The following is a 138572-nucleotide window of genomic DNA, read 5'->3' as shown; positions in this document are numbered from 1 at the left end:
GCCCTGCCTCCCCCCTCCGTACCCCCCATCCTCTGCCTTGTGCGTCGGGTCCCTTTGAATACAGATAACGGCAACAGACAGCATCCATATATGTGGGCTATAAGAGACAATGTTTGCAATTTGATCGCACTTGGGCAGACACATGCGCGAACACACATATACGTGCATATTTGCTTTCCAGCGTAGGCTCACACACACACACACACACACACACACACACACACACACACACACACACACACACACACACACACACACACACACACACACACACACACACACAAACATGACTTGTCACTATGGATTTGTATGCAATATGCAGCACAGTGTAATAGTCATTGTAGAAGTATCTCAGAGTGCATGTCTCCTGCCTCAGTGCTGCATTAATAATGCATAAAATTCTTAATTTAATGCTACATACTGTAAAAGGAAAAGTATATCACCAGCCTGCTGCAACTTCCTTGAAAGGTTTGATGGCTTTAAGGAGAGTAAAGATATAAAAATAAAACAGGACACCCAGTTGGTATATAAGAAGTGGTCGTGATCTGTGGAGTGCGTTGCACTATAGTATATGCCGAACGCGGTTGGAAGGCTGCAATCCTGAACTTATTTTTTTATGAATAAATTTGTACTTAATTAATCTGCATAGCAGAGCATGGTAATACAATATAACTCGTATATCTGCAGTGGTCGGAGGTGGACTCCCTACTCTTCCATTGAACTATAAACCATGGTGTTGGGAAGGACACTTAGGACAGCACAGTGTTTCCCCTGGCCAAGCAGAGATTCAGCTTCTTCTTCCTTCCTTTCTTTTCTTCTTTTTGTGGCTTTTCTGCCTTTATCTATATAGCAGGTGTCTTCAACGTTTTCAGGCCAAGGACCCCTTAGTTGAGAGAGAGATGAAGCAGGGACCACCACAACCTTTTCATACATTCCATATAGTTTAATCGTTTGACAGCACAATCATCAGTGTCTTTTGGATTCATATATATTTGTGTTTTCAGATATTTAACCACTTGAACCGTCAATACTTAATAAACTTGAGCTTTCACTCTGTACTTGTCTGCTCTTTTCCCCCTCTACACAAACCTCTTTGCCTAAAATAGCCGATCTACAAGCTCACAACGCCTCACAGTGCGAGGCGTTGTGAGCTCTGCTATATGGTATAGTGGACTTGGACAGGAAACAGGGAGAGAGAGAGATGGGGGGAGATATGCAGTGATGATCGCCAGGAACTGGACTCAAACTGGCGGTTCACTGTCAGGCTACATTAGAGCCTAAGTGCTCGGACTGCTTGGCCAGCGGTCCAGGCCAGGGATTCAGTCCTAGCAGCATGGTAATCTCCAACATCTAAGATCAGATTTTAAATGAAACTTACTGATTGCAGCTTTAACTTTTGTTTGGTGGATTGCACACATGCAGGTACGGTGCGCTGAATGCTCTTTATTTAATTAACTCAAAGTCAGCGTTCAGGCTGAACAAAAGGAGAACCACATGTTTGGGTTTTGGCCTTCTTCAAGGGTATAGCAGGTTGGAGTGTATTTCAATTCATTAATATACTTCCATTATCCTAATGGAGTACAGGTGTCTGTAAAAGTAGGGCCGCACCCCATCTGTCTGTCAATTACTGCTGCATGAATCTGTCATATTACGCACAAGGTCATGCATAGGCATAGTATAGGAATACGCAGGTATGTGACATCATTACATTCAGAAAGAATGCATCATACAGAAATGGCTAATGATGTTATCTTGAAAACTAAAGATGTCAAATCTCTCCATTTAAACCAATAGCAAAAGCTGACTTTTCTGCATAGGTTCTAACAAAATGTAACCAAATTAACCATTCTGCTTCTTGGTCAATTTAGTGGTTATAAATCATTAGTTATTATTATGAGTGCATGTACATGTAGAGTCAAATTAACATGGAGGATCTTATTGTGTAGGGATGCAGTCATAGTGCAACAGTAGCGCGGTTGGTTTTGAAGCTATATTGGGATAATGCACAGTTCTGATATGGTGAAGCCAATGGGTAGCAGTGCAAATAAAAGGGGGCCTCAAATACGCTCAAAGTTAATCTATCTGTCGGTTCTTTCTAACACCTGCTTAATCCACAGAATCACACCTTGATATGACCCACTAATCCCATACCTGGCCCCCTGAACCACATCTGTCTCGCTTTACTTTCATCCAGCCTTTCAGACGACTGACCCAGATACCCCCATGTCTGACAGACTCATTGCATGAGCCCCCTGATCCCAGTGCTCCGTCATACTTAAATCCTCTCTGCATTGCACACATTAATTCTTACATATATTCATGCAAAATTAGGTAGAATAAGGTAACATTTATAAGGTGAAACAACTTGTTAACACACTCATTTAAACTATATATATATATATATATATATATATATATATATATATATATATATATACCGGTGTATATATATATATATATATATATATATATATATATATATATATATATATATATATATATATATATATATATATATATATATGTGTGTGTGTGTGTTTTGGGTGAAAATATATTCCTAAAGCACATCTGAATTACAAATGATTACAAGGTTTTTGTCTGGTTTCCTTAAAAAAAAAGTAAAAATGTTAGCCTTTAAAGTTGTGTCGAAGATCTTTGTCAACTCAAACTTTGTATTCAAGAATAAAACAGGCTTAGCTCTATCCTAAGGTCCCCTGTCTCACTTCCTGCTTTTAGAAAACGCAGGAAAGAGAACCACTGACATAGTAGTCAAGAACAGACTATAAGCTTTGTATTTTTTGATAAATGCATAAAATAATATTGCTATTGCTAGCATCTGATAAGAGAACTCTGTTGGAAAAATAAATTGTCTACTCTATGACTGCACTGTTGAATGAATTATATAACATTTTGTCAGCTCCGTCAGATATGCCATCTTATTATTTATTTTTTAAGGTACAAATGGTTTTGCTAGGTTTCTAGGCTTTAATAATGCAGTGCAACAATGCATCATGAGCTTGTAGATATGCTATGAAAAGGTGAAATTTGCCCCAAATAGGGATGACAGGGGTAATGAGGTTAAATTGATGTATTTGCTTCAATTGGATCGCAGGGGTCGTAGAATATAAAGGACCCTTTATGAACGAGGCCCCCATGCTGACTCCAGCAGCGTGAAACGGTCGTGGACACACATCTGTAATAGACAAGCGGAGGTTAAAGACGAGGCAAATGAGTTGAGTCTGCGAAACAATAATGCGTGACAAGTTGATTAATGGCGATAATAAGAGTGACATTCACATTATCTCCACCAGCACGCTGAAAGGTTAAATTAATCCTGGGGTTATATTAAGATATAAAGAGGCTGAGGTTGCTGGGGAGTCTGATGAAGAGATAATGTATTTTTTTAATGCAAGATCCTGGAAGAGGGAGGTTGTTAACCCAGACAAGATTTCTGTAACAACCCGCTCTTTACCGGATATTCTGTCCGTGTGTGTGTGTGTGTGTGTGTGTGTGTGTGTGTGTGTGTGTGTGTGTGTGTGTGTGTGTGTGTGTGTGTGTGTGTGTGTGTGTGTGTGTGTGTGTGTGTGTGTGTGTACACAGTATGTATCTATACACACATACTGTATGTCAATGTTCAAGCGTAAACGTAAAGGTGGTCACGGCTTACCATGAATTACGTGCTTGTTTGCTTACGTTTTAGTGGCTGTGCAAAGAGATAACACCTACAAATGATTGATGATTAAAAAGCAAAGGTGAAACATTTATGAATTTGTAACCGCGAGATAACAAAGTGGCTTTTAAAATAACCTGAGCCTCTGTACTGGTAGATAAGGTTGATTTGCATCATGTTTTATTCAGCTGAGACATTGAAACCTTGCTGCCATTTTTCAAAAACGTAATACATAAAACATTTGATACTGGTTTTAAAAAAAAGTGAGCTAACAATAAATAGCATGAGAAGCTTTTTAACTTTGATTACTAGTCTGCAGAGGTTGTAACGAGGATGAAAGAAGTATTAATGCAAAATTAAAAAAAGACATCACAGCACACACGGCTCTTGTCCCTGTAGTCCCTCTACTTTAAAGTGGGGTGTGAAAGTTCAGGGTTGTCAGCTTTTTCGAAACATCTAATCTCCAAGTCCCAAAATAACAAATTACCTCCTCCCTCTGGAAAATGCTAAAGTTAAATTGAGAAACTGCACTCCAGCAAAACCTTATTTTAAGATGGAATAATGACCTGATCTATTTTGACTGTGCACTTGTGCTGAAAATCTAACTTTTACAAACACCTCTTTCTTTTCTTTTCTTGTCTTTACAGGGTGGAGGTGCCAGGATTCCGGCTCCTCATTCTGATTTAAAGGTTTGAAGGGGACCCGTAAAAGAAGGAACAGTAGTTATTCTTCATCGTCACCATGGCACCTGTGGTTGTGGTTGAACGGTGGTCTTGGCTCTGCCTGTTTTCCTTTCGACTGACACTGTGGGCCCACATGCTGCTGTTCGCCACAGCCACACTACAAGGATACATCGGGGATGTCGTCTGTCCCTCGGTGTGCAGGTGTGACGAGGACTTCATCTACTGCAACGACCGTGGCCTGAGCTCCATCCCACCCCTTCCATCCTCCGCCTCGGTCCTCTACCTGCAGAATAACCACATCAACAACCCAGGCCTGCCCACCTCCCTGGAGCACCACCTCGCTGTCCATGTGGTCTACCTCTATGACAACGAGCTGGACGAGTTCCCCAGACACCTTCCGCCCTCACTCAGAGAACTGCATTTGCAGGACAACAACATCCGCACCATTCCCCGCACCGCCCTGGCCAGAATGCCGCTGCTGGAGAAGCTCCACTTGGACGACAACTCTATTTCCACCGTCAGCATCGAGGACCATGCGTTTGTGGACAACCCACGCCTCCGCCTGCTCTTCCTCTCGCGCAACCACCTGTCCAGCATCCCCTCGGGACTCCCTGCTTCGCTGGAGGAGCTCCGCCTCGACGACAATCGCATCTCCACCATCCCTACCCATGCCTTCCGCGGCCTCTCCTCACTCCGAAGTCTCGTCCTGGATGGGAACCTCCTGGCCAACCAGCGCATCGCCGACGACACGTTCTCCCGCCTCTCCAACCTGACCGAGCTGTCCCTTGTGCGAAATTCGCTGCAGACCCCACCCATAAACCTCCCCACTGCCCACCTGCAGCGTCTGTCCTTGCAGGACAACGACCTCACCCACATGCCCCGCGGGTCGCTGGACGGCATGCGCAGGCTGCAGCGGCTGGACCTGTCGGGCAACAACCTTACGACCCTGCCCCGCGGGCTGTTCCGAGACCTGGACAGCCTCGGGCAGCTGCTGGTGCGAGGCAACCCCTGGCACTGTGGCTGCAACCTGCGCTGGCTCTACGACTGGCTGCACGCTCGAGGCAATGCCATCACCGTTCGGGGGCTCACCTGCCACGGGCCCGAGAAGGTACGAGACATGGCTTTGAAAGACTTGGCGAGCCAGATGGAGGAGTGTGAGGTGGTACGGACAGCGGGGAACAGAGACCGAGTGGGCGGAGGCGCCGGGGCAGCGGACGGCTCAACCACCCTCTCCCCTCCGCAAGGCTCGCTCTTCACCCTGCGCTCCAAGAGGCCTGGTCTCGGGATCCCTGACTCCGGCCTGGACTACACCTTGGGGAGCAGTGGTGTGGGGAAGAACATGGCGATCAACGTGAAGCCGCTCTCTCACGACAGCATTCGGATTACCTGGAGTGTCGCACAACCCACCTCCTCTTTCAGGCTCAGTTGGCTCCGGCTGGGCACCAGCAACGCCATGGGCTCCATCACAGAAACGCTGGTAAGAGGCGACCGCCGAGAGTACCTGCTCACCTCCCTGCACCCTCACTCCAGCTACATCATCTGCATGGTGCCCCTACCTGCCAGCTCTGGGAACAAAGGCAGGACCATGTCTGGAGACCCTGACTCCGACGAGGCTCTGGTGTGTGCTAAAGCTGAGACATCAGAGCTCGGTTCCACGGACGGAAGCCAGGCGGAGGACCAAAACTCACAGCAGATGTCGACGTTGCCCCTCGCGGGGATTATCGGTGGGGCCACGGCCATTGTCTCCTTGGCTTTTATAGTTGCCATCTTGTGCTGGTATGGCCATAGGACGGGACACTTGTCCTCCCGCGACCAATACAAGCGCAGCAGCGCCCGGAAAAGCAAGTCCTATGATGACTACATTGAATCGGGAACCAAGAAGGACACCACAATCCTGGAGATCCGAGGGCCTGGGCTCCAGATGACACCTATGGCTGCGTGCCCGCCACTGCAGCCCAAACCTCTACGTGAAGATTACATCATTCAAACTATTTTCCCCTCCAACGGCACTGGCCTGTACAAAGGGGGCAGTCAAGTCTCTAATACAGGTTATGGCACTAACCGAGGCTATAGAGAAGGAGGAATCCCAGATATAGATTATTGTTACACATGAGATACCCGATCCTAGGTTCATAGGTTCATAGGTTCAGTATTTGTAGTGCGCCCCTCATCCAGTTATTACACTGGCCCGGGGCGCAGTCCGGAGAAAGAGTACTTGTTCATACTGTCATTGATAAACTGTTTTAGATGCACAATTTTTCCTTGGCATGGGCTCTTCTGAAGCACCCCTTTGTGCCTTCTTCTACTTCTGGTCTCCCATTCCAAATAACCTGCTGTTCACTGCACTCGAATCTATTTTGATTAATTGCCAGAACACAGTTTGCTGTACACAGGCAGCAGGAGCCGATGGCCCAGGTGATTTTTTTTCACCTCCTTAGTAATGATCTGTGTACCTTTTTTTTCTTGTCCTTTCCCTGTGACATACTGTAAAGGCAAAGAATGTATACATACATGGAGTTAAACAAAGAAGAAACTGCTGAATAATGACAGCTTACGTGACAGCTCTTCTTTCACACACAGGACAGACTAATACATTATTAAGTTTAAAATGGACGGAGAAGCAGTTCCTGCTCACTGGCCATGATAAATGTAGTCCTATCAACTCCCCCCTCTAAATGCCTCAACCAACGTTGACATGCCCTACCAGCTAGCCAAGGAAAGGGCTTTTGTAAAGCTGTGAATTGCTCTGTTTCAAAAGGCCCAATTAACCACTTGTCTTAATGTAGACTTGATATTATATTATATAGTTGTTCACACAAGGGGGAAGGACTTGTCAAGGATGGCCAGCCTTGACGGTTTCTCCAATGGTGAGTCACGTAAGTTCAATGTTGTCGCCATTGAATGAAATGCTGCACAGGCCTGTAGATAATCCATTGGACTGTGCTTGAAAGACTCTTTGCTATTTTTTATCCAGGGTTTGTTTTGTTAATCCAGTCCTGCACTTCTATTATTTATTGTTTCACTTTTGCTTACTTGATAACGTTTTTTTTATTTCTCTTCTAGATTCACCCTTTTTCCCTTGTTAACCCGCTTCTATTGGCATTGTGAATACCCATGTTTGATGAAATAATGGATTTTCTTCCACATAAAGATGGGAAGGAGAGATAATCTCCCAATGGTCAGTTCTAAGTGCATCATCTCTCGATTGCACCAGACAGAGTGAATTCTCATGTACTCGATATAAAAACGGGATGCCATCAATTCACAATGTTACAGTATATATTAATATTTGATTATTACCCCACGCCCAAAGACATTCCCATTCAGATGTTAGAAGCAAAAACTCCCATCCGTTTAGTTTGTCTGTTTCAGTTAAAGATGCCATTTATGAGCTGGCAGGATCCTCGCCCGGACATAAAGACCCCCACAGAGTCTACCACGGGAAGGCGTCCTTTACAAAACGAGGCTCGGAAAATAAAGGGAATGAACTGTGAGAGGGACTTTGAGGAGACTGTCAGAACCGCAACACTGTTGACCAGCACTGTGTGTACATAGTGGGCGAGAGGTGTAGGCATTTGTGTGGCAATGGTGCCCATAACGATTCTCTCTCATTTGGAGGAGCACTTTGCCTGTTTGTTTGAGCTTTGGTTAAAACCACTTAAACCCTCCTTTCTTCTTTGTACGTCAAATAGGGCAAATAGCCGATCCACAAGCACACGAGCACACAACGCAGCACGTTGTGCGCTTGTAGATCAGCCTTTGTCGAATAGGCTATTCGCCTATTTTGGGCAAATGTTCACCCGTTTCTGCTGAATGTTCGCCTTAATGGCAGGATAGGGACACAAGGGTTCATGTGGTTACAAACCAAACTCTACTCACTCGTCACTGCTATTAATGTAAATGTATTAGCACTTGCTCGGGTATAGGGATAAATGCAATGACGGAGAGAGGCAGGCATGCCAGGCCAAGAGACGTCTCCAGAGACGCACCAAGAGAGATTACTCAGATATGATGAGTGAGTTTACCCATGCATAAAACCATTTATCATAACCGGTTTCTCTGTGCTGTTTTAATACCCTCCCATCACTGCATTCTTCGTGGGGGAAACCTGCCGTGCTTCCTTGAGTGTGGTTCCTCATAGGATTTCACAGTGCTTTCAAGCAACGTGTCCCAGGGGTGTATATTTTTTATTTTGCATCCAAAAACTGTCTAAAACAAATCAAATTTCATTCATCTGGAATGTTGGTATAATAGATATTTTATAGTCGCTCTATTCAAAACAATTACCTCTTCGTTGTTTGTAGAAAGAACATTGTGGCTCCAGCCCGTGCACCATTTTCTGTTACTGTTATGATTATTATTATTTTAATTTATTTCATTTTATCTTTTTTATATATATTTTTTTCCTGGTGAAGTTAGAGGAAATGATGGTGCCGTTACTTTGCTTAAAAGCTGACATTCATTTGTGATATGTGTGTAATTTGCTTTATAAACTCATCTTCCGAGGGGTTCAATAAAGATTTTATAACCTTTTTTTATCACCACAACACATTATTTTAACTTTCCAGTTTCAACACGCTTTTCCTAAAAACGGCACTCAAAAACAACTTGCACATTCCCCCTAGGGGCACAGGTGCAAGTTCATAACGACATTATGCACTGCAATCACAAACTCCCCTATACTGGTTTTAGGCTGCTTGTATAATAATTGGGAAGCATAATTTGTGCAAATTATTCTCTTGTGAGATGATGACAGGGCTGATAGGTGAGTATAGGGCTCGGGTTGGTCAGAGAGACAAGGTCCCAAGCAGTAGTGGACAAAGTACTCAACCCCCCTTGTATAGTATCAGATATTCCTGGTTAAGTACTACTCAGCTACTAAGCTGGATTTCCACTGCAGCTTTAAAGATAGTGTAATTGATTTTATTTGGTTAACATGAGTGTTAAATAGCTCTATATTCTGAGATTTCTGACAGTACCCATTGCTAGAGTGTCTGTTCTGAGTCCCCATGTTTCTTTATGGACAGGAGTCCCCATGTCTCTCCAGCTTTTTATGAAACAGAAAATGCATTTTCGGGATAGAGAAGTCAGTACACAGATACAGATTAAACAAGTGACATTGAAAGTGATGACACACAAGAAATGAGCAGACAAAATTGGAACTATAAAAATGAAGCTGATGAATGGATTTCCAGATTGGTTGAAACACTCTATAGAAATGATTACTCACAGAATATAGAGCTTTAACCTTTTAACAAAGAATCGTTTTGTTTTAACCAAAGAATATCTCTTACCCCACTTTTAATAAGTGAAAGTTGCTCTGTCAAATTTGTACTTTTGAGTGAGTTAAAGTACTGGAGTGTTAATAAGTATGTGCTTTAAAAATACTTAAGTACAAATGACAAAGTATTATGTCTGATATCAATTCATTGCTGTATTGAAAAAATAGTTTCCAGACATTTTCAGAATAAATATCAATAACAGTGAAAATAACAAATCTACAAGCTAGCTCCCAACATGTCGCATTGCGACGCGTTGTGGTTTTTGAAATAGGAAGTGGTTAAATTCCCTTCTGAGAAATGTAGTGGCATCAAAAGTACAACATTTGTCTTTGAAATATAGTGGAGCGAAAGTCATTAGGTTATCCACAAATACTAATTCTCAAGTAGAGTGCAGATACTCAGTACTCAAGTAAATGTACTACTCGTTACCGCCCACCACTGGTCGCAGGCTGGGTCTGTGCAGTGGCCATGCAGTGATTGTCCACCAACAGCCCATGTGTCCTTGAGCAAGGCAAAAGCACCCCTGCTTAATCACTTGTCACAAAACGTCAACTGAATCCCTTGAAGGTAAGAGTAATGTTAACGGCTATTCAAGTTTAAATTGAAAGTGCACTTCAATGTCGAGACCATTTACCTGCGTTTCAATGGATAATCCCTCAGGGATGCATGGTGCCATACTGTCTGCCACTCTGTTTGTGTGCGTGTGTGTGCAGGGGCGTCACAAGGGGGGGGGAAGTGGGACTGAGTTACTAGGGCCCAAGATGAAGGGGCCCCAGTAACTTTAGCTGTTGAAAAATAGCAGATATACAAGCTCACAGCGTGGCACCGAGTGCCGCGCTGCAAGCTCGTAGATCTGCTATTTTTGAAAAGTCGTGAAAATGTGAATATCTTTGAATATATGTATTTTTAAGCGAACATTTGTAACTCAAATTTTGCTTCTGGGAGGTCCCTGGAACTAAATATTTTGAGATGGAGGTCGTGGTTAAATACATATCATTTTGGGGGTCCTTCACATGAGTTTAAGCATCACTGACATGGAAACATGGTGCACAACTTGCACACATTTTCACAATTTTTCAAAAATAGCAGATCTACAAGCTCGCAGCGCGGCACTCGGTGCCGCGCTGTGAGCTTGTATATCTGCTATTTTTCAATAGTTAACATTCATGGGGGGCCCGCAGTGAATCCTTGTACCCAGGGCCCAGAATTTGGTGTGACGCCCCTGTGTGTGCGTGTGTGTGTGTGTGTGTGTGTGTGTGTGTGTGTGTGTGTGTGCGTGCGTGTGTGTGTGCGTGTGTGTGTGTGTGGGTGTGCGCGCGCGCCAGTGGAGACACCTCATGGATCACGGACAGTGGAATTACTGGCTGTGGGACCGGACTGATTGAGAAGAGATGGCTGCAGCTTTGTTGGAGGCCCCCCGCAGGGTGGGTTTAGCAGATAATCCATACAAGTATGAGCTCAGACTGCAGGAATAACTGAGTAGCACCATCAGTACAGGTGAGAAAAGACATATCCACAGGAGGAGAGACGTCATAATAGAACATTTCATCAATTAAAACAAGGTGCAGTGTGCATCACATACAAAGGCTGAATAAAGCAGAGCAGAGTAGGTCTTTACAAATACGAAGAGCCAGTAGTGAAAACGTTAAAAAGAATCCAAAATAGAACATGTAAACTACAATAGGCTGATTGATTAAGTAAGTCAAAAGGAGATTACTGTATGTAGAACTACAGTAGGCATCAATAAATATTGAGTGATATTAACCACTTGTCTTGTCCTGTAACCAAGGCCCAGGTACACTATGTAAGCTAAAAATGCATTAGCTGCAAGTTGGTCCTTAATTACAATGATGCGTGGCTGGGTTGGTTATCATTTCCCTTTGCCCTGGTTCCTTCTGGTTCTTGTCAGATAGTTCATACCTGATTGCAACAAAGGACATACTGCAGGGGTCAGCAACCTTTTTGAAATCCCACGTTTTTATAATCTAGAGTGTCAGTGTGCCATGTCAACATACATTTTAATGACAAATATTTTGTCATATTTTGATTTAGCAGGAAATTGTTATAAGGATCATTAGACCCAGAGCAATAATCCACCTATCTCCCCGACTCCCTCCCCAGTCAGAGTTCAGAGTTTTAATGAATGTAGAATTTTGTGCAAGATGTTATTTGCTATACATTAGCTAACTTCATTTAATTGACCACGTTTAAAAAAAAAGATTTGTTTTTAAAATAAAAATCCTCTCTCACATTTCTGCCAGTGTGCTGGTGATCACCCGTCCCTGTGCCAATGTTGGCACCCGTGTCTAAGGTTGCCTACCCCTGACATACTGTAACAAAGGACATCGTCTCTCAATGGACATCTCGTTGGGAATAACCTCTACTGTATCTATCCTTACTCTAACCTTAACCACAACAAACCAATGTCTGACTGACTTAACCATAAAAACTGTGTCTACATTTAACCCAAGTGAATCAATTAAATAGCACCAATCCTACAGTATATGCCTAAACTTAACATCATCAATGTCCATTCTACGGTTTACAACACTTGCTAATGAATTCTGTCTTACCATTTGAATTCTTCCCATTCAAGTCAATGGGGAAAAACTAATTCACTAACTCTATGTCAGTCCTGACTCTCTGTCCCTTTTATGTCCATATATGGAGATCCCTGATGTCATCAATATTAAGCCCATAATTATCTTGGAATGGCCATATATGGACATACTGTGTCAGTCTCACATGGTCTATGACGTCAGACATCTATGATGACAGTCATCTCCATATTTGGGAAGTTTCATTTTTACATTTTTCCTTTCAAGTCAATGTAGAAAATTAATTCACTATTAAATTAATATATAAATTAAACTATATAACGTCTTAGTGAAATGCACCCAGACGTGTCCTGATGAAGCCGGTCGATTTGACATATGGCTCAAGTGCCACCAAAACTGTGGGAGGAGTAGCACGACAAAATAAAGTTTATCTGGAGAGATGGATTGAAGGATTAAAGTCGGACAAGTACTATAGTTAACCTGTGAGGGCACTACAAAAGAAATCTGCCATTTGTTGTAAATGGCTGACAGGATGTTTACAAGGGTTTCTTTCAGACGTCTTGTGGCAACAATAGAATGATGAAACTGTGTATAGACGGTTTGATCAGCATGATGAGACTCACTCTGAATGAAAAACAATCCTCAAACAAAGCCTCAGTGAATCATGCTGTTTATCTGTGTATCTACTATCTACCGTTTGAGAGCAGTTAAGCAACTTGGTTTATTCTTTCGAGAATTTGTACTATTATTATTTCGATGCTCCTGTTTATTGGAGAAGAAACATCCCGCACACATACGTACAATGCTGGGAAAGCCAGATATAGATGTAATATGGAACAGCTATTTTTCTTTGCATGTTCAATGTTTGAGGGGCCTCAAGGTATAATACTGTATAGTGCAGCAGAAGTTAAGCTTAGTGAGTTAGCGAGCTTTGTGATTTACCCCCTGGGTGGCTACATATGCATAGTGGTAATCATACCAGAAAGAATATATCTCTGTATAGGCCAAATTTGATGAAAATTATCTGGCTGTGGCATTACCACTTAAAAGGAATGTCTAAGTTTAATCAGTTTTGACAAAGTGCATCACACAAAACTGGCTTCTCAAGAAGTAATTTCTTATATCAGTATGTCATTACACACTGACATCTACACCACAACAGTAGCAATGTCTCTGACGTTACAATATTAATCTTGTCAAAACTTGGTTCATCAGGAACACATATTACTCCACTAGGCTCCTCTGCCTTCGTATTTTACAATCATTGCAGAGAGACAAAGTGAACACACTGCTGAATACTGATGGTTTGGAGATGGTTCAACCAGCTTGAATATAGCTCCTGTTTGCAGCAGGAGGACTGGGACTTTTCATTTGCCCATCATCTTCCTCGTCTGTTTTTCCAACCATCGTTTGATTGCATTCACGTTCAGAGTTTGGAATGCATTCTAAACCAATCATTATGTTCTTTATCCAAAATATTGGATTGGGTCAAATTACATTTAGGAATGAACACTTGAAAATGAGCACATACCGGTAATATGTGCTATTATAAAGCAATACTAATGTACGCAGTGTGTGCGTGCGTGTGTGTGTGTGTGTGTGTGTGTGTGTGTGTGTGTGTGTGTGTGTGTGTGTGTGTGTACACATTACATGTGTACATTGCTTTTGTGTGTGTTGGCCCACCTACATGTGTACATTGCTTTTGTGTGTGTTGGCCCACCTACTAGTGTTCCATCACTAGTTCCATCACGGTACAGTTGCAGTACTACAATGTGCCATGTATGACAGTGTTCCGTGCTGAAAATTGCAGATCTACAAGATCACTAGATTGCCTATTTTCATCATGGGACAGGGAATATTAATCACATCTTGATGTCTTCATGCTTGATGCCCACTGGCGTGGCCCCTTAAACGAACAACTTGAAAAAAAATTGAGGAAAAGGCTTCCATATAATATTGTGGACACTCTGTAAGTTTGAGATAAAATATCTAGAATGTGTTTCCATCCAGGTCCATAAAGAAATCCGTTATAGGAGCACAACACCGGAGAGCACAAATGGACTGACGCCGCTTTGTCTTCCACCTCTTTGAAATGGTTTCTAAAGGAAATGGTGCTCAACATTAGGACCACTACATCATCATTAACATCACACGCACCACACATGCGGGGCTCATAGATGTGACAGATTGGGATGCTTGCTGGGCCGCTTCAGCTTTCAGCCGACACACTTTTCAAACGGGCCTTTTGTTTTTAAAAACATCAGAACAAGGTATTTGACTGTTAGCAGCTAGGACGGCATTATCTGTTCTCTTTTGTATTCTACTCCATATTCTCCATCTGCCTTTTTTTGTAGATTACTGCTGTCAAATCACTGCTATCTTCAATGAGCTCTATGTTGTATTGAAAAAAAGACATCTTTGTAAAAAGGACAAACAAAAAGAAAGAATGTTCCTTCTTATAGTTGAGTGGAATATTAGAGATGTGTAAAACATCCTAATAGCATAGCTTGTGCGAGCATGTGTGTGTGTGTGTGTGTGTTTGAGAAATTACTGTATTAACTCAAATTGATCTGTCATCATAGAGCAGGGGTCTTCAACGTTTTCAGGCCAAGGACCCCTTAGTTGAGAGAGAGATAAGGCAGGCCAGGGACCCTCAACCTGTTCATAGATATAGTTTCATTGTTTGACAGCACAGCATCAGTGTATTTTGGATTCATGTTAATGTGTGTTTGCAGATATTTAACCACTTGAACCATCAATCCTTTCACTGTACTTAGTCTTCTCTTTTCCCCCTCCAAAGCTCTTTGCCGAAAATAGCCGATCTACAAGCTCATAACGCCTCGCAGCGCAAGGCGCTGAACACGTTCTATCACACAAAGATTTGGAAGACCCCTTGAGTCACTCTGAGGACCCCCTAGGGGTCCCGGACTCCCTGTTGAAGACCCATGTCATAGAGGGATATACTGTTGTAGTAGTAGAGTAATATGTTTCAAATGTAGGATAGCATAATAATAATAATGTTGGAATATGTTTTTTTGTATATTTTGAAACATACACAATTTGAACAATGTTTTTGCTGTATGTTTTCTTGTGTCCCTTACTCCCTTCACAGATATACCCTGTAAAGGAGAGTGCAGCACCCTGGTTTCTTGTAGAAGTATTGATTTCCGGTGGCCTCATGGGCAAATACTGAGTCATTTCCAAACACTGATAGATGCATTCACAAACCTGGTTTACAGAGCTGGCAGAATCGCAATGACATGAATAAACTTACTAGCCTCTACCTCGATACATTTTAATGTAGGCTATTGCCATGGAAAAAAATGCAGCCATACAAAATCGATACCCAATCATTACCACCTGGTTAAAAATGCATGCTACAGCCTTGCAAGATGTAAGGCATGGCAATCAGTCCACGCGGTACCCGTGAGCCCTGCATGTGCGATACAGAGCTGTCGAGCAATGAGGGCAGCACAAAAGAGTTCCAAAGCAGTTCTCGCAATTGCCCTGACTTGGAGCTATGGGCAGAGCAAGAGAAGCAGCTTTTGGGGAAGGGGGGCCACACACATGAGGCACAACCTATTAATGCGCCGCCACTGACCACGTGATTGTGACTTCCTGGAATTGAGGCCAACTCAAAAATTGTGTCAAATACTGTACTGTACAACATAACATATCACCCCCATTTTCACCACAGCCATCTTCCTGTCTTTCTCCACCGTGTAATCTAAAAAACACATCGGAAATTAATCTTACAAAAAAAGGGAAGAAGCTGGTGGATGTGTTGTATCCCCCTAATGAAGCTTGACCAAAGCACACAGGGTCGGCCGTGAGTTCACGCTGGATAGATATTTGCCACGCTTGCTTCCCCGAATAAAGCAGCTGATTTCACATAATGCATTGCTGTGATGCTGGGTGCATGACAGGGATTTGAACCCAGGTAAGTTTGAGATTATGGCCTCTTGGAGCCAAAAAGGACAGGCTCAGTTCGGATAGGGGCCAAACCACAGATGGCCCACCTCAGATGCTGGACACATCGAGGCAGGGGGTGCACCGGTCAGTAAAGCACCTAGTCTGTCTGTCAGCCATGACTGAAGAAAACCTGCATGGGAGCAGAACACATTTAGAACTAGAACCATACAACCTTTAACGAGAAGTCTAACTGGACTGAGCAGCAGAACCACTGCCAAGAATTAAAGAACCAGCACAAAACACTGGCCCTGGAACAGGACTGTAACAATATTTGATTATTTCACCATCGACATGTGTTTGATTCTAAAGACAATTATTTAAGCAGTAATCCATGTGATATATTGTTATTCTATCGTGGCTATGGCTGTTGTTGGCACAATACCAAGTGGAGTGCTAAATCCCCAAAGCCATGGTATTATGAGATGAAGAATTATCTATTCTATTCCCTACCTATCCAACTTGCACTCGCGTGTGTGTGTGTGTGTGTGTGTGTGTGTGTGTGTGTGTGTGTGTGTGTGTGTGTGTGTGTGTACGTGCAAGAACGGGTGTGTGAGACATCTAATAGCAAGCTGAAGTTATTTGATCTGAAATACTGAACACGTCACATGCATTTCTAACAACTGACCTTTGTCTTGGTTATTTTATTATTTACGTAAAAGGAAAGCATATAGGAAAGCAATTTGAACAAATAAGCTTATGCAAGCCTTCAGGGAAGCACACAGTCATTTGTGGAAGGAGTGACGCTTTATTTCCCCATTTCCTCTGCTCCTAACAGTGGAGAGGACAGTCTTGACTGCTCCAGGCTACTGGCTCTTTCACAGGAATATGGAGTGCCTTATTAAATTGAAGCATAGGGAAAAGGCTGGAGGAGTCAAGAGGAGTCAGGCGGGGGGTGAAAGATTGTCACCGTGCTTCCGATCTATGTTGGGGGGCAGCACACACTCACACGTGCATGTGCGTGCGCGCACACACACACACACACACACACACACACACACACACACACACACACGCACACACACAGTACAGACTCACACAGAACCATGTGGGCAAACGGACACACACACACAGACCTCTATAAACGCACGCCCATGCATTTCCCCGTATTGATTAGTAGAGAAAAGGGGTGAGGTCAGCAGGCATATGTCTGAATTTTCTTTCTCTCCGTCTCTTACACTCCATTTGTCTCTGTCTGATCCAATACTCTGCATCCACCATCAAGCGCCATGCCTCATCCATGTATCTGTGACACCCCCATCAGCCCACACACACACACACACACACACACACACACACACACACACACACACACACACACACACACACACACACAGAGTACGTATGCTCCCTAGCTGTGGTTTCTTTTTTCGTCCATCTATTTGCCCTTCATTTGACATACATAAATCAATCAGCCAATCCAATTTCATTCTGAGTTAAGCCCAACAGATTTGCCTCTGAGCCTCTGTCTTAGAAAAGCAACAGAATCCACGTTGTAATTACATTCCCAATCATATGATGTGATTATGATCGTCAATTGAATTTTGGTTGAGTTTCAGATCAATTAAAAACATGGATGTGGACGAGGGGCAGCTAAATGCTGGCAGAATAGTGATTTATGTCAAATTTAAGAATTTATTGGGCTCCTATGTAAAGCCGGGCGGACGGCCCCTCCTTATCATATTTCCACTCCTGAAATCTGATTGGTCATTCCACGTGCCAGACAGTTATGGTGAGCTGATAAATGTATTGTACTTTCACATTGCAAAAGGTTAATATGAGTTTCAATTGTTGGTGAGCATGCATGAAGTGAAATGTCAATGGTTATAATTAAATTGTAAAGTAAACTGTCATTACACACACAGTCGACTCAAATGTATTTACCATGCATATTCAACAAAGTCGTTTTCACCATAAAATGTGCTAGAATACATAGAGGACACATAGGCCTACAGTATGTAATAAGGGATAACCAATAAAAGAAAGAAAAAAAAACCTCCACTGTAACCATCAGGCTTCATGTGATTTTAATGACCTCCACAAGCTATGCTGCAAGCATTTGTATGTTTGTGAGCACCAGTGTAGCAGCATACTCTGAACAGAATACCCATTGTACACTCTCAGAGTTAAATGAACACACGATTTTCTTTGTATGAACACACACGCAGGTAGGGATGGGACGAATGCGATATTATCGTGATAAAAAACACCCACGACAATCGTATCGTGGAGATTTAAATTATCGTGATATCGTCCTCTGTCATGCACTGGGATCAATTCACCTTTTATTTGCTGAGCTGCATATTAGTTAAACCCTCTATAATTGGTGACGCGTTGTGAGCTTGTAGATCTGCTATATTTTGGCAAATGTTCCGCCCCAGGATAATGGATTTTTGATTATCGCGATAATATCGTAAATCGCGATTTCTTTTGTCTCAATAATCGTGATATGACATTTTCATATCGTCCCATCCCTATACACACAGTACACACACACACACACACACACACACACACGCACACACACACACACACACACACACACACACACACACACACACACACACCCCACACACACACACAGGGCCATCATGCATGCAGACAAACATGCGACTTGTCCGCGGTGTCCTGGGTTCCTTCTTGATTTCCGGCACACCTAGCTCTGATTTAGCACCGGCCCTCTTTAACTTCACAAACACATTCATTAGACAAGCCAGTACCTAAATCTCAACACTTTCTCTCACAGACAGGAGCTGTTGGCTGCTCAATACTGCCAGAATCAATCAATCAATGTCCCCTCTTCCCGACTCCCATCAGCCCACTACCTAACAACCATTCTGCTTTCTGCTTCAGTTACACTGTCCTCGGCTCAAGGACTGATCTCCCCCAGCTCCTGTACGATTTGTCTTCAGGTTTACCTTATGGCTGACAGCCAGCTGCCAAGGATGTAGCTATCGTTGAATACCTGCTACTGCACACCAACCAAGCTTCTTTTATTGTTTTTTTTATTATTTATTATTTTATTTACAAAGGTTACAACGAATGGTTTCCTGGTTAGTTGGTTGAGAGTCATTTTGTTTCAAAATACACACACATAGACGGAAGAGTAGCCTATATACAATGTTTGTGCAATACTACAGTGGATACTTTCCACATTACCCACTCCATTTTTATTTATGTCTCCTTTGTCATTGGTGAACACTGCATAATAAAAAATGGCATCATTTGATTCAATGCTTCAGACCTTGTTAATGTTACACCACAATTTACCTCCCCCCCCACTTCTCCGGGCATTGCTATTCCTTCTCTCGCTTTGCTTTTCTCATTTGTCTCTCATTGCGCCTTTCTACAGGCAATTCAGCTGTGCACTGAGACGTGAAGGAAGAATACACTCTTCTCTCACTCCCTCACAAACACATCATGCATGCACACACACATCCGCAGATATGCATGTCATGAATAGACGGCCATTATTATGCATGCACAATCACACACGTGCACACACACAACACAAAATGTTTGTCAGTGCCTAAAAGGCTACCCAAATGGGGCAAATGCCTTGTAATGGAGCAGCCGTTGCTGTGGAGCTCTGTTATGTTGGCCATTTGTGCGGCCTACAGGTTTCACAGACACCACTGATAGGAATTGGCCCAGGTTGTGTTGTGGATGCAATGATGCAAAATGATGTTACATTGTCCTCTGTGTAATACCAATGAGAGGAAAAGGACTTTCAACATTCTAGATTTGGGGGTCAGTGGCGTATGAAAAAGCCATTCTGTTCTGGATTGTCTCAGTGTGTCTGTTCTGTTAATACAGCATTTTAGGTACGTCACACTGTTAGCTGATCATTTATGTAAATTAGTAGGTCTATATGCAGCCAAGGGCTAATGAGAACTAAATACTCACACCGCTGATTCCTACATGCACACCCCATGTATTTTTATCATAATATTTTATCATAATATAGTACGTCTTTAATACAACTGAGTAATTACATTTCCACCATCTGTTGACAATAGCGTTACTGTAATTTCACACAAGGATGGTTTGCATAGTACAAACAGTCACATTTGATAAAACTTGATGGAGCTTCCTGTTGTCTTCACCATGCTACCGGCAAGGCCAACATCCATGTTAGTTATGAAATGAGAATGGAAATGGACAATACTCAGGACACGCTGGACTGACTACAAATCATCAGAGTTAATTTAAACTCTGAGAGTTAAATTAACACTCAGGATATATCTCCCAGCTGGCCTGGAAGTGCCTGCCACTGCGGTCCTGTACCTGAGCCAGCAGCAAGACATAACTGGCTGGCTGGCTGGCTGGCTGGCTGGATGGGTGGATGGATGGATGGATGGATGGATGGATGGAAGGCTGGCTGGCTGGCTGGCTGGCTGGCTGGCTGGCTGGCTGGCTGGCTGGCTGGGTGGATGGATGGATGGAAGGCTGGCTGGCTGGCTGGCTGGATGGATGGATGGATGGTTGGATGGATGGATAGAACAATGTCAAGGTTGAGAATGAAAAATGTGTTTCTCTAGGAACAGAGAATATTCCTTATGAATGGGGGAAAGAGTCCTGAGAGCCTCCCACAGAGACAATACATCTTTCTACGTCAAATGGTGGCAAAAATAAAATAAAATAAATACAAATAAACACCATCATATGCTAAAGACAGTACTGTACATGAACTGTACTTGAATTTAACTGAACATTTGAACCTAATAAACTGATAGACACGTGACGTGACACGTATAGGCCTATAATATAACAATTCGAATGAAAAGGATTTTAAAACCATCTCTAAAACATTGGTTATCAAAGTGGGGTCCGGGGACCCCCAGGGATCCTTGAGGGAGTTTCAGGGGGTCTCCAGCTAAATGATTGTTATATGAACCAAGTGGGCCCCTCTGCAGTGTCATGAAACTGTACCTTTTCCTATATGCAAACTTCTTATAAAGTCTTCAATCAATCAGTCAATCTGGGGCTGTAACTCACCTTAACGGGTCCATTTGGTTCCATTTGTACACTAGTCTCAGAGTTGAATTTACAATATAGGCCTACTGTAGATTGGGGTCCCAGAGATAGAAATGCCATTAAATGGGGGTCCGTAGCCTAATGCATGTCAAACTGTAGCTCTGGTCCTAACCTCGCCTCACCAGGCTTTCCCCTCAGAGAAAGCCTGGTCTTCGTTTACTAAACGGGCCGTTTGATCCGGTCGGGAGCGGAAGAGCTCCTACGTTTTTCTGTAGTCCAAAACGGACTACACTTTGGCCGGAAACAACGACCGGAAACAGTTTCAACCCAGTTTAGCGCATGCGCAAGTAGTTAGCGCATGCGCAAGTACGGGTTAAAACTGTTTCCGGTCGTTGTTTCCGGCCAAAGTGTAGTCCGTTTTGGACTACAGAAAAACGTAGGAGCTCTTCCGCTCCCGACCGGATCAAAAGCCCGAAATTGGAAGCCAGCCCAGGCTACTCTGGTCCATAGTGTTAACTATGGAAGAGAAGAGCTACGTAGCCTACTGTATAGTCAAACTATGGGGCTCCCTGAAATGGAAATGGTTTAAAATCACTGCTAGCTAGAGCTGTACAAATCTTCTCTTATATGAGGGTCCCTGGCATATCTTTTCAAACGGGGGTCCCCGGGCTATAAGTGTCAATTTTGGGGGTCCTCGACATCAAAAGGTTTGAGAACCACTGCTCTAAAATGCAAACATGTTGCATTCCGGTACATTAGATGGCGGTATGGACCTTTATGATCAAAACGAAGAAACGGCGAAGAAGGCGCATAGCGGAAGAGACGTGGCATATAAACATACAGTGAAGTTTACTGTGTAACATCCATCTCGTTGGTAGTTTCTAAAGACACGTTTCATAAAGAACTGACAGCGAACCATAAATGCCACTTCGTCAAGCCACCTGAAACGGAGGACAGTTGTATAAAATTGGCGTGACAGGTAACGTTATTATAATTATATAACTCAATAAGTTGTCTCGGAATAGCTAGCTACCTGGCTTTAGTTGCTAAGCTAACGTTAGCTCAGGCAGATGTCAACCTTGTCAAGATATGTCATGTCCATAACATTAATGGCAGCAATATATTATATTGATGCAGTTAATGCCATCATAGACATGATCGTCTATGAATTAAAAGCTGATGCTATCGACATAAGTATTCATCCATTCTGATGACATTAACCACTTTAAACTTGTCTTTTCTCTTGTGTGCCTGTCATTCTTGGCAAAACATATCCTAAATAGCAGATCTAAAAGCTCCACGACACATTGTGAGCTTGTAGATGGGCTATTTCCTCTATTCTGTATAGGGCTAATATATTCATTCTGTCCAACAGGATGTGATGAGAGGAGAAACAGTAATACTAATTCATATGTATCAAACAATGCATATATATTGTGTATATTGCAAGTATATCGAAGTCACACCCACAGGCGTGTGACAGTGAGTTCTATGTTGGCAAGCAGAATAAAACATCACCATCCACACAACACACAAGTAATATCACATCTATTACACATGACACACCACTACCCACACCCCTATATATTACCTCTATGAAGCAGACTGACAGCTCATTTTCTTATTATGCACATATTGTTGATTAATTTACTAAATTAATACAAATATTCTTATTATGATACATGAACATACATGAACATTGTTTTATGATTTGAATACCAGTAGTGTGGGAATCAGTATTTCCTTGATGTCACTGCACTACTATTATGTGGTGGTGACATACACAGAAAATACTATGCACAATAGCCACTTTCTGAACCCTGTATACCTTTTTTTGTATTTGGAATGAACGTCCCAAATACAAAAAAGCTATACAGGGTTCCGAAAGGGGCTTTATGCGTATCCAAATCTGCTATTTGATTGGATAATACGAATGGATGTATGATGATGACGTTAAAAACAAAAAACAATACTTTTATCATAAAACAATATGTGTGTGTACTGTGTATCATACTAAGAAGAATATGTGTATGGATTTTATGTCTGGAGTTCCATAGTCTGAAACTAGCTGCAAATTGCAACACTAGACTTTTTTTAATCAGATGAATCTAGGGTTGCAATACCTCCCATAGGCAGCCAATGCATCAAAACAGTTTTTTTGCTATCTGATTGTATTAAACGACGTCAAACTCACCAATATTGGAGCTGTATGGAAAGCTTGGAGTATCCTCTTTCTATCTGCAAAGTGTTTGTTTCATAAAAACCCAGCGTAGACACAAGTTATTATCAATAAATTATCTGTCAATAAATCCGAGAAGACATGTTTTTTTTCCTAAGTGTTGAACTTCGGAAGCGCTCGTCTTATATAACTCCATGTCCCGCTGCATCCTGTATTAGGCTATGTGACATTTAGAACCAGTTGGTACACAGGACTGCTGAGTGACTTCCCACGAGCGCTTCCAAACTCCAGCACTTAGAAAAAATAATCACCTGAACTGAATTTCTTGAAGAAATTAGCTCATAACATGAATACGCTGGGTTTTTATGAAACAAACACTTTGAAGATAGAAAGAGGATACTCCAAGCTTTCCATAGAGCCCCAATATTGGTGAATTTGATGTCGTTTAATACAATCAGATAGATGTTTTGATGCATTGGCTGCCAATGGGAGGTATTGCAACCCTAGATTCATCCGATTAAAACAAATCTAGTGTTGCAATTTGCGGCAAATCTGAAACACTGACAGTCATTGTCACAAGACAAGTCATACAGTATGGCCACACAGAAACCCTGATGACGCTGCCGACTATTTTTCCTCAACCCACAGTTCACCTGTAGAACATCTATGTTGATTTTGTTGTTCTTTTGTACTGCACTTAACTACTTAAAGGTGAATACCACTCATTTTCAACATTGAACTATATCATTAATATACCTTATAGAGTTGTGTGGAAATAAGAAAAAAGTCCCCCTTCTGTGTTGCCTAGAACTGGAGGATTGATTGTGGGGTCATGTGATCAGTGACATCATGAAGATGTAATCTTTGGCTTGCAGAGTACATCTTCATGATGTCATTGATCATCACATGACCCCACAATCAATCCTCCAGTTCTAGGCAACACAGAAGGGGGACCTTTTTCTTATTTCCACACAACAAGGTACTGTATTTTATTGACATAGTTCAAAGTTGAAAATGAGTGGTATTCCCCTTTTTAACACATCAAATAGCGATTGCAGATTGTTCGCACATTGTTTGCTGAATGTTCACCAAATGTTTACCTATTGTTTATGATGCTAGGGTTCAGGTGATTATGTTGCATGAATGCATATCTTTATGTACAGCTGTTGCATACATCTGAATCATTCACAATTATTGACTTTTTAAGCCACTGTATTTCTTGAGGCAGCAGCATATCTGTAGAAACTAAAGGATATGACGACTAAAAAAAGAAATGAGTTGACAGAAAATGTGCCTTTTTATTTTAGTTATGTTTGTTACCCAGAAGTGTACAAGAGTGTATATGCATATTAATCATGCTTTTATGAGTTAATCCCAGCAGCCGCTTGATGCATGTTTATTATCATGGTTACTGCAGCATCCAATTTGTCAGATGAGCTGCTGAGCTTAGCAAACCACATCACGTAAGGTCACCCCAGTCATGAATTATATGAGAAAATCTTGATGCTAAATTGGATCACACACACAGTTCCTGGGGAAATATGCCAGACAAAAACTGAAATGATGATGCAATCATCTGATCTCTGTGGCTCTGTTGAGCCTAGAAAGACTGACATGATCAAAGGTTATCATGTATTGTATTTGTAGTTGATCAATGGGATTTGCCAACAACAGAGATGTCATTCAATACTTTGGCTTTGTGGAATGACAACAATTCAGAGTCAGACAAAGCCTGATAAGATGTCTCTAATCGTCCAACAACTCAAAGCACTTCATAATGTATGACACACACACACACACACACACACACACACACACACACACACACGCGCACACACACCATTCACACTTGACTTCGTTAGTTTTCAAGGCCAAGAATGTGTATGTGTTGCATAAGTACTGAAACATTTAATTATTGCTTAATCTTGTACAAATTAGCTTGGTCAAAAATAATTGTTACTCTAGAAGTTTTAAGAAGAAATAGCTTTACACTAGTGATATTTTCATTATCATGGTCAACAACGTAACGGTCACAATACTATCTCCAAAGAGCTTGATGTTCCTGTGACCACTGTTGCCAATATTATTAAGTACTAAGGTGCATGGGACTTCATAAATTGGCCAAAGATTGCACAGAAAGATTGTTCGAATGGTGGAGAAAGAAACAGGGAAACTTCAAAACAAATTCAAGTTGATCGTCTAGCTCAAGGTAAAGCTTAAGTTTGCTGTCTGAATGAAAATGGGCTTCTTAGAAGACCCAGGAAGATTGGTTGGTTCTTCTAAAAGGGAGGCACAAAAAAGCCAGACAGATTTTGGTAGTTCATTGAAGTCTAAATGAAACTTTCAAAGAAACGAAGTACGAATACAGGCTTACAGTGAGACAAGTCTGTGATGTTTTGGTGTTGCTTTGATGCCTTAGGCCTTGGTGCCATGAATATGAGTAAAACTTACAGCCAAGTGTTTGAAAGTATTACTTTGTCTGCTTTCCAGTACAATGGAACGGATGAAAATACATATTGGACTGTTCTGAAGTGGTCTGTTTGATTCCTAATATGAATCCCATTGAACTTCTTTGGAAAGAGCTATAACATGCAGTTGGGAGACAGAACTCATCAAACCTGAAGTGTTGCACTAACAACCAGTGGACAATTTGAGAAATCATATTCTTCATAGTAACAAAGAGAGAGTCTGGTTTGCAGTTATTGCTTCAAATGTCTGTGCTACAAAATATTACATTTTAGTCAATGCCATTTATTTTCAATGTTGGGTTGTAAAAGTAGTGAAATAATGATACCATAAAAGTTGGTCAGTTAAAACTTGAGGACATGTTAGGTGGATGGGTAGAGAAATACTTTCAGCCACGTATCTAAAAAGAAGATTGTGGTTTTTGAATTGAATGGTACTTTGCTGAACCTGCAAGGTGCTGAAAAACCACTGACCAAGCACACTGACATTGTTTGAAATGTCCTTGAATTCTGCTTTTGTAAACCTGTAAATAGATCTGTGTGTTTGTTTTCCGATACAGTACACCTGGCTATGGGTCTCTGTAAGTGCCCCAAGAGGAAGGTCACCAATTTGTTCTGTTTTGAACATCGTGTGAACGTGTGTGAGCACTGTCTCGTCTCAAACCATAACAAGGTTAGTGTATCTACCAAATATAGTACTCCCTGTCCCTATCCTCCTTTTCATTTTCTCTTCTTGAAAACGACAAAAACAAACTTCTTATACCCACTTCTTTACACCTGTAAATCTGTGACAAAGTTGATTCTGAATGATTCTAATAATATAACATATTATTTTATACCACCCTTTTCATCCTTATAGTGTATTGTGCAGTCATATTTGCAATGGCTTCAGGACAGTGATTACAACCCCAACTGCACTCTGTGTAATAATCTACTCTCCGCCGACGAAACGGTCAGATTGGTCTGCTATGGTAAGTTTGCCAACATTCTGGTGTGAAATTATTGTGAATCCATGATAACGCCTGTTATACAAATCCTCAAACACTACCCATGCATTGTTATTTTGACATAACTCACCCCTGAGGCTTTATCAATTCTTTCAATTTATTTTCAATTTTCCGTTGCTACAATAAGTAAAGTGCAACTATAGAAAAACCTTCAAACCATCATCAATAATGCAGGCGTCGGAGTCATAGTGTACCAGAACTGGATTTATTCTACATTTACACGCTCAGAGCTCTTTACTCTATTTTGGTTTACAGATGTGCTCAGTATACAGTACAGTACACACTGTGCACCAGTGCCACTGCACCCTTTATACAGTACTTACAAATAAAACATGGCATGGACAAACCTTTACAATTATGTACAGTATGTGATACAACATAGAAGTTAAGTATTGGCCCGGACCGCTGGCCTAGCGGTCCAGGCACCTTGGCTCCATTGGATCATGACAGTGCATTGCGGGTTCGAGTCCCGTTCCTGACTATCTTCACTGTATGTCTCTCCCCATCTCTCTCCCCGTTTCCTGTACATCTTCACTATAATCTATAAAGGCAGAAAAATACCAAAAACAAAACTTGGGTATTGACAATCAAACCCAAGTGTGTATTCACACGAAAGACCTGCCCAGATAATGTTGCATTTACTATGGATGGATACTAATATATCATCATTAGTATAGCACGTCTTTCCCCTTCCACTTTGTTTATTTTGTATCTCTCCCCCAGATGTATTTCACTGGTCCTGTCTTAATGACCTGGCGGCCCATTTGCCACTGCACACTGCTCCAGCGGGATATCAGTGTCCCAGTTGCCAGGGCCCGGTGTTCCCTCCCTCCAACCTGGCGAGCCCAGTGGCTGACATGCTGAAGGAACAGCTGTCCTCAGTCAACTGGGCCAGAGCAGGCTTGGGACTGCCTCTGGTAAGCAAGGGCTTCTATATTGAATTAAACTTTTATTGTCGGCTCAACTCAGCGTTAGTGTGTGTACAGTAAATCACAAGCTACCAACCCCCCCACCCCCCCACCCCCTCTTCTCTAATCAATTCAACTTTTTTGTCAATTCCCTTCCCGTACGTAAGTGCACTAAAGTGCACAGCACTTTTAGCTACATTAATTGTACCGTATGAAAGGCGTCTTGCATTTTCTTATTGTAGCGGTATGACTTTGAATGGCACCTGGAGAGGCATTCCTTCAAGGTATATTTATGTGTATATACCCTGATATATGTGTAAATGCTTCTTGATATGACTGGTGACAGATTGAAGAGCCAATGGAGGTTCTTGAAGAGAGCACGCCGAGTGACACAGCTGACTTTTCGGATTGGTCCACATTCGACGGTGAGTATCGCGGTATGTACAACCCAAAGAGAGTTGTTGTACAGTATATCAAATAGTTGTTGTATATCAAATAGTGTTGTGATCTACAAGCGCTCACATGTCATGAATATGCATTGTGTACTTGTACAGTATACTGTATATCTGCTGAGCGTTCGCCTATTTTTGCTGAATGTTTTTGCCATTATATACCAAGAATAGCGAGGCTAGGGTTCATGTAATGAATCATGCATACTTAATATAGTCATACTTAATACATTCTGTGTTCATTCTTATCACACCTACTCTCGTACTACTTTGATTCCAATGCAGCACCAAGAGAAAACTCCTACTATGATTCCAACACGGCACCAAGAGAAAACGCCTACTACGATTCCAGTGCAGCAGCGCGAGAAAACGCCTACTTTGATTCCAACGCTGCAGCACGAGAAACAAGCGAGGTCTACACCATGGACTCGTACAACTCCAATGCCATGGCAGCCCCGGCGTCCATTCCACCCCCAGCACAGGAGGATCATGGAAGTCTCCATCTCAATGTTGAGGCTCCCGTTATGCAGGAACACTCTGTGATAAACTTCAATCCTGCCCCGCCTCCCTGTGACACAATCACGCTGCATGCAGGTACAGGACTGGACATTTATTCTCTGTACATACATTGTTTACTTAAAGTGCTGCTGACACGCCCCGCTACGGGGAGCGGCGTGGAGAGACAAGGTTTCATTGTCTTTCCCTTGTCTCTCCCTCTCTCCTCTCTCTTTCCCATGGCTCTTTAGCCTTTGTAAAGTGTCTTGAGATAACTTGTTATGATTTGACACTTTAATAAAATTGAATTGAATTGAATTGAATTGAATTGAAGTCTCTCGCTTTTAGAGCTCCGCTGCCCGGCGAGAGACAACATCACCTCTCGGTGAATTTTCGCGAATCCGCCATTTCAACAAATAAACATAAACAAACATATTCTCATGAACACTATGGAAATGTAACAACCAGATTTGTGTGAAAATATAATTTTTATATTCACAGATTTATATACATTTTCGTGTCTTTAGCTTTAGCTTTAGTGCTAGCCCTGTAGCCCTGTGCAAGCAAAGGAAGTTGCTTCCTGTGGGCTGCCAGTGCGTCCCTGCGGGCGATGGCAAGAGAATGTACATTGTAGGCACAGTACATTATAACTCTGTGGTACAGTACGGGCGCGCCGTGACGTCAATTTAGCCAGAAATTGCCAAAGATTTTCCTTGTTTTTTCGTGACACGCCACTTTAACCCATGAAGACCTGAGGCCGATTCTACAAATGCCTTCTCTAAATCAGTAGAAGACAAAGATTTGGGTTCGCTTGACAGCGCGTCACATGTTGCCGCACTGCAAGCTTGTACATCTGCTATTTCTGAATAGCCATCTCAAAAATCTAAAATTACAGATGCTTTCCCGGTTTTAATGGGTTAATTGCTTTTAAACTCTAGTTTTACTTAAGATTATCCGACTTCTGTTTTTGAGCGGTGCTAGCTGCTCCAATACGTGACTTTGTGTGTATGTCCATGTGGGGAAAATAAGTATTTAATACACTGCAGATTTAGAACGTTTTCGCACTTAAAAAGAATGGAATGGTCAGCAATTTTCCCTTTTCTAATTGGACAATATAATGATGCGCACATATATTTATTTATTTATAATTCCAACCCCCTGTGACATCATGTGGGTCTATACATTATCATCATACTGTACTTGAACCCACATTGTTTCTTGAGGAACAGTATTTTCAAGTGAGCAACTGTAAAGACCCAATGAAGATATTTTTTCCTATTTTATTTTAGTATCATCAAACAACGGCAAAATGTGATCAAATAAGATGCCGCATTGATAATGATAATTTATCTTATCAATGGGCTATTGATAAAATATGTTATTGGTTCATTTAATAATTATAATAATGTTTTCCCAGCATCGTCTCCAAGAAAGGTGTATGACACTCGGGACGTCGGTCACAGCTCTGTCACACAGGTCGACTTTGATGATGACAAGTACCGACGAAGGCCTACTCTGAGCTGGTTTGCTCAAATCCTGAAGTAAGTGACTATCTTTTATCATATTAACTTACCACTCTAGTACCTTGTAACAAAATGATGATTACAATAAGAGTTACATTCATTTACAAAACAAATAGAAGTATAAATATATTATATTACAGTAATGCAGTCTTAACACTTGGGGAGCCAAACGCGTTCAGGGACGAGTTATGGCCACTAGATGTCACCCTGCCACAGGAAGTTATATCGTCGAGGGACGAGTCAACAAATAGTTAACTTTTCGAGACCGCAGCTTCCCTTTGCATGCCCTGAATCCATTACGTCACCCAGCCAGGGCAGGAAGCCCCCTGTCTCTCCCCACACGGAAGGATTTTACATGGCTTTAGATTCTACTTTGAAACATAAGAACGGCTTTATCTGAGAATGAGGTAAAAACAGCCCCATGGAGGCAGAGAGCTGATTGTTTTCACGGCGACACTTTACCGCGAATTTACCGCGATTTTTTTACCGCGAGTTTCGCGAGCGTTTGTAAACAAATGGAGTACCTCCTCAATCTTCTCTGGACACGCACGTGCACACGCACGAAGCTTGCGGGGCTCATCAAAACATAACGTAAGTCAATGGTGGCACCAGCAACAGCTATAAATGTTATAAACCTTGGCCGCCCATGTGTTAAGGCTGTAGCATACTCTCCACTAGCGGAATATTGTAATTTTTATAAAGCACCTTTCAAAACAAAGTTACAACATGCTTCACAGAGAATCAAAACATCACAAAAAAAAATAAAACATGGCGCAGCAATTCGTCACTGTCTCCAGAAACCTTGCATCCAAGTTTCAAATTTGTGTTTTTTTATTTTTTTTTACTTCATCATACAAAAGTGTCGCACAAAAGTAGTGAAAATGGCACACAACTTGCTTGTAGATCGACTATTTTCACTATTTTGAATTGTTTTTAAAAATATAACAAAAGGAATGTTTATGACATACAAGGTTTCCACCGACAACTATGAAATTCAGTAGGACACAATAGGTTAAAAGTAAACATTTGGGGAATAAAGGTAGCTTTTCAGGAGTTTTCAGGAGGGATTCGAACCGGGGCACAGACTCTGTGCGCCTGATCTCCACTTTCAGTCGGGAATTTGGGATGACTAGAAGAGCTTTGTCCGAGGACCTCAAACTGCGTTTCTGTTGGTACATATGTCTCGAGTAGGTCTGAGATATAAAGTAGGACGGGTCCAGACCAGAGATGGCCTTAAATGTAATTAATAAAGTGTGATTTATATTGTTTCATTTCTGCATTATGGACCGTTGTGAAGAAAGGTTGGCTGAGGATAGTCCCTCTCTCAGTGGCCATAAACACAACCAGATGGTGATTAATTAACTCATTGATTGCCAATCCCGAATATACTCGGGATATATTAGCGCATCCCATAGTGCCAATCCCGAGAATATTCGGGATAAAAAAAATAAAAATAAAAATAAAATTAAATTTTTGAAAAAAAAAATTTAGATTTTTTTTTTTGGACCCCATCAAATCTAGTGAACATGATTTCAATCGCGATTTTGCATGTTCCACCCCCATACAACCCCATCTAACATACAGGGCAGCCATGTTTGTTTACATAACATGTAAAACATAATGGCTATTATCTCAAGAATGCCTGAACGGATTTCCAATCGGATTTCTTTGTTTGAAAGCTGTGAACAAACTGCACAAATCCACTCCAATGCAATCCAGGATTGCATTGGATTTTTTAGAGCTCATTCTTCTCTGTTTTTTTCCCATGCATGAGGTGTGCAAGGTTTAATCATGGCTAAGTTGACGAAAATAAGGCTTTTAAAATGCTTGGTAGCCAATAGCTAACTTCAAGCTAACTTCATCCTCTTCCTGTACATGCACAAAGGAAAGTGTTCAGGCAAGTCATGGCTGCAGGGCTTCTGCATATACCAGCATATCTCTATGGGATTTTCTATGGCACACTGGGCACCCTCTAGTGGTGAAAGGGTGGCATTAAATGAGTTAATGGAGAGAGATCATTTTTTACACTGTGTCTGTCGCCAGAAATGGTGAATTCTCTGAACAAATTATGTCAAATCGTGCTGTTGCTTGGCAGAGTACTGAGGGCAAAGTCTAGCTTTCAGAACTCAGACCTGAGTAGAGTATATTGTCAGGGACCCACAGGCCCAAAAGCTCAAGGAACAGGGTTGAACCTAGTTTGACCCCTCACATGCTACTTAAAGCAGATTTCTTTCTTTTTAAAAAATAATATATATTTGTCTTTTGACCTGAATGACCAAACTAATAGATAAAACAGAAATAAAAAGTACGGCATGACATCACATGTCATCTCACATTTTGGATGACTTTTGTCCTCTAATGCCTCGTGCACACTACAGATATATAGTTGAACGTTTTGCTTGGTAATTCAATGTAATCTCAATGGAAACCAGCTTTAAAGATGCAGGAGATGCTCAGAACAAAGCTTTGAAAGCTTTAAAGCTGGTTTCCATTGAGATTACATTGAATTACCAAGCTAAACGTTCAACTATATATCTGTAGTGTGAATGAGGCATTAGAACTTTGTTTCGAAAAGGTTCAACATCATTTGGAGCAGCCTTTATCTTCTTTTATTTATTTATATTTTGCCTCCCTTTTTTAGTTTTGACCTTTGTACTTCACTTCACTACATACTGTAATTACTTCTTGTATCAACTTATTGGCTACTCGTGCTCAAGCTTTATCTCATCATGTCTCATCTTGATTTTCCAGAAACCGAACAGGAAAGAGGTCCTCTCTGACACTGAAACAACGGATCTTCATGCTCCTTCTGGTCGGAGTTATTGGATTCTTTACACTCATCATCATCATGGCTAAACTGGGACGTGCCTCGTCTGACTCGGACCCCAATTTAGATCCTCTCCTTAACCCCAATATCCGGGTGGGGGATCACTGAATAACTGAATAACCGTTTTGTTGCTTTTTCACGTGTGTGTGTGTGTGTGTGTGTGTGTGTGTGTGTGTGTGTGTGTGTGTGTGTGTGTGTGTGTGTGTGTGTGTGTGTGTGTGTGTGTGTGTGTGTGTGTGTGTGTGTGTGTGTGTGTGTGTGTGTGTGTGTGTGTGTGTGTGTGTGTGTTACACAGCATGGGCCTGTGTAGAATCAGCTGAACTGGGACTTTTTCTATTACATGATGGGACCAGCAGAGGGTGCCATCACCCCAACTTGAATAAAGCAGAGAACACAATGCACCTTAGAATGGACAGACCCTGGGGCCATTCATTCCAATCTGGCAATAGGTGGTTGCATTGGACCCTTGTGCACAGCAGGCAGAAGGAAATCTCGCAGCAGATTGGCAGTTAGGATCCTAGCCGTGCTGCCTGCAAGTTGGACAATGCATTTTGTGTCTGAGACTAGATAACTTCACAGAAAGCAATAGTTGTTCTGAATTGCTGTCGATAACACTCAAGTGTTCATTTTCGCAAAGGCTGACTAACTGTCGTTGGATTGAAAATGTTGGTGATGTTTGGTGCATTTTCTGACTGTCAAATAATTATCTTTCTAAGTAACAAAAAGTATATTTATCTGAGATCTATGGTAACAAAAAACAAAACTGCTGATTCACTGAAAAATGAAACGTATTTTTTTCTGCAGAACTGTCAGTTGTGTATCTATCAATTTTTTGGCAGGATTTTTGTAGCGATTATCAACTATTATGCATCTACTGCACATTGTTATTACACTTTTACACTCCTAATGGGTGTTTGCATTACTTCTGAAATTCTAACTTCTATACAGTACATTGCTTACGGTTGCCATACATACTGTATGTAAACTGTCCTCATTTCCCCCCCCAAACTGTCAATTAAATACAGAATCTACACATTTAAATGTTTTCACTGTTATTAGTGATGCTGGAAAAGAGAAAAGGATTTATCCATCCACCTGCTGGAGAAAAAAAAACCTTAATAGCACTTGGGATTAATTTGAAAACGGCTTTACAAACCAGGTGAGTGCATGCTGATGAATGTAATAAAACCAAACCAAATGTAATTATGCTAGTTAGAATCAGTTCTAATTGTTATAATGACTGATTTTGTGATGTCCTGCAAGGTTAGTAGGCTAGCATACACAAGCAGTAAGACTAACGGGCAGAAACAAAACTGTAGCAGCAACAGAGCTAATATTTGGATGGGATAACATTAGTAGCCAGCAACAGACAGAGCTAGGGAGGAATTACTACAGCTGCAGGTATCATCAATAAGTCCTTGCAAACTGACTCAAGGATAAAATTGTCAAATTGTGGTGTACGTTTTTTCTTTTTTTTTTTCCTTTCTTTTTTTTGGCAGATGGATCCAGTCTTTGGCTGCAGAAATCCAGAAGGACAACAGACCTAATGTGGTATTTGTTTTGGAATCCTTTAACAGAATATGGTGAGCAGAACGGGTGACCTTTAGCAATGCTTTGCATCACAAACAATCATTGTTGCCTTCATGCCTGGCAGCTCTCCAATATAATCACAGTCTGTCTACGAGCTGCTCCAGACCAGTGAAGTAACTCATAGTTAATTAAATTGCTCAAGAGCACATCAGTGGTTGCTTCCTGTGGGGAAAGTCCAAATATTCCCCACTGGTATGGAAAATTGAACCAGCAACCTTGCTGTCAAACCGTGCCGGTTTATTTTATGAATGCACTATTCGGTGTCTCGCTTCAGTGGACTGTCGATGATCTTTCCTCCTGGGCAGTCATGTCATTGCACAGTTGAAATTGATTATGAATTGGCCTGAGCTGTGGCCTATCGCATTGATCCAGGGAAAGCTGCCGTGGGCAACGACGATAGGTGATAACAACATTAATGAGAGACCGATGTCTTTTGTCACACATCTGTAACATCTTATTTGTATAATCTCAGAGTTGATTAATTGCACTCTAAAGCATGCTTCTTCATGGGTGTAATTGTCTTTGTCACTCTACTGAAATGCGGCGCAGTTGAAATGTTATCTTCACTTTTGTGGGTTATTGGATTGATCACAGCACTGACATAATAGGGACAGCCATGTCAATAACGGAAAAGCATGTTTTGTGGTGGTGGTGTGTGTGTGTGTGGGGGGGGGGGGGGGGGGTCTTTTACAGTTTCACCCAGCAGATGGCTACTCAGATGAGTGCACGGAGGTGTTAGGACTTAAAGGTCAACTCCTCACTAAATAACAGGCTAATTTTCCTACATTATATTGATCCTAAATGACTGTCCATGGAGTCTATTAGGCAGAAATGCCCCTGTCGTCCGGTAGCATAGAGTGGAGCCCATAAGCCTATTGTTACTTACTGCAATTTGTTGTGGTCAATAAGCTTATGGGCTCCACTCTATGCTAAGGGCTGATGAGGAAACTGGACGACAGGGGGATTTCTGCCTAATAGATCCAATGGACAGTCATTTGGGATCAATATAAGTAGGAAAATTAGCCTAGATGTTATTTAATGCAGAGTTGTCCTTTAAGTGTCTTACTGAGGTACTCTTCCACACGTACTGTAGACTGGGCGAGCTGAAGGTCGAACCTGTGACCTTCCAATCCCCAGACAGCCCCTCTACTACCCACTCATCCACTTCCAACCCCAAACCATCTGCATTCTGCATCTGGTGTGTAATATTTAGATTTAAACTGTCAGCTGTTTCAGCTAACCGTTTCATGGCTCTATTCACACTGGGATATAACCAAGTTTTAACTGAACAGATATTGGTTGAGTTGAATAATTGATGAAGAAAATTGCTAAATAGGAAATACCAGCTGGTATTGGAGAAATACGAAATGATGTGCAGTATAGTTGGTAATAATGACTGACAGGGCGTGCTTTTGAATCAAAGTAGAAGTTGATATCCTGACGCAGTCAATAAACACAATGTCAATCTAGGTGACTTTTCTTTCTTAAGACAGTAAAAGTAACAATACTACACAATATACCAATTTAAAATTGGGCTTAATTGGTTTATGTCTGTTTTGTTAAGTAATTACAGTGGTAACTGAAGCCGTCAAATATCTGTAGTGGAGTACAATGTACAATATTTTCCTCTGAGATGATGTGGAGTAGAAGAAACAAATAATTATATATATATATTCTTTTCTTTTTTTTTTTTTTTTACTGTAGGAGGTACAGTACTTGAGTAAATGTACTTTACCTTGCACCACAACATTTACATAACATCTCTGTGGCCATGTGCAGAATACTTATAGTTATTGATGATGTTGTGTGTGTGTGCACGTGTCATTGATCTCCTCCTGGTACAAAACATCATCGAGCACCATGCGTGAGTTATTTCTGTGCCTTCTGTGACAGAGTTCAGCACTGGAGTTGGCATTACGGTCATTTTGTTAGCAGAAATATATATGGGCTAATTCCTGAAGTCTGTGTGCACAGCTACGCCTCAACTGCTGGTATGTATATTATGCTTTTGACAAACAACAGTTAATAGTTAGACGCTGTTAGAAACAGATGTCGGCTTGTAATTAAACATTTCATCACATTGTTGCTGACTTGACTGTGTTTTGACAGACGGGGACTGTAATTAGCATTTGCCATAGATCAACAGGGGGTCCGGGACCCCTAGGGGGTCCTCCAAATCTTTGTGTGATAGAATCCTTTTTTTTCCTATATTAACCACTTGAACCCCAGCGTCCATATTCGTCAAACTTTAACCAAAAATAGCATACTTGTAGATTGGCTTGTAGATCGGCTATTTTTGGCAAAGAGCTTTGGTGTAGAGGGGAAAAAGAGCAGACTAAGTACAGAGTGAACGGTCTAGTATATTAAGTATTAACGGTTCAAGAATCCAAAATACACTGATGATGGTGCTGTGATTGTGGTGTCAAAAGATGAAACTATATGGATTCTATGAACAGGTTGTGGGGGTCCCTGCTTCATCTCTCTCTCTCAACTAAGGGGTCCTTGGACTGAAAACGTTGAAGACCCCTGCCATAGATAATTAACTGGCCCCTAATGGGGTAGCAGTCTGTTACAAATACTATCTTTATCCTGCTACTGATGGGAAGAGACACATTTTCCCTCGGGGATCAATACAGTTGTAGATTTCTTGCATTTTCTGTACTGCAATTTAGGAGTCAACTAATCTCATGTCAAACAAATTAATCTATTTTAGAAGTAGTAGTATCATAGCAAACACATTTGAATGAATTGTGTTATGACAAAATTAGATTCTGCTCTGTACTACTTAATTACAACATTAATATGAAATTAAAACCTGTGTCAAAAGACAAGACTGATAGAGGCACACCAGAACCAGAAGCAATTTAATTCTGCAAAAACAAAATCACTGAAGAGAATATCGTTGCTGTCGGGGCAAAAACCTTGTCTATCTGGATTTCATCTTTTTATGTTTTTTTTCGTAAATTATGTCCTACTTCGTCAAGAATATACAAGAAGGTAGGGAAAAGCTTGCAGATCTGCTATTTTGGTAAACAAGGTTTCCACCTGACAGCGATGATATTATCGGATCTCCAAGTTTCAAATTATTATTATTATTATTATTATTGTAAAGTAAAGCCCTGCTTCATCACACAAGACTGTCACACAAAACCTAGTGAAAATAGCTCATCTATAAGCACACAACGCCTTGCGATGTGTGCTTGTAGATCGTCTATTTTCACTAGGTTTCCACCTGACACCAACGATATTATGTTTGTTTAGGCTCCCGTGTTGCCCTGGTACCTGGGACCCACAGTCAGAGACGTCTAACACCAGGGTTATGGAGAAGCATTTTACACCTGTACAGCCTCACAAGGACAACAGAGGCCACCCGTCCAGCAAGCCTAATCAGGATGACTTTCACGAGGTGGACCATGGACGTGGGAGGATGATTAGCCCCAAACCTCAGGATGACAATCACCTCTCCCACCAACAGAACCGAGGTCATTATCACCACCATCCTCATTACCACCATCATTCAGAACATAACGAAGGTCACGGGTAAGCATGAACATGATTAATACATTTCTCATTAATACATCCAACCTTTGCTTAATTGTGATAACAGGCTCATTCAATTATTTAATATTCTTCTTGATTATTAAAATAGCAGGCAGCCACGTTATGGGAGTTTGTCAAGTCATTTTAATTAATAGAGGTTTTCATTACCCTTTAAGATAACACTCTCACCCTGATTTCTTGCAATAGCACCCATTCAACAGCAGAGGATTGCACTTTCCAGCACCAGCATGACCTCCACCATCACCGTGAGAAGACCGAGAATTGTCATCACCACAACAAACACATTGTTGATGCGATCCCCCACACTCCCGTTACAGCCACCTCCTCAAGCTCCTCAAATGGCTCCTCCTCTTCTTCATCTTCATCCTGCAGTTCATCCTCTTCCTCTTCCCGTTCATTACATTACGACATTGAGTATTTTCGCAAACATCCACAGAGAGAAAAGCCCCAGCATTCACAGTCATGCATAGACATCTTTGACGAAGCAGATGACACCATGCCCTTGGTAGACGACGATGGTCATTTGAAGATCCCTGCCAGGGCGACAGGCGAGCGAGGGTCAGCGTCTCACCTCGGCACCGCCAGGAGCCATGGCAAGAACAAGCAGGGGATTTCAAGAGGTTCAGGAAAAGATGGAAGTGTCCGCAAAGCTAAGTCAATGGAGGCCCTGATCAGCCATGAAGAAGAGGAACCTAACAATGAAGATGAAATTCTGAGAAGAAAAGAAGAAGCCAGGAAGGACTTGGTGAGGGAGAAACTCAAGTTCTCTAACTTTCTGAACGAGATTACTCGGCAGGTTCTCAGCCCACAGAGGCTCGCCACCCTTGGTGTTACAGACGCTCATAGACCAAGCAGTTCAGGCCAGGCCTCACCTAAGATGGACAGAAGAGTGGAGAGTCCCAGACCACAGATGAGCCGGCCTGCCAGTACCGACTCCATTGACTCCAGCAGTTGCACTCATCCCAGCATAAATTCCCATTCTAGTCAGCACACTCATTATAAAGATGACAAACTCAATCACCGCCATCATAGGCACCATCACTCTAGGAGAGACTCGCACCATCACGTTCATAGCGAACATCATCACCATCACCAAAGACACCACCTCAATACTCATTGTCATCGGGGAGATCATGGAGAGCATTGTAGCCCATCTCATGGCTCATCTCACCTTGGAGATACCTCTATTCACAATTCACATCACCATCACACTGGAGACCAATGGCAACATCATCACCATGGTGACGGTAAAACTCATCACAATACAGACCACCTCTTTCAAACTGATCATCACCACCACAGAGATCACAGCCCCACCCACCATCACCATGGAGACCACCACCATGGAGACCACCATGACCATCGAGACCACCACAGCCCAACACATCACCTTGGAGACCATCACCATGACCATGGAAACCATCCCCATAACCATGGAGACCACCACCATGGAGATCACAGCCCCACCTACCACCATGACCATGGAGACCATCACCATGGAGATCACAGCCCCACCTACCACCATGACCATGGAGACCATCACCATGGAGACCATCACAGCCCAACACATCACCATGGAGACCACCACAGCCCAACACATCACCATGGAGACCACCATCATGATGGAGACCATCACCACCACCATGGAGATCACAGCCCCACCCACCACCATCACCATGGAGACCACCACAGCCCAACACATCACCATGGAGACCATCACCATGGAGACCACCACCATGGAGACCATCACCATGGAGACCATCACCATGGAGACCACCATCACCATGGAGACCACCACCATGGAGACCATCACCATGGAGACCATCACCATGGAGATCACCACCATGGAGACCATCACAGCCCAACACATCACCATGGAGACCATCACCATGGAGACCATCACCATGGAGACCACCATCACCATGGAGACCACCACCATGGAGACCATCACCATGGAGACCATCACCATGGAGATCACCACCATGGAGACCATCACAGCCCAACACATCACCATGGAGACCATCACCATGGAGACCACCATCATGGAGACCATCACCATGGAGACCACCACAGCCCAACACATCACCATGGAGACCACCACAGCCCAACACATCACCATGGAGACCACCACATCCCAGCTCATCATCAAGGTCAAGGTATTGAATCACATCCCAGTCCTTCACATTCCCAGAACAGTCACTGTGAGTCTCATGAGTCTGCTGTGTCAGATGTCCATCACCACTCTGCTCATTCAGAGTCCCAGCGGCAACTCCATCATGGTGAGCCTCGTCATCAGCAGCACATCTCTCAGCCAGACGTCCACCCCTCAACTCTCTCAGATTCTGATCACGGCCACCAGTCCTCTCCCCAAGGATCAGACGCCCACTATCACCCCAGTCACACAGAGCCCCGTCACCATCCCCTGCATGCACAGACGGGTCCTTCTCCAGCTTTTGATGGGAAGCTTGAGTGTCATTCCTGCAAGACAGATTCCTCAAGAGGTACTTCCAGTCCCTGCAGTCAGGATGAGGTACAGTACTGATATTATAAGTACGATTTACCATATTCACTCTTGGAGTTTTTCAATCACTTGAAAATAGCACACCAAATACAGAGGTATCTTGTATCAGACCAAAGATTCATGAAAAGACAAAACCCTTTAAAGCCTGAGTTATACTGTTGTATGATGGTATTGTGTGAAAAGAGCTGATCTACAAGCTCACAACGTGTCACAGTTAAGATGCGTTCTGAGCTTGTACTGTACATCTGCTGTTCTAGGCATGCAAAACCGTCATATTACGGAACATACCGTAAATAAGCATTAGATTGTTATGGAGAAAAATATAATATATATTTTTTGACATAAAGTTTGGTATACAATTGACAAAGCGTTACCAATAATTAAAATAATATTATACACAGCCCAGACCTTTATAATTGCGATTATCTCATTATTACGATCAGGCGATTATGTAATAAATTGGCCTAACGATGTCCACTTGTCCAATGTCACAGTACATCCACTGTCAAATTACTACCACTGTCATTTGCAATGTTTTTGATTGAGTTGTTATGTAAGATTGTTCCACTCATTTGCTTTCCTATTGATTTTGTAATCAAGCATGCTCTTCATTGTGTAAGAACAATAGATCACACACACACTCACATTTCTCCATTGGTTTCCACTGTCGATTATGTTGGAGCTTTAAAAATCAATTGCCATTCTCAGTTGATAGTCTAAAATAAATAAGTATTTGTGCATTTTCAATACAGGATACGGCACAGGATCTCTGCAAAATAATGTAAGTTTCATTCATTTATCCTTCTTTCTGATGGATAAAAATGAATTTCTTAAGTATATGAGACATGACATACTATATTCATGGATATTTCTCACATTACTTAGGGTGTGATTTAGCATAAATTTTAAAATGCAGATTTTCAGTTTTATTGCTTTCATAAAGATGAATTTATTGAAACGTAAACGCCACCATGTCTCAAAGTGAGACACTTTTGAGAAAACATAAAAAGTGTGTACTGTACAGCAGTGGTTTTCAAAGTGGGGTCCAGGCGCCTTCAGCGTTCCTTACAGGTCTGTAACTCTGAGAATTAAATTCTTGAAATAATTCTTGAAATGAATAGGTTTGCGAACCACTGCTGTATAGTATGTGTCACTAAAACATAACCTATTGTCGTTGTCGGGTGAAAACCTTGTATGTCCAAAACCGTTCGTTTTGCATTTATCATTTTAGAAAACTAGTAAAAACAGCCGATCTACAAGCACACAACGCCTCGCGGTGCGAGGCGTTGTGTGCTTGTAGATCAGCTGTTTTCACTACTTTTGTGCGACGGCCTTGTATGAAGCAGGTCTTTACTTTGCGAAAGAACATATACATTTGAAACTTGGAGATACGAGGTTTCCACCTGACAACGACGCTATAATAGTTCATCTTACATTCTCCCTCATTGCAGTTAGCTAATATGTATGTTTGTTTACTGGTCCTCAAAGGACGCTGCAGGAGCAGAATGAAGTTCTGCACCACAGCTTGCTCCAGACGGCAGAGAGAATGGAATGTTTGGGTGAAGAGTTTCTGAGCAGCCACCTGCTCTTGGAGTTGGAACTTCAGAGGACACGAAAGGAGCTTGGCAGCCTCACAGAAAAGTTTAAAAGGTTAAATTAAAGCTTTTTTTTCTCCTCAAAACTCTCAGCTTATTTGTTGAGCTTAATTAAATGCTGATAAACAGCTACATAGCCATAATTATTATATGTGAATAATTAAGTCTGTTTAATAGCAGACGTAATAATTAAGCAGGATGTCAGATATATTTACTTTTAAACTTCATTTAACTACATTTTGACTGAACATTTGAATTTGCGGTGTGCGTTTGTGTGTGTTTGCGTTGTATGTTGTCCATTTTCAAATTGTCATTGAGATTAAAGGTCATGTTGCTTTCTCTCTCTCGCCAGATTTCATGGCACACCACACACCAATAATCTCCCAGAGCAGAAACGTAATTCCGTGGTGAGATCCGCACACTATACAGTTTATTTCATGTGTTGCATGCGAAACTAAAAAGGACATAACCCATAACATGCCATGACCATCACTGGAAGCATAGCTACAGTCTATACCAGGAGTGTCATTTACTGCAACAAAGGTTAAATGGTTGTTGTTTTTTCTCCAGAATATGGAAGGAGGTGCGTTGAATCAAAGTATTTCAGTGCCAACGGAACAGCTTGGCAATGCAATGGAGACACTTAAAGTAAGAGCCTTACCAATACAGAAGTGTACGTGTGTGTGTGTGTGTGTGTGTGTGTGTGTGTGTGTGTGTGTGTGTGTGTGTGTGTGTGTGTGTGTGTGTGTGTGTGTGTGTGTGTGTGTGTGTGTGTGTGTGTGTGTGTGTGTGTGTGTGTGTGTGTGTGTGTGTGTGTGTGTGTGTGTGTGTGTGTGCACGTGCGCGCGTATAATTTGTATTATTTAACCACATTAATTTTTATTGTTGATTCTGATTAACTCTGGCATTCCTAATTTGGGCTTGTTATTATAGGTGAAAACCTTCCTTTTCTTTTTTTATAAAAAGAAATAGAAACAAATGGCTGATGTAGCTAGTACATAGTTTTGCTGTTTATAATACAGTGAAGTATATAGGGACTTAAGTGGTTAAGGCCAATCAATTTTATAAATCATTTGTTTTCTCCACAATGGCCTCTTGCTTAGGTAACATCGATGCTACACGGAGGCTCTGACAAGTCCCATATTTCCACCAGTCGATTTGTTGTGCCGGATGCTCTGCCTCCAGGGCAGGACAGTGATAATCTTGGAAAGGCCATAAGTGAGCAGCCGGACCAATCACTGGGGAGGGTCCCAGAGGATGAGGAGTCTGATTGGTCAGAGATAAGTGAGGAAATTCCAATATTTGTATTGGCGGGGTCAGACAGAGGTCCCCGTGAACAGACTGCTAAACACTGTGGGCTCGGGGTGAGGCAGGGAGAGAGGGATGAAGACACCGAGTCAGGTGAAGAGGAGATGATCGGGCGACGCGGTCAACCTGCACTGCAGGTGCCTCGCATCCAGCTCAGCGTGTACCCCGAGAACGTTCCGGGGGCTCTCGCCGAAGCGGCTGTGACGGGCGACGGCGGCTGCAGTGTCCGGTATAGGAGCCGCGAGGACCTCCACCACGCAGGAAACGAAGCTGCTGAAGACTCAGACAATGAGATCGTTCACCGCTTTAGAATGACGGACGGCTGTCAGTCAGAACCAGGGAGAAGCCTGGCCGGCCTGCAGTCTGCCCAGAAGATGCTGAATGACTTCATCTGTGACATGCTGCCCAGTGAGGGGGACCGGCAGGACAAGGTGGTGGAGATACGTCTAGAAGGAGGGCGAACAAAGCTATGACCGTAAAACAACTGTGCATGATATACAGTTACTGAAATCACCAAAGTTGAATTCCAGTGGTGAAATATATTTTTATTGGACCCACAATTCCAAATGCCTCCCCTGCTTCAGGCTCTTTTCTCTCTGCATGCCTGAATTTCACCTGTTCTGCCTCCTATAAAGTACAATCTAGATGCATTAAGTAAAATACAATGTTGACAACCATAATGATAAGGCATTTGCTTAAGACGTGGATTAAAGGCAGAACCAATAGATAGTAAAGATAGATCATAGCACCCTACGTCTGTGGTCAACACCAACTAACGTACTTAGCTTGGGGACCCAATCACTTGCTATTGGGTACCATTCCATCCACATGCAGAATTATTCTGCATTCTGCATCATAAAGGCCCTTGGATTGATTACTTACAATTTACAATTTATGCATTTGGCAGACGCTCTGTACCAGAGTGGCTTACAATAAGCAAGGTAATAAATACATCAATACATCAACATACTTCCTCTTCTGTGTTTGACACAGAATCACACGATTGTTATGAAGGAAAATCGCTGTCTGAGAAACATTTCAGACTCACGGCGTCGGTAATTCAATTCTTGGTTGTGGTAGATTCAAAGACAATCACTGTGGACAGTATGAGGACTCTTTCAGGCTGTTGTATATACTCTAAAGGAAGAAGCATGCAAATGTTCATTTGAACTCCCTAATATATTTATACAGCAATGCAAATTGTATATTGCGTGTGTGTGTGTGTGTGTGTGTGTGTGTGTGTGTGTGTGTGTGTGTGTGTGTGTGTGTGTGTGTGTGTGTGTGTGTGTGTGTGTGTGTGTGTGTGTGTGTGTGTGTGTGTGTGTGTGTGTGTGTGTGTGTGTGCGCGCGCGAGAGTGTGCGTTTGTGTGTGTAAATGCACCGTGTGTGCATGTGTGTATGTGTGGTGTTTGAAGTATCCACTAGAGACCTTACACGTAGCCGTTAAGTGATAAACTATCTGTCTACTTCACTCTTTTAGATGCAGGCAGTTCTTCCTTAAAAGCAATGTACTAAATATGATTAATTTAAGTAGAAAACATATAAAGTATATATATCTTCTCTGTATTTGCTCACCTTCTTGCATATATACGTATATTTGTGTTGTGTAGTGTTAAATATTTTATGCACAACTGCTGTGCATTGTAAAAAAGAAAAATCGTATTCAAAAAAATCGATTCAAAATCGTAGCTTGGTGTGAAATGCATAATGTTATACGAATTCATAGTAACCTGACTTTCGCCAGATAGTTGCAGCAGTGCGTAACGCTCTGCCTTACATCTGGGCTCTCTCGGGCACACTCGATGTAAGGGGCGGGCCATTTTTTTAATTTCTGTAGCTGGTGATTGGATGTGGCCGTTTCTATCACAGTCTGGGAGTGCCAACTCCAACCACTCATATTGGCCTGTCTGCATGACGTTGCACCCAGAATCCGCCTCCTGGGTTTCCACGTGGTCTGCAATCAGACTCTATTGGCTCAGAGCCGCTCAGAGCCCGCCCATAGCTGCCGCTGATTGGTCCGGCCCGGGACTTTACGAGTGTTATCAACGCTGGCCGAGCAAGCCCAGATGGTAAAGCAGAGCGTTATATACGCAATGCTGCCACCATCTGGCGAAAGTCAGGTTAAATTCATAGCATACAGTAGATGTGAATGTGTACATGACTTCAAATAATTATTTTCCTTTTGCAGAGTTGTATTTATCTTCATTCCTCCCATATACTGTATGCGACCAATTAAAATAAAACTACCTTCTATTTAGCTGACGTGAATATCCTGCAAGTTCCTAACTTCCTAGCATAACATGATACATGTGTAACATATGGATTCGAATCATGCATGGAAAACCAGACATCTAGTATCTCTGCTAAATTCACCCCTCTTTGACCTCCACCCCACTGGGAGAACCTTGGATGAACCTCCATGTGTAACCACATGCTGTAGTTCTGAACCCGGGCTTCCTGCAGGGTAATTGAAGCATCTACCGTTCATCCAGAGGGGAATCCTTCCCAGCCAAGGCATACTGTACGTTGGGCTTCTGGGTTTCAAGCATATTGGCAACTCTGCGGCTCAAGTGTGTATGTGCATGAATAAACCTGATACAGTACCTATTCCAAGTGTTTGACTTGTGTCACATCACAAACATAATTTCCTTCTTTATATATCATATAATTCCATATAATATTAAATAAAACAATACAACATTGTCATCAATGTATTGACAAATGAAACCCTGTATGCCCCTGTCCGTCCTTCCGTCTGTCTGTCTGTCCGTCCGTCCGTCCGTCCGTCCGTGTGGGTGTGTTCGTCTGTTACCAGCTACCGTTGGCCCGGTCGCTGCCAAACTTTACACACTCCCTGGATGACAATTCAGAACCTCTGCCCCACATTTCTCACATGGGCCTGTTTAAGTGCCACCATGAGTCTGATTTTTGTAAAACAATTTTTTTGACCTTACTCAAGGCTTCCAACGTTTGAAGGATTGCTCTGTTTTGAACAACATGGGTCAAATCATGAATGCAGTGTGCGATTTTGGTGAAATTGTGCACACACATTCGTGACATTCCCACTGGGTCGAGGAACAAATGACCACCCTTTTCACATTGGACTGCTGGTGCCACCACCAGCAGTCAACTTTTGCAAAACACATTTCTGGAGCAAAATGCAGTGAAAGGCCAAAGAAGACATGGCACCCTTTTCACATTGGCCTAATATAGCGCCACCTTGGCTGAAACTGGTCCTGCGCAATGGAAACAAAACCAGAACCAGAAAAATAGGTTCAAGTTTTGGTTCCGCCTCGTAGTGGAAAAGGGGCTTTATAGAGTAGGTATTAGAAAGGATTAACACTTTCTCTCTTTACGAATCTACCTTCCCTTCTGCATTAGCCAATGAGGACTACTACTGTGGATCCACAATAATTTGTTTAATAGATCACTTCAGGGCCGCCCCGAAAGTTAGTCATACACTTTGCTCACAAAGATAATATCCACAAATAAACACACTTCTTACTTATTGTTGAACCACACGTGTAGGCCATTGAAGTAAACAAAAATCATAAGCTCCAGCTCTTTAGTAAACAGAACATAAATTAGGGAGAACTCCCAAATGTATCCTGTGTGAGAGAACTCAGAATACAGTATAAACAAGTGAAATTGCAAGTGATAAAAAAACAAAACATGTTGACAAAATTGGAAGTGTGGAACACTATACAATTATAATCTGTGAGGGAAACAACTGCAAACTTACTTCCGGGTTGTGAGACTACAAACGGCAGCAGCACTCTAATGAGCACAGAAATGTTTTCTTACTTGCACTTGCATCACTTGCACAGATGGATGTCGGTGCAGATGGATGCATGTGCATGTCAGTACAGTGGAAGTTGTAATATTACAATCGGCGGGTGCCAAATAGGGATGAAAGCCTATCCACTTTAAACCTATTTTTGGGGCTTAATCATGTGAAAGTCTTCCAAACTTTTGGGGGAAAATATCTCACAATGTGGTGCATCGATCTCGACACATCATGATCTTGTAGATTGGCTATTTTTGTGACGTGACACTGACTAAAGATAAATTAATAAGTGCCTAATGGGGGTCATGGGGGCACAAATACAATGGGGGCCCTCCATTGTATTTGTGTTGTCATGGGGGCACAAATGCAAGCAGCTCCAGTATGCTCCTCATATCAGACTGCCTAATAATATCTCCCTATCATCTACCTGCCTGTCACGGAGTATTTGTTTTGTCATAGGTTTGCTGAGCAGACAATGGCCTGGATTCGCAGGCCAGTTTAATAGGATAATTAGGGATTAGTGTTAAATCGCTCCAGCCATCCAGTTTTGCCAAATCCAGTGTGCCAACACCGGATAGTGAACAGTGGTCTAAGGCGACATCTGGACTTTTTTCAACACTTTTTTGGGGCCACCAAGCAGGTGAACTTCAACACTATCACCTAATGTATCCAAGATCCAAGATGTTCTGGTTCATAGACTTATCTGAGGATTAATATCTATTCCTTTTGGGATTATGGCTACTTGTTTCTCGTGTGGATATTCTCAATTTCTTCTTGATTTTTTGTATTGTATTATTTCTATTTAAAGCACTTGCACACCCAAGACTAGCAGTTAATTCTTCTCCTTATTCAAATTCTGCTTGTGGATCTTAATTATGAATGAATTCTCCCATAGTATTTTTTATTAGTGCCGTCTGTAGAACATGTAGAACAAAGTGTCACAGCGCCTTCATCCTTTGTTGTTGCTCACGTTCACCCTTTTTCCTTCTGGTTCAGGGGAACCCCTTGCTGCAACCATGCCGCCGGTACAAAGGTACATGCCGATGAAGTTCCCCTTTGCGAAGAGGGTGAAGCTGGCCCAGGGACTGTGGATGCTGTCGTGGGTGGCCACAGCGGCCGGGGCTTTCACCTTTACCCTGGGCTGCATCCTCAAGACGGAGCTCCGCAAGAGACAGGAGGTAGGCCTGCAGTACCTGTAGTGTTACGTACACCGATTCTACGAATGCCTTCTAAATCAGTAGTTCTCACCTTTTCAAGATTCTTCGAAAAATGATCAAAAATATCAGTGTACATCTGCTATCTTTCTATTGCCAACAATAAAATCTAAAACGACACAGATGCTTCCCCGGTTTTAATGGGCTAACATTGCTGTTATGGTATGGTTGAATTGTAGATTCAAGGTACTACAAATGATACTATGTAACAAATATAATTTGTTGTATTTTCTTTTAACATAATTGTAGTCATGAAGGTTATAACGCTATAAACTATATTCAATGTCTTGCAATATACAGTATGTGTGTATGTGTTATTCAACTTAAATTATAAGACTTTTTTAATAGTTTACAGGCACTTTGCCAAACAAATAAAATAAACATAATTAAATTAAAACAATGCATTACATGATAAATAAATAATAACAATAATCTTTGTACTTTGTAAATGTCTTTAAACTATGTAGATAGTTATAGCTATCAATCATGCTTGATGGGAACTTAAATTAAATGTTAAATGCATAAACTGTTCCACAAATAAAGTCAAAACAAATTGCAAACAGATATGTGGACAATACAATAGCATTTTAAAATATCTATTGAAGATAAAATCATACTGATCATACTGATTTACATGCTTGTAAATCAGTTATTGTCTGCTAGCGACATCGTTGCGCGACAGAAAATAAATTAGGCTTAAGCTTCTCAGGCAGATTGTTCCAAATCCTTGGAGTCCTAATAGCAATACCCTGGTGTCCTTCACCATTAAGACTTTGAACTGGCCAGCAAGGCCCTTTCCAAGCATATGACACTATGCAGGTGCTAAGTCTTCAAAATAAACTAGACATAGTGATGTGATAATAAAAAAAAATAGTTGCAAACACCACTAAATGGTATAATAAAATACCAGACCAGCTCATTGAGAGTTGTAAGACAATACAACATGATGTACTTTGCATTAAGCCTAATAGCTACACTATACTTGGAATATAAAAAGAAAGCTCAACTGTGTTTGTTTGGTATTCAGCTTCTGTTGTTACAGTCTTTGTGGGCAATCTGCCTACAGACATCTGTCTGTGTTTGAGACACAAGGTCATGGCAAATTTAAAGTCATCACACCTATTCTTCACAACCATGGTCCACATTATTTTTCCATTGATCCCAAATGAAAATCTAAGTTGCCCTGGAAACCAGGCTCCAGGCCCTGTTTCTATTTCATCACAGAGCCAAGATATCATGTGTTCTCTTCAGCCAGCTGCTCCTCTGCTCTGAAATGTGTCTTCACTAGTGCTGCAACCAGCCATTATTTTCATAGTGATAATTCCATAGATTAAGTGTGGTTGCAATGACGCGAGTCACGAGGAATCCGTTGGGAAATGAATTCCGTCTTACCATTTATATTAGATATTGTGATGTCAAGTGAAGCATGACCAATCCTGTCTGTTTGGACATGATATATTGTCCAATCAGAAAAGGGACTGTCCAAAATGGACTTTTGGTGTTACAGAAAAGGATACAGAAAACATGTCCACTGAACTCAGTGGACTTTTGGGCTTACAGAAAAAGTTACAAAGAACGTCTGTTGAACTCAATGGACTTTTGGGCTTACAGAAAAGTTGAATTAAAACAGGTTTTAGGTGACATAAAAGTTCTCCGACCTAGAACAATAGTCTGATTACAGCAACCACACTAATAAGACATCAGACCAATCCCTCACCCCACCTTTTTCATTGCGTTCCGTTTTCATTGTTCTGTTTTGTAAGTTCCGACCAATGTAAGGCCACTAACATGGCCTTACATTGCAAGAAAATAAACAGTTTGAAGGCTCCTCAATAAACATTGAAGATGAATCAAATCTGCAAATATCTGACTATTAATGGAAACATCTAACAACGATCTAATTAATTGTGTAATAATATATTTATCAGTTTCACCACCACCAGACAGTAACTGTTTTTACTTGACAGAATGGATACACATTACTTCTTCACAAATGCCTACTTCCAATATAAAAAAAGGAAAAAAAGCATGTTTTTAATTAAACTATTCCTTCTTTTCCTTGTTTTCGTATTATTTAGCCTATTGATACAGTTATTATAATACCATTTGTAAGAATTCCAGGTTACATAGAATTACATAGATTTGGATGGAGAATAAAAAACAAATGTGAAAAGATGAATGAATAAGTTGCCTTTGCCTTCTGTCTGACTTACAGGTGATGGCCAACTCTGACATTCATATTGTGCCCAACACCCTCATGATTGTCGGCTTGGCATCACTGGGCATCAACTACTTTGCCGGACGGATCAGTCAGGATGCCCTGGATGCTGGGCGATTCCCTAGTTGGAAGAAATTCCTGAAGCCCTACTTTAGCATCTCTTGCTTCTTCACCGTCCTCATGTTGCTGTCTGTGATCCTGAGCTTTGTCATGAAGTTCAGCCTGGAGAGTTCCCTGAAGATTGGTCTGAAGAACGGCATCCGCTTCTACAAGGATACGGACACCCCTGGCCGCTGCTACCAGAAACAGAACATAGATCGACTGCAGATGGATTTCCAATGCTGTGGAAACACGAACCACAAGGACTGGTTCGAAGTCCAGTGGATCAGTAACCGTTTTCTTGACTACAACTCCAAGGAAGTGAAAGAGTGAGTAACTCACTCCATTAAGTTGTCCCTAACTAAGCATCTAGGTTAAACATTTCTGAAAGCTATATGTGCAGAACATAATTTGAGGTTGCATCAGAGCTGTTATCTGGTCTCAATGTAATAGGCCAAGTAGTTTGGTCTGTAAATGTAACTGTCTAATTATAAATGAGCTTAAAAGCTTTGATAAAAAGGCAAGTTGTTATCTCACTAGGTGCGTTTCTGGTTTAGTCCATTTCCAAAGTGATAAAACATAAAAAGATTAATGAAAATAACAAAAAATGGTGCAGATGAAAAACAAACCTCAGTGCAAATAAAGGACATGGGTAAAATATACAGTAAAGAAAACAACTACAGCATTAAGAAAAGGAGACTATGAGCCATATTTCCACCTTATATATTGCCTTACACTTTTAAAAAGTTAAATAGTCGTTCTACAAGCTCACATGTCGATGTAGTTCAGCAAGTTGAACAATTTTTAATGTTTTTCAAAATAGTAAAAAAAGGCAAAGAAGTTTAGGGATAAGGGGTAAGGCACGGGCGACAATAGGGCCATGACTTTGATTAGTCTGATCTCAAAACGAACAAAACATGAAAATTCACTTTTGACGTTTCCCTTCCAGTCGCGTTAAGAGCAACGTGGAAGGCCGCTACTTGATGGACGCAGTCCCCTTCAGCTGCTGTAGCCCCGGCTCCCCACGGCCGTGCATCCAGTACCACCTCACCAACAACTCTGCTCACTACAACTATGAGTACGAGACCGAGGAGCTCAACATCCATCTCCGAGGCTGCAGAGAAGCCCTGGTCAGCTACTACATGGGCCTGATGAACGCCATCGCCGCTGGAGTGATTTCTGCCTTCCTGATTCAGGTACTGCACTACATCAGTGCTTCTCAACCCATGGGCTGGAATCCCCAGGGGGGTGGTCCCCTCACATGATTTTGGGGGTCCCCATCCCAGATGACAGTGAAGCGTCCTTTTTAATACCTAAAACATAGAGAGAGAAAAAAGAAAGAAAAGAAAAAGAGCTGCTATTAACTGGGGAACCTTGCCATACTATTGTAATGCCTCAACTCAAGTGCTTATCAGGTTGTTCAAATATGATTATTTTGGCAGGTCATGACCTGAACTGCACTGCACTACACGAATGATTCATGTCAATGCGCACAATTGTGTCTCTGAGCTCCTTGTGCGTGGGAAACACTAGATATTAGATTATATTTTATTAACAACGTTTTGACAGTTCCTTCCTTTCTTTGCCTCTCCAATCTGACTTGGAGATAATGGACACCCACTGTCCTATAAAACGGTCCCAGATGATTCTAGGCAATTAATATACAGTAGTTCTAAAGGCTGGACATAATTTAGTGGGACATTAGAATGTTGGTAAGTGTTAACTCATACAGTGCCAAACGACTTTTAGATCAACTTTCTCACTATGGACTTCCCTGCCAGACGACTTAAATCGACTTTTACTTAGAATTTTTTTTTTTTTTTTTTTTTTTTTTTTGGACCCCATTAAATCTAGTAAACATGATTTCAATCGCGATTTTGCATGTTCCACCCCCCATACAACCCCATATTTCATACAGGGCAGCCATCTTTGCTTACATAATGTAAAACATAATGGCTATTATCTCAAGAATGCCTGAACGGATTTCCAATCTTTTTTTTTGGTTTGAAAGCTGTGAACAGCCTGCACAAACATGGTGCATGATCTGTGCATGGGCGTGCATGATCTGTGCACTATAAATTACATGGAAGTCTATGGAGATTTTCTGGCAATAATGCCACTCGAGGGCATATTTAATTGGCAGTAACTGAGTTTTAACATATCAAACTGCCATAATCCTGGTACCTTCAAATGCAATTTAACTATTCTTATTTTTGATGGAATACTGTAGACATTTGTACACTCTCAGAGATATGGGGGTATACTTACAAATAAAACGTTTCAGAACCCCTAGTTGGACTCATAATGTGTCATATTGTCATTGCGACCAAAGGTTGCAGTCTAGTATGTGAAACAACGGCACATGCTGACACTGTCTGTTTGTCTCTCTGGACTTGTACACTTTTTTTACGGTCTTATGGGTTTGTCGCTCTGACATCACTGTGATGTCAGGGGAACCACACTACCACACTAACAGAATCCCTTTTATGCCCATATATGGAGTTCCCTGATGTGCAGTAACAGGACTTCATATGGGAATGGCCATATATGGCGGCCACATCGGCCACATACCACACTAACAATATCCATATATGGCCAAGACAGATGGCCAAGACAGCCCCTATCTGTGTGGTTGGTTCAACAGACAGGGATTTCCATGTATGGGCATAAAAGGGATTGTATGTATGATGTCAGATGTCATAGATGTCATAGGACTTTCACATAACGAATTAATGAGTAAGCACTAAGCATGTTTGGGCTCTCACAGCATATCTTCATATACTGTACAGTATATGGATCTCCATATATGGGTACCAGGGGAGAGGTCTGCGTCCTCGCCCTTTAGGGTCTTACTAGTAGTAAATAAGTGTCTATTCTACATCATATTCTACAGAAAACCTGGAGACTTGACATTCAGTAATTGGGTCTTTATGACCAAAATAAGAACATTATAACTATAAGGCTGTGTAAAAAAGACAAGTCTTCCCACGAACACGTTTGTCCATGGGCAAACAAATTGGTGACCCCTGAGAGACACGATTGTTGCCAACTAAAATGTTTGTGACTACCTTTTTCACTGACAAAAAAACGAAATAAAAACAACAAAAACTGAGGACTAAGACTAAATATATCGCCAATTTAGTCAACAAATAAACACTAAACTAAAACATTATGGAGGGACTAGTCTATAGCGGAAAAGAGAGCGAGTAGAACTAAAAGACCTTTTATGTTTGGTTGAACTCTGGTGTTGCGCTCTGAAAATAGCAGATCTACAAGCTCACAATGCGTCGCAGCGTCTTGTAGATCGTCTATTTTCAGCTAGTGTAAAATCAGCCATTATGATGCATGCCATCAAGGGATTCATGGCCTGCCGAAATACATTTTTGTCGACAAAATCAACTTTTAGTCGACTAAAACCGTGTGATATTTAGTCGACTAAAACTACACTAAAACTAAAACTTTTCAGATGACTAAAACTACATTTTATTCAAAAGATGACTAAACTCGAAATTTGCTGTCAAAATTAACATTGCTGCTGTGGAAGCTATATGTTAGGGGTGGGCGATATGGAAAAATACAATATCACGATATTTTCCCAAGCTGTATCACGATACATGATTTTATCACGATTCTTTTTCACATTGGTTTTTATGATTATTTTTCAAGTTACTTGACAAAAACTAGATTCTCTTGGTTCCTTTTGGGAGGTCTAAATTGAACTTTACAAGTATATAACTCTGACATATACAATATATATATATATATATATATATCATATATACAAATGAAACCAAATGGACCCGTTAAGTGGAGACCTTGACATTTTTAAAGTTTGAGAACTACTGATTTAGACCAAAATGCAGGTTTAAATTGAATTCTGCAATGATCTCTGTATTAACGCTTAAACATTGTATAATCTCAGCGATAATTATCACACTATCGCCCACCCCTGTGTTGAACTTTCCTCCACTTCTCCATTCCCAGGGCTCTGTGCTGGTGAGCGTACGTTACCTGCAGACATGCATGGAGGCAATATCAGGGCAGGAGAACACGGAGAACATCGAGACAGAAGGATACCTGCTGGAGAAGGGCTTAAAGGAGACCATCAAGGAATATCTCAACCCCTGTCTGACACTCCTCATGATGAACCAGGTGGCAGAGGGAACCCCAGGGGTGTGATTTTTTTTTTTTTTCACCATGGACAATAAAATAGGTGATAATGTAAATTTTAAACGGCACACATTCACCTTTTTTTCACTTCCAAACCAGGCGGGGATGGCATTCTCTTGGTCCTACCTGCTTGGCAGGGAGCAGAAATGGAAGGGACAGTGTTGAGTTTGGGGATTTCGGCATAAAGGCTAAATTGGGAGGAACATTTTCAAATGGGGGGAAATGGGGGAGAAGAACAAAAAAAGAAAGGAAAAAAAGAAAGAAAAAGAAAATAATTAGTTTTAGTGTTAGTGTATATTCAGATTCAGAATTCACATTGAATTTTGAATTTGGCTTAACCTCCAGGTCCCTTTAAATCCAGAATTACCAAAGCAAGCACTATTTTCCACAATGTAGAAACTCATTATAGTTCATTTTCAATATGCTCCATAAGGTCAACAAACAGAGTACCTTCTTTATCACATTTTCTAACGAAGCCTCTTTAAAAACAATCAAAATATCTTGGCAAATAACATTCATTATTTCAGATAAATGATATTGATATATATCTTTACATATGAAAGGAGAGATGAAAGATGGCAAAGCGAGGCTGATCATAGAGAGAGAGAGAGAGACATGAGGCCCACCGCTCTACAAAGCACTCACAGGAGTAGTGTATGATATTGTAATAAGGAAACATTGTATATTAATGTATTAAAATATTAACTTTCTAATTGCCTCGTGTTGTCACTTTTCTTCTTTTGGTTGAAACAAAACACACATTTTGCGTAAGAACACTTCAAGGTGAAAATGTAGGAACATTCCAGGAGCCTGAGGCTGACAGGGACCCTCAAAGATGTCAGGGCGAATGTTTTATTGTTTGATAAATACTGGGGGTCCTGTGAGGACAAAGTGGGCCAAAAGTTCATTGCAGCTCCCTTGACACCCACAAGCACTGGGTCGGGACCCATTTGTGGGTCGGGGACACATTTTTGTGGGTCGCAGACACATTTTTGTGGGTCGCAGACACATTTTTATGGGTCCCTTAATTTTTGGTTTCCTACATTTTGTTTTTAATTATTATCAAATCAAAACATTTTCAAAAAACATTCCAAAAAAAGCAAACATTTTCATGAATGAAAAATACATTTTATGTTTTTTTCCCAGTAATTTCATGAAGAAATCAAATACAAATCTAAGAAATTACAAAATGTGTAAACAAATGTTTAAGGAGTCGTGAAAATAGCCGATCTACAAGCTCACAACGCGGCGCGAAGCATTGTGAGCTTGTATATCTTCTGTTTTCACAAGCTGGGTTCCGGGCAAAAGTCTCATTTCTCTTTTGGGTCACGAGCTAAAAGGTTTGGGAACCACTTCTCTACAAAACACACACAAACTGTTGGTCGCGTCCTCGTGACATTCTGCCTGCCACTTCACCCTTATTCACCTGGACAAGGATTAAAAGGATTGATGACATGTGTCAGTAATGCAGTGAAAGCTGTGTGTCCTCTAGCCTGACACCTTTCAAAGCGATGCTAATCCTATAGGTTAATACTCAACCTGCTGGCCTAGCAATCACATTCCTGTACACTACAGTACATGTCAGGTGTGGTCTAGGCCTACTATCAAATTCCTTTTGTACTATTTAAAGGACCATAGGCCATTGACTATGACTCTCTGTATTTCTGTCATTGCTACTGATAATTTTTTCAAAGCATTACTGTGTTTTGTTTCCCATTTTAGAAGGAAGCCACCATTCATTTGAGTAGCCTACGATGTTCAAATCAGCTTGCAGGGACTTCCAAATCAGTTATTTGAATTATGTGGCTATTCTTTGTGTAATTTACAATATCTTTGTACTTTAAATGCATAAAAAAAAAGAAGCCAGGAAAATATTCCCTGGAGAAGTTCAGGCAAGTTCAATAACGTTTTATTGTTTTAACTTTAAAAACACTAACAACATGCCAAATATGTGGTACCATAAAATGTATGCTTCTAAAAGTTTGCATATATTGATTGATTGAATAGGTTATTAGTCAGATATGTAAACAGCACGTAGTACAGACAGACTAAAGGATAAAAGGATATCCCAAAAAGGTCCTGGGGACTGGTCCTACAGTGGGCTATACTTTTTTCAGGCCAATTTTTTTTAAACAGTGTTACAGTGTGGCTGTGGGTGTAACTCACTTTGGAGAAGTAGTTTGACAGGGTATTGAGGGCAAGTCCTTAAGATATTTTTTGGGCCTGTTATGGCTTTATTGATAGGTATACAGACACAGTAGTCTGACAGGAAATGGGGAGAGATATGGGGATGACACAAAGCAAAGGTTGTTGGGATCGGGATACAAACCAGTGAAAAGCTGTCAGGCCCGATTATCAACCTATAGGTGCCTGGACTGCTGGTGTAAACTAAGTTGAAACTTAGTTGAGATGTGACATTGAAATGTTGGAAAACCAAGGGGTGCAAGCATAATCAAAATGGCATTGAACGAAGGCTCCAGTTATAGAGTCTTCAGAGCACATTTGTTGACAAAAGAGGAAATCCTGCCCCAAAATATGGTTCTTTAATTTGACTTTCTTGATCACTTTTGACAATTTTAAGTTGTGGATGTAGAGATCTGGTTAAAAACTAACACTAACTAACATATAGCAAATTATATTTTCCTCGAGTCTCCAGTTCATCTGTCACTGAGCCCAGCACCATTGTGTATCTCAGTAAAAGTTTTGTTGTTCCAATATCCGTACATTAGGCTACACAACACATATTTTCCCCCATTTATTGTCAGCCTTTAATGCAAGGCTGACCATAGCCTACTGTAGGACAGTGCAGTCCCCTGCAGTTACATCAGTTTAATGACTTTGACCCTTACATCGGCTATTCGAAAATAGCTGATCTACGAGATGGTCTTATATATTATTTATATATCTGCTGTTTTAGAAAAAATGAGTAAAATGACATTTATTTGATGGTGTCTTTGGCACCAAATATTTTCAAATATAAATCCTACAGCTACAGTCCTACATATCATTTTGGTGGTCTATGTATGAAGCTGTTTGAGTACCACAGTGCCCACCACTGGCTGTAGGATGTAGTGCCAAATAGACGAGGAGGAGGTGTTGTTTTCTCTGCTTTGATCACGTGATGATGACGTTGTCTGCATTTTCCACTGAAAAACCGGATAATTTTTCTGGATCAGGCTCTTTCGACTCAATTTTGACAAAGAAAGACACGTTCTTCTCTTACATCTAAAATTCTAAATCACAGGTTTAGTTCCCAAACAGTGGTTCTGGACCCATTTGTGGGTCACAGACCAATTCTTATGGGTCACGACTCACGACTCAAGTAAAAATCCAATTTTATTTTCCTTTACCGGTATTTAAAAACAATAATCATTTTTTAAATACATTTTTTATACATTTATCAAACACTTTTTTTATGTGCTTGTAATAGATCTGCTATTTTCACTAGTTTGGGTCCCAGGCAAATGTCTAATGTCTTTAATTGGGTCTCGAGCAGAGCTAAAAGGTTTGGGAACCACTGCTTTAAAATATCCCCTTTTATACATCCCCCTGCTGCATTGATTGAGTCAATGTGGTGATTGTCACACCCCAAAAAGGGTTGGATCAAAATAGACGAATCGGTCATGAGTCACACATCATCCTGATAACTGTTGCAGTTGCCCGGAAAGCTAGTAGTTGTAGCAAACTGGCTAAGAAGGCAGTAGCTAACCTGAAATACCTCTTTATTTATGTAAGTTTTTTGGCTGCATCGTACCCAAACAAGCGGTGAGAGGAGACAATTTCACAGGCAGCAAAGGGTGAGTAAAGGCGCTAGAAAACATTTTGTACCTTATTTAACGTTACTTGCTAATTAACAGATTCCCTACTATCCAGAATGTGGAATGAGTGTAATATTATTGTTATTACGCTTTTTTGTAATGGCCGACTATTTTGCTTTGTGATAACAACTTGATTGAGTTTAAACCATAGGTTTAAACAGGAATAGAATTGTCAAAATAATAGTTCTTGAGGGAAATGTAGCTACAGTAGCAGACAGTCTCCTTGTTGGGCGCTCATGTTCAGTGTTCCATCCTGTATATTTGAATTGAACCTAACGTTAGCCTTTGTTCTTTTAATATACAGTCCATGTTTTGCAACACGGGTTGAAATGTCTGGAACCCAATATGGGAACCCATGGGTAATAAAAACACCAAACACACATAATTAAACATGGGCGAATCAATTATTCTTATTTTATTAAAATGGTCTACACCCTCACAAAATGTTGTGAGCTTGTAGATCTCCTATTTTGGAAATATCTTAAGTAGGGCTTATGTTAGCCTTGTATCAAGACTATCATATATGTATTTGATCGAGTTTGACATTTGCCTATCTATGATAAATATGAAAGTAAAAGTCAAACTCATTACACCACATCTATGATAGTCTAGAACCAAGGCTAGGCTTAGGTAGTTCCTAAAGTTAGTTCCTAAAGTTCTGTGGAGGTGTCAGCCTTGTGTTTTAGTTGGTTATCTGGAAAATCCAGTCTAAACTGGGTGACTGTCAAATAGTCCTAAACCCTGTTTAAACAAGTTTAGTCATATAAAGTCAAGTCAAATTGAAGTCTGAGTAATAAGTCATCGTGTCATTTATATTGTATTGTATTATATTTTAAAATAATTGAATTGTAAGAGTAAGATTTATGTCCAATGGCTCTCTATAGTAATGACAAGCTAAGCAAAAGCAAAATATTGATTTGGGTCTCATTTGAGTCCAAAGCCTATCCTCTGTGTCCCATTGGTGGAAAAGGGTTTTGGTTTATGGAAATCAAATACTGTATAGCCGCAGAGATCGTCTTGCATTCTGGTCCTAACGGTAATTTAGTTCTAACAGCAGAATTCTCATAAACAGACAGGTTCTCAGCACTGACAATATAATGTGCTCAGTCAGCATTTAAGACTACTGCCAAAAGCCACATGTACATTTACATTTCTGTTCCGCCCCTATGCAGTCTTTCAATATCCCTATCTAATATCAAGGACAGTGGACTCTGCCAACTCTACAGTACTTCAAAGAAACCCTAAATCAATGCCCAGACAGCATCAGTGGCATGCAGTGATTTAGAATACAGTACCCACATTAGAGTTGCTGCCTCATTTCTCTTGCTTGGGAATCCCTTCGGGCATGCTAAATGCCCTACTCACTCAGTCTGTGTATTTGATTAACACAGGATCTGGTGGATGTAGTTTGTACACTTAAATTCAATCTTCTGAGCCGGTTTAAGATTTGCAGGCTCCATGTTGACCCAGCGTCGAAAGGGAGCGACTGAAAACTCCCAAAAAGAAACTTGATTATAAACAGAACTTGCCAGTGCGAAAGTGCTTACATATTTGTGCTCATGACTCATGTACAGGAAGTGTGGTAACAACAATAACAACTACACTTGTTACATGTGATGCTGCAGTTTTTCCTGCGATATCTAGTTAAGCGAGTGGTATTATGTGTTGCTACTTTTGAAATGAATTTAGAGTCTATCCCTACATAATTATCAGTAACTGACACCGCACGTTTATTATCATTACAATTCAATCAATGTAAAGTAAACTAATTGGCCACATGAGAGATAATAGTAGTTATAATGGTCACCAGCACTTTCGCCTATAACATATTCGCCTACACGCATTTGGTCCTTTCGCCTGGCATTTTCGCCTTGGAGGAGAGTCTTTTCACCTACCTGTCTGAGCCATTTCGCCTACCCTCAATTCTGCTGTCAGACTGTCCATGTTTGCAAATTATCTCTTTGTCATTTAAATATTATAGTGACTGTGCACCCGTTTCGAATGGTATCACGCCATAGGATGGCCGTTTATCATGTTTTATCAGCCCATAAGACTGGGACCAGTATAGCCATGCTTTGCCGACTGAATGTGTCGCACCGTGACAGTGGTGTCAAGTGAATCTAACAGTTTACTTGACATTTATTATTTACATCACATTTTATTCCTAAAAAATGGCAAAATAGTTTTTTATGCCTGTTGACAGGCAAGGTTGATTCTAGGCTATTTAGGTGTAGCATATCTTATATAGACCTATATAGGCTAATAGCCTACATATATATTTTGTATAGCCTAATGTTAAAACAATATAGGCCTACAATACTGTTCATTTTACAATACTGTTCAATACTGCACCAAAGAATGTATAGTATCGGGACATGGATTAATTAATTATTTGGGCGCACCTGATTCCAATAGCTCTGTATTTATGTGATTACTATGGGGTGCATAGGATAGCCGTGTGTAGGTTTGACATGTAACACCACTGTCACAGTCACTATAATATTTAAATGACAAAGAGATAATATGAAAACATGGACAGTCTGACAGCAGAATTGAGGGTAGGCGAAATGGCTCAGACAGGTAGGTGAAAAGACTCTCCTCCACGGCAAAAGTGCCCCGCGAAAAGACCTGGCGAAAATGTTATAGGCGATTATGCCTGACACCGTTATAATACACCTTTTCTGGGCTTACAATCTCACCCGTTCGACAAAATAATTGCAAGCATGAGTAATGCTGTGGTTGTGTATTGTTTCTTTATATGGACTGTTGGAGGAGAGCAAGCTCCGCTCCACAACAATACTATATTGTGACACAGTTTTGAATGTGTTTCTTTGTGTTTTCAGGCTAGAGATGGAAGGGGACGAATGTGGGTTTCCTCCAGAAGCATCAGATGATCAGTCACAGAGAGGAAGCATTGCTTCCTCTGCAACACTTACCCGTGGTAAAGTCAAGTGTTTCTAATATTTGTATATATCGTCGTCGTCGGGTGGAAACCTCGTATCTCCAAGTTTCAAATGTGTACTTTCTTTCACAAAGTAAAGCCCTGCTTCATCATACAAGGCCGTCGCACAAAAGTCATGAAAACAGCTGATCTACAAGCACACAACGGCGTTGTGTGCTTGTAGATCGGCTGTTTTCACTAGTTTAAATCATTTCTAAAATGATAAATGCAAAACGAACGGTTTTGGACATACAAGATTTTCACGGTTTTCACCCGACAACAACGATATACTACTATTACAAATAGTACACAAACTTGTAATGTAATGTTGTTACTCACTAGAGGACAAAGCTGCCCTCGATACATATTTTGAAATTGAATCTGCTACTTGTAACCAAGTTTAAGCTCTGCATGACTTCTGTTTTTGTTTTGTTTCACTTTGGCTTAGAATTTTAAAGATAGCCTTTCACCCAGATGTTTCTATTTTGGGGGCATGTCATTATAGGCTAAAACTGTCAAAACAATGGGCTTAAGTTAAACTGTCTGTATGTCTCTCTGTCACACAGCCCAAGATGTGTTTATCTACCTGGTGGGTGACAGTGCAGTGCACCTGTGTGTAGAAGGGGTAGGTGGTGTGACTGTGCAGGAATTGGGCCGTAGTGTCCGCGAGGCTCTCCACATACCTGACTCGGCACAGGATGCTTTCGCCGTCTGGCTCTGCTCTCCCCTGCTTGGTAATACGCTTTTTTTCTCTCTTTTTTTTTTGCATAATCTATGCGTCAGCATCAAGGGAACATAGTAGCATGCAATTAATCTTTATTAAATTGATTTGTATTTAACATTAAAACGCTTGTCGCTATAGTCTTGTGTAGCCAGGCGATCAGAGATTTCCACCTACTAATATGAAAGTAGGGACAAAACAACAGGCCAGGCTGTTTTCTTTATTTATTTCTTGCAGATTTGTCTGGTTCTATAATGCTGCTGTTTTTTTAACCTCTGAACTGTTTCCACCCAGTTCAAGCCAATACATTGAATTAAATGTCACCAAATGTATCAGTAGGCAGAAATCACTGATCGTCTACCATCTGGCTATGCAAGACTATTTAAACACAGCGGTTGTGATATTGATAAAGTGTTTTGTTGGGGTTGCTGATAGACAATGAATCCTTTCATTTATGGACACGGGGGACCCACAGTGGTCAGAGTAAATCATTACTGTCTAGACGTAATCATGGCGTGGTTCCAGAGGCCGATATATTATTATTTATCCATACAGTGATATTTTTTGGCTTCGTCTTTACATAGCCATCTTCCCAATTCCTGTCTACTGTAGACAAAATGCTTTTTGTTGTATTTGCATTGACATAATGATCTTGCAAGGTAGCCCAGGAAATTGCCTAATTTGACAGTTTAATTATTATGATTTATTGTTTTCCCCATATTCTCAGAGCTGCAATTAAAACCGAGACACCAACCATACAAACTGTGTCGACAGTGGCAAGACTTGTTGTATCGCTTCACTGTGGCCTCAGAAGAAGACATATCACAAGGTGAGGGTGTGTCTGTGTCAGACGGCCTGGTTCCCCAACGTTTGCTGAAGCTTGCATTATGTGAATCCAGAACACCCAGTATTGACATGAATCTTTTAGAAATGCTTGAAAGTCTTCCACACTTGATTAAGGAAAAGCTTAATCTACCTTAGCACATCAATCTGAAGTTTATATATATTTGTAGGCAAAACAAGTTACAGTACTCTACAGAGGGCAGGAATAAAAGCAAAATGACTCAATGTACGATACACACCTCAAGAGTCACATACATATGTGCACACATGTATACACATACATTACATGACTTACATATTCACTTAATTGAGAAATATAAAATACACCTATGTTATTTCCCTCCAGATGAACCGTGTCTACAATACAGGCGGAATGTGTTTTATCCCAGATCTAAAGAGTTACAGGTACTTTTGTCTCTCTGTGTTTCTCTCTGTGTCTTATAATTGAGACAAATTACATAAAAAAAGCCCCCACAAATTACCACAATCAACAAGTAGCATGCTTGCTGTGATAGTCACTGAGATAATTCTAAATGTCCCTGTTTGGTATTCTGTCACTGTTCTAACAGATGGATGATGAGGGAGTGTTGAGACTCTTGTATGATGAAGCCAGGAGCAACATTCTCTCTGGTCGCTACCCCTGCGACCCAGACCACTGGACAGGCCTTGGAGCGCTGTCTCTTGCTCTCGATGAGGGATCTGGTCTGGACAACCAGAAACTAACTGCTATTTTGAAGTAGGTTAAAGCCATAAGCACTCCACTAGACCTTCTGATTTATGCTCCTATGTATGTTCTAGCTCTATCCAACTCTTTTTATGGCATGTCTCTGCAATAGCCTAGCCATCTATGATGGGGCATCTGTCTGTGTCTGGAGCTAATCTCATGTTCTAACTCACAATAGCTCTGGTTTGTTGTATGTGTGAATGACTTTTGGAAACAGATGACAATAAACTGAGTCACTGGTTTTAAATCACAGAATTTTAGGGTATAAACACAAGTGCATGGTGCAGGATTTCCCTCGCAGAATCTCTTTCTATGCTCGCTACCAATTAAGCACGACTGTTTCTGGTCTAAACCTGGTACAAACTTGCACTTAAAATGGAGGTTGTCAGCGGATTCTGTATTTCTTTAATCTGTGTTAACTGACCAACTTGTGGTTGCAGTGTATTTCTTTCGTGAACTGATGGACTAATTGTCTGCCATCTGCGTGCCACAGGGAGAAGAAGCTGTCATCTTTCCTGCCTGCCCATGTTACCCCAGGGTCGGGAGGTCTTCTGTCTGCTCTGAGAGGGAAAGGGAGCCGCCATGCAGGCATGGAGCACAGCCTGCTGGAAGAATACAAAAAACTCTGCACATCTGCCAGCAACTCACCAGAGTCCTTACAGCACCTTCGCCAGTACCTCAGCAAATGCCACTCTCTGCCTTACTACGGGTATGAGGTCCCATCACACCCTAATAGAATACAAAGTTATGGGATTTAACTTCATCATCAGATCACAAGTTTGCAGGACTAAAAGCTTTAACTTAACCTAAACAGGTGTGCATTCTTCTATGGGGAGATTGACAAGCCCGTCCAAGGAATCCTGCATAGAGGAGGGCGCAAAGCGGTCAATGTTGGGATCAGTCTGGATGGAGTTTACGTGATGGATATCAAAGAGAAGGTGGGCACTTACTGTAGTGAATGGATGCACCAGTTAATCGAGCTTAGAGATTTTAATAAAATAATTTGGGGGGGAACAGATTTATTTTTTATTTTTTCATTACACCATCATTGTACAATAAAGTAGGGCTGAAGTGGTTAATCACATATCGATTTTGTCGATTACTGTAAAACAAGCATTATTGCCCTTTGCTTTTGTGTTACTTAGTTAAATCACCATGCAACATTTCTGTATGATTGTCCTTTTACGCTGTTATTACATTCATAGTACCACACAAAGTGTGAATTCTTATAAAAACCCATTCTTAAGATTTCTTTTTTTTGTAGCATGTGCTCTTAGGCCTGCGTTTTAGTGAGCTGTCCTGGGACCACAGCTACCCAGAGGACGAGGGGGATTCTCATATTCTGTGGCTAGAGTTTGACGGAGAGGAAGAAGGCACACCTGTCAACAAGTTACTGAAGATCTACTCAAAACAAGTAATGAGACCTTCAGTGAAATTGAACAACTAAGCAGTCGGTCAACTATTGTGGCGTTTTCTGTGTTTGCTGTGTGCAGTAGGAAGCTCTTTTGATTTGAATGGGGTTTTCCTCCTCAACTAAATATTAATAATGTGTGACCAATCACTGAAATAGCCAATCTGCCATCTCAAAACTTGCTGCATCATGACCATCTGCTATTCAATATTCAATATTTTACTTTTCGAGATTTTTATTTGAAATATTTTTTAAACATTGAACATAATGACATGCCCCAAATAGGGACTTTAAACTACATAAATTACCAAATTTGGATTAATAGAGCCCACATTAAATCAATCAAAAGTGTCTTGTTTATTCAAAATAGAGAAAGCCTTTATTTACAATATCATTGTTATGTGGCAATAAACAATGTTATAACTTAATTGCCCGGCAACAGCACAACACTTCAGTCAGCACAATTGACAGCTGACTGTGAAATAAATTAGTGAAGGACTAAATTGAATTGTCATCTTTGTATTATGTCCCCAGGCTGAGCTCATGAGTGGCCTTATAGAGTTCTGTGTGGAGTTGAGGTCTGCGTCTGAAAGTGCCGGAGACGCAGCCGCAGCAGCGGAAAGTGACGGTGACGTCAGCCCCTCTCATCAGGCTGCAGCGCAGGATGGCGGTGATGTCCCAAAAGGACGTGGCCGTGGACGGCGTGGGAAGTTGCAACGCCAAAACAGTGTGGTGTGCAGCCGTGTCCATTCGCTCAACACCATTAGCTATGTGGATAACGGTGAGTCGCGTGGAATTGAGCGAACGCCTGTGAAGAATCAGGCGTACATTTCCTCAGCCTCATAGATGCAATATCTAGTGAATGAGTCCAACCAAACTCCTATTTTCCTAGTCCTAATGTTAATTCATTAGTTCTATCGACTGAGAATGATTTCTGTAGCTCATCCACCATCTAATTTCACAATATCACTCAATGTGAATATCATCATCTAATAGCACTAGTCCTACCATCTATATAACTCTCATATCATCTCATTTCACTAGTTGTACCATCTCATCTCACCAGTCCATTGATCTCATATACTGTATATAGTTCTACCACCTAATGTATCTAGTCCTACCAACTCATACACCATACAGCAGTACTGACTCTTCTGTAGCTACAAACAGACATCTCTTGAGGTCATCTCCCATCTCATCATAGTAATATATTCATCACATTAATTATTATTATTATTATATTTTTATTCTTGTCTTTCAGGTAAGGAAATAAAACGCTTGAAGCCTAAAAGAGCTGCTTCCTTCTTCACTCGACAGGCACCTGCAACCTCATACTCTGCCGTGCAGGTGACAGAGAGTTTGGAACAGGGTTAGCCTTGAGATCCAGCTCTGCTGTAAGCTACTCAAAGACCAGAGACATTTCAGAAGGTTGGGTTAGCAACTCATAACAATATGAAAATGCAACGGACCAAGAGAGGGATCTAGGTGTGAATGGAAAATATTTGTTTAAAGTTGTGTATATTAAGAGAATAGAGTAATGTGAAAAACGTCATGATCTAAGGAGCAATTATGGTTCAGAGGTCGAGCTAACCTGTCTACTTTATGGTCCCAATGAAACAGATGAAATATAATATACAGCACATAGCCTTTTTGAAGCAGTATGTCATGGCTGTTGGCTTAATTGAATCCCACTCATTCAGAAAAACGTACATTTCAAGATGAGCGCAGACAAGGGCACAGATTACAGAGAACTCCTCATATGTTCCCTCCTATTATGCAATCCTATTTGTGCAGACTTCTGTCATAGAGCTAAGTGAGGTGCGCGTGCAGCCTGTGACTTAGCCCTCTATACTAGACTCGACAATTGAAAATGAATTCACTTAACTAAAAAAAGCACTGTTTTGGTGACATATAAAATACTAAATACTGTTAAATACAACATAAAGAACAATCATTCAGTACAGCAGACACTGGTAAACGCTTAATAAAACAAGTCTTTACTGTAAGGAAAAATGTTAAGGCTGTGTCCACAGTGCTTTTTCCCAGCTGAAAATGCAAGTCGCTCACCTAAAAATGCTTCCAAACTCCTGTGTTATAGATATTTAAACTTGACAAGCAATACAAACCCCATAGGCCCACACATGGAGCAGCAGTGCAAAATAGACGCTCAAAAAGATATAAAAAAATAAAATGACACCTAATACATTACTGAGGCTTATATACTGATCTAAACTCAAAGGATGGTGAAAGTAAATAAACGACTTGTGGAAATTTTTCAGTGGGGGAAAGAATGTGTGCTTGTGCAACTCTGTGAGGAAATGTAATCAGAAGTGAAAAAGGAAAATGGGACTAATGTTGCTCAACATGTTTTAAAGGAACATGTCACCCAGTTTAGCATTATTTTGAGTCCAATGTTAAAACCACCTTTTCTGTTGACATGCTTTCTATCCTGTTACTAAACTAATAATATGCAGGCTAACAATCCCCATTTAGGGTTAGGGTTTAACTGCTCACCTGATAACCACTAACAAAATTGAACTGGAGGTAATTTTCATACCAAAGACCCTAGCATAGTTTGCATAACTACAGTAGCTATAACAGACTAAAATGTAATAAACCAAGCTTATTCAGCTATGCCATGGAGAAAAACAAGTGGCCTTCCTAAAATGCGTATAATGTTAAAATATTGTATTTAGGGGAGTGTGCAATCTTCTGTGGCCAGCTCAAAATAAGCAGCCTGTATTTGTACTTATTTGGTTATTTAAAAATTAATGTTTCCTGTGGGATTACTTCAGTACCACTATGTGAACGAGGAGACGCAGAATTGTAATAGGACTCTCCAAGGACTTGTGAGTGTATGCCGTTCAAACCTCAGTCTGTTTACCAAAACAAACCTATGCTGCAAATTATGACATCTGAAGCACTTGAGAAACTGACTCAAGTTCATCTACTTTTGTACATATCAGTGTCTAGGATAGAAGACCAAGCGCTCCTGTCCTCTGCTAGATCGAAAGATGGTCAATTATTTTAGGAAGATATGCGCTCCCGTGCTTTTGACAGTTGGAGAGGGCGAGCTTCGAGCTCAGGTCTCATCTGTGCAGGCAAGTCGCCATTTTCGTCCATGAGCTGGTCGATCTTGCGCTCCATGTCAGTGGATTTAGACTTCAACTCATGGACTTTGCGTATTAGCTCAGCTCGATGTCCCTGCAACTCCAACTCTTGCTGTCTCTCCCTTGCCCAACTGTCCTGCACACCCAGTTCCACTTCTAGCTTCTCCAGCTGATGCTGAAGGCACTTGATTTCTTGCTCTTTTTGATAAAGAAGGTCCTGGGTGGCAGCCAGCTCTCTCCTCATGGCGTCCATTGCATCCCGGTCTTGAGCAGTGCATTTCTGCAGCCTCTTCAGCTGGACCTTAGGAGTCGTCATAGGGGAGTCCCTGTCAGTTGGCGTTATGGAAAAACAACTAAAGAATCTCTTCAAAGCAGAGAATCAAAAATAAGTAATATCAGAACAATTCAAGGGATGTCAACATTGCAAATCAAATCTCTTGTTTGTTTTTGAAACAGACCTGGTACAGTGATTCTCTTAAAACACATGAGCCTTAATCCTATTCAATCCTTTGTTAACAAGGGAGCTTCCTTCACTGATATGCACAGAAGCAAAGCCTACAACCTCTCAATGCTGCCTATTCCACTAAAACTGTATGAGCTCATAACAGCCGTGCTCTTATAGATGAAGGAATCTTAAAATGTAGCTTGCCCAGTTCCCTGTTCATGCAAGCTGCAGGGTGTTTTTGTGTCAGTTCACTTATACAAGTTATGTAACCTTACTGATGTAAAAGCCACAGTCTGATGTACTGCTCTTAAGTTAATCCTAACATTACGCACGTTACATTGTAGAATAGGCATTCCTACACACTGCACATCACATGATATGATACTGCACTATTAATACTAACACAACACGCTGTATATAAGGGTTGTACATCTGCTAATTCTTTGTATTGTTTGCTAGCTTTCACAAGACAATGTTTTTACTGTTTTCTTTCATATATGCCAGTGTTCTTACTCATAAAATGGTCATTTTATGAATCCTTTTCTAAAAGCTGTCAATTTACAGACACATAAAGAAGTGCCTTTTTATTTGTATCTATTCTGGCTATCATGGGACTGTTTTCATGCCCATGAACCAGGGATTGTCTTCACAGGTGCTAGACTAGGCACTAGATTTAGCAGCTGTCACACATTTTCAATCAAATGATGCATCGATCTTCCCAAGCTGATTCAAGGAAAGTACTTTGTTTCAAATATTCCTATTGTAAAGCGCATCACATAATAAGGAAATCAAATAATCCAAATGTATTCCCCCCCCCCCCATATATGGAGAATATCAAAAGTAAATCACAATATTCATCAAGTGCTGGCTTATCATTCTAATTATATTAATTACCTACAAATTTATTTCACCCTTTCGGGTAGGAGAGAAAGGGATGCCAAATCCTCTCAAATAACCCCCATACTTTGGCTGAACAGCTACTGTGGTTAAACTAGTTAACGTTATAAAATGTACAGTAGTCCACTGAACCTTTGTTGAAACAAAACTCACAGGTTGGTTACTTTAGCTGACAGACCAAAGCAAAGCTTGTGTTGAGTTGTAATTATCCATAATGGAACATTGTATGAAATCTCATTAAAGAGTACAATGAAATAAACATGAAAGGGATTCATTTCCATATATATATATTAAATCTTCCTTCATTGACTTTTGGACTGCTGAAGGCAATACTGAACTTTTACATTTCTTTGCAATGAACTCTTATTTCTGATATTTAATATCCTTGTGTATTAAAACTGACTGTTAAAAAATATGTGCTGTGGTTGTTTGTTCATAAGAAATGAATTGACATGAATGAAATCATGTAGGTATCATGAACCAAGAAAGGCCATATTTTAGCCATCCTACACTGGCTTCCTTTTGGTTGAGAATAATTTGAAATTTAAAATGTAATAACATTTTTAATTTCAAATCAGACACAGTGTATTTTATTTATTTATTTCACCTGTAGTTTAAATACTATTTGATATTTTGATTCTCATGAATATTCACCACTGGGTGGCATTACTGGGTGATTTTTGTTGGTTTGTCAAAAGTTGTGTCTGATATTTAACACCTATCAGAATCACTATCATAGATGCATTAGGAAAATGGCAATACATGTTTTAGTTGATATACAGCCGAGATTAGCCTTTAACATAAGTAGAACTACAACTGAACAATACCAGAGCAAGAAAGACTGGTAGGTGAGGTTAATTGATTCTTAAAGTGGGGTCTGGGCGGGTCTGGGGACCCCCAGGGGTCCTTGAGGGAGTTCAAGGGCATCCCCAGCTAAATGATAAGTCAGGAACCAAATGGACCCTTACTAGTCTGTTACTCTGAGAGTTAAATTAAAATAGATTTTACAATAGAAATTGGGGTCCCAGAGATAGAAATGTCATAAAATGCATGTCAAACTGCGGGTCCTTGAAATTATAATTATTGAGAATCACAATCACTGCTAGTGCTAGTGCCATAAAAATCTTCTCTTATGGTGGTCCCTGACATATCTTTTCAAACGGGGGTCCGCGAGCTAATAAGTGTCAATTTGGGGGTCCTTGACATGACAAAGTTTGAGAACCACAGTGAGTAGTAGGCTACACCCTCTTTGTGATGACTGTGGTGACGCAGCGATGACGAACCCGGAAATAACATCCTGCAGGAAAATGGATCCAAAAGATGTTGCTTACATCTTTTTAAATTCAGCGTATTGAAAAGGTCTGATAGCGGTTAGTAGTGTGTTACTCTTTAGTGTGTGAATGTCAAGCAGCTTTTCTAGATTGTCTGTAAGGTTATGTATGTAGCCAACTGTCCATTCACCTTAAATTCATAGTTTTCTGACATTTTTGTGTGTCATATTCTGGAATACAGTAGCTATTAAGCCCAGCCAGCTACATTCAGTTCATTCAGTTAAGATCACGATGGAGACAGAAGTCGACGCCGAATCGCGAAAGCGTAGAGTTCACGGAATGTTGAAGCTTTACTACGGACTCAACGAGGAAGGAAAGGCCGCGGATCAAGCAGAGTCCCTGGATCCCTGCGATATCAACGGGCCGCACTTCGACCCTGATGTTTACCTCAATAAGGTAACAGCTGATCTCCACTTGTCAGCAACATAAAGATGTTTAGTAGTGTAGTATGGTGGTACTATCTACAATCTACTAGCCCTGAAACATTCTGAACCATGGCTAGGTCTCTAAGGGTTACCAACCCTGGCATGTTATTATTGGGAACATTTTAAAATGTTTTTTTTGTTTGTTTTACGACAAAGTATGGCGTGGTTGCACTTGCATGTATTACTAAATGGCATTTCTACTTGTCAATCTCACCTGGGGGATGGTGGTGGCACCATCCACTATAGTGGCACCTAGCCTATAGGCTTGAATACTGGCTCATATTCCATATGGACCAGCCATTCAAGGGCCACAGTGCACGACGTGTGTTATATTATTTGATATTGAAAACAATGTAATGTCCATAAAGTTGTCAGCTTTTGATTGATTGATTGAAGATTTTATTAGAAGTTTGCATAGGAAAAGGTAGAGTTTCATGACAGTACGTTATTAACACTTTGACTGCCACAATGTTAAGGGTTTTAAGGGTATAACCCTTGCCACCATAGACGGCCATTCATTTTTGACGGAATAAATTGAAAATGGTAGGATGTACGAAAATTGACAAAAATTTCAGAGAATATAGAGTCGGAACCTTAGCTTTCACCATAAAAATTTCGTCCTGCTGTGGTGTTCTGCTGTGGAGAAACCTGAGGGAGAGCGAAAGCTGTACAGATGAAAAAGGAGCATCAGAAATTTACTTTCTGAGATAATTGAGGTCAAAGGAAAAAAACTTTCAGAAGCCCTAGAAACAAATTGGTAAATGGTACAAGAACACACAGTACCTCTAAATGAAGAACAGGGTACCGGCCATAATGCTGTAAAAAAAAAGTTAAAAAAAAGTTGTACCGTGGTCTAGTTATAAGGCAGGAAAGTGGAAGAAGCCAGGAGACTGACAGAGGCTCTTTTTTCATCTTCCCAGGATGAAGGAGAGACAGAGTAGAATCCACTGTGTTTTGACCTGGGATTTTTTATTCAAGCCTTCAGTTAGACATCAGACATCTCAAAAATAAAGATAAAAACTCTGATAAAGATTAAAAAAAAACTTTACATTGCTGTTTCACTTCAGTATAGTTGTAGATGTGTTCCATTGCAATCATCATTTTAGTCACGTCAAACTAAAACGGTCAAACTACCCTGAGCAATTCAAAGTCATAATACATAAAATTAAATAAAAATTGATGTACATTCATATGGAAATGTTTGTATTGACAAAGTCAAGCCAACTGCGACAAACTTCACCATGTTAGAATCCAGACCAGGCAACTGCAAGTAAGAGTAATTATGAAAAAAAAAAACATAATTACCATAAGGTATATATAATTATTTGCTATACATTTTATATACACAGGTACATATATTTCCAAAATAGCAGATCTACAAGCTCATAGCCCGGCACCGCGCTATGAGCTTGTAGATCTTCCATTTACATATGATGCCTAATAGCCGATCTACAAGCTCATAGCCCAGCAAGGCACTATGAGCTTAGTATTTTCATGGCTCTCCTTTTAGTAGACCTTGTACCAGTGAACTGTACCGTCATGAAACTGTACCTTTTCCTATGCAAACTTCTAATAAAGTCTTCAATCAATCAATCAATCAATCAATCCCTTCTTTGTATTTACCTACTGTATGTTTTTATACTGTTTTTTATTTCCCCCTTTTTTCCTGACTATATCTACTGCATAGTACTGTGTTCTATCCGTCTGTCATTCAATGTTATATGAGATACTGCAATGGTTTACTATGGAAATAAGCCTAGTCTTTTCATGGATCTCATGATCTCCTTTTAGTAGACCTTGTACCAGTGAACTGTACCGTCATGAAACTGTACCTTTTCCTATGCAAACTTCTAATAAAGTCTTCAATCAATCAATCAATCAATCAATCTCTCTCTCCCCAACTTTCTCTCTTGTATCATGGCAGAGAGAGAGAGAGAGAGAGAGAGAGAGGAAGAGAGAGAGGAAGAGAGAGAGGAAATCTGAGCAGGCTTAGCAAACAACGTTGGCACCAGGTTACTTTTAGAATAAAACACGATAAAACTATAAAAATACAATGAGGATTACCACTGGGATTCTTTTTCGATCTCCATCTCGCTGGATTGGTCAGACTGCGACGTTTGCGAGTGACTTATAGTGGTTGTTTTGCTGGGATGTGTTTGTTTTGCACTAAATGGAGCATCTGTCCTCCTTTCTCACCAAGCTAAGCTAAAGAGGCGTCAATTGGGTATGGCAAGCTATGGCAGCTGCCATACCTTGGCTACAGGGGAATATAATAAAATGTACTGTAATCGTGCCTGTTGTAAAGGTATGTAACATGACTGGTGTCTTGCACGCGAGCCTCGCGCGCGTGAAAGACACCAGTCAAGTTGCCATAACTTAGCTTTTTCTGAACTGACGCCGCTGAGCTAAACGCCCTGCTCGATCGGTGGTCCGCGCGCGGACCACCTGTTGTGATCCGAGATGAGCATAATCATCTCTCATCTCATGCTTGCTCTCGGAGCGACGTCGCGACCCCCCAAACACGGCAATACACCACTGTATCAATCAATCAATCTAGCAACAACCACTTACTTTATATAGCAGTTCTTTTCGCTGCGACGCCGCGGCTCGGTGGTCCCTGGTGGCCTGGTCGATGAACCATGACGATCCAGTAAAACTTTTCAGATCACATACGGCTGTAGAAGTAGTCCTCAGTAGTATAGTAAAGCACTAAACTAAACCCCCCCCCCAAACACATGCTGCTCCTTCCGTGAATGCCGTCCATCCAGCAATCCCAGGCCTGGGGAGGACGGTCATGTACCAAATCACCATGGTAACACAAGGTAACACAAGCTGATTGGCCACACAATGGTAACCATGGTGATTTTAGTCATTCCAGGGCCCAGGACGGCTGAATCCAAGCGTCAGTGATACATATGCTCCTAATCTTGTGTTAATTAAAAAAAAGACATTCCGGCGTCATATGACGCCGGTGGCAGCGCGGGGGGGGGAAAAACGCGACGTCATATGACCTCCGTGGCGGTCAAAGTGTTAATTATGCGCAGTGATAAAATTACACTTCGAAAAGAAGTGTGAGTGTGCATGCTTTGCTGCTGTACAGGTATACATATATTTGTGCTGTTTATTCAAATGATAAAAAGCTGACATTATTTAATAAATAAAATAAGTAACATCAACCTTTCTTTCACTTCTGTTTAACTTTGGATGTGTGTGTGTGTGTGTGTGTGTGTGTGTGTGTGTGTGTGTGTGTGTGTGTGTGTGTGTGTGTGTGTGTGTGTTTGCTTGACTTACTGACTTCCTGACTTACAGCTTAGAAGGGAGTGTTCTCTTGGAGAGCTCATGGATCAGGAGAGCTGCATGGTCAAGCAGATCCGAGCCTTGGACAGTGACATGCAGACACTGGTGTACGAAAACTACAACAAGTTCATCTCTGCTACAGGTGACATGACTAAGTTCTAGTGCTTTACTGTTAATCAGTCGAGCCTCACCTGTCGTTTCTTCTCCTTTGAATAGTCCAGGAGATCACACACCTTTTCATAATGGGACGTTGTCTTATGGGGGAAAGCTTTTGGTGACCTAACACTTCATTTATAATGCAATTTCAAAGTAATATGTACAACATCATTAAAAATAAAGCATTACATTGGTTTCCTTGAATAGAAATATTTAATTGAAAATACATTAGTATTTAGTATTGGGCATTAGTGAGGAGTCGGACGGACCATAGAAGTCATCCTTTGAGTTCCAAAAACATGTTTTTATTATGATGTTTGTTTTGGAGAACAATGTTCTTTGTTTGCCACAAGCATTTTCTTTAAAGGGGCAAGAAACCCCGCCTCTTTATTTGTTTTTATCAGAATTCAGATTATGAAAAGAAATCTAAAATGTAGGCATGGTTATCTGTTGTTGTGGGAGGAGGGGCGGAGTTGAGCGTGCATATCATTATACTCTAGTGGTCATTAAAACTAGCCATTGCAGGTGTAAAAATGATAAAGATTCAGCAACTTCATGGTATATTTACCAGTAAAAATGTGCAAGTCTTTTACAAACAAGCTGTCTGAGCTTTTATCCATTGTTTAACTTTCTCCACCCGTGCACCCGTTCTCCGGCTGTTTACCGCACGCAGAGCTGTCTTATCCGCGGGGACTGTGTGTTAGTGTGTGTGTGTGTGTGTTCGTGTGTGGGGGATAACAGTGCGTGCCATGCACACACACGACGTTCACGGAAAATAGCCGATCTAAAAGCTCACCGTTGTGAGCTTGTAGATCAGCATTTTTTTATTTTTATGAGTACATTTTGAATACCTGACATTTACTAAACAGTGTGTTTCCACCACTGAGTCGAACAGCCCCACTGTCAGGGGGACAGCAGCAGCAGCTTCCAGCCGAATAACGGCGTTCTCTCACAGGCCACGGCATGTCAACACGGTGGTGATTCAGCTCGGAACGAGTCAACGACCATTGAAAATAGTAATACTAATATGATAAAACACCAAATACAAAGAAACTACCCTAAAATCTAAAGAACTGTCCGACTTGACTTGTGAGAGAGAACCAGATAACACAGATAAAACAGTGAATGTAACTGTAGGCGGTCTGTTGAGTGTCTGTCTGCTCTGAACCCACTGATATAAAACAGGGTTATTAAATTAATATTAATTAGATATGCCTACATCATGCCACACAAGTAGAATGGATTGAGCAAATATGTAATGAGTGGCGCCAAACATTTATTTTCTACACAGAAACTGGAAGTACACAGAAATGGCTACAGAAACAGCAGAAAGCTCTGAATCCACAAGCGAAGCCTATTGGCAAATTGAACCATATCATTGCTCCCTATCACAAGTGACTCATTGATATAATTGCGGCCAAAGATCGTAGTTTAGTTTGTGAAACGGCACATGCTGACTCCATCCGACTCTGGACATGTACACTTTTTTACTGTCTTTTTTACGGGTTTGCCGCTCCGACATCACACTCTGACTTCACTGTGATGTTAGGGGAACCACACTAACGGATATATCATATATATCTTACCCATATCTAACAGGACTTCATATAGGAATACCCATATATGGAGGCCACATCGGCCACATACCACACTAACAGAATCCATATATGGCCAAGACAGCCCATATCTGTGTGGCTGGCTACAGACAGGAATCTCCATGTATGGGCATAAAAGGGATTGTATGTATGTATGATGTCAGATGTCATAGACGTCATAGGACTTTCACATAACGAAGAGTAAGCATGTTTGGGCTCTCCCGTCACAGCATATCTCCATATACAGTACATGGATCTCCATATATGCGTACCAGGGGTTTCCATATGGGTAACTGGTCCAATACACATCACTGGCCAGATGGCCAAGACATGGCGCAACCTCACCCTTTAGGGTCACTTGTCACCCTGAGGCGTCTTACTAGTATATATTTATAGAAAAGGTGATTTTGGCTTTCTTATCTCTTTAAGTCTGAAATGGGTTCTTATACCAAAGGTTACATTTTTGTGCATATCAAATTCGAGCTGTTTGACTAGTCTGGGGCTCCTTATTGGCCTATAATGATTTGTGTTAATAAAATATAATAAAATAAAAACATAAAAGACATTTGAATGCCTTGTTGGAACGCGTCTCAGATGTTGCCGGTACTCTCATCATATCCCCTCACAGAGAAACCTGCATGTGTCTCTATGTAGCTAAGCTGTCCCACCTCTTGTTCTGAGCTGTCCTTTGTTATATCACCTCTGGTGTGTCCTCTATATTTAGAGATTTTGCCTTTGGTAAAAGCACTCTGTTACAGAACAGATATTTTATTAACGGATGATTATTAAACCCTGACGCCTCCATCCATCCTGCTAGACACGATAAGAAAGATGAAGAACGACTTCAAGAAGATGGAAGATGAAATGGACTGCCTCTCGGCCAACATGGCTGCTATCACAGAGTTCAGTGCTTGCATCAGTGGCACTCTCCAGGACCAGCACACGCAGATAACAAAACTGTCAGGTGAGGGACAAATCTGTTCTTTTCTAGGTTGGTATTTCTTTTAGAGGCAGTTGACCTCTTCGTTCTGCTCCAACATTATATTTATTTTGTCTTCCCTGCTGTCAAAAAATGATTTATTGTTGTATCTTTGTGCAATATACAGCAGAGACTGCACTCCATCATTCATGTTCTAACAACATTTTCAAAGAACCTGGTTGTGTAATAATAATTATTATCTTAGGCTACATTTCTAATCCTCCTCTCCTCTCCTCTCCTCTCCTCTCCTCCAGGCGTACACACTCTCCTTCGTAAGCTGCAGTTTCTGTTTGAGCTGCCTGCGAGGCTGAATAAGTGTCTTGAGCTGCAGGCCTATGCCCAGGCTGTGAGCTCCCATCGTCGTGCCCGCTGCGTACTGGCACAGTACAGCCACTTACCCTCCTTCAAGGGCATTCAAGATGACTGCCATGCCATCATGGACAAGCTGGCACAGGAGCTTCGGCAGAAGTTCAGGTGTGTATTGTGGTAATGGACCTAAATAACGCCATCTTCAGTGAAGCACATGGGAGCTTTACTCAAATTTGAGGGTAAATCGTAAGATACAATTTGCATATTAACCCATTTAGACCTGAGGCCGATTCAAAAAATGTTATTCCTATTTGGGATGTGTTTTGTGTATCATGAAAGCAGTTTTAATGAATACAATGATTTTGTCTCTTCTCCCGAGGCACCGTTTCAATTGTGCACCAGATGGAGCTCTGCTTAGCAGTTTTTCAACATTAGGGCTGCTGACACAAATTGTCTAAATGAAGGAAAATACACGAACAAATCACAATTTTTGTTTACCGTTGAGTTTTCAGTGATCATTTTTGCCAATCTGGTCCCAATCAGATAGCTGAACGAGAGAAGAAGTACATTTTTCTAAACCGTTCCTGGTGGGCATGGAGCTATAATGTGCAATAGTTATCTCCACAACCATACAGCGTACTATTTATTATCCTACGGATCACTCATTCAGATCACCCTCTCTGATCATAGGGATGGTGGGACCAGTGCCAGGGACCTGTCAGAGTGTGTGGAGCTGCTTTTGCAGCTGGATGAACCAGCCGAGGAGCTGTGTGATAAGTTCCTGAGCCACGCTCAGAGCCGCCTGGTGCTGGACCTCCAGGGCCTGGAAGCAGAGATAAGACCTTATCCATCAGCCTCAGACACGCCAAGTGGCTCCGCTGGCACCCCATCTTCTGCTGCAGCTCCTGAAAGCCCCTCTGATTCATCTCCCAAAGCCAGCGCCCTGACCTCTCCCAGCTCAAAGACCGATATTCTGGAATTCATTGACAGGGGTTGCAATGAGTTTGTCAGCAGCTTATGCCTGGTGATCACGTCCTATCAAGAGCTGTTCATCAATCACGCTCAGACGGGGGAGCTGGCATCCAAGAACATCCCCCAGATGGCCAGCGGCAAGCTCAACGCCTTCGTGGATGACTTGGCTGCTCGCTACTTCTCCCTAGTGGAGCGGAGGATTCAGGAAGAGAAGGGCGTTGGAGATAACTCCCTCCTGGTCCGCGCCTTAGACCGCTTCCACCGCAGGCTCCAGGCCGTTTCCAAACTGTTGCCGGGTTCTACCGTGCCACAAAAGGGGACTGAGATCGTGGTGCGAGCGGCCACAGAGAGGCTCAGGCAGTACCTGGCCGCTCTGCAGAGGTTCTACCTGGACAGCCTGACGGACGTGAGGCAGGCCCTGGCCGCGCCGCGCCTCGCGCCGGCCTCCGCGGGCGGGTCTCTCCTAGGGGGCGGGGCTTCCGGGAGAGAAGGCCCGAACAGCCTGCCGGAGCTCCTCTCCTCGCTGTCGGCCTCCATCCTCAATCAGATCAAGTCTGTGTTGGCCTCGGTGCATCTCTTCACGGCCAAGGACATTACGTTCTCCAACAAGCCTTACTTTAAGGTCAGTGAATGTTTATGATTTTATATAATAATATAAACAATATACTGTACAGCACTTTCCCAAACAGTGGGTCGGGACTTTTTATGGTTTGCAAGTAAATATCCCTAAATGTTTTCCTACATTTTCTTTTGATTTTGAGAAAAAAGAAAAGATCTTCAAACTTGACGATTTTCCAGATAATTTGATTAATACATTTCTATTGTATTATTTAATCACTGGATATTTTGGGTTGCTCAATTGGGGTTTTATGTTCTAATCTAGCAAGTTCAATGCACTGTTCTTTTGCCTTGGCTTGAGTTTGTTCAAACCAGCCCTAATAGGCCCTTTGATTTGTGTCCCCCTTTGCCATCATAGGGAGAATTCTGTAGCCAGGGTGTGCGTGAGAATCTGGTTGTGAGCTTCATAAAGTTTGTGTGCCAGTCTTCACGGCAGTTTTGTGAGAGCGCCGGAGACAAGGGAGGTTCCACACCACCAGCTCTTCTGTTGCTGCTGTCTCGGCTTTGCCTGGACTATGAGACCTCTACTATCTCCTACATCCTCACACTCACAGACGAGCAGTTTCTCGTTCAGGTACTTTTCTTGCTGTTGCCATCTTTAATGCCCAGAGATAATGTTTTTTTTTTTTCCTTTTTCTCTGAGTGCTTCTTGTCACCTGCACTTTGGTCTTCCTTTCAGCTTTCCTATCTGTAAAGGGAAATGCAAACACGAGTGTCCCTTTCACTCTACTCCTCGAGACTATGTAATGTAAAAAAGATTAAATAAATGCAGAGGCATGCATAAGGGTATTATACTGGTAAAGCCCTGTCAAAGATATTTAGTTAAGAGGTCAGTTACTCACATTTCCCTCTCGTTGTCAATATAATATCTTTGGCTTAGTTAACCATTAATTAAAAAGAAATCTACTCTTGTGTTCTTAGCCTCTGTGCTTCTATTCTTATAACACTTTCCAGTTAGGCCTACTTGATCTTCTAGGATTACAGGAGCATTGCTAGAGGTCTTTATGCTTATTCTGTCGTTGCACTTGACTAAAATGCCATAGAGTAGGTACAGGGACTATTTCTATTATATTTTATATTGTTATAATAACCACATACTACAACCTTGCAACCTTGTAACCTCAAACTGCTTTGCTGCATCTGTGCGACTGATTTCCCCCCTTTAGATAATAAAGGTATCTATGGGGGTGACAATACCAATGCAGACGTTTTCTATTTTGTTTTTGTTTACCAGCACCACAGCCCTGTGACTGCAGTCACAACCTTATGCACCGAGGCCAGAGAAGCAGCACAGAAACTACTGAACCATTATGTCAAGGTACTGTACTGTAGGTCTTAACTCAGGAAAGCAAACCATATAAAACATAGATATGAGTGTAACCATTAAACCATACACTTACTTGGTTGACCAGTGTTCTCCAAGTGTCTATACTTGGCCACCTATTTTTTCCCGCACTGAGGAACGCCAACTGAATTGGATATCAGGAATTGCTTCAACCTCTTAAGCCATACAATATACTTCATCAGACAATGCATACAATGAATTGCTCACAAGTGTCACAAAGAAAATAACTCTTGTACTGGTTGAAAATGGGTATTGCCTGAAGCTATCTTAGCAGTAGACATTTTGGTGCTTGCATGGGAGGGTAGGACTATACGTCTTACAAATTACAGCTTTAACACACAACATTTTGTGTACAGATCGAGATGTTATCGCCCTTCTATACACATAGAATCCCAAAGAGATTTCTTTATCTCTCCACTCACCGTTCTATCCGGTAAAGCGTAAAAAGGATTAGCCATGATATCTGGTAGACATGGTAATGGTTTCCCCGGCTTTACTGCAGGTCCAGGGCCTTATCATCTCCCAGATGCTGAGAAAGAGTGTGGAAACACGAGACTGGGTCAACACCATTGAGCCTCGAAATGTCCGTGCTGTGATGAAGAGGGTGGTGGAAGATACTACTTCAATTGATGTGCAGGTGGCATTTTATGTTTATAATTGATCTTATCTGTTGTCAGCTGTTGTGTGAATTCTTTTTTTATGTTTTTTATGTTGATGTCAAAGTTTCAGGAGAGGCCTGTCACTGAACAGGTGTTTCTCTTCTAATACTGTAGCTTTGAAGGAAAGACTTGTTGTATACCACCTTCCTCCCTCATAAAACCTAGAGACACTAAAACCTTTATTTAAGATGAAGTGCCATGACCCCCCCCATGAAGATAGAGTGATGTCACTCTATCTGTGTTTTTGGATCGGCACCTTTGACCCACAAGGTGGCAGCCTCGAGAAAGAAATCCAAAATGCAAAGGGAATACATAATTGCTCATAACAACCACACCAGGGGGTCTAATGAAATACTGTCAACCTCCTAGACACATGAAAACCAGAAAAAGTACAAAACTATGGCACCACCTCTTTAACTTGATTGTGCTTCCCTTACAGGTTGGTCTTTTGTACGAGGAAGGTGTGAGGAAGGCACACAGTAGTGACTCTAGCAAGAGGACCTTTTCTGTCTGCTCAAGACAGCAACCACGTTATGCAGCCAGCTACACTCCAAGGTACCTACAGTACGCAACTTTAAAGACAATGCCTTATGTGGTATACCTTGACCGTGTGCTGTCTTCTAGTTTAGAGGTATATTTTCCAATGGAGATTTTTTTTTTTTTTTTTTTTTTTTCAATTGCAACTTTGACAGTTCAACAAAAATGTTGCATGTTGCACTTGCGACTTTGACAGTCCAATTCTGGTAGCCTTTGTTTTGTTTTTTTTGCTTGTATACGCTGCATCAAAAAATCCCAAAGTATTAAGGATGAAAAGACAAATAGACCGAACGGCCCTGCCACAAGCTAAAAGAAAAGAAAAGCACAATCTGTGTTATTCTGAAATCCTTACACATGATCTTAGACGTCTGCATAAATGTATATTCAAAGCATACTCTCAAAGAGAAAGACTAGATAATACAGAGCATATGGTGCCCTTAACAAGATGAGCACTTGCCAGTGTTTGTCCTGTCCTGTCCCTGCAGACATTTCTGCTACTGGTTGCCATAACTTCCCCATTTTCATTTTATATGATCAAAACTTTAATAGATGGATGTTGCATTGCTTTAAAGACTACCACTCTCAAAACAGATTATACCGAAAGGGTTCCTAGATTGGTCCATCCTTCCACCCACCCACCATTTTGGTCCAATATAACATTATCTTTAAAACTACTGGATGGATAGGCATGGAGTTTGCTATCTGTTCCTGTACTCTGTACTCTGTTCTTGTTTTTTTCTTTTTTTCTTTTTCATACTTCTCTGTAACTTTGTAAATAACCTTATACTGCTGTGCTGCCTCTGGGCAACTGATTTCCCCCCTTGGGATAATAAAGGTATCTATCTCAAAATGTAATGGGCAGATTGACCCTACTGATTTTGGAGACCCCGTGGCCTTTCCTCTAGTGCCACCCTTAGGCCAAAATTTCCACTTACGCACAAGATATCATAATCTAATGGTCAGTTTACTCATTGCTGAGTGCATGAATGCCCCCTGGAGAGACTCCATGACATTTTCTCTAGTGCCAAAATGTCACAAGATTATTAAGATATTATTAGGATATCTCATAATCTAAGGGGCAGTTTGCAGGGTGAACCCAGCTATGTGGGCCCCATAGCCTTTCCTCTAGCACCACTCTTTGGCCAATCTAGGGCTAGCAGAGCTTTTAATCTTCTTAGTCTTGTTTGTTTAATACAGTGATTTTCATTTCAACCTGAGCTGTTTTGTCTGTCGACAGTGCTCCCATGGATACCAACCTCTTAAGTAACATCCATAAGCTCTTCTCTGAGAGGATTGACATATTCAGCTCGGTGGAGTTCAACAAGGTGAGTGCTGATGTGGGATCTGTTTTATGCCTTACTGGGTAGAGTCCAATCAAGTAATCTCAAGGCGGTGAAACACCGCCTACGATAGCAACCCCTCGCTAAATATGTCTGTATAGGTACTACAAACACACACACCATCTCAAGCACCCTCAGAACTTGATAATGTGCCAAGCAGTGCAAATAGAGACAACTCAAAGTGCTTTAATAATACTTTTCTGTCTCTCTCCACTTCTTTTTCCTTGCCCCCACCTGTATTTATGTTTTTGCTCTAACACACACTTCTCCGATCCCCCTCCCCCTATCCTTCAGGTCTCTGTGATCACAGGAATTATAAAAATCAGTCTAAAGACATTCCTTGAGTGCGTCCGCCTGCGCACCTTTGGCCGCTACGGCCTGCAGCAGATCCAGGTGGACTGCCACTACCTGCAGATGTACCTGTGGCGCTTCGTCTCTGACGAGAACCTCGTCCACTTCCTGCTGGACGAGATCGTGGGCAGCACCGCCCATCGCTGTTTAGACCCCGCCCCCATGGAGCAGAGCGTGATCGAGGTTATCTGTGAGAGAGGTTGAACGCTTTGACCGAAGAAACAAAGTCTATTAGAAAATGAATGTCTCAGATATGTGAAAATGAATCGTTTATCAAGTACAGTATAGGGCAGAAGGGGGAATTATTCTTGTTCTAATGTTTGGGAGACTTGGGGGGACTCTTGTAAACGAGGTGAAGAAGATAGAAGTTTGACTGTATTTTATTCAACGCGTGCTTCATAACTACATTACCAGGCACATTATGAAATTATGTTTTAATGTTGGATTTGTTCAACCAGTGCAACTTCAGTGGCAACAAATCAAAGCCAAACATTGGGAAAAGGTCCAGTTTTTGCCTGGACTTGCATCTCAGTGACGCTTAAGTTCAGTTGTTTCATCATTTTTGTCACATTGTCCATCAATTCCGTTCACTTGCAGGTTGTGTATGAATACAGACTGAACAATCTTTTAGAACAGGTTAACATATTTAAAAGCACTGTAAGAACTGTAGTTGTACGCTGACGCTCCACCTTTTAAAGGAAGTGAAATTGTTAATGAATGATAATGAGTAATTGGTGAGTCCTGCTGTTGAATGATGTGGTATACTATTAGTCTGTATACTACTATACAGACTATTCTATGTAAATAATGTTTTGGGGTGAATTACTTAATTCATTAGTAGTATGGATGTGATCTAGTAATCTAAGTTTTAGCACTTAAAGATTATTTATTTCTGCTAACTTTATTCTGTACTCTCATCAGGAACATAATTGCATTCTCTATTCCTTACATCTCTTGCACATATTATATACCTTAAGGAGCTATGTTACATGTGCAATGAATCTATAACAATACAGTGATTGAACATTCTGAATTATTTCCTGGGGTCTTTATTTTCTTTACAGAGTTGAAGCTGCAATCCGTTATTTTAATACCTTATCTGGGATTTGAACCCTGCTTGCGGGAAACCAAACTACCACACTCATGCAAGAGCTTAGACCAAGGGTTCCCAAACCTTTTAGGCCACGACCCCCTCAAAATAATCATATTTGAACTGTGGACCCCCAACCCTGACAAGCACTTGGAATCGTAGGCATTACATTTTAGTTTGACGAGGTTACACAGATAAATATTGTGAAAATAGCTGAGTGCAGGGCGTTGTGTGCTTATTAGCTATTAGCTATTTTCACAATCTTTATAAATTTCTTACATAATATTAGAAAATGTGGCCAATTTAAAAAGTTCTAAAAGCCCTTAAAGTGTAACTTTGTTTTGAATGTGCATACACAGTATATGCACATTAAGCTAATCATCTGGGGACCCCCAACATAATTTGGGGACCCCCAGTTTGGGAACCAACCACTGCCATAGGCTGTATACTGAAGGTGCAGCCAGGACAATCCCTGGCCATATCGCATTTATGATCTTAAGGCAATACTACTTGTCAACCAGTAGGTGTCGACACAACGATACAAATTACTCAATGGAAGAGTTATGTAGGGAGACCACAACTAACCTACTTGCAGATGTGCTAGTTTTATATTTCATTTAACAATAGGCCTAAATAAATATTGGTTGAAACAACATTGCAATTATTAAAATAAGTTCCATGTGGCAGCGTAAAAGGATTTAACTGTGTCAAAGATTGTAATGAAAGATAGCCTACCGGTATGTATAATAAATACATTTATGAAGCTTGGCAGATGGTTGTGAAACAGCCTCGCCAGTCATCCTACCTGCATGCCTGATTGGCCAGAGGTTCTCCTCTCCACGGTCTTCTGATGACCATTGAGGCATTTCATTGGCTCACAGGCTATTCATGCTGACAGCGTCTGTTTTGGGGGCGTTTTTTATCATTAGACTGGTTGTTGTTGCACAAGTTTCCTCTCTGATCACAGGTCCATGCATTACACCGGTAAGACACCACTTATTGCCTTATTAAAAAAATCACACATTGCTTATTATTCCTGTGAGTGGAATCTATGTGGCTGGTTTGAAGCAGCGCAGTCGCTCGCTACGAGATCATGTCCTTATCGTCATTTATTGAGTGATGATGGATGGAGCTACATCTGGGGTATTCATTCTTTCATAGCTACTGCTAGTCATACATACAGTGTCCAATGTCCATTATTATATCATTTATGCCAACACAACAATGCCAGTGCAGTGTTTAATAACGTCCTTGTGATAGCAATAACGGATCAAATGCATGTACTGTAGTCTGTATGATGTAAAGTAAAGGCAAAATTGTGCCAGATCGGAGTCACATCGTTCATTGCTTTTGTGCATAATCATTACAATTGTGATAGGCTACCATATAATTATTGTTTAATTATTTATTAAAGTGCGTGCGCGTGTCCATGGACACCGTACAAAAGAGCGGCCCAACTCCGCAGGTAAAGGTAGTGAATTATTCACACTGCCTCCTTGCGTTCAAGATTGATATGAAAATTAACTACCAAGGCAGTAAACTAACTTTAGCTATTGTTCGTGGGCTCTTAATGATATCAGGGGTTCTATATTAATGGAATAAACTGAACGCACAGTGTCTTGCTTGCTCTTGCCTCCCACATCTCTTCAGAACTAAGATAATGTCATAGCCCAATAATAGTTATCAAACATTTGAAGGAGGTGATTGTTCAGAATGGGAGTGCACTGTTTTTACTGTCCTGTCATCAGTAGGCTACTGCTGTGACAAATTGTAACCAAGAGAAATATGTTTATTTTTTTCTTCTTTTCATTAGTTCCTCATTACTTTCATTGCTTTATTTTTCTGTTTGAAATCTGACAATTCCCCAGAGAACCAATAATGAGGCGCAACAGTCAATCGGTCAAACAGGAGAGGGAATTTGGAGGCACTCTAGGTGAGTACTCCACTACAAGATGCTTCCTGAGTCTATATTGGAGCTTTATGTAGGCTACCTCAATCTTTGCTCTAGGACAGTTGTTCTCAAAGTGGGGTCCAGGGACCCTCACTCAGTGTTCCAGTCCTTTTACAGGTCTGTTATGTTGAGTTCTTGAAATTACATTTTGAGAATCACTGACTTAGGATAAAGGCTTGGCTGCTTTATTTCTATTCTCATTCTTTGTGAGTGTGTGACACAGAGACAGAGGGAGTGAGAGGAGGACAGATTTCTTGTCTCTAACTTCCCTCCATATTAATCTCTCGTGTTCTTTCTCAGGTGCCACGTGCATTCCTATCTTCCTCCCTCTGACTGTTCTATATCTGATCAGCGTATGTCGATCACCTGAGGCTAGTATGCTGAAGTGGCCCCCTGTGCTTCCCAGTTACCTCTGGGATCCCACAGCAGTCACACTAATAGTGGGCTGGTTGGGTCTGCATGCCTTCCTGTATATGCTACCTGTGGGAAAGGTATGAAACCTTGAGATTACATTTCTTTAATAAAGATAAAGCCTACCATAAATAATAGTTATTTGTGTAAGATATGTGTTTGGGTATATTTTGCAGGTGGCGTATTAACTAATGCGTATATTATTACTGTAATATGTGCAATGACATAATTAGACTATGAATATGTTTTACTTGCAGGTATCTGAGGGCTTAGTACTGAGGGATGGAACACGTCTCAAGTATCCCATAAATGGTAAGGTACAATATGGTGGGGTTTTGGGGTGATATTGTGCTTTAATGACATTTATTGTAATCTGCTTCAATGGCAAGATGAATATACAAAAGCAGCTACAAAATACATCACGTTTTCCAGCAGTGTTTGAACACTGTCTAAAAGTGAAACACCAATGTTCATACCAGTAAGACGCCTATGGGCGAAAAGCGGCGAGGTCGCGCCATCTGTCTTGGCCATATATGGATTATGTTAGTGTGGTTCTCCTAACAGGGCATCATATGGGATACAATCCTTTTTATGCCCATATATGGAGATCCCCCAAATAATCACTTTTATGCCCATATATGGAGATCCCTGCTCTGAGTATCTGATATCACTGTGATGACACCTGTTTATGCCCATATATGGAGAGCCGGCGAGGTCGAGCCATCTGTCTTGGCCATATATGGATTCTGTTTGTGTGGTTCTCCTAACAGGGCATCATCTGGGATACAATCCCTTTTATGCCCATATATGGAGATCCCTAACAGAATCCCTTTTACTGTATGCCCATATACAGTATGTAGATCCCTGCTCTGAGTATCTGATATCACTGTGATGTCACCTGTTTATGCCCATGTATGGAGATCCCTGCTCTGAGTAGCTGACATCACTGTGATGTCACTGTGATGTGTCAGGGGAACCACAGTGCCAGGCGTATCAACAAAAAAGACTGTTAAGAGTGGTTCCCTTGACATCACAGTGACATCAGAGCATGATGTCAGAGCGACAAACCCATAGACCGTAAAAAAGTGTACACGTCTAGACGGACACTGACAAGCTGTGCAGTTTCTCACAGTAAACTGCGACCTACGGTCGCAATTATTGGTTGTATGATTAATATTCCATTAGCAGCCATAACTTAGCACTTAGCAGTCTTCAGTGTATCAGCGAAACATCACAGAACTGTGAATGTGACAACTACAACCCTTTCCTGGTTTTAGCCGCTCCCCAGGTGGCCTGTACATGGTCCTTGTTCACTGTTTATGGCAAAACTGTGTTCTTTATTCCAAAAAATATTAATTAGGTTTATGTAATGTAGCCATATAGACCATATGCGCAAGCTAGACTGGTGCTGGCCCACAAATTATGTCAGGGTAGGTAACTGTACTGTAGGAACAGAAGTTAACAATCAAAATAGAAGGGAATGTTATCTGTCATTCCTGGGTTGTTTCATAAATATTGCTAAATATTACTGTGATAATCATCAGCAATCAACCGCATAATTGTTTCCCTTTAAGCCTCTCAGATTTAATTCTGAGTGGCACTACAGTTAATGCAGAGGGCGACACGCTGTTGAAACACTACAGTTCCCCAAATATGCAGAGAAAATAAGTTACAGGAGCGTTGCTGGTATCCCTCATACCAGGGGTTCCCAAACGTTTTTGTCTCGGGGCACCCCATAAATATTTTTTTTAATCCGAGGCACCCCTACATTATAATTTTCACTCCCAGCACCTTATATTTATAGCATATTGTCGTTCTATGTCCTTATACCTTATATATGTCCAAAACTGTTTGTTTTATATTTATCATCTAAAATGTACTAAACTAGTGAAAACAGCAGATCTACAAGCACACAACGCCTTGCATCGCGAGGCGTTGTGTGCTTGTAGATCGGCTGTTCACTAGTAATTCACTAGTTTTGTGCGACAGTCTTGTATGATGAAGCAGGGCTTTGCTTTACCAAAAGACGTACACATTTGAAACTTGGAGATCCAAGGTTTCTGCCCGACAGTGATGATATTTTAGTGATTATGTTGCGAGGAAAATGTTGAGATAATAGCCATTTTGGTTAGAACTGACTGAAAATAACTTTGTACTTCAAGTTTAAAATGATACTAAATATTTTTTGTCCAAGTGTCCAAATGAATTCCAAATACTATCAAATGATCTCGCGGCACCCCTGGACTGCCGTCGGGCACCCTAGGGTGCCCCGTCACCCACTTTGAAAACCCCTGCCTCAGACCACTGGTGCTCATGGAAGGGAATAATGTTCAGGAGAAAGGAAAAATAATGTAAAAAGGCATAGTTGGATTTTGTAGGTAAAAGGCCTTTATTATATTTGGGCTACAGACATAACATACAAAACACTTGTTACCCCAATATTGGCTTGGTTTAAATTTCTATTAGTGGCTTGAAGACCTTTTGTGTACTTTGAAATGTACAATCTTCATTTTCAGACAATTTCATTCATAATTTTAGCATATAGGTATGTGACAAACATTTAAGCCTGTAGATTGGTTGATTATGTTTGTAATGCTTTTAAACATTGGAGTAAAATAAGCATATATATAGTTCAATTAAGATGGCGTTGATACGTTTATAGCCAAATGTAAATTCCTCCTTCAAACAGATATTGTTATTGTTAATAATAGACTTCAACGGTACATGTTGTCTCTCTCCCTCAGGCTTCCATGCCCTGTGCATCACTGTTGTGTTGCTGATGCTGTTGCTGTGGTTGGGAGCACCTCTGGGTTATCTGTTTGAGCTTATGGTGCCCCTGGCAGTGTGTTCAATTGGAACATCATTCCTTCTCTCCTTCTACCTCTACATACGTTCCTTTTGGGCACCTAACCATGCACTCGCTCTCGGTGGAAACACAGGTGAGAATGGAGTTTCACCTTGAAAACCACTGACCACTCTTCACGTGCACTTTTAAATAAAGGCACAACATTTATGCAAGTTGATAGCAGACTAATCATTTTTGAGGAGCTGATAGTTTGGAAATGTAGAATATAGAAACTAGATATTTACCGTATATGGCTTGAATGGAAACTACTAGTTATTTACAGCAGTGGTTCTCAATCTTTTTTGGCTGCAGTACCCCCTTACACTGATTTCCGAAAGCCAAGTACCCCCTTCCACTGACTACAGCAAAAATAAAACAGCATGATGGCAAATAAACATTGCTTTCTATGCAACGGTTACCACTAGTCAAGTAATTGATGTCATTTGTTTTAGAAATGTACAGATGAGCAGGTTCACACAAACTCTGTCAATGTTTTATCATTAACCATAACAGTAAAATACATATTCCCATTTCTAGTTTTTCTCACGTACCCCCTGCATTACCCCCACATACCCCTAGGGTTACACGTATCCCCATTTGAGAAACACTGATTTACAGTATATGGCTTGAATGTAAACTACTAGTTATTTACAGCATGTGGCGTTTCTGTATGTTCCTATTCCCTGTGTCCTGTCTAGGAAACCCCTTGTATGATTTCTTTATGGGACGAGAACTAAACCCCCGCATTGGAAGCTTTGACCTTAAATACTTCTGTGAGCTGAGACCCGGTCTGATTGGCTGGGTGAGTAAAAATGCAGGAAATTATGAAATGTTGAAAATCTGTCCCTTTGTGAAAGTAGCAGGCGCGGAGCTTGTTGATTGGCTATTTTCAGCGAGCGGCACAGTCGCACTACAGGGTATAAGTTAAGCGTTACTCACGCCTATGTCGTTACGTCGTTACCACAGCAACTAATGCAGATACAGTAGGTCAATAATGTCTGAATACACAAATCCGATCAATTGTAAATAACTGGATATTCAGTCCTAAAGATAAGATTTGCGAAACAAATCAGATTTGCCTGCAGCCTTTATTAGTGTGTTGACCTTTTAAATGTGGCGCACAATGAAACATGGTCTCCTCAAGCATTAGAAGGACATCAATATGAGTCACCGGGGCCAAGAACAGGTGTTTTCATTGACTACATCATGGTTAAAATGGGGTTTTATAGGATTAGATTAAATATCTAAGTATTGAATCAAGCAGCTTAAAAACTGTCTGGGGCGCTCACAAAAGCTTGCGCTTCAAACATGTTTGAAAGTGAAATATCCCGTTAAAGGAGTGGTTCACCCCTAAAATGTATTTTTTTTCCTATTGATTACTCACCCCATGGAGACATGAATTCGTGGATACCTTTTTGTTTTTGTCACATTCCTAAGCCAATAAAGCCCCTAAGCCAATAAAGCCCCCATTGATTCCGGTAGGGGACCCAAAGACACTTTGGGTCCCCTTCCGGAATCAATGGGGGTACATTTATTACAACAAATTATTGGCTTAGGAATGCAACAAAAACTAAAAAATATCCACGCAGTCAAGTCTCCATGGCGTAAGTAACCAACATTTTGGGGGTGAACTACTCCTTTAAGCCCTACTTTATACTTTTCATTTATTAGGTTTCTCATTGTGATGCGGCGCATTGTGAGCCTGCCATTTTCAGTATTTTGAAAATTGATTGTCTCCTGTACATTATTCCAACAGGTGGTGGTAAACTTGGGGATGCTGATGAAGGAGGTGGAGCTAAGGGATTCCCCCTCCCTGGCCATGATACTGGTCAATCTGTTCCAGCTGCTGTATGTGGCCGATGCTTTATGGAATGAGGTGAGAGGACCCTCCGAATCGAATTTCTCTTGTCCTTTAACCACTATTTGATAAGACTCCTATGTTATTTATAAAAGAGATTACATTCATGGGAAGAACAATATTTCTATCTATTAAGGGGAAATAATGAGCATAGGTAGGACCGTTTCAGTTAGTTTTTTTTTTTTTGATGAACAGTGCTGACGTTACGTTTTAAACAGCAATGTCAGTGTATAGACTTATATACATGTACATGACAAAAACTCAATAACATTGTACAATTTAACATTGCCTGGATTTGGCGTCAACCAATTTCAACCTGCCTCCTGTTCCTATTCTGGGCATGACATTAAAGGCAAATACAAGGGGGGGCAAGACTGACGGCTTCATGTGCTCCGGCACCTAATAATTTACAAATTAAGCACTGGGTCCAACAAATGATAGGAGCTCGTCAAACTGGTTCTGCGTCACTCTAAATTAAAATATAATCGGAACCGTTCATCATCAAAGCGAAATGCATCACTGGTTATTATGGGACAGAATGCGCTGCAAGCTACTCTGTTTTTTAGAATCAGCGGGCTGCAAAAAAACAGTCTGCCGCACACAAGTGTTTATCAGAGTTTGGTGTTAACGTGCCTTAACATAGAACATAGAATAGGCTATATGCACAGCAGCCATTTTGGAGAGAAGTTTGGTCTCTTTTCGCCTCCTTCGAAGGTGTTCACAATGGTACTAATGAAGGCTCTGTTTAATTTTGATTTCATCTAGCACAATGGTTCTCACACCTTTTATTTCATGGACCCCCATAAATCTGAGAGTGTACAAACGGGTCCATTTGGTTCCATTTGTACACTCTCAGAGTTACACACCTTTTTAAGGGGTCATTTGGAACCTCCAAGGGGAGACAAGTTCAGCCAACATGCACAATATCAGCACCCTGACTCTGTTTGACCAGGATGTAGTCTGGTAGGATTCACCTTGAAACATGGGCTGCATATTGTTGTAGTGTTTTTGGTTGGTTTCTGTTCTGAATGTTTTGAAGGTTTGCACAGGGCTCTACTTCCTGTATTGTCCCAGCTCAGATTCTGAGCCTGGGACAACTTCCTGCCCAGGAATATCATAGTTTTGGCCCAGAGGTTCTTCTCGTCCCCCTAGTGGCGAAGAAAAGAACCTCTGGGAACTCAGATTGACCAGGATGAAACAGAGTCTTCATTAGTATTATTGGTAATGGTAACACCTGTGAAGGAAGTGAGAAGAGACCCAATTCCTCTCCAAAATGGCTGCTGTGTTCCACTCTCATGCACCTCTGTGTTTGACAGGAAGCTGTTCTCACTACCATGGACATTGTACACGATGGCTTCGGCTTCATGCTGGCCTTTGGGGACTTGGCTTGGGTTCCCTTTACCTACAGCCTCCAGGCTGCCTTTCTAGTCGTGCACCCGCAGTCTCTGAGCGCACTGGGAGCCGCACTTATAATTGGACTGAATGGTAATCATTGGTCTTCCATTTGATCATGATGGCAATTTTGTTTTGTTTTTTACATCAGATTCATGTTAACGTTGAGTATACCGGTATGTCCTTCCTGTTCTTTTTAGGTGTCGGGTATTATATTTTCAGAAAATCCAACTCACAGAAGAACCAATTTCGACGGGACCCCACGCACCCGAGTGTCTCTAGTGAGTGAATCATTTAGTGTCTTTCTCTCTGCCTCTTTTCTTTCATCTTCTAAACGAAGACTGCTCTATGCAGGTTTTGTATCCACATTTACACTGAAAATCTTTTACATAAAATGTGTCTTTCTTTTTACTGGCTATATACAGTATGGCAGAGGTTCTCAAACTTTTTCATGTCAAGGACCCCCAAATTGACACTTATTAGCCCGCAGTAGGCATGCCACGATTCACTAAACTCACGATACGATTCGAATCACGATTCAAGGTTCACGACTCACGATTTCACGATTTTTTTAACACAAAACAATTTTCCGCAGATGACAATTTTTTTTATTTGTATTTCTCTTAACCCTCCCTCCCCCCAAGCTATTAATCTCACATGTACTACATTTCCATAACATTTATTTAACTACATTGCAAAAGTAGCACACTTTTCATGTAAAAGTACATGTCTGTGCAACAACGTAAACATGCTTTGTTTAGAACCAACCTAGCTACTAGGGTTAACATGTAAAAAATGCCATCTTAGAATAGATAGACCTATTTCACAGTGCAGAAACATAATTACCTTCCTTGATGTATAATGATGTGCCAACGAGCAACACCTGGTCTCAGACAGACTCCTCTGCAATGCACTGAACTATCTCTCTCCAAAAGCTTATGATGGAATATGATTAAGGATTACTGTGACTATGGTAAGCTCACATTTCATATCAGACACATCACAATTCTCTGAGACCTATTATTTAGCTGGGGACCCCCTGGAACTCCCTCAAGGAACCCTGGGGGTCCCCAGACCCCACTTTGAGAAGCAATGTGGTATGTGACCTGCTCCACTGAAACCATTAGAATAATAATTATTCATCCTGCGGGGGGTTTTCAGCTTCACCCAGCCGAGTGCTGCCCACGGAGGAGTGCAGGGTAGCTAACGGTTTAGTGCAGGGGTATTCAACGTCTTCAAGCCAAGGACCCCTTAGTTGTGAGAGAGATGAAGCAGGGACCGCCACAACCTTTTCATAGATTCCATAGTTTCATTGTGTTTCATCAGTGTGTTTTGGATTCATGTCAATTTGTGTTTTCTGTTATTCAACCACTTGAACCGTCAATACTTAATAAACTTGACCTTTCACTATGTACACACACTATGCTCTTTTTCCCCTCTACACCGAACCTCTTTGCCGAAAATAGACGCCTTTGGCTAAAGTTCTCAGAATATGGATAGGATTCAACTATGTGGTTGATATAAAAAAGGAGATTTTTTTTCTATCACTCAAAGATTTGGAGGACCCCCTGTAGTAGCTCTGAGGACCCCCTAGGGGTCCCGGACCCCCTGTTGAAGACCCATGGTTTAGTGTCTTACTCAAGGATACCTCGACACAAACCTTGTAGGATGGGAGAAAATGTATTTACCCTTCGTTATAAAATGGACTATAAAATGATTGTATAATTATCATAGTAATGATAGACCATAAAATAAAAGTATACGAGGAGTAAATAATTGGGGAACTCATCTCTCATTGGACAGTCAGGTCTGAAAGACGATTTTTGTACAGTATGTAAACTGTAAGGCAAGGGTTTAAATTTTAGTTTTTTAAATTCACTTTAGCTTGGCAATACAGACTCGCATGCACGCACGCACGCACGCACACACGGCACGCGCGCGCGCACACACACACACACACACACACACACACACACACACACACACACACACACACACACACACACACACACACATACACGGTTACACTCACACAACACAACAGTGTTGTTAAAAAAAAGTTGCAAGCTTGTAGATTTTCACTATTTTTATACTACAGGTAAATGTTTTGAAACCTTTCACTTTTCACATGACCCCCAATTCTTTTTTCATTCATTTATGAATGTATTGATACATGTTTGATTTGATTTACTGTTGCACCCCTGCATCTACATAATATAGTCTCTGTCGGGAACTCATACGTCCAAAGCTGTTACTTTTCAGGATTCAAATTAAAAGGTAGCTGAAGTAACAGATCTACAAGCCGTACCTTTGATACTGTTGTCCCTCGATGACAGACTTCTGCAGCGCTGAAAAGGATCAACCTTTTCTTTGACGATGGCCTGCCAGATTGGCTTTTGTGTGACACTGTAGTACTGTATTATTAGGGGTTAATCTCACGATATCCTGTGCTTGCTGTGCCAATGGTTCTCAAAGTGCTTTTCAGGGACTCTCTAGTTTTCTTTATGGGGATCTAGGGAGTGGGTTGTTGGCTGATTTACCACTGTTTCAGGGTTGTGGCACGAGGCGAAGCTGAGTGCCAAACAACCCTGAAACAGTGGTAAATCAGCCAACAACCCACAACCCTCAACCCACAACCCTCTAAATGGTAAATTTTCTACTACTTCTACCATATAAATGAAAGAAAACACAGTTGTAACTTGCAAGGTTATTTAGTTACAATCAACCGCAACACAACAGTGGGCGGGGTCCATGAGCCAACTCAAGGTTATTGACTGATTCACCACTGTTTTAAGCCAATCAGAATCCAGTATCTGAACATGTGACCACAAAAAGTGGTAGAATGATCCTTACAGTTTGAGAACCACTGATGTAAGCCACCAAGCGTAGAGCTCCTGGTGCATGGATAGGACTGTGATTCAGATGGTCAGTCAGCCTCTCGACGGTTTCCTCCCTTGTAGAGTTGGAAACCATCGCCACGGCAACGGGGAAGCGACTGTTGGTGTCTGGCTGGTGGGGCCTGGTCCGTCATCCTAACTACCTGGGTGACCTTCTGATGGCCCTGGCATGGTCTCTGCCGTGTGGTGAGTCATCATAACGCCATGCTGCAGGGACACAATGCGCATTCCGTTGTTGTCGGGTGGAAACCTTGTACAAAATTGTACTGTAATGTCCAAAACTGTTCGTTTTGTATTTATCGTTTTAAAAATGACTTAAAATTGTGAAAATAACTGATCCACAAGCACACAACGCCTCGCGGTGCGAGGCGTTGTGTGCTTGTAGATCTGCTATTTTCACTACTTTTGTGCAACAGCCTTTTGTGTGATGAAGCAGGGCTTTACTTTACAAAAACAATCTTCCCTGAATTCTAACCCACTGTGCTGCTTGCACTAACCAATACAGCAGATTGAAATGTTTTTCATTGTTTGCTTATAATATATACCTGTTCTCTGATTCTCTGATTCTGGTTTGTAGGCTTCTCCCATCTTCTGCCTTACTTTTATGTTGTCTATTTCACCATCTTGCTGATCCACCGAGAAGACCGGGACGAAAGACAATGTCGGACCAAATATGGTCTGGCGTGGGACACATACTGTCGACGTGTACCTTACAGGATCTTCCCTTACATATACTGAGGAGGATATAAAGTAAGTGCTCAATCAGTTCTGAGTTGAACTGAATCTGGACCAAATTCCTGGAGGAGAATGAACTGTCAAACCCAGTGACTTCCTGAAGCAATTTCAACAATAGCAATAACCTGGAAGTTACTCAATGTTCAATCATAAGGAATGTAAATACAGGTCATTTTGTGTGAGTCGTGATTCACTCATGATTCAATTTGATCGACTGTAGTTTAAACAGACAAACTGTTATTAATATCACAAACTTGCAATACACTCATCAATGCCTCAATGCAATATACAACACAGGTGCTTTGCTGGTCCTGTGTACTGCGTCGACGCTAGCCGGTGTAAACAATGAGTTTGGTTTGGTTGATGTTGTGAGTGTCTGACACATTCAGTGTCAGGGCCTTAAAATCTATGGTACTTTTTAGAAATAAATTAAAAGCCTACGTTTGTCCAAGACTCCAAGCTAAGACATTTCTTGGCTTCAGTGCTGCTAGTACAATAAACCATTGTTAGGTGACAGGATATACAGTAAGCAATGCATACGCTTTCAGCCATCTCCATTTCTTGTTTTACTTTTATTTTGATTTACCCTGTCCAGCTGTTAACCACATTAATCCTCACGTCCTTATTCTTGCCAACATTCTGCAATAATAGCAGGACTACAACCTCATAACATTGTGAGCTTGTAGATCTGCTAGTTTTAGCTAAAAGATTTGGTACTATACAGGGAAGGATTAGGGGGCCAAGACCACTGGGGACTCCTGGTCACCGAAGTATATAGGGTTTAAGTGGTTAATGGATAAAAATGTACGGTAACAGTAAAACACCATAAAGATACAGTAAGTTAAAGTCATGCTGTGTGACATCCATTAGCAGTCTTTTTACTAACAGAAGTGTTAGTAAAAGCGAGAATTGCAATTCAAAGTATTCAGTTTTAAACAAAACCACTGAAATGAATGCCAGCGCCAAGATTATTTTGGAAAGCAACAACAAAGTTGTCAGAAACTGCATTTATTAACTTTAAAATACATTTATGAAGTGAATTATGCTTTGACTACAAATAGTGTTTAGTGATGAGAAATATACATCAAATATAAAATATTATATTTTGTTTAATTGAAAAGGTTACACATTATGGCTTTAAACGTTACTGTACAATATTTATATACATTGATGGAGGATCACAAACAGAATCATACTTCATTCAGGAATCGAGTTTTGTATCCTCCACCCCACCGCTTAATAATACTCGAACAGTATGGAAAGTTACAGAAAGACTGTAGCAAATGGTTTCACTTTAGTTTAGTGGTTTAGTGGATCTTTAGTCTTTATTTTCAGTGCTTCCGTTGCCTGTATGACAGAACTCACAGAAATTTGAAAACTGGAGTGCGAGTCAACAGTCTGGCTCCAGAGACCAGGCTGCGTCTAACGAGCCTCACACAGGATGTTGAGTAGACTGAAACAAGCAGCTTCTCAAAACAACAGGTGTGGCAATCTGTTGGGAATCGCTTACACAAAACTACTATTCAACCTCATTCTTAATGTTTGCACACAAATAATTGATCTACCAATGGGCTTTAAAACAATCTTGATACCAGGACTGCCCTAAAGCCTTTGCATTGGTTCTTTGAAGCTGTTATTATGTTTTTAATTTCCCCACAGTTTTAACCCATTCACTGAATGTATAGCCTACGTTACTAGAGGTTTCTGTTGGTGGATATCTCCTCTGGCTGCAGGAGACTAATATGATAATGGCATAGTGGATAAATACATCTATTGTAACATACAGTTCATACCATACTGTACTTTGTTGGTTGCTTCTCTGCCATTTCATTTCGGACAATCTGGCAAGCCATCGTCAAAGAAAAGGGAACGCTCACTCGTCTGTATCTCTTCCTTTGAAGCGTAAGCTATCATGACTCTGTCTCGAGAGAATGAAGTTCGGATGAATCCTGCTGTGTGAACTTGATACTGTGTGCTGTGACAGACCCTGGTTGAATGTACAGTACTTTAGCCAAGTCCACAGTGACTCATTCCAGGAAATGGGGACACAGCATTCTCAACCTTACTTCAGCCAGAATCACTATAATCTACAGTAAGCAGAAACACATTCAAACTATACTAAATCTGAAACAGTTTATCAGCATCAAGTAAATCAACATTAGTGCCTATGCTGGGTGCTCAAGTTGCACTGGAGGGTCAAGTAAAATATCATTGTGTTAACTCATTTTTGCAATACTTTAGAACTATTGTTCTTTTACATTTTGTAAAGTGTACTGTAATCCTGTTGAATGCACTTAGAATAAACATGGTTTGATACATTCTTAAAGTCTCAGTTCATTCATCAATTTTAACGTTAATGAATTCCCTGCGCAGTGATTAAAACATATTAGGCTACTAATGATCTCAGTAGAGAGCTAAAAAAAATAAAAAGAGGAAAGGGCTACGAAAGATAGTGGCAACAGTATAAGACAGTAAAAGTAAGTTTAAAGCTCAAAGAAAATTGGTGTCTGGCATGTACTGTAATAAGCATTGCACTAGACCTTGGCAGTGGAATTGCGTTGCTAGGGAACAGCTTGGGTCCAAGTTCATTTCCTGTCAGCTATACTGATTTTCACAAACACTGCTACAGAAAATAAACCTGGACACATTTAGAACAGAGTTTCCAACATTTTAATACATAGGCCTACTGAAAACATCTATACGCTCACACTCACAATGCTTTGTGATGTGTTGTGAGCTTTTAGATCAGAGTTTTTCCAGCCATTTTTAAAATCTGTCTTAAGTTATTAATTTCATGATGTATTTTTGTAATACAATTTCTCTTTTGGGTCTCGAGTTTGAAGTGGAGAAGTGGAAAAGTGGAAAAAATAAAAAAAAAGTAATAGTACCAATACTGCAATGTAGAAATAGCCTACTTAAAAGTAAAAAAGTATTGGCATCAAAATGTACTTAAAGTACCAAAAGTAAAAGCACACATTATACAGAATGTCCCATTTCACAAGTTTTCAAATGTATAAAAGCTTGTAGATCAGCTATTTTCAAATGGCCGAAATGTATACAGAGCTGAAGTTGTTAATGTATGTTTTGTAATAATAATCAAAATCTACAGTAGCTAACGTACAGTAGCTACAGTAACTAACGTTTTCAAATAATTGTAGTAGAGTAAAAAGTATTGGAAATTGGAAATACTCAAGTAAGGTAGGCTACAAATATCTAAAAAGTGTACTTAATTTAAGTGCCATAAGTACATGTAGCCTAAAGTTCCTTTACACCATGGTGAAAAGGTAGCAACAATAATTAGCTTTAATCTGTGCATGGACACCCTGGGAAATGTACACCTGTTGCTGTAGCAACAACTGTATTGTAGCCTATTGGAACGTTGTAAAGATAATTTAACCCTAGTGATGTCACTGTGGCGGCTCGTTCAGACGTCAGTAGCTTGCATAAGAGGTGCAGCTAATTTTAGCTGCCTGCAACAACAATGTACTCGAAAAAGTTTCGAAAGAGTTACTCAGCAAGAATGAATTAAGAAGTCTGCTTGCCAGCCAAACACTTTAAATTCAACATAACCTGTGGATCATCACGTTAATACCCTCAATATGGTATCATGATATGCTATTGCTGTTAATAAATACATATCCTTGCCTGGATCGTGGCTTAGTGATCTGGGCACTTCTGCTCTAAAGTACAGTGCAGGTTTGAGTCCCGATGATCTTTACTGCATGTCTCTCCCCATTCTCTCCCTGAGGCTGTTTCATGTCCATCTCCACTTAATGCTATAAATAAAGGCACAAAAGCCCCAAAAGAAATATGTACAGTATTTTATTTATCAGATCAGCTAGTAGAAGTTGGCTACAGAGCCAATCAGCCAACTCCAGTATAGAGGATTTAAGTATCTAATGTCTGAAGCCTAGGTTATAAAATATAACTCATAACGTACAAATGCACCATACAGTAGCCTATGCTTCATAACTACTGTCATTTCGGAAGACACCTGAACTGATAGAAGGCAAAGACAGATAGCCTATGACTATCATAAAATCCTTTTAAGATAAAAAATGACTTATTATGGTGGAGCTGAAGATGTCCTGCCAAGCGGACAGCAGGTGCCGCTCAGTGTGCATGTTGAATCATTCTCCTGTCGTGCTCATTTATAGCAATCAGCTGGATGAGCTGTACTGCTGCGTAGCATATGTAGAACGGTGGGGTTGACACATCCCCCACAGTCTGACATGATCACACTGAGCCTTCCAGCAATGCAGTGGTTCTCAAACCCTTTCATGTCAAGGACCCCCTAATTGACACTTATTAGCCCGCGGACCCCCATTTGAAAAGATATACCAGGGACCCCCATAAGAGAAGATCTTTTACGGCCCAACCATTTTTTTATTTCAAGGACCCCCAGTTACATTAGGCTACAGACTTCCATTTACTGGTATTTGGTACAGTATACGTATATCTGAGACCCCAATTGACATTGTACATACACAGAAGGGTTCATTTGGTTCCTAACTATCATTTAGCTGGGGACCCCCTGGAACTCCCTGAAGGACCCCTGGGCGTCCCTGGACCCCACTTTGAGAACCAATGCAGTATAGTGGACACAAAGATGAACAAAACTAAGCACTGTCTACTTTCATAGGCAAAACATTTTGGCCATTTCTCAAAAGATTTCAAATTGTATGCATGTGACATGATAGCCTACAAACCAAAACATGTGAAAACTGGTTAAGAATTCAGCATGTTTTGATTATTTTCAGGGATTTTGGAGGGGCTTTCATTATTTTATACTTAAGCTATAGAAAAATAGCAGATATACATAGGCCTACAGTACAAGCTCACAGCGCAGCACCGAGTGCCGCGCTGCGAGCTTGTATCTGCTATTTTCTTTTTTAAATCTTGAACATTTTTGCAAATCTTTGAATATAATGTGTATTTGTAACTCAAATGCTTCTGGGGTGTCCCAGGAACTAAATATTTTGAGATGGGGTCCGTGGCCAAATACATATCATTTTGGTGGTCCTTCACATGAAAAGGTTTGAGCACCATTGACATAGAAATATAGGTTTTTCAAAAAACCTTAGAAGGATTTGAAATATTCAAAGACTTGCACACTTGCACTCGGTGCTGCGCTGTGAGTTTGTATATCTGCTATTTTTCAATAGTTAAAGCACAAAATAATGCGTAATAATGCGTTCCCAGTCAAAAACCCCCCTATGAAGAATATTCATGGGGGGCCCGCAGTGAATCCTTGTACCCAGGGCCCAGAATTTGGGTGCGACACACCCCTGATTATTTTAATTATGGAGAGACCCCCTGCTTCCTTATATATGGTTCAATATATGGTGCATACAGTACATGTACCGCCTACTGCGGTGGTTCTCAAAGTGACCCCCCAGGGTCCAATCATTTTAACCATTATTTCCATTTATACCGGTATGTTAGCTATTCAAAAATAGCAGATTTAAAAGCTCACATTTCTTTTGATAAATATCGAAAATGTTTGGAAAGATTTGAATAATTAAGAATTTTCTTTAAAATAAATCTTCTCTTTATGGGGGCCTGGTGCAAAAAGGTTTGAGAACCACTGGCCTATATAGCATATGAGGCATGCCTTGACTGGACATCACTGACTGTATGCTATGCATCACGTGTATATACAGTATCTATGGGTAGCATGTATCACTAAATGTGTTACTGTTTTTAAATGCGTATGTTGAAAAAAAGAATTGTAATTAGCACTCTTGCCGGTGCTCTCCCGGCAAAGAGTGCTAATTACAATCATTTTTCTCATACATACATTACCATATGCTGTTGCTAAGTGCTTTTGTCATTGCACTTTGTGAAGCTAAACCTACACAAATTGCACTTGTTGATCCATTGCATACCAATGTAGCACCTTTTGTGCATTTTTATGTGTGCATGTGCACGTGTGTGTGTGTGCGTATGTGAGTGACATGCCAATTGAGCGTGCCAATTCCAAGGCTCCAAACCCATCAGTTGTACCAGTTTCCATGGTAACGTCGCCCTGAAAGCACACACGTAGGAGGGAGGGGCAATGAGAGGAGACAATTATGGAGGTTTGCTGGAAAGCAAGAAGACACCGTGGTTGGTGTGAAAGATAGTGGGATGAGTGACACAGGATAAGAGCAAGAGGTGTTTGTGTGTTTTTGTGTGCGTGCATGTGTGTGTGCGTGCGTGCGTGCGTGTGTGTGTGCATGCGTGAGAGAGTGAGAGAGTATATGTGCAGATGTCAAACAATAGGAGCAGTACAGTAGGCTTGTTTAATGAATGACCACTCAACGATTGCCATTTATACACTGTCTGTCTGTCTGTCTATCTAGCTAGCTATCTATCTATCACAGTGGTTTTCAACCCTTTTCATTTCAAGGTCCATTATTTATTCAGCTTTTGAGCCACGGACCACCATTTGATGAGATTTAGCCTCTCAGGCTACTCAGACCCAAAACTTAGAATAATTTGTTATCTTTGCATAAGATGTTGTCCACAAGTCCATGCTGTATTATTGATAAACTGATAATTAACAATTCTTCTACATTCTCTAATTGCGTAGACGTCTTGTAAAGTAATGCAGATGTTTAACAATACTGGTCCATTTGGTTTCATGTCACACTCTCAAGAGTTAAAGGGTCCATTTGGTTACCAACTCTCCATCATTTAGCTGGGGACCACCTGGCTGGAACTCCCTCAAGGACCACTGGTGGTCCCTGGACCACTGGTTAAAAACCACTGATCTCTCATAGACTGTATCTTGGCCTTGTCTTGCAAAAGAAGAGAAAGGCCCAACACTGATTGGCCACTGCTACAGAGCATAGGAGAGCTTTTCTGTCCATGTATTTCATACTGGTGTCTTTCTGAGTGAGAGCGTTCCAGTGAGACAGCAGCAAACCTAGTCTAACACAATTTAGTTTCCATGGTGACAGTGGGGAATGGTACCGTATGTCATCTATATCAGCCCCTGTTCACAAAAGGAAGCAAGCCAGCTGGGAGCCACCTTTTGTTTGGGGTCTATATTCTGTGTGAATATGTGCCAATGTGGAATCATGCCCACTGGTTTCACCGCTGTGTGCCCTGAATTCCTGAACTCGTTGAGGTTTTTCAGGAGCACGCGCACGCTGTGCATCGATTAAAAACGTAATTTCACACCTCAACAAAGTTTACAAAGGCTGCCAACTACCGGGTGTCGACTACCAGTGTGAATAAACATAGGAATAGGCCTAGATCAGGGGTTCTCGAACCTTTTTAGGCTGTGACCCCCAAAATAAACATATTTGAACTGGCGACCCCCACCCTGACAAGCACTTGGAATTGTAGGTAGGCCTATTACATTTAATGTGACTCAGTTCCACAGATAAATATTGTGAAAATAGCCAATCTACATGCTCACAACACCTCGCGTTTGCGAGGCGTTGTGAGCATGTAGATTGGCTATTTTCACAATGTTCGCCTCTTGCTTACTGAATATTTGACAGTTTGACCAGTTGGGTATTAAAACGGTCTTGAAAGTCCTTAAATTGTCACTTTATAAATGTGCAGATACCCTGTATACACTTTGTTTACAATTGAGTGAGACTTGGTCTTGTCCGTGGCAAATTCTAGCTTTTCTGTTTTCACACCAATTTAATGTTCTTATTTTATCATAATAACCAATTACTGAACGTCAAGTCTCCAAGTTTTCTTCAGAATATGTATGTCACTGATTTACTACGACACTATGGCACATTATGAGTCCACTAGTACTACAGTAGCCTAGTGGTTCTCAAACGTTTTATTGCAAGGACCACCATAACTCTAAAAGGTGTACAAATGGAACCAAATGGACCTGTGAGGGCTAGCTTTTTATGTTTCTGGTAATATTTGTCACAATAATTGTCGGCTCATTTTGTATGTCCGTGGCAAAAAATTAATTGATAGACAAAAATTACTACCACAAGCCAACATGGCGATGACCCCTGTGTGTGACCTGTCCTGTAGTGTAGTTAAGCGATGCGCGAGTGACGACTTTAAAATAGCGTCCCACTGGAGACACTGACGTTGACAGACAGTAATTCAGCTGGACTGGCGCTATATAACGCTGATGAAATATTTATGAATTTAGTTTGCTTTCATCAGTTACAAATCTATTCAAGCTATTTACATCTAATAAGCGCCTGTGTAATATGATCTCACCAAAACTATGATCAGTTTCTTCACAGTCAGTGAGTTTTAATTTGTCTTCTCTGGGGTCTCAGTCAGGAGGGCATGTGTTTGGTGTAGTGTGAAATGATGATTGTGAAGAAATCTACTTGTACCCTGAAGCACTGGTTCCCAAACACTGGGTCGGGACCCATGTGTGGGTCACAGAACATTTTCTATGGGTCGCGAGAAAATATCCCCCGTTTTGTCTTTTCCAACATTAAAAAAATATATATATTCAAAAGTTTAAACAAAGAAATCACAACTTTTTATCAATTAAACACGTTTCAAAAGTAGTTCATGAATAAAAAGTTTACAAAGTATCAAAGTGACACGTTGTGAGCTTGTAGATCTGCTATTTTCACTAGTTTGAGTCCTGGGATTATTTCTCTTATGAGTCTTGAGCTAAAAGGTTTGGGAACTACTGCTCTAAAGCATCACTGAGAAGCACTATGGGAAATACTTTTCAAATGACTTACAGCTATTTGTTAGGAGCCCCCAGGACAAAGCATTATAAATGCATAATGAATGAAATATGCAATGTTTTGTTTTTAATTATTATTACTCAAGACAAGGCACAGTGAATAAATTACTGTAAGTTAACAGTCTGGTTAGAATGAGTTGAAGAGGTAAATATGGCATCCAATGGAACATAGGAAACAATGATTTTGGCATTGCTATTTTATTAGAATACAGAATGAATTGCTGCTTATATGAACTATAGCAGTGTAGAAATTAATAAAAAGTAATCCACCAAATTGACCATTTAGCATACAGAGATGATCAATGTATAAAAGACAGATACAAATAGATAGTTAAATATAGTATTTGTTTTCTAAATCTATGTAATGACATTCAACCTCAGCCGTACTGTATCGTTTCTCCTCTTTCTGTGCTTAAAGAAGTGATTGTCCAGAACACACTTAACATTGTTGGCAGCATTTTGATATTTCAGTGACTGTGACTACTTTCATGGAAACATCGTTTAGCACAACACATGTTGTCTAAGTACAGTAAAAATAGCTCTATGTAAAGAATACTGACAGACCATAAAAACTGCCATAGGCAAGTAAAAAGAAAAGAAGAAATGCTAGAATTGAGTTCATTCAAAAATCCATAGCCAAGCCAACTTCTCCTTTAATTCTCTAAACTCAAGAATGTCAGCCTGTTCTCTGTTCAGTGTCTCCATTCTCAACTTTCCTATACTGGGGCCCTCAGTTAAGAAACAATACAAATGGTGAATAGACTATCCCCCCTAAAATAATGCAAAAGACAACACACGTATTCATTAGGCTGGCAATATTCACAGATGATTCTTTTCAATATGAGATATCATCAGTCACCATAAAGGTAATTCATATTAACGCAATACTTTCTCTCATACAGGTCTATCTGAAAAAAAAAGAATATTGTGTAAAAGTAATTTTTTTGAAATTTGAAATATTTTAGATACATTGCACATTCATTGAATTATTAAAAAAAATGTTAAAATTTAGATTTTTTATGGAATACCAAAAGTCCATATTTCAAAATATTACAATATTACACAAGACCACTCAAAACAAGGTGTGCCTGCACAAAGGAAATCAACATCTTATCCTGTGTTTCTTATAATAGAGAAATGTCAACCTTCTGAAGTCAGAGTTGCTTGAAGTCCAGTGGGAAGTTTCCGCAGTCAGTTATGATTTGGGGGGGAGGCTCTCTCCATTCCACTCCGAAATTGACTTCTTATTGTCGGAGTGGCGACACTCCCATAGGGGTTAGGTTTACGGTTAGGGTTAGAGATAGGGTTAGTGTCGGAATGGAGACATGTCGGAAAGGAGACATGTCGGAGTGGAGAGATGCACCCGATTTGGGGTGCTATGGCATCTGCTATGCTTTTTTACACAATATTATATTTTTTGGGGGATAGACCTATATCTCTCTGAAAGGCTCATGTAACAATGTATAAATAGCTTCATGAGAACCAGCTTATGATAGACATTGTAATGCTCCAGTGTAACCGCTGTTTCTACCGAATAGCACATTTGAACCATCACTTTAGCTACACATAGATCAGACTAATGGAACAGATGCCAGAACCAGCATGAGCAAATTGATTTAGCTTTTAGCTATAATATCTGAGGTCAACACTGGAAGATTGTGTTCCCAAAGTTTCTCAATTGGACAATCACTCAGTGTTTCTGCTGTTTTAATTTACTCTTTAGTAAACATATCCTATAGACATACGGTATTTCTATTATGAAATGAATGAAGTCTGAAATCTTTGAAACCTCCTTATTATTAATTGTCTAGTATGCCACTTGCACCACACACACTTATTACATATACTGGATAATAATGCTAAATACTGATATGACTTATGAGTGGCATTACATTGCTTTTCCTACATGACAAGACGTATATATTCTAAGGCCTGATTTATACTTAGAGATTCATCTACAGTACACGCTCATAGCGCATAGTGTTGCAATTTGTGAGCTGTGAGATCTGATATTTCCGGTGCACGACGACACAGCACACGACTAAGTATAAATATGATCAACTGATCAGAGAAATGCTGCTGTACTCATATGATTATAGTGACAGACAGGTTTGCTCAGTAAACGTTACTGGAAAAGTGAATAAGGCGTTCTTTGCACACACTGCCAAATGGGACAAATATTGAGCCAGAATTTCTCGACTTCTTTTCTTTTATTATTGTAATTTATTTTCTTTAATTTTTTATTTTTTACAAAATGTAAACAAGTCCACGCAACGCTGTGATATGTAGCTAGAAATCGGTTCAACCTAGCCTTGTCATTTGGCATTCAATTATTTCTATTAACGAATTTTCTTGGCTATAATAGTCCAGCTTTACTGTACTTTATCACCAATATCCTTTCTCTAAAAATAGGTCAAGGTGAAACAAGTTGTTCCTGCAGGACAGATTTTAAGCCAAAGTTATTCTTCATCTCACAATGAAGTATAAATCATGTTTCATTCTGAATTGTCAAACAGGTTAGGGTTAGGTCAAAAAAAATGTAAGCAACTGCCTCTGGTATTATCAGATTTGAGATTTGTATTTTCATTTGGCACGAGTTGGTGCCAGGTAGGGCATTCCCGAATAGGGATTTTTAGTATTCGAATTATTCAACCTCAAAGTATTCGAATAGTCGAATATTCGACAGGACTGGCCAAACTGTCAAATATTAAGTAAGCAAGAGGCGAACATTGTTGCGAGGCGTTGTGAGCATGTAGATCTGCTATTTTCACAATATTTATCTGCGTAACCGAGTCACATCAAATGTAATACCTACAATTCCGAGTGCTTGTCAGGGTGGGGGTCCTCAGTTCAAATATATTTATTTTGGGTGTCACAGCCTAAAAAGGTTTGAGTACCCCTGGTATAGAGCATTAACAAATTCATCCAAAAGGGGCGTTGAAAAAAAAAAAAGCGAATATTCGACTTCGGTGAACAACGTCGAATAGTGACTTTGATATTCGAATATTCGAATATTTGGTGAATGCCCTAGTGCCAGGGCATCATTGCCTTGACTTGACTTTGATCCGTAGACCCCACACAGAGATTCCAGCCTGCACCAACCGAATCACAGTTTTGCACTTCTGTTATCTCTGTGTTACATTAGCCTGGGATCCAGACTGATTGCTACATTCTGCGTTTGTTTTTTTTGTTTGTTTTTTCAGTGAGAAAAAGACGAATGTAGAGAATCAGTGTGGATTTGAGGCTAGTGTTACATTAGTGTTACATTGCTTCAGATGTTCTCTGTAATGATAATGACTTGATTCGTAAAAGCTCCAAAATGCTTGATACTTTTAGTACAATTAAAACAACCATCGCCATTTTATAGATGTCTATTGTCTAAAAAACACTTTGAAATTCAATCACATTTAACTTATGATTATATATACAGTATATATATATCGTTTTATTTTATATGATTTCCACTTCCCACTATGGAAGTATGTCAAAAATCATCTAGCCTGTTTTCAACCAATGAATACTACTAGTCGTTTGATTATGTTCATAAATAGCCCCTAATGTATTCCGTACATGTTTGGAGACTCACAGTGAATACGTGACTGCACTAGATCTGAGAGCAGTGTGGGATAAACTTCAGCCCTTCAGAAATATTGTCAAATCAATCATATATAACGGGTCAAAGGCAACACAAGCTCTTTTTTTTTCTTTGACATTACTCCTTCAAAACATCACACATCCAGCCATCCAGTGGCAGTGTGTGGTCTAAAGCAACACAACAACAGTAGTCGTTGTAAAGTCCCCCTCTGTGCAATGGTCCTGCTTTCTTCTGGATTCATCCATTCTTGAACGGTGTACACAATAATACAGACAGTATGTTTCTACACACAAAGCACTTGTATGTCTATAGTTCTACAAGGACGTTTACTGTTACTGACTGGATCAATCCTTGTAACTTCTGGCAAACATTACAAAAGATCCATCCACGCATTTCCTCATATGTTTGCCACGGTGTACATGGCGGTCTGCAGGTCAGGAGTTAAGAAGTTGGGCTTATTCAATGGCTACAGCTGTAAAAAAAAAAAAAAAAAAAAAAGAAGAAAAAAAGAAAGAAAAAAAAGTTTACATTCACAGCATCAAATGTCCTCCCTGGTTGACTTTCAGGGTTAATTGTGGGCTGAACCAAGGCCAATGATGCAACTAAGACACGGGATGAAGGAAGAGTGATTCTTCTGTCATCTCTTTTAGGCCATTTTGTGTTTGTCTCTTGGTCTTCTCTCCACTGTTAGAAGCTCACCAAGTTGTACACCATACTAAAAGAAAAAAGAAAGAAAGAAAAGAAAACTGGAAGCGATAATAATGCTAACATTATTCTTTGTGATAACATACAGTACATTTATCAGACTAACGGTTTGCATTTATATAATTTATAGTCTAAATATCAATTTGCCATCAGTTCCTTAGTCTTGTCTAATCGTAATACATATACTTACCTGTATAGATAGTAGAAGAAAGACACCAGGTAGAAACCTAGCTTACACCAGGACTCCTTCTGGCAGTAGTTGAGAATATCTGCATTCATCACACTGACAGGATCATACATCACCTCAGAACCATCTGCTGGCCGATGGAAATATCTTCAAGAGACACAGGATAGTCCTATAGTTAGGTTTTTATCGCTCTGTTCAATTTGATGAAAGATAAAAGAAGGCCCACCACGCACACTGAGGATCCCTTAAGTGCACTGCAAGTAAAAGGGAGCTACTGCAGACTTCAGAGCTTCTTTTATCTTTGGTTCAAGCACCTGTGTGCAAATGATTTGTTGATGTGTACAACTACTACTGTGTACTGTTTGATACAATCTTGTTCCTTATCACAGGAGATTTTTCTTGCATAATTTTCTGTACAACTTCACAAACCTACACTGGGATAAGGATGGTAACAGTGGACCACGGTTATTATACTGTAGTTAAGTAAAGCTAAAATAAATTAAGTGAAGATGAAGACTAGAGTTTAGAAAGAAATCACACCTGTGAGAAGTGAGCAGTGCTCAGCTCACTTCGCATGGTATCAAACAAGACACATGTGCATATCTCCTTGTATGGGCTGTTCTGTCCGTGACATTAGTTATCTCCATACATGGAGTTCCGTGCTCATTCCGTGCTCCTAAAAAAAAGCCAGACGCTCAAAAATTACTGGAACTATATTGTATGCTTACAACACTAATTCAAACTAGAAATACTGTTCCTACGTAGGCTCGCATGTACACCATGTATGGGCACAAAGATTCCTTTGGCTGCACCTCATTGGCTAAGGGCCTTTGTACTGTCGAGGAGAACTTGACTGATAGATTACGTCATTTTTGAGGAGAACTTGATAGATAAATAATGAAGATAACATAGTGTTCTCGCTTTTAGAAAGCCCACTTTTTTTCTTTTTTTTTTTAATATGACAATATATATATGTCTGTCAATTTGGTCAAACGTGTCAACACAACAAGCATGAGTAGGTATTTAGAAATCTACGCAGGCATGTGTGAATGGTCTGTAGCAAATACCTCAGCAACCATTGGGAACATTATTGTTATCATAAACTAAAACTGACAAGAAAACGAAACTAAAACTTTAAATAATAAAAACCTTACTGAAACCCACTGCGGAAACGAATTGAATCTAAACAGAATTTTGAAGAAAAACAAACAAAAGAAAAAATAGAAAGGGGCGCTCTTCTGAGCAAATATCTATCTGCACCAGGCTGGGTGGTGTACGTAATGGGTTGCAGCCGTCAGAACCTGAGGAGGCTATGCGGGAATATGTATATGTTCTACAATATACAGTTGAACTTTTCACATTTGTGCCACCACCTATGGCAGGAGTGAATTGCCTTTTTGGCAGTGCACGCTATTAGAGGCCCCTCAACATGCGATTCCAATGTGTTGCATTCATGATAAACATACCGTTTTTTTTGTTAGAATTGGAAAGTAATTACAGCGGGGGGAAAAAATCACAAAACTATAATAACAGCTGTGGGCTGAGTGAAAATGATGAGAATGGCTATTCACATTCAACTGAAAAACGTGTTGACACTTTTCATTTCACTTGAACCGAGTCATTTTCAACACCTGTGTGCCAGTAAGTACATTATAAATGAAGCATTCCGTACCTCCACAGATGGTAGAACAGCAGGGGGATGTTTAGGCCCAGTGTGACCCACTCTCCAGCGCACATGAACATTAGGCAGAAGAGCCCGTGTATGGAATACTCTGGTACCACCAGCTGAGAGCACACAGGATGGCAGGTGACACATGCTGAAATATAGACAATGATCTTTCTTTCTCTTTGGCTCTGTCTGTCTGTCTGTCTGTCTGTCTGTCTGTCTGTCTGTCTGTCTGTCTGTCTGTCTGTCGGTGAGTCTCCCTCTCTCTCTCACACATACTGTACACACATATGCATAATTGTAAAATTTCATGTAGTAACAATCTTTGATAGCCAATTAATATTATTATTTGGGATTCTTTTGGAGCATGCATGATGACTATTACTGTAGTGCATTTTAACCTAAACACGGTAGTGTGTACTGAGAAAAGGTTTTGGGTGGTGCAAAACAAGCAAGAATGCAATTTAGTTTGAAAGATAAAGTAAATCATCAGGTTTGGCAAATAGCAAGGAAAAGGGAGTTCAGCTATTTTGTCGTGTTGCTATGATTCATCACAGTGAATCATTGCAATTGTTAGCATGATTAGAGTGCTCCTATGTCGCACATCCACCACCCTCAGTCTCCCCAGGTATAATTACTCACCTTTCGAAGCAGGTTGCAGATTCTTTCAATGTTGAGAATTCTTTCCCTCTGAGGATGGAGAATATAAATCATCGATTTACATTATTTATTACCACACATATAATTTCCTTGCTAATAATGAAGTATCTATCTATCTGTCTGTCTGCCTGCCTGCCCGCCTAGGTAGGCCTAGGTAGATAGATAGATAGATAGAGAGAGAGAGAGAGAGAGAGAGAGAGAGAGAGAGAGAGAGAGAGAGAGTGAGTATTATACGGTATATCATCCATCCAGCTACTTCCCCAAATGGACCCATTAGGGTGTATAGGATAAAAGTCACAGAATGGTGATATTCAAAATCAGATCATATTAATGGCAAGGACCCCCATCTCAAAATATGTTGTTCCAGGGACCGCCAGAAGAAAAGGTTTGAGTTACAAAAGTAAAACATAAAAGACAAAAACACAAATAAACAAACTAATTGCATGTGCACCCCATTATTTAAATGTGTAATATCCACATATGTTCACATACAGATAATACTAATAACAACAACAACAACAATATTAATATCTTAGATTAGATTTCTTACTGCTCTGGTGGGGTTACACTGATCAATGGGGTTCTTGAAGTCGGTGCGGAGCTCATCAAATGCAGTGATCTGAAAGACATGGGTAAGTTTGTTTAATTGATGGTTCATTTTGTATGCAGTGTATGCAAATATAGAAGACATAAGACGTCAGACCGCACACAAAAGGACTGTAAGATTTGCAGCATTCATGTCCTGCAGTATAAACAATTAATCCATATCTAAGCTTGCCATATCCTTTCTCAGAATAACAGATTTGTATCCCATATCTGGACAGTATGAAGGAGAAATAGGTGCTTCTGAGCTTTTTGTCAGAGAATTGTCAATTTGAACACTATTTAACAACAAAAAAGCTGCTACACTCTGTGGTCCTTTATAGAAATGTCTGGAAAGATGTTGAGGTGAGTACGGACAAACAGTAAAACTCTATATCGTCACTGTCGGGCAGAAACCTTGTATCTCCAACTTTCAAATTTGTGTGTTTTTTTGCAAAGTAAAGCCCTGCTTCATCAGACAAGGACATCGCACAAAAGTAGTGAAAACAGCAGATCTGCAAGCACACAACGCCTCGCAACCGTGAGGCGTTGTCTGTTTTCACTAGTTTAAATCGTTTTTAAACGGATAAATGCAAAACGAACGGTTCTGGACGTACAAGGTTTTCACCCGACAACGACGATATTCTTAGTTGACTGGAGTCCCCCATGCGCTCTGTACTAGGGGCCCTCCTTTACCCCCTCTAGGCTAAATACCTTCACTGGAACCAGTCAATCTAAAAGCTCACAACGTGGCACATTGCGCGTTGTATTGAATGCTCGCCTATTTTCCCTGAATGCCCAAAGGTTAAAGCAAAGGAGGCTATTGATTTATGTCAGGGAGATATACAGTAAGCCTCTGAAATTGCTGGCTAATTAATTGGCTGCTCCGTGTAAGGTGAGGTGAGAATCAGACAGGACTGTTTGCACCTCTGTGATGAAGCACAATAGGAACATTGATTCAAGGTGCTTTGATCTGCCAGCAATATATAATCACCAGAATTCAGCCTTCTTTATCGTTATACTACTTCTGTCAGAGAAGCTCTAATCTGAATCATAATTATTCACTGCTGTTCACCAGTTTCATCAGTTCAACTTTCAAAACAATGAGTTTAATATTCACGCTTTGCTGAAGAGCAGCATGCGCTGGTGAAGAAGGTGACGGTGGACAGATTAAGTGATTAAGCCGCCTCCGCCTCTGGACCCCTGCACAAGTGCTCCACAGCAGGTCAGATCCCACCACTGCCACTCTCATTTGCCTCCCACTCACCCAGGGGCGTCACAAGGGGTAGGAAAGTGGGACTGAGTTACTAGGGCCCAAGTTGGAGGGGCCCTAGTAACTTTAGCTATTGAAAAATAGCAGATATACAAGCTCACAGCGCGGCACCGAGTGCCGCGCTGCAAGCTTGTAGATCTGCTATTTTTGAAAAGTCGTGAAAATGTGTGCAAATCTTTGAATATATGTATTTTTTAAGCGAACGTTTGTGACTCAAATTTTGCTTCTGGGGTGTCCCTGGAACTAAATATTTTGAGATGGGGGTCCGTGGCTAAATACATATAATTTTGGGGTCCTTCACATGAAAAGGTTTGCGCACCACTGACATGGAAACATAGGTTTCTTGCACACATTTTCACAATTTTTCAAAAATAGCAGATCTACAAGCTCGCAGCTGTGAGCTTGTATATCTGCTATTTTTCACTGGTTAACATTCATGGGGGGCCCACAGTGAATCCTTGTACCCAGGGCCCAGAATTTGGTGTGACGCCCATGCACTCACCCTCTCCCTCCCAGCTTTCTATAGTGCAGAGTAAATAACACCCCAGAGTGAAGAGGACCACCCGCCTACCCATGACCAGAGGCAGACACTGATTGTACAGTAGGCTACTGTATGTGTCTGTATCTGTATTACATCAGCAATATCTGATTTGAGAAAAAAATCTCCAAGGCAGTGGTTCTCAAACGTTTTCATATCAAGGACCCCCAAATTAATATGAATTTGGCCACGGACCCCCCACCTGAAAATATTTTTTACCACTGAGCCTCACACGCCTATTCAAAAATATTTTTATTTTTTATTTTTTGGGAAATAGCAGATCTACACTCTCACAATGCATCTCATCCTAACACAAAGTGAGCGTGTAGATCTGCTATTTTCAAATAGTCGACGTATTTACAGCCTGTATAGGTTTAAAGTGATTCATCTGATTGTGATGCTATATTAACTCATTTTCCAGGGGACCCCCTTCAAGGATCCCTGGGGGTCCCCGGACCATACTTCGAGAACCCACTGCATGCTCTAAGGAAGGTTCTTGCCCCCTAATAGCATGAATATCACGTTCTGTGGTCTATTTCACACTCGTCTCTGTTGTAAACAGATGCAGTTTCCATGGCGACACGGTCAGACCCCCTCAGCGGGCACCATGGTTACTATAGCAGGGAACAAGTGATGGTATTGGTCGAAAAGGCACATAGAAATGGGGGGGAGCTCTACCCATGGATGGAAGCAGGTGGTGGTGCTGATGGTGGGGATCAACATCATAGTTTGATAAGCTTTCAATCACATGGTTCATTGCCTAGACACGCCCCCATACATGCAGTCTCATTAGCATCTCTCTCACAGTGACTGACTCATACTCAGTCTAACCCACTTGGTCGATTCAATCATGAGTAAATACATTTAGTCATTTCAAGGCATTTTTTTTGGTGCTCATTTGTGTTTCACACTATTAGCATCTCATCGTATTGAGAGAGCTGATGCTGGAGTTGGGTGGCATTTGGCATGTGTGGAGGTGAGGGTTGCGTGTTGAATACTGAACATGCATATATATCTCCAGGGACGCCTGTGCAAATTCCAGTCCTGCAGACAGACACTGACAGGTGCATAACAATCTGTCCCTGAGATTGGTCATGATTATTATCACGTTATATCGCTTGTTATACTAATACAGCATGTTAAATGCTGTTCTAAATCCATTAAATCTGCAGGTACAGCATGGCATGCAAGCATCTTGGCATAAGAGCGACCAGGGTCAGAAAACCATCCAATGTTGCATCTTAAAATATCTCTTCTGTACCCTTTCAATTGCAGATGCGTGGGAGAGAACATGCAGAACTCTTGCTGGGCTGCAATGCACCTGTTTCATTTTTGCATGTTGGTGCCAGAGTGCACAGTGAACAAACAATAATCATTTAATTGCGACCGTAGGTCGCAGTTACTTGCACTCCTATACTATCCAAACCTCCACCGGCCGTCCGTCCGTCTGTCCCTCCGTCTGTTTGTCACGTCACTCGTCACACGTCACACTTTTGCTCTGCTCATATGTCTCCGCAACCGTTGCCCCGATCCATGCCAGATTTTACACACACACTCCTTGCCTGCCAAACTACAACCTCCAAGGACCCCCGGAGCTCCAGGGACCCCCAAGTCCCTGGGGGACCCCCAACCTCCACTGGCCGTCCGTCTGTCCCTCCGTCTGTCCATCACGTCACTCGTCACACGTCACACTTTTGCTCTGCTCATATCTCCACAACCGTTGCCCCGATCCATGCCAGATTTTGCACACACACTCCTTGCCTGCCAAACTACAACCTCCAAGGACCCCCGGAGCTCCAGGGACCCCCAAGTCCCTGGGGGACCCCCAGGTGTAAAAAATGACCAAATGTGCAAAAATGACCAAATGACCACCCCAACGGGGCTGCTCACGGGGAATTCCCGGGGACCACCGACTCCTGGTGCTCCAGAACGGATGCAAAAGTGGTGGCGCCCCCAGTGGAGGACCCCCTCCACTGCAGCTCACATAAAATGCCTTAACTCGGGCTAGGAGCGACCGGGAGAGCCGGGGCCGGTACCTATTCGTCCGCCTCGGCGGCGCGGAGACCCCACCCCTCATTTCTCACATGGCCCTCTTCTAGCGCCACCATGAGGCCGATTCTTGCAAAACACATTTTTGGACACTGCTCCTACAATTTTTGCCCTAAAATCACGCAAATCGGTACACAGTATGTCTACACTCATTTCATCAACTTGGATCTGTCCCATATAGCGCCACCTTCAGGCCGATTTTTTAAAACACATTTTTGGACACTGCTCCTACAATCTTTGCCCTAAAATCACGCAAATCACTACACAGTATGTCTACACTCATCTCATCAACATGGATCTGTCCCATTTAGCGCCACCTTCAGGCCGATTTTTTAAAACAAATTTTTCGACACTGCTCCTACAGATTTTGCCCTAAAATCACACAAATCGGTACACAGTATGTCTACACTCATGTCATCAACATGGACCTGTCCCATATAGCGCCACCATCAGGCCGATTTTTTCAAACACATTTTTGGACACTGCTCCTACAGATTTTGCCCTAAAATCACACAAATCGGTACACAGTATGTCTACACTCATCTCATCAACATGGACCTGTCCCATTTAGCGCCACCTTCAGGCCGATTTTTTAAAACACATTTTTGGACACCTACAGATTTTGCCCTAAAATCACGCAAATCGCACAGTATCTCTACAGTCATGTAATCAAAACGCATCGGTCCCATCTAGCGCCACCATCAGGACTATTTTGGAAAAACACATTTTTGGTGTAATTCTGGAGATAAGCGGTCGCTTATCTCCCGATTAGGGAGTCTTACTGGTAATAAATGATACATCTTCGTTTCTTCTTTCATGTTCTTATACTGGCTCTTCCCTCTTATATGATCCGTTAGCATCAAAGGTACTTTGTCGGGGGGCGCCGCTGGCCTACTGGTCCAGGCGCATACCACTTAGGCATTGCCACATAGGCATGGATGACTGTGTCACTGGTTCGATTCCCCATCCGGACGACCTTTGCCGCATGTCGCTCCCCATCTCTCCCCCCATTTCCTCTCAGTCTACTGTCTTATCCAATAAAGGCATAAAAAGCCCCCAAAAAAACGAATGTTCAAAAGATACCGTGTCCGGGCCGGGGCCCTATGGGTCTGACATTGTGTTGTTTACTTGCGCAAGCAGAGCGTGCAAGTACAGCGATCAGGTAGGTAGATAGGTATGTATGTATGTCTCTTGTTTAAGACCGTAGGCTAGCCCAATCAGGCACCAGCATCTCTGGCAACGTCATCATTAACAGGCAATGAGGGACCAGTATTCCTTGTGATCCCAGTGGCGGCCACTAAGTGGAGAAGGCACAGTAGCCTCTCATTGGCCCACTGACTTGTTTATCATCTGAATACCAGCCTAGTAGCGCAATCACAGGCTACTGCCACTCTGCCAGGAGTCTCACCTAAAAAAAAACAGCTGATACAAGCCCACAACGCGTTGCGGCAGCGGCGCGTTGTGGGCTTGTATCAGCTGTTTTACGTTTGTTGTAGATCTTTTATGTTCGGTTTACGCCGGTTGTGGTGGGCCGGTCTAGGTCAAGATGCCAGGGCCGAATTGATGTCCTGCCCTGTCACTGAATCTCATTGGCAAACCAACCACCCCACCACCACATCCCAGATCACACCAAACCCTAAAGCTAACCCCCTCTAAACACAACCACTTTTAACTTGATACCTTAAATTACCATAATATATACCTCGTATTAGGCATCTCTGATTTAAGATGTCTAGACACAGCTATTTGAACATTAGGCCCCAAACTTAGTTTGGCTCCACTCGCCTTAGACTTTACAAAGCACCATAGGCGACGCTGCTGGTTCAGATTCAGAGCCACTCTGAAATAAATAAACCTTGCAGGCCTATTAAAGTACACCTGTTTGATTTGTGTGTGTGTGTGTGTGTGTGTGTGTGTGTGTGTGTGTGCGTGCGTGCGTGCGTGCGTGCGTGCGTGCGTGCGTGCGTGCGTGCGTGCGTGGGGTCAGAGTGCACACAGCAGAACTCACCTGCCAGATGACGAAGAAGATGAGTGCGGCACACAGCACCAGGGTCAGCATGTAGCAAAAGGCCGCAAAGGTGAACGCCATGGCTGAGCTCGCCAGCCTGAAGACGGGATGATCGAAAGAGAGAGAGAGGGAACTTTGTCCCTACTCGCTCTCTCTCTCTGTTAGGGACTCTCCCTCTCTCTCTCCTGATATAGCTTGTCCTCCCACCTTCCCAGCAGGAGGTTAGTGGTATCTTGCTCTGTCCTCTCTCTCCTCACCCTGACCCAGACATACTGTACTGTACAGGTAGGGTTGAGAGTCTGTAGTGTCTGGCCAATGGCGAAGCAGCCGCTGAGGAGAGCCAGAGAATCCTCAACTTATTCTGTAGTATTGTGTGCTCACTGTTTCGTCAAAGTATTTGGATCTACGTTTTACGATTGCCACATCCTCCCCTTTTCCCCCACCAGCCAGGAGGGAAGGGGGTGAGGGGAAGCGTTGGCATTTCTCTCTCCCTCAAATAAATAAAATAAGGTGTTTTCAGAAAGCTCTCGGAGGCTCTGCGTTCACAGCTGCAGCTCTTCTTTGCTCTGGAGATGCACACCTTTTTTTCAATTTCAATTTCAATTTCAGCTTCCCTCTCCCTAGAGTTTCTCTCTACAGTAGCCTACAGAGCCAACAAATCTTGTTCACAGGGACACAACAACCAAAAGTGTCTCACTGACACCCTGACAAAAACAAACACAGGCTTCCTCTGATGTTCTCTCTCTCTCAGTGGGGTTCAACGGCATTCCTCTTCAAAAAATGTCACAAAGTTTTATTTTATATTGGGCTAGATAGTATGTGGTCGAGTTGTTTTGTTGTACAATCAAGTATGTGTGGTGTGTTAAGATATATGCAAAAACACACTATATATATTATATATAGATATTGCAAGACATATTTCAAAAACAAGAGGAAATGGCATTGGTTTCCTTTTCATGTTTCGGTGAAAAGCCGTGAGTTATGATTATAGGTATCTATCAGGTTACGGAATGCAAATAATTAGCCTCTGTCAATACTGTACACATATTGCACTTCTATTAAACAATACTAAAGAATTCTAGTCACTGACAGCTCATTTTGTAAACAGCTACAGATGACCAAGTCACTGACACCCAATTGTGTAACAAGTATACATTGCCAAGATTTAAATATTCAATATCCATGTTAAATGAAATTTTATTTTACACAGACTAGTTGTCATATCTCAAAAAACCTATCCAATTAGTATGGATCAATATTTCAGCTGACCTTATTAAACAAGGAGAGAATACCTGCAGCTGGTTGTAGATGTGTCATTCAAATGAGATATTCCACGCTCTTGCTGCCAAACTCTGACTCTGTCAATCTGGGTCGACACCATGTCTGACTGCTCTGATTTTGCATCTCTCCCTCTCTCCCTCAGCAGTATTGCTTGATGTTTGTTTTGGTTATTGTTTTTTACCTCTACCCAAGATATTAATCAAACAAAATATACTGTACACAAGCTAGGAAATCGACTGCATGCTGACAAGGGATGTGTTCTCTCAAATGAAATCTCCACAACGTGTTGAAGTTCTGACGAATGCACCTACTGTATACTGTATCTCTCGTCCCTTCCCTCCTCCTTTATCTTCCAAACCTCCTTCGTCTTATTTTGGCTCTCTCGCTCTCTGGGTCTCTCAAAGAAAAGAAAAGAAAAGGAAAGCACAGCAGGGATTTCGAAGAGGGAAAAAGGGAATTTGAAAGGGGACCCTGTCTGTCTACGTACGTTTCTCTGCCTGTTCCCCTTTTCCCTCTGACTTCAGCATCAATATGTTCTGTCACGCCAGATGTTCTAATGAGCCATCCAATAGCATCTCTCATTTTCTCTCTCTTTTCATTCTCTACCTCTCTCTCTCTCTCGCTCTCTCTCTCCCCCTCCCCCCATCCCTCCCTCCCTCTCTCTCTCTCTCTGTCTCTCTCTCTGTCTGTCTGTCTGTCTCTCTCTCCTACTCTTGCATTTACACATTTCCATAATTTGAGGGGTCCCCCATCAATCAGTTCCCCCTTATGTCTGCATCCTTGTTTCCCTCTCCATATGTTTTACGCTCCCATCTGTACACATATATAATAACATTAATGGCTGGTGGTCATCCATCATTTTCTTCACTTGCTACTTTTATAATCTTTTCTGATGATACTGACTTATACTGTATGTTGATAATGTTGGACCCCAACCATACTAACACTGCCCCCTAGTGTTGCACGACCCACTTTTCCCAATAATAATAATAATACCTCACATCACACACATGTGCTAATATCTTTCTTAGATCTGGGCAGATCTGAGTGCACTGCAATCTTTACCATGTTGTCTATCTATTACTAGCCTATAGTAATAAATAGTTACTACATTCAAAAGCATCTTACCAAATCTCAGCATCGAATTCAAGCTAATCCTAGATTTAAATTGGCTAAAGGGAGGGCGTCCCAGCCAGCAGCACCAAACAAACCCAGCATAAAAGAATCTGACAAAGCCCCCGACAGGCCGACACTATGACTATGACGTCTTCAATAATGTTCATTATGGTACCATAATAGAGGGTATGCGCGTGACATCATCATCATCATACCAGGAAGTTATGCAGGAACGCCTGAGTGGCAAAAAACTACTTTCTGGTCTTGACAGCCCAAACATCCACACAGGAAAGTCCTGTCTGATTGCATTAAACGACGTTAAACGCTGTAAAACTCACATTGCCACTCACTTTGCCACTCGATTAATAATATGAAGATGGGTGAAGTGCTCCTTTAAAAGTATATATATTTGTTCATAAAAAATGTAATTGTCCCTTGACCTCCTGCAGTTTGCCTCTCAGGCAAACATTTCTCTGAAAGCCTGGTAGGCGAGGTTAGGCAAACATTGGTGTGGAGTGGATGATGACATCATGTTCCGAACGGCCACCCACAAGACCTGACATATTGACCATAACACTAACCATGATACTGACAATGTTATGATACTGACATGATACTTACATTATTCGGACAATGATACTGATATGATACTGACATGATACTGATATGATACAGACCTGATACTTACACCAGTAAGACACCCTAAGGGCGAGAAGCAACCTCGCCCTAAAGGGCAAGGTCACACACATGGGTACATGCACATGGGCGCTTTGGCATGTATACCCTTCTGCTGAGCTGGTCGAGTCATCACTGTGATGTCAGAACAGGTCAGCTATTTCCATACAGTATTATGGAGTTTGTGAGGTCAGATGTAGAGGTATTGACCATCTCCATATATGGAGATCTAGGTGATGATCCAGTCGTCTCCATGTATGGATATCCAGGGTTTGATGAGGTCAGTGTCGTGATCTTCATATATAGAGATCCAGGTGATGATAGTCAGCAGACTTTGATTTGCAAATTAATTCTGTCTTGGCCATATACTATATACAGTATGGATCGTCCACATATGGGCATTGCCAAATATGGGCTTGTTACTGATGACATCAGGGATCTCCATATATGGACATAAAAGGGACAATGAATTAATTTGCAAGTGTGACTCATGTCACACAACCACACTGGATAGACTGACAATATGTATATATATGGGCATTCCCAGATATGGGCTTAATATTGATGGGCATAAAAGGGTTTCTATTAGTGTGGTTTCCCTAACAGGGCATCATCTGGGAATCAGATGTAGAGGTCAGCTCCATATATGGAGATCTAGGTGATGTATGGATATCCACGGTTTGATGAGGTCAGTGTCGTGATCTTCATATATGGATATCCAGCTGATAGTCAGCAGTCTTGACAGTCAACAATGTGATGTCAGGTCAGCTATTCATGGCTTGCATTTGTAGTCCTACACCAGCCATGTTGAGGACCAACACAGGTGTTCTGATTGTCGTAGAACTGCCGGTTTCCATAGTAAACTGCGACCTACAGTCGCAATGATAATTTCTGACCATGATACTGACATGATACTGATACTGACGTCATACTGTTATGGCCTGGCTCCAAGACCATAACAAAAATTGGGAAACAACAACGAGGATATGCAAAAAGTTGTGATGCATTTATTAACAAATTATGAAAAAGTTTCCAACTCAAAAAGGCAGGGAAACATGCTGCACTTTTAACTGAGAGGAAGGGCCCCCAACTCCCATTATCATCCGTGGGGATGGTTGAATTTTGACATTCAGAAGACTACAGTACGTATACTGTATGAAAATAGCAACAGAGCTCGAAGGGCATGAAAAACAAACAGCTAGACAAGAACACAAACAGAAACAGAATATAATTCCATATCCCACTCCCAGCTCTACAACGTAAAGTTATTATTAACAACAACAATATTGTTATTCTGGTCATCTAGATCAAACACACTGCAGCTCCAAGTGGCCCCTCATTTGTTATTAATATGATAGCATAATGAGCCACACATGAAAGGCAATTGCATCACACTGCAGAAAATATTTGGGAGAGAGTACAGTTGAAAAAGACTGCAATGAAACCCCAGTGTAAGACTCTAGACTAGAGCCTTATGCTGAAATGCTTCCATAAGATACTAGGGTATTTTATTAATAATGTATTTAAGAAACTCACTCAACCAAGGCCATGTAACCCTAACCCTAACCCAGTATAAATCAATATTCTATAATCTATATATCACCATACAGTATTACAATATGCAAATTTGTATTGATTCTATATTGATATACTGCTTGAGCTAGTGCTGTAGATCTCAGAGTACCTCTCAGTATAATTCGTTTACGGTGAGATGATGAAAAGGAGTGAAGGAAGCAGTGGTCTGAAGTAACTAAGTACATTTACTTAAGTACTTTTTGAGGTATTTTTCAGGTACTTTTTTCCAATTTTCTATACTTTTACTTCCACTCCACTTCAATTATTTGAAAACTTTAGTTGCTAGTTACTTTGAAATATTATTACAAAACATACATTAACCACTTCAGCCCGATTACAACTTGAAAATAGCCGATCTACAACCTCACAGTGCGTTGCCATGCAACACATTGTGAGCTTGTAGATCTGCTACATTCAAAGGATTTGTAATACATTTTATCCATTTGAAAGCTTTTCTGCATGATGATTACTTTGATGAAGTAGATGCCAATGCTTTCATAACTTTACTCTAGTACATTTTGAAATCTGGACTTATTTCTACATTGCAGTATTGATACTTTTACTTAAGTAAATAAAGATTCATGACTTTTTCCACCACTGGGAGGAAGAGAGTTCCTGCGGGATTCAATCCAAAGCCCATAGAGGCAGAGAGAAGGACCTTCAATGAACTCTACACAATAATCAGGTCACATATTTATTACACATTTGAGTCTAACAATGTCTGATCAAATTAACCACAAGATGGCGACATAATACAAAGTAGAAGCAGACGAGGCTTGAAAGGTCTTTCTTACTTATATGGTTTAATTGAGGCAAAGCAATGTTTTCACAGATTCCCCACATTTCCACATAGGCAGCCTGTTCACCCCAGGGGAGCTACTTAGAATTCTGGACCGCATGACAGCATGACACTCAAGACTCAATAAAAGATCTATATAAACCACAGAATCTTGGAAGGCTGCTGTCAGCCTGTGGCCCCTGGGAATCTTCCATACTTTTCACCCATATGCAGAACTTTTTGGACACCTTTCTGTGGGACTAGAGTACTTTGGGGCAGTAGTAACAATTGAGCTGGGAAATGGCACGACCATCCCCTTAAAATAGCATATACAATATCATATTATCTGAGACTTTTTTGGTTTTGGTTCTTATTGATACAAGGCAAGCCAAGTTTATTTGTATATATATCTCATACAGCAACAAGGTAATTCAAAGTGCTTTAGACAAAGCATTAGACAACACTTAGTTGTTCACCTTGTGCTACCTCATGAAATCCCTGGGGGTAATCAAAGACCCCATCCACCCCCACAACAGCCTGCCCACCCTGTTGGCATAAGGGAAGAGTACAGGATCCTCGACGCTGACACAACCCTTCTTCCCCCAGGCCATGATACTGACATGATACTGACCATGATACTAACCATGACACTGACCATGATACTGACATGATACTTACTTTATATGAGTTTAAAAAAGCATCTCAATTGAAACAAGCCATAGGCTTTTTTGGGTATATCCTTTTATTTGACCTTGTACCAGTGAACTGTACTGTCATGAAACTGTACCTTTTCCTATGCAAACCTCTTCAATCAATCAATCAATCAATCAATCAATCAATACTAACCATGATACTGACCATGACACTGACCATGATACTAATGATACCGGTATGATACTGACATGATACCGACCATGCCACTGACCATGATAATGACCATGATACTAACCATGATACTGAACATAATACTGACCATGATACTAACCATGTGGCATTGATCCGACATTTCATTGTTCCTACATTCCATTAGTCCGAATCTGGTGAATGTCAACCTGGTGAAAATACTATGCCTATAACCTAACCCTAACCCTAACCTCAGTAAAACTATGCCTAAACCTAAACCTAACCCTAAAACCTAACCCTAACCAAATTAGGACTAATGAGATGTAGGAATAATGAGATGTAGGACTTATGGGCAGTCCCCGATACTGACCATGATACTGACCATGATGATACGGACCATGATACTGACCATGATAATGACCATGATAATGACCATGATAATGACCATGATACTGACCATGATACTGACCATGATACTGACCATGATACTGACCATGATAATGACCATGATAATGACCATGATACTGACCATGATACTGACCATGATGATACGGACCATGATACTGACCATGATAATGACCATGATAATGACCATGATACTGACCATGATAATGACCATGATACTGACCATGATAAGGACCATGATACTGACCATGATACTGACCATGATAATGACCATGATAATGACCATGATAATGACCATGATACTGACCATGATAATGACCATGATACTGTGACTATTGAATGGTTCTCTAACGTAAGATCATGCCTAACTACACTAGTTTATAGGCTGTTTTGTTGCGAATTGCACCTTTTGTAAGCAAGTTACATTATTATGTGTCCCTTTTAAATGTAACTAAATCATACTATGGACACAAGAAAATGACATTGACCCACATAAAGTATGTTAATTCACTCACTTCTTCAGATCTATAATACTGCAGATATGGTCAGCAGTTCTTTATCCTTCTTTATCTTGGTTTGGTTCTTAGCTCTTGTCTGTTGTTTCATTTTCACTGCTGTTGCTTCCGTGACACCTGAATTTCCCTCCGAGGATCAATAAAGTTTTACATGATCTATTCTTATATTGTTGTGTCCCAGGTCTAAATCAGCCTCTGCAATGAAAACAAGCAGTACTCTGGAGTTGAGAAACAGTTCACTATGTGGACTGCCTTATATCTGGACATAATGCAGTGCTATATGCAAGGCCTCTGTAAAGCAAGTATTGCCATGTGAGCCCATTGCTGTTTTAATACCACACTCTTGCAGGCATAAAACTTTTATATCCCTGATGGAGGAGCAATTACAACATTTTATTAATATGAATAAAAATTCAGTTCAAAGAAGACCCACGGGTGATGTGGTAAGCAGTCAAGGGTTCTAATTCTATCTTCTTTTCAAATATATAATACCGTAAATCCCAATCCAATATAAATAAATCCGAATTCAATATAAATGAATCAAGTAGAATATCTGCATTGGAAGCTAAACTGCCACTTTTAGAAGCAAAAATGCATGCTGACATCTCTCCTCAAGTCTCCCTTGAATAGGAAATGGTCAGAAAATAATTCAATTTTCTTGAAAGAACACATGCTGTGTTCATCCAAAGACCTCACTATCATTTTCAGGGCACCCACCCAAATCGCCTTCTTGATCATGAACAGTTTTCCAACATTTTGTCCATTAGATTGGATGACAGCTTTAACCCTTCAGTTGCCTCAGTTGGATTCTGTTTCAAGGGCATCACTTGATGCCCCCTACATACTGAAAAACTCTTAAAAGGAGGAAATCAGCTGTTTTTGATGGAATACCTTCTGAATTCCTTGTGTCATTCTGGTCTCATGTAGGACCATTATTATTGGAGAAACAAATAAGGCCAAGTCTCCTGCAGTCAGCCCAAACATGCGAGTTAAGGGTAGTCCTGTACCCTACCTCGATCAGGTACAGCCACCGAATCCCTGCCAGCTTTTATCCGTCAGTGATGCACCAGGTCTTTGTCGTGCTAGGCTTTCTATCTCAAATGCCCCCTCAAACTCCTGGCACAGTAAGCTCCAGATGGATGATCTTCTTTCCAAAAGGATAATTCAAATGAAAAATTCTCATTTTCAAATGAACCATTTTAAAGCATAGGCTAATATCCTTTGAGAGGACTGATGGTGTTGAACTGTGACAAGACTGATTTTATGGATTTGAATGAGGACAAGTAATGCATTGTAATCGTTACGTTTTGGTATTTGGTAAGTATTTCTATTTTAAATTTGAATTTTAATGTTAATGTAATATTAGATTAATATGGTTCAGCCAAGGACATAGCAGTATATACTGGTTATTCTAACGAAGGACCTAATTCGTTAGAATAATGACTGAAGTTGGTCGAACTACCAAGGCCCCTAAAAGTTGACAAAAGTCCAAGAATGCAGTTTAGAGTACGTTTAATTTCCCCCCAAAACCAACACCCAATAGTTCTGTGCAGTATTTACAGTGCAGGCCTGGCAAAAATAATAGTTTAATATAAAAAATATATAAAAAAGACAAACCAACTGAGGCAGTGCTAAACCAGGCTATATACAGTACTTTCTCAACCAAGGCCCTGCAGTTTTCTCCCCTGGCTGTCGTCTTGTTGCCAGCCAGAGGCGTCAATTGGGTATGGCAAGCTATGGCAGCTGCCATACCTTGGCTACAGGGGGAAATAATAAAATGTACTTTTCATCGTGCCTGTTGCTAAGGTATGGCAAAATGACTGTGGAAACATGACTGTGACAACATGACTGTGTCTTGCACACGATCGAGGGCATGCGTGTAAGACACCAGTCATGTTGCTATACCTTAGTTTTTTCTGAACTGACGCCACTGTTGCCAGCCCAACACTGACTAACCTCAGCACTTCCAACCTGTCCTTTATACCAGGTGGATCCTACCAAGAGAAAATTACCTGTAATTGTCACAAGACAAATAAAAAGATATATCTTAAACATGAACAAACACTCCTCTACCTTCCCCATCTAACAGGATTAGGATACTCCATGGAGGTGACAAGCAATTCACTGTTTTAAAACAGACATAAACCCATAGAATAGTTCATGTGTTCTTTAACAAAGCTTACCGACGACTTTCACACACATTGACAGTGGAGGAAACAATGTAAGTCACCAACCTGCTCATCAGCTGTAGTGTTTGCTCCAAACCACTTCAAAACTAACCCAACTAACCCAGCCTCTCCAGCACTATTGTTGGATGTTGTATGCATGGCTTTCGAATTTCATGAGCATGCTGCTGAAGAGCTCGATGAGATCATCTAGCACAGGGGTCTTCAACAGGGGGTCCGGGACCCCTAGGGGGTCCTCAGAGTTACTACAGGGGGTCCTCCTAATCTTCCAATCCTTTTTATATTAACAACTTAACCCTAGTGTCCATATTCTAAGAACTGTAGCCAAACATAGCCGATCTACAGGCTCACAAAGCCTCGCGCTGCGAGGCGTTGTGAGCTTGTAGATCTGATATTTTCAGCAAAGAGGTTTGGTGTAGAGGGGAAAAGGTCAAGTTTATTAGGTAATGACGAATCAAGTGGTTAAATATCTGAAAACACAAATTGACATGAATCCAAAACACACTGATGATGAGGTAGTGGGGGTCCCTGCTTCATCTCTCTCTCAACTAAGGGGTCCTTGGCCTGAAAACATTGAAGACCCCTGATCTAGCATGCTCTCTCTCCTTTGCAACTGTCCTCTTGAAGGAGGTTTCAGTGTTGTTCTTTGTTTGTCTCTTTGTGACGTCTGTACGGCCACTGCATGTCTGCCACCCAAGTGGAGTCTGTCAATTCCTTGAGCAAAAGGGAAGTCCTTCTTTTTGCAGTTCCCAAAGTCATTATGCAAATCATGTCTTTGGATATTAGAACCTCAAAAGTAGTATATTGTCTCTGTATTTAATTAATATACACCCGTCAATCTCACCTTCATGCATTGTGAGCATCAAGATCAGTCAAACATAATTTCACCATGCACTTCCCATTATTCCATAATGATACTAGGGTGGCCACAGTTTACAGTTTACAGTTTAGGCATTTAGCAGACGCTTTTAATCCAAAGCGATTTACAATAAGCAAATAAACATCACAATAAGAAAACAAATAATGGGCCAACAGATACATACAATAATTACTGTCATAATGAAAGATAATAATATCTGTACATTCCAGGACTTAAAACAGCAGGACTTTAATATTCCAACTTTATTAGGTTACATTTTTATATTGCTTTTAGAATTGTACTCCTTGCAGATTATGTGTTGGTAGGCTAGTATACATTTGTGTGTCTTTTGCCTGCAAAGCTGTATTTATGTTGGGAAAACAATGATTTAAACAAGTTAAACAGTGGACTTGCATGCGATGGCATCTGTGAAGGGGTGTTTCCACTGGTGTTTTCCTCTGCCTTGTGGGCTATCCCCCACCACCAGGCATACTTTGTCATTGTCATTATTCCTTCTTTACCACTTTAGACTAGTCAAAACAAAACAAAAAAAACTCTAAACAAGAACCCCTGGGCTATCCCCAATATCCCCCTCCCTCCCCCCCAATTTCATATTCATGGCCAACTGGGCATGTCAGCAGTGGATGATTAATGGCAGCAATATTGTAACTGTTGTCTCTGATTTGTGGGTATAGAATCATCATTGCTGTGGAATCTTCATGCAGCAGCAGCGGGACTAATACAGCTGTTTCGGAGCGCCTCCTCCCCTGTTACTGCAGTGTGTTCATACAACTGCCTTGCATCCATTCTCCTGCCAATGCTGCCCACCACACAGCAGACAGTAAGATAAGGCTTCCATTTGCATAACACACTCTTCTTTCTCCATCATAACTACATCGCTCCTGGGCTGGCTCGATATACACGCGGTCCTTCTCCTGATGCGTTCGCGTCCCCTCAAATCCTTTGCCATTCATTCACGCCTACACTCATGTGCAGTCAGTCAGTGCTTGTTGGATTGGATGCGTTATATATCCATGTTTGAGAAACCGGATTTTTAAAAGATTGTTGAGGGGCGATTGCAAAAAAAAGCTAGATGCATTTAAATATATATTGCACGGGACCATTGTGGATCGAGTCAATCATTTAATTCATTAATTACGCATCAACAATCGCGCATTCTAGCCCGGAATTGCTATTTTTTTTAATAACCCGGTCGATGCACGGTATTTGTCAGTGAGTTGAGTGAGAGGAGATATTATAGTTGGAACTAATTGAATAGTGCGTTAAGTTTGTGGAGGGCTGCTCAGCTCCTGCTAAATTTGCGAAGAAGCAGCACCATGGATAGCTACTCCGCGTCGTCTCCAAGACAGCAGCGCAACAAGCCAACACCATTACACTAGTGTCACACGGGGGATGCCTTCTACCATTTCACTGGGTGTTCAGGGCAAGCATAATTGAAGAACAGTGTCCGACTGAAGCAGGTTTGTGTGAGTATTTGTATGGACTGTTCGTTGTTGTGCGCATCAAAACCATAGAGGCAACAGTCTGGTTTGTTCCTTATTTATTATTAATAGGCTATCTTTTTCTTTCTCCTTTTCTCGCATCTGTCATATCATTTCCATGATTATGCAATGTTCTATAGTCAGAAATAAATAATTATTCATTTCTAAATGTTGTTCCAACTAAGAGTGAGACCTACAGAGATGGCAGTCCACATTTTCAACACTGCATGAGTAACAATCAGTTCCATCGACATAAAACTCTATACAGTCCATCAGTATGTGATAAGATCTTTCTTTCCTCAGACCAATTTGAGAAATGAAGTTAATCTCTTAAGGCCACAAGTTCCAGTTCCACACTGATTCACTGACAACTGACAACCCAGGTGAGTACTATTACTGCAGTTTCTTATGATATAAAAAACAAAACATGTTGTTAGGATGTTTCATGTTGAGATTTAATTCAGTCATTTCATGCTGCTTTGTTGTTTATATGCAATAACATATTATACGCAAATACATTTTTACTGATGGAAATCTCCCATTACACTTTTTTCTCTCCAAATGATCTACCCATTGTTTAGATGTTTTTTGCTCATTTGTTGTTTATTCATTTATTTTTCATCCAGACACAGGCCATTTCCCTAAATAACAGAAACCTACATAATGATACTGTACGTAGAGATATCAACCATTTGAACTAAGGAATGAATAAATAAAACAACACGTCAATAACTGAACTAAAGTTTACAGCTGGCCGAGGACCAAAACCCTTCAGTGCCTTGACTCCCGAGTCCTCCACTATATAATGTATGCCAGGGGACCCCTAGGAGGTCCCCAGAGTTACTGCAAGGGGGGGCCGCCAAATCCTTATGTGATAGGATAATTATTTTAAATGAACAATTGAACCTTCGCATCCCTATACTCTGAGGCCAACTTCAGCCAAAAATAGCAGATCTATAAGCTCTCAACGCCTCACAGCGTGAGGCGTTGAGAGCTTGTAGATCTGCTATTGTTGTATAGGTAAAAAAGAATAGAACACGTACAGAGTGAAAGGTCAAGTTTACTAAGTATCGACGATGGTTAAGTGTCAAACAAGTCTATGAATCTATCTATGAAATCGTTGAGAATCTCCATCACACATTTTATATACAATATGTAGAGGGGGTCCCTGCTTCATCTCTCTCTCTGCTAAGGGGTCCTTGGCCTGAAAACGTTGAAGACCCCTGATATAGGCTCCCTCTTCGATATACGCCCACTATTCATCTCTTACAGACAAGAGGTGCAGGGACTGCATATATCATTGCAGACCTGTTAGAGCAGTGGTTCTCAACCTGTGGGTCGGGACACCCAGGGGGGTCCCCAGATTATTTTGGGGGGGTCCACAGATGATTAACTTAATGTGCAATATTGTTTTCTCTCTCAACAGTAAACAACCCGACATAAAGTTTAAGTGTATAGAGGGTATCTGCACATTTCTAAAGTGACATATTTAAGGCAGAAAATAGCCGATCTACATGCTCACAAATGCGAGGCGTTGTCACAATAGAACCATGTTATACAAAATGTAATGCCTCAATTCTTAGTGCTCGTAGGGTGGGGGGTCCCCAGTTCAAATATGATTATTTTGGGGGTCGCGGAAAGGTTGAGAACCACTGTGTTAGAGGAAAACACAAGGCTCAGGAGACTTGAGAGGATTGAATCAGCTCTTGTTAAAATGGTTTCAGGCTGGGATATGTCTCACTGTTGTTGTTTTGGCTTTGATGTCAGAAGGAGGCACCATGTTAAATGATACATTATTCCTGGATGACAGCTCTTTGGTGCTTGATGTGTCACAACATCTCTTCATGACCCACTTTGGGTCCCCTCCCACTGGTTGAGGAACTCTGGATTGGTCACTCAACCGGAGAATAGGGGTCTTCAATGTTTTCAGTCCAAGGACCCCCTTAGGGAGATGAAGCAGGGACCCCCTCAACATATTGTATAAAATTGTGCAGAAGATTTTCACATATTTCATAGATGGATTCATAGACTTGTTTGACAGCACTGTCATCGGTCTTTGTTGGATTCATGTTAATGTGTTTGTTTTCAGACAATTAACCACTTAACCTCTACACCAAACCTATTTGCCAAAAATAGCCGATCTGCGAGGCGTTGAGAGCTTGTAGATCCGCTATTTTTCACTAAAGTTCTCCTCAGAATAGGGATTTGAGGGTTCAATTTGTTCATTTAAAATAATTATCATATCACTCAAAGATTTTGGTGGCCCCCCTGTAGTAACTGCTCCCGGACCCCCTGTTGAAGACCCCTGTAGAAGAACTCCTCCTTTTCCCCCCAAAAAATAGCTGATCTACAAGCTCACACGACACATCCCACTTGTAGATCAGCTATTATCGCCGGCTGTTCACCCCCAGAATCTAAAGGGTGCATGTGGTTTAGCCTGATTTATGCTTTGGCTATCTGAAAATAACAAATCTACAAACTCACAGGCAGCGCACCATGATGCGCTGTGACCATTTTTGAAGATTTTTTTAAAATATTTGTTTTTTGGGGCTTTTATGCCTTTATTGATAGGACAATAGACTGACAGCGGCAAAGGTCGTCCGGATCAGGAATCGAACCGGCGATGCCGCCAGGCATCCATGCCTATGTGGCAATGCCTAAGTGGTATGCGCCCAGACCAGTAGGCCATATTTCCAATATTTCCCCCCAAAATAAACTGCCCAAAATATGGGGACCAGGGTGAAAGCATCTTGTGTTCATCTTCAAACACACTCTGGTCCTAGCCGTCCTCACAGTCGCCCTTTCTGAAAAATAGCTATGCTTTTCAAAGGAGGATATTAAATCTGTTAAACAGCACTCACACATACACACACACACGCACGCACGCACACGCACACGCGCACGCGCACACGCACACGCGCACGCGCACACGCACACGCACACACACACACACACACACGCACACGCACACGCGCACGCGCACACGCACACGCACACACACACACACACACACACACACACACACACACAAATTGCCAAAATCAGGCACTTGGTGAGACTGCATCTCTGACGCAGTTGCAGACTAGTGCCTAATTATGCTCCATCATACGACTGTGTAGATCTCTACAAGCTCTACAAGCTTTACAAGCTCTCAGCGTGTCGCATTCACAATGCGTGGGGAGCTTGTAGATCGCCAATAGTTCGGCGTGCCACACCATCGTGTGGCGAAGTATCAATCAGGCTTAATACGGCACATTTCTCCTGCTGGGCTACATTTAGTAAAAGCATTGATTTCCAGTTTGAGGTTTATACTTTGTGTTCTGTTCTTCACTTTATGGCACATCAAAGTGCTCATGCTGTGCTTAAATGTTTCAGCAGAAATCAGAAATGATCTGTGCTTTATTTTTCACAGTTGCAATAATGTGCAATATGTGCAGTGCTGATACACAGTACATTTCTACACACACACACACACACACACGCACACACACGCACACACACACACACACACACACACACACACACACACACACACACACACACACACACACACACACAGCACGCATACAGTATGCCTTCAAACTTATATAAGCAGAGTTTTCTGAAGATTTATGAGATGAATATTTGATATTTCTTATCCGTCCTTCCAGGGATTGTTATGATGACAATGCACTGGAGTTAACCGTGTTTTCCTTTTGAAGTAAATTGTTATCTCTGCCAGCAGGCTAGCTTCTTAATTGGCTTAAGAAGAAAGCTGTACAAGATCAATGACAACAAACACACGTTTTGATAACAATAGTACAAAAAGAGGGGAGCAACATTACAGGTTTATGGCTGCATACTAATACTACCAGAATGGAAACAAGTCCCCATGCAGGACTTTTTTGTGTTCTCATTTTAGTCTGCATTTCTGTCTAAAGTATTCAATCAATCATTCAACCAATCAAACTCAACACAGTCAACTATATAGAAACCTTTGCTAAAAAGCCTTAAAAATTGTTCTTAATATCTCAGTCAACTTAAAGGGGAATACCACTCATGTTGTGTGGAAATAAGAAAAGAATCCTCCACTTCTGTGTTGCCTAGAACTGGAGGATTGATTGCGGGGTCATGTGATCATTGACATCATGCCTCTGCAGTTCATTTGGAGCAACGTGCAACAATTGTAGTCCGGACTTCCTGGAAAAACTAAGGGACTGCTGCCAGTCAAGTGACTATACTGGCCAATCACAGCGCGTCTTTTCCGGGACTTATCAATCCACCCAATTCCTGATGTTGCGTGGCTGCGCAGCTCAGCTACAGGTTACAGGCTGCGTAGTGGTACGTAAAGACCCGCCCCCACATGCCTCTGATTGGCCTACTGTAACAACTTCCGTATGTGTGACGCACGTGGAAGCTAGGCACGCGGATTCCCTTGGTCCCCCGATGCATACTGTATGCACCAGAGCCGAAGGAGGCGTCTACCTTTCTATGTCTATGCTCTGCAAGCCAAAGAGTACATCTTCATGATGTCACTGTTCACATGACCCTACAGCCAATCCTCCAGTTCTAGGCAACACAGAAGTGTTCCACAAAGGTATATTAATGACATAGTTCAATGTTGAAAATACAGCATTACACTTTCCATTTCATAACAAAACAAAACATTTCTATTTTTTTTAACCTATTTGAAAAATACAGGCTTTCTTTTTAAAGCCTATTTTCTCAATCAATATTTTGTCAACAACAATAGCAATAGTCTTAGTTTTTTTGTAAAATAGGCCTTCGTCCTTCGTCGTTCAAGTGTGTCACACAGAGGACGTTAAATAGCCGATCTACAAGCTCACAACCTGTCGCGGTGCGATGGGTTATGATCTACTATTTTCAATGTTTTTACATTTTGAAAGGTATGTTCAAAATGGTTAAATCTGTCTGAGGGTTTTATAAATATTTAAACAATGAAAAATACCGTATTAATGAGGGCTTTGTGACTGACCATACTGTAACTACCTTGGATCCATTTAAAAACACATTTCCTGAGTTTCCAGAATTCCATCCGACAGCGACGATTCTGTACACCACCCATTGGTTTCTACATTCCCGTTTTGAAACCACTTTTTCGTAAAATTTTAATCCACCATATTGGAACCCGGAAAGTAACCGGAAACAAATGCTATTCTGGAAGGGCAGCGAGGGCAGGTCTTCACTCAGTAGAACCAAGAAGCCCTAGAAGAATAGAATACCCTAATTTATCTACCAGTAAGACTCCCTAATCGGGAGATAAGCAACCGTCATACACAAACTTTAGAAGGCAATCGTAGCCAATCAGGAGGGAATATGGGAAATGGGACAGATCCATGTTGATGACATGACTTTAGAGAGACTGTGTACCGCTTTGCGTGATTTTAGGACACAATCTGTAGGAGCATTGTCCAAAAATGTGTTTTGCAAAAATCGGCCTGAATGGACCATAATTTACAAAAACGCATGCATGATAATTGAAGAAGACTTTACTAGCATAAAGTATTCATGACAATGTTTACTAATGTTATAAAATCAAGTGTAAAGTCCGGCCAAATACCCATTCACTTGAATGGAGTGTTTGTGCTTCTGCAACCAGCAGGAGAGGAAATAGCGGCACCTGCTCGGCCATTAATCAGAACTGCAGTTCCTTATGCTTCATTTTAAAAACCGGCTGCTTGTGCATGGAATAGAGCTGCTTTTTTTTCTTTTTTTTTTAATCACAATCATCAAGTGTGATCAAGGCAAAAGTGTGAAATAATCGTGGTATTCATTTGAAGTCATATCGCCCACTGGTTGACATTTTGCTGAAGCCAAGCAGCCTAGAGGCAAGGATGTTGTGGGAAATAAACAGTGTAATGGACAAGTGAAGTAAAACCCCACCCCAGGTTATTTCAGGTCATGTCAATGCAATATACTGTAGTTATTGTCCCTCATGGGAAATCTGGGTGGCGGAGAATGTGTAAACACACAAATCAATCAATAAAGAAGACAAATAATGAAATGTGTGTAACGGTGAACAGCGTTACAATGAAATGCCACAGATGTATTGTCACATTTTATACCACCATATGTTATATCACTTGAGTGATAAGAGTGTATTTATAGTGTAGTCCTCTTCAAGTCACATGTCTCACCCTTAAATGGAGACTTCACGGACACGCACGCACGCACGCACGCACGCACGCACGCACGCACTTTTGTCTGGAGCCATGTGTTACAGGTCAGCAAAGAGATTACTGCTTTCCTCTCTCTGCTGCATACAAATGAGAATGCGTGGGGGGGGGGGGGGGGGGCATTGTCGATTCTCTTCCAGGAAGGTGGTCTATTTTTCAATTTGTCATGAAATCTTCATGGGAATGGGAATTAAATAATAATATGTTGCTGTTGGATGGAGACCTTGCATGTCCAAAACCGTTACTTTTCAGGAAATGGAATCCAATGGATTTAATGTACTTATTATTTAGTCACAAGCTCTTGTTAATACTTAATGCTGGTTAAATATTTATTTTCAAAGGAAATAGCTGTGCATACTGTACAGATGTGTACAGATGCAGGTGGACTGGACAGTATCAAATGACCACTAATGGAGAAAAAGACACTCTTGATGAGGGTCCAGAGGGACCGAAACATCAGTGATTAAGTGTTGAATACTGTAGATTTAATGCTGCTGAGCAACAGCTGCGTGTGGAATTTTTCTTCATTAATGGTAAAATATGTATAAAACACACTCAAATGTAACCACTTTCAACCTGTCACCCCGACTGGGCTAGTCATAATAGGCAAAATTATACCTTTTCAATGTTTTATAGTGAAAATAGCAGATCTTGTGAGCTATTAGATTGGCTGCTTCTGCTACTTGTACGAGACACTGTCACGCGACGAAGTACCGGTATATTTCTGAAATATGGAAACACAAGGGGGTTTCTACCCAAGTGAGACAAATATATAGAGTCCCAGATATATGTGTTGTTCTCTCCCTGTCTGTCTCCATGCTGTTGCAGATGCCAATCCTATTGTTGTGGAATGTATCTGTGCTTTACAGAGACCTGTCAAAGGTCTTACTGGTATGGTCAGAGTAAGCTGTGCCTTTTACCTGTAGCTTGTGTTTTGCTGTGTTTACTGACTGAAGCACCACATTTATGTTGGCCAGTGAAAATGATTCAGATTCATAACATTATTAAGTGAGAGTCTCAACCCCAGCATAATGCATGTCAAAATGGCATACGGTACTGAACGGCAAATATTATATCCAGTTTATTATAAAGCTTTGATAAAATATGAATCTATTAGTATAAAATGTTTTCTTTAAGTCAGTGCCAGTATTTTTCTCAAATGTACCTGGTCTCATTTCGAGGTCAAATACAAGAGTCAGACTTTAATTAAATGATAACACCACCAGAGCGAGAGAAAAAAGGTGTTTCAGGCTAAAACTCTGAGGGACTGGAATTTTTGCCTTGAATGGAAGAAATATTAGAGGAAATAAATGCTTTAGTAACATGTAAAGATGAGCTCACGACCCACTGATAAGAGCTATGACACATCCATAATTGCCAACCCTCTCCCTCCTGTTTCTTCCATTGATCTCAACAAGGTTCTTACATAGGTGCTCACCCTAAATAGAACAGGGTCGTTTCATCACACCCTTTGTGTTGAAGAGTTTATTACAAACCAGTCGACAGAGCTGCTGGATGTCATGAGCATAATTATTAGTGTAATGTACCAGGTAGGAAGTCTGGTCTTGCAGTTAAGAGGTTCATGTCTAAATACAGCTACCGTATATTGGGATTAAAGTAAACACAAAGTGCCCATGACAAACGATTCAAACTACACTTG

General features: G+C 41.1%; 7 protein-coding genes across 9 annotated transcripts; 6 read left to right on the top strand and 1 right to left on the bottom strand.

Moving 5' to 3' along the window:
* Nucleotides 1-4486: 4486 nt before the first annotated feature.
* flrt1a (fibronectin leucine rich transmembrane protein 1a) lies at nt 4487-6466 on the top strand (the record flags this gene model as incomplete). The annotated part of the gene is made up of 1 exon (XM_080749853.1): nt 4487-6466. One exon carries the CDS (start codon nt 4487-4489, stop codon nt 6464-6466), a length of 1980 nt encoding a protein of 659 aa, XP_080605979.1.
* Nucleotides 6467-21981: 15515 nt separating this feature from the next.
* Nucleotides 21982-33986, top strand: zfpl1 (zinc finger protein-like 1). Of its 2 annotated transcripts, none has more exons than XM_080748568.1 (8): nt 21982-22118; nt 26344-26456; nt 26643-26754; nt 27514-27707; nt 28045-28123; nt 28433-28741; nt 30060-30183; nt 32917-33986. In XM_080748568.1, the coding sequence occupies exons 2-8, from the start codon at nt 26355-26357 to the stop codon at nt 33098-33100; spliced, it is 1104 nt and encodes a 367-aa protein (XP_080604694.1). In that variant the 5' UTR covers nt 21982-22118; nt 26344-26354; the 3' UTR covers nt 33101-33986. The 2 variants fall into 2 exon arrangements, with proteins under 2 accessions (XP_080604694.1, XP_080604693.1); XM_080748567.1 differs by having other exon boundaries at nt 28045-28135.
* A 14411-nt stretch (nt 33987-48397) lies between these two features.
* Nucleotides 48398-55064, top strand: rom1a (retinal outer segment membrane protein 1a; the record flags this gene model as incomplete). Its single annotated transcript, XM_080749337.1, has 4 exons — nt 48398-48532; nt 50784-51214; nt 51835-52081; nt 54870-55064. The coding sequence occupies 4 exons, from the start codon at nt 48398-48400 to the stop codon at nt 55062-55064; spliced, it is 1008 nt and encodes a 335-aa protein (XP_080605463.1).
* Nucleotides 55065-58732: 3668 nt separating this feature from the next.
* Nucleotides 58733-66914, top strand: frmd8 (FERM domain containing 8). The gene is made up of 11 exons (XM_080749058.1): nt 58733-58852; nt 61717-61814; nt 62381-62548; nt 63263-63364; nt 63725-63783; nt 63948-64114; nt 64596-64811; nt 64917-65040; nt 65367-65516; nt 66048-66294; nt 66775-66914. The coding sequence occupies exons 2-11, from the start codon at nt 61724-61726 to the stop codon at nt 66885-66887; spliced, it is 1437 nt and encodes a 478-aa protein (XP_080605184.1). The 5' UTR covers nt 58733-58852; nt 61717-61723; the 3' UTR covers nt 66888-66914.
* A 4371-nt stretch (nt 66915-71285) lies between these two features.
* Nucleotides 71286-84853, top strand: vps51 (VPS51 subunit of GARP complex). The gene is made up of 11 exons (XM_080748846.1): nt 71286-71692; nt 75031-75160; nt 77587-77733; nt 78003-78222; nt 78748-79651; nt 80006-80221; nt 80882-80965; nt 81495-81629; nt 82091-82206; nt 83426-83513; nt 83823-84853. Exons 1-11 carry the CDS (start codon nt 71528-71530, stop codon nt 84081-84083), a joined length of 2466 nt encoding a protein of 821 aa, XP_080604972.1. The 5' UTR covers nt 71286-71527; the 3' UTR covers nt 84084-84853.
* Nucleotides 84854-85917: 1064 nt separating this feature from the next.
* Nucleotides 85918-99345, top strand: tm7sf2 (transmembrane 7 superfamily member 2). Of its 2 annotated transcripts, none has more exons than XM_080748449.1 (11): nt 85918-85953; nt 86838-86902; nt 87221-87411; nt 87589-87643; nt 90076-90270; nt 90875-90978; nt 91933-92052; nt 93351-93519; nt 93627-93707; nt 96387-96509; nt 96901-99345. In XM_080748449.1, exons 2-11 carry the CDS (start codon nt 86848-86850, stop codon nt 97059-97061), a joined length of 1254 nt encoding a protein of 417 aa, XP_080604575.1. In that variant the 5' UTR covers nt 85918-85953; nt 86838-86847; the 3' UTR covers nt 97062-99345. The 2 variants fall into 2 exon arrangements, with proteins under 2 accessions (XP_080604575.1, XP_080604574.1); XM_080748448.1 differs by lacking the exon at nt 85918-85953 and adding an exon at nt 86062-86112.
* Nucleotides 99346-110020: 10675 nt separating this feature from the next.
* On the bottom strand, nt 110021-119082 carry cnih2 (cornichon family AMPA receptor auxiliary protein 2; the record flags this gene model as incomplete). Its single annotated transcript, XM_080748845.1, has 6 exons — nt 110021-110048; nt 110229-110372; nt 111898-112010; nt 112534-112581; nt 113102-113170; nt 119002-119082. The coding sequence occupies 6 exons, from the start codon at nt 119080-119082 to the stop codon at nt 110021-110023; spliced, it is 483 nt and encodes a 160-aa protein (XP_080604971.1).
* Between the last annotated feature and the right edge of the window lie 19490 nt (nt 119083-138572).

This window comes from Nannobrachium achirus, assembly GCF_963921795.1.
Source record: "Nannobrachium achirus genome assembly, chromosome: 19".
Taxonomy (NCBI): Eukaryota; Metazoa; Chordata; class Actinopteri; order Myctophiformes; family Myctophidae; genus Nannobrachium; species Nannobrachium achirus.
The sequence above is the reverse complement of the archived record's forward strand: the minus strand, read 5'-3'. Positions and strand labels throughout refer to the sequence as shown.

Bases quoted from the DNA above. Each gene is read 5' to 3' on its own strand.
- frmd8 (XM_080749058.1), top strand. From the start codon at position 61,724: ATGGAAGGGGACGAATGTGGGTTTCCTCCAGAAGCATCAGATGATCAG. The intron at 64,812-64,916 runs GTATGAGGTCCC...TAACCTAAACAG, and splicing joins CACTCTCTGCCTTACTACGG to GTGTGCATTCTTCTATGGGG. The intron at 65,517-66,047 runs GTAATGAGACCT...TTATGTCCCCAG, and splicing joins TGAAGATCTACTCAAAACAA to GCTGAGCTCATGAGTGGCCT.
- zfpl1 (XM_080748567.1), top strand. From the start codon at position 26,355: ATGGGTCTCTGTAAGTGCCCCAAGAGGAAGGTCACCAATTTGTTCTGT. The intron at 26,457-26,642 runs GTTAGTGTATCT...TCATCCTTATAG, and splicing joins TCGTCTCAAACCATAACAAG to TGTATTGTGCAGTCATATTT. The intron at 28,136-28,432 runs GTATGTACAACC...ATTCCAATGCAG, and splicing joins ATTCGACGGTGAGTATCGCG to CACCAAGAGAAAACTCCTAC.
- vps51 (XM_080748846.1), top strand. From the start codon at position 71,528: ATGGAGACAGAAGTCGACGCCGAATCGCGAAAGCGTAGAGTTCACGGA. The intron at 77,734-78,002 runs GTGAGGGACAAA...CCTCTCCTCCAG, and splicing joins GCAGATAACAAAACTGTCAG to GCGTACACACTCTCCTTCGT. The intron at 80,222-80,881 runs GTACTTTTCTTG...TTTGTTTACCAG, and splicing joins ACGAGCAGTTTCTCGTTCAG to CACCACAGCCCTGTGACTGC.
- tm7sf2 (XM_080748448.1), top strand. The intron at 87,644-90,075 runs GTAAGGTACAAT...TCTCTCCCTCAG, and splicing joins TCTCAAGTATCCCATAAATG to GCTTCCATGCCCTGTGCATC. The intron at 93,708-96,386 runs GTGAGTGAATCA...CCTCCCTTGTAG, and splicing joins CACGCACCCGAGTGTCTCTA to AGTTGGAAACCATCGCCACG.